Source organism: Lycium ferocissimum, chromosome 5 (genome assembly GCF_029784015.1).
Source record: "Lycium ferocissimum isolate CSIRO_LF1 chromosome 5, AGI_CSIRO_Lferr_CH_V1, whole genome shotgun sequence".
Taxonomy (NCBI): Eukaryota; Viridiplantae; Streptophyta; class Magnoliopsida; order Solanales; family Solanaceae; genus Lycium; species Lycium ferocissimum.
The window spans coordinates 5,586,689-5,726,269 of record NC_081346.1 but is presented as its reverse complement, the minus strand read 5'-3'; the positions used below and the strand labels follow the sequence as shown (position 1 = coordinate 5,726,269).

The following is a 139,581-nucleotide window of genomic DNA, read 5'->3' as shown; positions in this document are numbered from 1 at the left end:
CCAACTTTGCTTTGCCCAAAGACATTTCTTATGACTTGATTAGTTTTCAAAACACTTCCTATAACCCTCATATTGGTTCTATTTTATAATCATCTTATGAGTCAAACCTTCGCTCAAAGCTACGAGGTGTTACACTCGGCTCAGGCAAAAAAATTAAAAAAAAATCGCAAGGCAAGACTTTTGGAAAAGTATGCCTTATGCGGCATAGGTTGCCTTAAGGTATAACTAAAGTTATGCCGGATCCAAAAGAGAGGTTGCCTTATAATGCAGACTTTTAGTTATATCTTAAGGCTTAATTATGACTTAAGGCAACATCTGTCGGAGATATCATAGGTTGTTTTAAGGCACAACTAAAGTTATGCCGGATCCAGCATAGGTTGCCTTATAAGGTAAACTTTTAGTTATGCCTTAAGGCAACTTATGTTGTATCCGGCATAACTTTAGTTATGCCTTAAGGCAACCTACATAAGTTAGACTTTTCTCAAAGCCTTGCCTTGCAAAATTATTTTATTTTTATGCCTGAGTGGGGGTTCGAACCCAGAACCTCAGTATTTCCGGCCACCTTTTCAAGCGACGGGCAAAACTTAAAGACCACCAATTTGAGGGGCAAAATTTAAAGATCACCCCAAAAGAAGGACAATCCACGCAAAAAAATGTTCAATTTAGCCCATCTAATAAATGTTGGACTGATTTGGGCTAGGTTGAAGTTCACAGATACCCGATTTTAGGACCCTTATTTAAGTTATACCAACAATGCGCACAAATTTGCATGTCTATCAACTTCAAACATGTGTGCTGTCTAAAGTTACATGAATAAAGTTCAAGCATATATGGTTGAAGTTCAGTCATCTTTGCCTAAACTTCAGGAACATATTACTGAATTCAGTCATTTTTGCATGAACTTCAGTCATATGAAAAGTTTAAAAATTTGGGTACAAGTTAGATGGCGGGGTCCAAATAAGGACCCCATATGATTTTTACCTAAATATATAGATCAAATTGACCCACCAGAAACCTTATACTAAGTGGATTTTAATTTTTTTGTTTGATATGTTATATACTCATAGTAAATAAAAAAATAATTAAAGCTTATAAATTATAAAAATATTAATAAGGAAACTAAAGCTTAGTAAGAGTTGAGCGGGTTGGTGTATGACCCATTTTTACTTCATCTTAGCCAAAATAACCTCTGACCGGATTAATGACCATCGCCTTTATTAACTCAATTTAATTTAGAAATTTTTACATGGGTAAGCTACTTCTGAGAGTTAATTACCATTTCTCATGATAGTTTATTTAGTTATAAAATATAGTAACAGTTTACCAATTATAGCAAATGTAAGAGATACAGCTCCACTCTTTCCCATTTTAGGCTAGAACCGCCCCCCCCCCCGGTCCCCAACCCCCACGCCACCCCAACAACCCCCTCACACCAAACATACCCAAGTCGGAAAAATTCAATCAACAGTCATTAAAAAGCTTTATAGCTTTGAATTTGAAAATTGAATTTTGAATTATTATTTATTTGAATTGGGTTTTAGTGCAAATGATTGAGAATATCATTAGGAGTTATATGTCAATTTTGAGGGATTTTGGTGAGGATGTGAGTTGATTTTTGTTAGAATTTCAAATTGAAACTCGAAGAGAAAGAAGAACAATGTTATTCTTTTTAGATTCTGATGTAGAAATAAGTTGTATATATATATTTTATAGTTTCAGTGTATGTTATTTGTTTGTGCAGTGTATCACTTGATATAGAATGACATACACACAGCATAGAAAAATACATGCAAACGACATACAAATACATAAATGTATGCGAGTTGTATGTTTTGACCTGATTCCATATTACAAAAGTTGTATATAAGTTTTATATTATGACCGGATTATAAATTTTGTAATAAAACTCTCACTATTTTTTGAAAAATAGATTATTGTTAAATCAGGTAAATATTTGTATAATTTTACATACCCAAATAACACTTTTTTTATTTTAACCCAGTCAAATTCGTTCATTTGACATCCGTAAATATAGTATCAAGCATTTGATGCACCAATCTATTGTCTTCTCCTTTTAATTTTGGCTTTCAGTCCACTCCAAAAGACGCTTTGAATCAAATGCATGTTCATTTAGCATTACACACACCACCAAAGGATGTGTAAATTCACTAATTTATGTACCATTAAAAATTGGGGCACGCAATAACATGCTCCTTTTTTAATTAAAGGTTTTAGGTAGAAATGTCCCAGCATTTAAATTTTTTGGTAAGAATGTGGAACGTTTCGATGGGTTGGCAATAATTCGGGACCAGATTGACTACATCTTCAATACGGATATCGTACGGATAGTCCAAAAAAAAAAAAAAAAAGCGCATCGCAACACAAATCTTCATTCATGGGATATTATTTGAATGCTTTGACAAAAAGTATACTCCAAACGCTTAATGACTAAATTCATTGGTCTATCAGTGTAGTGAAGTACTTGACATTTGAAAATGACCCCAAATTTTGGTTACTAATGCACGACCGTCTTTAATTTTGCACCACGTGATTTAGGAACTAGTCATTTCCTTGTCATCATGCTATCGAGAACTTACTTTTTTTTTTTTTTTTTTTTCCAAAATGCTCAAGTCCCTATTTGTTTGATGAGAAAAGACATCATTTAACTCTTAAACTTGGCATGAAAATTCACTTTAACAACTAAACTTAAGTTGTATTTATATACCCCCTTAACAACTTTCATTTCAATTATTTTCCACCCTAAAAAAATAATACCACTCTCACAATGCTGATGTGTATTACACTCGCGTCGTTGTCACGTCATTTTAAGCATCGCCGCCACATCATCACACAAAAATTACCAACACTTCATTTTTTGTTTTTCTTTTATTATTTTTTCTCTTTCTTCTTCTTCTCCCTTTTCTCTTTCTTCTTCTTTCTCCTCATCCTCACCCTACTTGTAGCAACCACTACACCACCGCTGCCACTGCCGCCGCCGCCACAGCCGCCAAAAAAAAAATCATTATTATTATGAGTCCAAATTGGACAAATTGCCCTTCAAAAAAAAAATCATCACCATCATCTTTAACTCACACCCACCACCACCACCATCATCTCCCCTACCAAATTTCATCCAATTCCTTCTCAAATTAGTCCCACTTACACTCAAATTCGTTCAAATTGATTGTTTTGGTTGTTATTGTTGGCCATTATTAGTTTGAACGAACTGCCCTTAAAAGAAAAAAAAATCACCATCACCATCTTTAACCCACAACCACAACCACCACCATCATCTCCCCCAACAAATTTCATCCAACTCCTTCTCAAATTAGTCTCACTTACACTCAAATTCGTCCAAATTGGTTGTTTTGATTGTTGTTGTTGGCCATTATTATTATTATTAGCAACCCCATTTCTTCCATAACCATTATTCCATAACTTTATTTTTGAAAGAAAACAAAAATCAATATCAAGAAATCAAAAAATGGTAAAAATGAAAAGAAAAGAACAATGAGAATATAGAGAGAAAGGGGGATTTGTGAAGAAGAAGAAGGAGGAAGGTGGTGGGGCGGGGCTGTGGGGTGAAGAAGAAGAAGAAGGTGGGGGCGGGGGGCGGGAAGGGGTGAAGAAGAAGGTGGTGGGGCGGGGGGTGGGCGTGGCAACCGGGGAGAGAGGCGGCGGGGGCTGTGGGGCGTGGCAACGGGGGGGGGGTGGGGTTGTGAAGAATGGGGAAGAAGGAGAGGATGAAGAAGGAGGTTGAAATAATGGAGAAGAAGGAGAGGAGGGCTGAAAAGGTTAGGATTATGGGGCTCATCTTTATTTTTTATTTTTATTTTATTTTTTAATTGTATATATATATATATATATATATATATATATATATATATATATATATATCGGGACCATTTTTTGTGTTGTTTACTCTCTTAATTTTTTTTATTTTTGCCACGTCAGCATTTGGGGTGAAAAATAATTGAAATGAAAGTTGTTAAGGGGGGTATATAAATACAACTTAAGTTTAGTTGCTAAAGTGAGTTTTCGTGCCAAGTTCAGGAGTTAAATGATGTCTTTTCTCTTGTTTGACTAACAAGTCATTAGTGATCGTTTGGTACGTAGACAAAATTATTCCAAGATTATAATTTTGGAACTAATTTATGCCATCTCTTGAGACTAATTTATCTCATCTAGAAGATGGAATAAAATAATCCCAGGGTTAATGGGATAAGATGGGATATCTCATCTTTAAGTTTGGGATGCACTTTATATTTTATTTAGTACAAGGTATAAATTTATCCCAAACATGATACAAAATTAATCCCACAATTAGTATTGGATATTCCAGCTAATACCGTGTACCAAATAACCCCTAAGGGGACAGACTTCAACTAAACTAGACCTTTCAAAAGTTGTACTTTCTTCAACTTCGATTTTTGAAACATGGTTAGCCAATCTTACTGGTTTAACACGTTGTACTCATATATTACAACGCTTATAATTTGCTCTTATGAGACCAGGTTACCCACCTTGATGGGGGGGAGGGGACACGTGCCCGTAATTTCGAAAAAAACCTTATATACATATATTTATATATCTTGAAAATTTATCATATATTTTAAAAGAATCACTCAATCATAATTGCTAAAGTAGTTCAGTTGGTAGGAGTGCCCCTAAGTTGATGCTCATTGATCGCGACCCGAGTTTGAATCTCAGCTCCTACAATTATTATTATTTAAAATTTGTGCTGTAAACTTGCGCTTAATGCAGATTTTTTTTTTTTTTTTTATTGTTTAGTCCTCCTCCCATTTTACTTTTTTGCTTAAATCCCTCCCCCCAAAAGCCCCAAATTTCAAAAGATCTTTTCCACTTCCCACTCATTTTTTCCCAATGTAATAAGCAAAAAGAAACTCATTTGGCTCTCTCCATTCTCAAACCCTTCTTTCATTCTTCCATTATCAAGTTTCTCACAAATCACTAAGTTAGGAGCGTCACCCATAGTCGAATCTATTGTCGATATTCATTAATTTCTCCGGCAATCGAATTCGAGCCAACAATCGGACTTCTCTTACGGGAAAGCTTTCCCTTATTTTTTAGTGATTGATATAGATTACTTATTATATAACTATATAATCATATTTAATTACTAGGGATTGCGAAATACATAATTTTATAGATTTCATTTAATTAAAAAATTTATTATCTTATACTAAGCCCTAAAATCTTATCATATTCTTAAATTTGAGATTTTGTACAATCAACTTAAGGTCTTGAAAAATCATGTTTGTTTTTATTTTTCAAATGGATTTGGGAGAATTTTATTGGTTATTTATCCTCTTTTTAATAATATAATAATGATAATAATGAGCCTAAGATGAATTACGTAGTACTATTAGTGATTTTTTGTTAAATAATTGTTTAGTTTGTTACTTTGAGAAGGAAGTATTTGCAATGTAAGCAATGATGCTATTATTGACCATTTTCAAAAAATGAAAAGCGTCGAGTTCAAGTATAAGTTGATGATGTACTTTCGTTATATTAGTATCAAATTAATCATATTTAATAATATTGAAGTTTGTACTTTGCTATTGTAATTAATAATTTTTTTTAAGAGTCACACACCTAACTTTGTCGCTAGTAATTGATGCACTAAAGATAATGGTGCTCCCGTTGCACTCAAATCATGAGTCTGCCTCTGTGTGAGACTATGCGCAAATAGAATTGAAAATATGCATGTATTCCAAGTCGCCCACTATTAATGTTGTTTGACATTAGATATTTTTCAGAAGCTTTTTCGGGCGTTTTTCAAAGAAATTATAAGTTTAGTCAACTAACAAAACACTCACAAAAATTTGAAAAAAGAGCTAACAATTACTCAAAAACTTTTTCTAGACGTTGTCCAAACGTTATGAACGTACAAACTAGTTAAGGTAAAGAAAGAAAATCCCAAGTTTTCTCTAGCAAATTTCACCGGATGTCACTTAATTTTAAGGACTGGTGTTTAACTTTTATTCTCGATTTTTTTTTAAAAAAATTTGGAAATCCTTGCAGCTCTTATGTATCACATATGGCAGGCAAGAAATGAAGCATTGTGAAATCAAGTGGTACCTAGACCGCAGGAATTGGTGAAGCAAATCAAGAAGGCTTGTTAGCACAAAATTTTTTATATATTGCACAGGAAATTAAACACAATTGTAAGGATAGGGAGTAGATAGGAAGATTATATACATAGGAGGGAGTAAGATGAAAATGTACATGCAAAGCAGGTAGATGGTAGAAAGCATTGTGTGGGTGGTAGGGAGTTGCTGGAATTTTGTTATTTTCTGCATGTAATTTGCACGCTTGTTTTGGTTTCAATAAAATCTGCTAGTTCGATCAAAAAAATTTGCAAATTTCACCTCTTGGATTCTTTTCATTCACTTATACTCTCATCTCTAAATATTTATGCTGTTACATTCGTTTGGTCGAGCAAAGTCTTCCGTTACCTTCTATGTATGGTTGACTCTTCTTGATATTGATGGATCAAATGAACTCGCATTACACCACCAAGCAAGGAACAAAACCACAACAATTGCAATGATTTTATTTTCTTTTTAAAGATAATAAAATACACTTTATTCATCCTGCAAAAAAAAAAGAATGGGTGAAATTGGCAAATAGCCACTTTTTACACCGCTGATAAAAAAGTTCCATTTTCTGGTCAAATCTAGTAATAAACCATTTTCTGATCAAAACTAGTAATAAGCCATTTTCTGATCAAAACTAGTAATAAACATTTCACCACTTTGTAATAGTTGGACAAAAATACTCCTAAACTAGACAAGGAAAATCTAGGCTTCTTCTTCTTAACTATGTTTTTTTTTCCACATAGCCATCCAAAATTAACAAACGCTTTCCATTTTAATTCAAAAACCAAACACATTGCAAAAACATATGAGAGGGGGAAAGATTGACCTTGGGTTGAACTGATACACAGAGAAAATTCGAGAAACTTTTCCCGGAGTTGGAAATGATACATTTCGAACTCTAGAAAGATTTCTTGAGTTTGAACTGCACCATGAAATTTTTCCTTGAACTCCAGGAATTTTTTTTTGGTTTCACTTTCAAACATAAGACTTTCGAAGATCCAATACACTTCGTTGGAATTCACGTTAGCAATTATCAATTTTCAACTATGTATGTTAACAGGGGCGAATTTAGGTGTAAAAAAGTCGGTCGCAACGCTGATCACCCCGATTAAACTTGGTATATTATGTGTAAAATAATTCTTAAAATATATCTAGTATTACCTTTTGGACCCCATGCTATAAAAGGCTTGGTGGTGCACTTGGTTGAATGTTAAATTGTTTACCTAAAAGTTCAAGGATCAATTCCCCGTTAATGCATTTTTTTTTCCTCCTTTTTTCAGTAGTGCACCCATCTAAATCCTAAGTTCGCCTCTCTATGTTCGTTCTTATTGCACCAAGCATGCTTATTAATAGTTCCTTCGTTTAGACAATCGTTACAAAAGTAATGAAATCCTGCATGACAATTGGAATAGCAAAACACATACCATATAAGTTTGTGTAAATCAAGGAAAGAGTTCTGTAATTCGTGATTCTACAACGGAGAATCAAATAACGAGATCTTAAGTTTGTAGTTCTACAAACTGACAACTTAAAGATTCTGACATGGAATTTGTGGTTCTATAACCAAGAACGCAATGAAAGAGTCTTGAGAAGTTTATGTGTTTGGACATGAATTCCAAATCCATCTGCTTCTATTTGGTTCTGCTATTTCTCTGAACTTTGAATCCATGCAGGCGTTTAGATAATCCAATATACGTATATTGTATTTATTTAGCATTTAGTTAAAGTTAAAAGAAAAAAAAATTAAGTGAGAAGTTAATGTGTTTGGACATGATTTTCACTTGAAAAAAAAAATTGAAATTTTGTGACTGAAAAAACATTATTTCACTTAAAATACTCATCAGTTTTAACATTTCAAATATTAAAGAACGGTATTTCCAAATACGGATAGCCAAACTTCAACTAGCAAATAATACTCCAGTATTGGCAAGTGAAGCTGTTGCCAAACATGTGGATTCCTGAAACAAAAATATCAATGAATATTGATTTTATCAGGAATTATCTAACATGTATAACAGACTATGCCTCAGCCTTTAACAAGGTGGTACTCGGAATTGGCTAGCAAAATCTCACAGGAGCCTTTTGATTTGGCTATCAACAAAAGAATGCTATTGCCAAATGTCTGATGCTCCAAAATTAAGCTTTTCCGCTTGGAAAATCTGCAACAACATGGTAGCAAGCAATCCTTACACATGTTAGATCCTCCAATTTTCTATGTGATAAAACATTGATTTAAAAAATAAGCATCAGCTCTTCGCAGCAGTGGCTTTTCGCTATTCTGCAAAGCTATGTACTTCGGACTCTTCAAAAATACTTGACTCATGAAATAATATATGCTACTGATCTCATTTGTTGGCATCATTGGAGGAACCTTCATTTTTTATATGCTTCTGATCAGGCAATGCTGTTTTTGCTTGAGTTTTCCCTTCACTAGAGGGAGTTGCTGTCTTTTCCTGAGCGTTAGGAGTCCCTGGCTTGGCTGTTGCAGGTTCTTTCTTGACAGAATTGCCAATTGGTCTGTCTGCAACATCACCTGATTGTTTTTTGGACTCGACTAAAATTTTTATGATCTCCTCCAACTTATCTACTCTTGCTTTCACCTCGGAAATTTGTGGATCAGTCGCTTCTTGTTTTTCCTCCTCAGCCATCAATTCCAGCTCTTTTGCTTTTGCATCTTCTTCAGCTTTCTTTTTCAATTCAGCTTCCTGATTGGAATTTTTTGAACAAGATAGTCAATGAATACAAGTACGAACAAAAGCAACAAAGTGGAAAGAATGACGAAGCTCTGATATTTAAAGTCAATAACATTTGGATGTTGTAGGAGAATTCTCTCTACTTGCCTCGATCACCAAATAAGACGTGTAGCTAAGGGGAAAAGATTAAGTATTGGATAAACAATATAAGCAATAGTCCTAGAGATAGATCAAGAGACCAGATTTAAGTAGATAAAAGAAAGTATATGAAGTACAATGAACACGACTCAACCATAAAATTTTGCAAGAAACAGTTGCGTGCTTTTTGCTAACAAGCACAACTATTCCACACTTACTTTTTAATAAAAACACTTCACTAGATAAATGCCAAATTATTTCAAAACATTTCCAATATGACTGTAACTATATTCTCATTCCCCTGACATTCTTACCCATTTACATAAATAATTATTCCTTGCACCAAAGTTATAAGTCATACAAAAGTGATCTATTCATACTCCTATAACATGCTCTATGTTATAGAACATTCTAAACATAGAGAACATTCTCTTTTTTGTTTATAAATTGCCACCACAACGGTGTTGCACTTGCGGGAAAGCTCCTTGCCGAGGGCTGTACACCCCGGGATTAGTCGGGGCTCTCACACCGGTGCAATCAAAAACAACGGTGTCGTAACTTTCTGCAATACCGCCACCTCTCACCGGAAAGGGTAACTCTGTATACCAAGGTTAGGCAGATGGGATGACATAACCCTATTGTTTTTTAGTCTTTGCTGGACGCCAAGGTTTGCATCCACTTCATTGACCACTAGGCCACACCCTTGGCTGAAAATGTTCCAGAACATTCTTCTATTCTTCTTTCCCAAAAACATTCTTCTATTCCTCATTTCCAAATGGTCCAAAATTGGCACAATGGTGTCACTTCCAGGGCTGTTTTCCCTTTCCTGACTCTCTGCACTTTCCACTCGCAACTGCTTCACCCACAGTTCTTAGCAGCACCCCCCAAGGTCAGATACCTAGCAAAGGAAATCTCATGACTTGTAATAATTCTGGAATGTAACAAAACATAGTCTATGTTTTGCACACACTCCTCCCACACACAATGCCAACTCATCAGGATCCTTCTCTCCTCCTTAAATTATTAGATGTTAAGATTATATTTCACGCTGCACACCATGTGAAGAAAGCAATCTTCTTTGGCACCATTATATTCCATATTGTCTTCCACACCTCACTCTACCCACTTAAGATTATCCCATGTGGTATGATTTTACAGCGAATACCCTTGGGTCTGACCCCCTGCATACCATCCTATCCTCTCTCTTTTCGTCTATTTTTTTTACTGCAAATTGGTCAAACTTCTAGACTTCCTTTCACTAACAATCCTGGAGAGCTTATCGAAAAACATATATTTACATTACCTTATCAGAAAAAAAAAAATCCTGGATAGCTTTCTAGAATCTTATGTTCACCTCAACAAGATTCCACTTATCTTCGTGTTCATGGAAAATATTTAGCTGAATTTGCTTACTTTTGTTTTTTGGTTTGGCTTTGGGATAAATTATTCTGGTATTATTAGTTATTTATTTTTGGGGAAAATCATCAGTAGATCCCTAAAACATTTTTGAAGCCTTCTATTAGCGGAATAAAGAGATAAAAACAATTAAACGTCTTATTTACCTAAACATATTTTTAAATTAAAAGATTGTTGAAAAAATGAAGCAATTTTGGGCCAGAAGAGAAGAGATGGATCATGAGTGCAAATCTGGATTGCATAGAAGTGCTAAGAGGTCACTTTACACACTATGGCCAAGCATAGGGCCCACTTTTGTGGACCACCATTTGGATTGTCCTTTCTTTCCCTTATTGGTGTTGTTTTCCCATTGGTGGCATTACTTCAAATTTTTGCTACAATTCATTTATGAGTACCTACCAAAGTGAAAGGCAAGTTATATAGAACAGTAGCAAGACCGCCAGTGTTTATATGAAGAGAATATTACGCCTCCATGGTTAACACATCCACAAAATGAGTGTCACATAGATGAGGATGATAACATACATGACTTTTCATAAGATAAGATTAGAAATGATGATGCTACAAAAGGTGCAAGTGGCACGTATAGATGATAAAATGAGAGATCGCTTGAAATGGTTTGGTCATGTCTTATGTGACTTTCTAGATGCATCAATCCATAAGTGTAAAACTATGATAGTTGAAGGTGTGAAAGGGGACAAGGTAAACCTAAAATTTGTCTCGAAAGACCTACAATCTCTTGGAATCTATGCAAACTTGGAAAGATAGCCATAATGGAAGAAAAGGATCCATATAGGAGAGATGCCAACTAGTTGAGATGAAGGCTTAGTTTTGTTACTACGCTCACATTAGTAATATCTTCACGGAGTCTTTTTAATCTTGTTAGGGATTTATATGTCAACAGAAAAAGTAGGGAATTTCTAGGAGTAGAGAACCTAATATATTGAATATTGCAATGACGGATCTCAATGAACAAAATGGACAGTGAGATTCATACAGTCGATCCAACTGGCTTCGGATTGAGGCGTAATTGTTGTTGGTGTTGTTTTCCAATTATTTCTTGGAAACAAGATCTCTTGTTTGTTTTTGGAAATAATGGAATTGCTTTTGTTCTTGGAAAGAAACGCCATCTCTTGTTTCGGAACATACTAAGAAAGAGATACTGGAGAGCTAAACCACGAATCAACTGACGTAGTTCAACCAGACTAGAAGAATGTTGGTGAGATCAGCCCAAAACTTCTCTTAAAGAATTTACAGACAAAAAGAAATTTTGAGGATAAATGATCCTGAGGATGAAAAGCTTCACTATAAAGTTCTTGTATCCCATGATGGGAAATTAATAGACTGTTGCCATTCAATGCATAAAAAGTTAAATGCTTTTCCATACATGTTGAAAAGTAACTCGATGAATTTCATCTAAAACTCACTCCTTCATACATGCTAAACACTCAGAGGCAGAACCCTGCAGCCTCTTTATGCATTCAAGCACAAGTATCCCATGAATACGATTATCTAAAGAAAGAATATTAAAGTACCCCATGAATATGCAAGACCATGGAACATAAATTATAATTTGGATCATAAGAAGATATTCCGGAAAGAAAAATGGCATCAATAAATGAAATCTAAAACTAGTTAATAGCCAAATATTATAAGATGACCCAAAAATAAAAACAAAGAAGGAGAAGTTCCATTACCGCCTCCATTCTTCTAATTTCATAGCGAGCATACTGAGCCACCAAATAAACAGCTGTACAAGAAATATTGTTTTAGACAGGCGCAGGAAGGTACTTCAAATATGAAATAGCATGGGATAAAAAAGGAAGTAGAGGTACCCAGTGAAGGCAAGCAAGCAAAGAAGAACTGTACCAGATGAAAATCAAGCCTGATCATGGAAAGAAATTATGTCAATCAACTGAAATAAGGAGGGAAGTACAACCCCAAAGAAGGAACAGTAAAGTTAAAAAGAATAGACAGACATATCTGTATCCAGAGCTTGAGAGGAATTTTCCATGAAAAATTCACAATATTCATGATGATGCAGCTTAAAGGTTGACGAGAGGAGACATGTTAATTTTGAGGGCATCAAAGAATAGGTGAAGTGTGTTATGTTTTTTTATCGTGTTTGTGTAAGAGGACATAAAAGAAAGCGAACTTATACATTCAAAATCTTTTTTGGTGACATTATACCTCAAGACTATGTCATTATCTGGAACCAGCAATAATGAAAACAAACAAAAAATTATTTTAACAAGAACTTAATGAAATGGTGCGGGTTACAAAATGTCAAGGGAATGTATCCCCTCCATCCTTGTTTCTCTAGGCCACTAGGCATAAGCATGTTGAAATTTGGTCACAAATTCACAGTATATAAGCAGGGTCAAACTGAATAGGCATTCTTTGGCACATTTATCAGATACATGTAACAAGGGAAGACACTGCCGCAGTAGTTAAGCTTTTCAATGAAGAATGTATGCGTACAACAACAACATACCTAGTGTAATCCCACAAGTGGGGTCTGGGGAGGGTAGAGTGTACGCAGACCTTACCCCTACGTTGGGAGGTTGGGAGGCTGTTTCCGAAAGAAGAAGAATGTATGTGTAACTACCCTAATTCTTTGTGAAGCCTAAATAGAGATAAAATGGATTACATGCCCCTGCAGCATACTGCACCCCTCCAATCACACATTTTACTTTTACAACTTTATTATCTCTTTGCTTACATCTTATTAGGTAAAGTAATCAGCACTCAAGTAATTCAGAAACTTAAATCTCTCTTAAATTCCACGTATAACATACTTACTGATCATACTGCTTCTCCAGCTACACTTTGGAAAGAATCCTTAAACTATCATTCGCCCTAATAGGTTAAGCCACAGCAAAAATGGAAACATAAAGCTCGATGCCATTGGTTAAAGTTAGATGACGTTCTTGTATCAATATCCAGTTTCAACACCATTCAATTGTGAAACCATTCGTCTTATGCCAGTGTGCCACTACAACATAACTATGCAACAATTTACTTAATTCAATATCAGGAGCAAAAGTGAAGTTAAAGCATGTCAATAGACAAAACAGGAATATAACGTGAAACAAATATGCATTCAGGTAAAATGAAAAGACAAGCAACAAAAGTGTTGGATAAAATGCCAATGAGAAACAAGTACCCGAATTTCTTCTTCTTTGCCGGTTCCGTGAAAAGCATCTTAGTAGCAGTCATGAAGTCAAGGTTTTCCAACTGTTTATAGGCATCGTGTCGACTTACAGCAACAGAGTTTTCAACTTCGTTGGTTGTACTATTACTACTGACCTTGCCGTTATTGTTGTTGGAGATGGGGATTGACTTGTTGTTGCCGCAAAGTGTTCTTCTGTGGAAGAGCGTAGATCGCCTTGAAAGACGGACCAAAATGCTTCTACCGCTAAACATCACATTTTCAGCAGGCGGACTGATGTTCTTTTGAAACTAAACCGGACTGCTTATTGTTATTCGGATTCCATAGGGTCCGATCTCCAGTTCCACTGGATGATGTCATTCTAAATCCCTCAACTTTTTCGCCCTTTTTATTTTGGTTACCACCTCTGTTTTTTTTTTTTTTTTTCTTTCCTTTTCATTTTCAGGTTTACAATTATTTACTCTCTCCCGATCCTATCTTAATTTAATTAAGCACGGAGTTTAAGAAATAAAGAGATATTTTTGAATCTTGTAATCCTGAATTAAAAATGTGCGTAATGTACTAAAATGTCCTTTGAATTTTGTGGATATAAACTTATCTTGTAGGATTTTTAAATTGTCAACTTATTAAATATAGAAAGAGATACTCTTTTTGAGACAGGCCGAAAAGAATAGTAAAGCACTTAAATTGGGATGAAGAGACTACATGAATTCCCACATAACATATTACTGTGTGTGTTATTTGATATAGCCAATTAAAAGCTACATTAATTACGTGGTGATTAATTCTTTTTATAAGACCAATCAAATTCTATACAACAATAACAACATATTCAGTGTAATCTCACAAGTGGGGTCTGAAGAGCATAGAGTGTAAACACGTCTTACCCCTACCTTGGCAAGTGCAGGTAGAGATACTGTTTCCGATAGATCTATACAACAATAATATATTCAGTATAATTCCACAAGTGAGGTTTAAAAAAAGTAGAATATACACCGAGATTGTCTCTACATTTATAGGGTAGACCAATCAAATTCTATACGAGCGTTGAAATTAATTATTTTAATATTATCGATCAAACGACCCCTGTCAAAACTAAACAAAATACTCCGTACGGCATTTTAGTAATCCAATTTAATTTTTTCGAAGAAGGCTGAGCGTTTGGCCATAAAAATCAAAAATAATTTAACTTTTTTCGGAATTTTTGAAGTTGGAGTTGTGTTTAGACATAGTTTTTGCAAATAATATTTGGTTGTTGAAGTGTATTTTTTCTAAAAAACATGAAATATGATTTGTACCCTCAATTTCTAAAAACTAGCAAAATCACCCAAAAGAATTAATAAAATATAACCAAAATAAAAGGTCCAAAACGGAGAAAAATAGCAACTATACTGGTAGATCGGCCGTGGAGTGCTCAAGGCCAAACGGGTTCTATAGTTTTTCCAAGTCAAAAGGGTGCAACTAGAAATCTTAATGTGTTATCCTTAACTTTTTGGGGTACTTCAAAATATAACCTTGATCTCTAAATATGACTTTGTTGCAAAAATTCTGGGTTGGCACTCTCGCTTTACTTTTGAATTCAAGGCTTTTTAACACATGATGATCAATGTTTGTTGGAGTGGAGAGCAACATAAGTTGCCTCTGATCAATGAAAGAAGTTGTATGAACTTTTAGGATAAAAATTGAGCAACATAAAAAAATTTGGGGTAAATTTTGAAAATAGAAAAACAAAAATAAAGGTCCAAAACAGAAAATGAAAAAAGTAGAAAACAAATTTTGGTTGTTTTCCAAATTCGAAATTTTTATGGCCAAACACCATAAAGTGAAAAAAAAATTCCGAAAAAAAAGTGAATAATTCTCATGGCCAAACGGGTTCTATAGATTTTTTTAAGTAAAAGTTAGAGAACAAAATCATATTTCTTTCCACAAGATTGGACATCAAATTGATGGGGTGGTCTTTAAATGATTTTTTATCACTTCAAATTGGTGGTCTTGAATTTTTATCCTTCGCCTAATATCCCGAGGTTCTGGGATTGTAGCGAAACTCAGCTCGTTAAAAAAAAAATTACAGAGGACCTAAAATGTTTGAATTCGCTTTACTGCGTAAATTTGCCTTCAAAACTTTGTCTTAAGGCAGAATTTTGAAGGCCAAAAACTGCTTGTAAATCAAGCATGCAAAAATATTAAATTTTATGTTTTTGATATAAAACTCTGCCTTGTGAATTATTTTTTAATTTGTGACTGAGCGGGAGTTCGAAATCGAAATCAAGAAATTTTAGTGAAGAAAAAAAATTCAAGACCACCAATTTGAGGGACAAAAATTAAAGACCACACCAGCAAAGGACAATCCTGCAAATTGCCCGAAGAAAATAGGATCGCTACACAAGACGTATTTGGGCCATGTGGCATGGTACCCAATGGAACCAGTAGAGATGGACCAAGTCCATAGCTCATGAGATGCTGATATGATTCCGCTGTGTTAAAGAGGTCGAACTAAATTTCTTAACTTATCAAAAATCACAGGTATATTGCGTTAACCTATTTACATGGGGATCATCATAGATTGAATCAGTAACATCATATAATTGCACATGTAATCATTGCTCCTCTATATAAAGTAAAAAATTTATAGCGCCTTGTTACCCCATTTTGAGACATCAAATCATTAAATACCGTCAAATTATTTTATCTATTCATTTTACGGAAAAGGCTCAAATATCCAAGGGCGGAAATATTAATGTTTTGACATTGGACGCGATATTGTTAGTAATAGTTCTTTTAATTGCGAAAAAAAATTAATTATACCATCGGATATAGAATGGATTGCGTCATTTATGCCATCGAACCATAATGAAATGATAAAGCTCATTTTATAAATTATATATGTATAAAAATATTTATGCCAAGCGTCGGATTACGGTTGAAAATTAGTTACCATCCATGCCATTTTTTATTAATGCCTGTAAACGCTTTTATAATACCGTATATGACACGTGGCCTCCAATTGGAGTTGGTTTATGCGTTCAATTAAACCGACCCGATTTTAATACCAAATTAATAAAAAATCAGAGCCCATACATTTCTTACCCACTCACAATCCATAATCTATTGCGTTAACCACGTGTCATATATGATATCAGTAAATCATATAATTAATGAAATATGGCATGGATGAGTCATTTTTAAAGTAAAAAATTTATAGCGCCTTGTTACCCCATTTTTGAGACATCAAATCATTAAATACCGTCAAATTATTTTATCTATTCATTTTAAGATAACTATAACATTTATATTTTAAACTTATAATTTTCTTCGTTATATACTTTTCCCTCCGTTCACTTTTATTTATTCAGTATTCTAAAAATATATTTTCACTTTTACTTATTACTTTTAGCATATTATGGATAATTTCTTTTCCTGTTTTACCTATAGTAGTAATTACTCATTCAAATCATTTTTCAAGTTCATTAAAACTATACACCAATTAATATGAATAACATGATAAAATATGCACTTCATTTATTATTGCTTAATGGATGTGCAAAGTTCATAACGGACAAATAAAATTGAACGAATGGAGTAAACATCAACTGTTCGCTTGACCTCTTTGAAAGAAAAAAAAAAAAAAGATATTCAATTATTAAATAAAGTAAGAAAGACAGTTGACCTGATTAGGATAAAAAGGTAAAAGAACTTGAAGAAAATCATTATTTGTTTTTCGCTGTATATCTTCATCATCAGATTTTTCTTGTTGGGGAAACTACAACTGGAATCGATGCTCTACCTAGAGCCCATTTAGCTCTACCTTAAAAAATGTAGAAATGTCGTGGCCATTTTAAACCCATGATCTTAAAGACTTTTTGCAACCCCTTAAGGATGATCTACATTGTGTTAAGATGAGCATACATAAAATCAAAATTTCACCTATATACCCAAAATTAGCACAAGATGTCGCGCTTGGTTTGCCCATTGGTACAAAAAGGATGATCTACATTAAAGAGCCATAAATAAATAAACAACCCAAAATTAGCACAAGTTTGGTTTCTGTATATGAGAATGAGAGAAATACAACGCATATCCACAACTCCGCACCATCCACAACAAATTGAATCCCATTTTTTCCCCACAATTCCCGTTAAAATTAAGTATTTAACAATCATAGTTTGATAAATATTTGACAAAGATAAAATATCCCCACTTTTACAAACTCCCGTTTTGACATGCACCTTTTTTTCCTTTTTTCAGTTTTTAAAATAGCGTTTGGTTATGCGTTAGACTATTTTTAAAAGAAAATTTAAAGATAAATTTTAAGTTTGAAAAAGTGATTTTGACCAGCTCTTAAAAGATCAAAACAATTCAAAAATTTATTTAAGAGATTATTTTAGATATATTCTCAAATATAAAAGACCATTGTTGGTCATTTATAGATTAAATAATATAGTAACTTGTTGTAGCATATTTTCCATATTAGTAATCTCACTTTTGTTTGAATAACATATTTTTCATATTAGTAATCTCACTTTTGTTTGACTAATTATTTTTCATATTAGTAATCTCACTTTTTTTAGATAGTTATATAGTTATTACTTAGGTGGCATGATACCGTAAAAATTCTTTTAAATTATCACTCTCAAGTTTAATATAAATAGACGAATAAAAGACTACTTTAAAAAAATTAAGGGTCGTTTGGTAGCTGGTTAAAAGTAAGTTTCATGTATTAAAAATCTATATAAGTAATACTGTGCTTGGTAGCTAGTTATGAAGTGAGTTATTCATGTATAAAGTTAGTACAGAGTTTGGTTTGCAATTTATAAACCCGCATAACTAATACATGTATAAGTTGTGAGGAATCTATGTATTATTTTATACAGGACAAAAGGTGGAATAACTAATATATGAATAACTAATACATGAACAGCTAAACCTTAGGGCTCGTTTGGTATGATGGATAAATAAAAATAGTCCTGGGATAAAATTTAGTGCCGCCTTATCCCATATTTGGTTGGAACAAAAATTTGGAATAACTAATCCCGGGATAACTTATCCCGGGATTATAGTATTTTTTTATCCCACCATGAGGGTGGAATAACTTATCTCGAGATAAGTTATCCCGGGATAAGTTGTTTCCAACCAAACGAGCCCTTACATAACTATAATAGATGAATAAAATAATACATAAATTCCCTTATAACTAATCCGTATATTACTAATACCTGTATAACTCTAACCAACTACCAAATGACCCCTTAGGGTAAGTAAGGTTTCTTTAAACCAGAGTGATTTGGAGATAAAGCGTCCATAATCATTCCACAACAGGAATATTAGATTAGTGACAAGTGACAACGAGAGAGCCCCATCCCAAATATTATAAGGAACACACTTCATCACTTCCACTGGATATCATAATGAGTGTACGTTACTTTCTCCCCCAGAAAAATAGAATTTTTCAAATTTTAAATAACAAAACTGCATCACCCATTCACCCTACCAGCTCAGATTCCTAAGTTTTCCAACCTTTCTTTTATTAAACTTTCCCCAAATTCCCTCTCAATTTTATAAAAAGCCTCTTTTTTTCTCTCCTTTCTACATTTCATGTACTATAAAATAATCCACTCTCCTAAAAAATTAGACGGCGCTAATTTATCTGAATTTTGTTATTAACCCAAGAAAAGAAAAACCCATAATTCTCCTTTTATAAAACCTACTAAGATACCTGAATTTTGTTATTAAAGATTCAGTTTTCTGTTCTATAATGTGGGTGCTTATTATTTTTTAGCTATGGTAACAGACTAAAAGGGTGTTTAAATTTTTTTGGGGTTTTGTATAAAGATGTTGTGCAGAAAGAATTCAGTTAGTTGTGGCCGTGGATCAGTACCAGTGCATCTAAACGTGTACGATCTTACTTCCATTAATGGTTATGCTTATTGGCTTGGTCTTGGTGTTTACCATTCTGGTGTTCAAGGTTAGTAATTAATATTTCTTGTTAGACATTACATTTGTTGAATTATACTTAGTTTTTCAGATCTGGGCATATTTTGGTGGCTTAATTAATTGAAAAAGAAAAAAAGTTTATGGTAAAAAACACACCTGAATTATCACTTTTTTCGCGAATTTCATATCTCAACTTCTTGTTTTTACCTGAACTATCACCATTTACAGATGTGTGTTTTAACACATAGATGGTGATAGTTTAGGTAGGAAAAAAGAACAGTTGATAGTTATGGTGTGAAACTCGCGAAAAAGTGATAGTTCAGGCGTGTTTTTGACCATTAACTAATTAATTTGGGTTAAATTTTTGTTAGTTCATGGAGTAGAGTATGCATTTGGAGCTCATGAGTATCCAACAACGGGGATATTTGAAGGGGAACCGAAACAATGTGAAGGATTTACGTTTAGGAAGGCAATTTTGATTGGATGGACAGAGATGAGTCACGGACAAGTGAGAAGAGTTATGGAAGAACTTGCTGATAAGTATAAGGGAAATGCTTACAATCTTATAACTAAGAATTGTAACCATTTCTGTAATGATGCTTGTCTTAAACTTACTGGCAATCCCATCCCCAGTTGGGTAAATCGACTTGCACGAATCGGTAAGCCTCTTAATCAATCAACTAATATGAATCATCTGAATCCACTTTGCTCTATTCATATTCGGGGAGTTCACTGCTAATTATGTTTATGATGGTTGTTAATTTACTGCAATCCTAGTTATGGCTCTTAATATGTTAATATCCAAGTATTTCTTGTCACTTCCTGGAGTTCCAAATTTTTCTGTTTTTGTTGGATTTTTTGTTTTCTCATGATATTGTTGAATCAGCGAGTTTGTTCTGTTCTCTTTTGTAACTCAATCAGGTTTTGACACTGAAAAATAGCTTAATAGGAAATTGTTATGATCATGAGTTTATGGGACCCAGATGTTCCCTGGTAGATACCAAGTCATAGAGTGTAGTAAACGTCTTATTCACAATTGAAAAGCTTCGTCTGATTAAAGCATGTGCCTTTAGGAAATACTTATCCAAGAAGTTTACTTGATATGGCTTTTATGTGATTAAAGTACTGTGCTGATTCTTTTCATATTTGGTCGGTTTCTGTATTCTGCAAGCATGTCTATGAAAAATGTGTTTCATTTGAGAATTAATCGCGTCTCAATTCGTGCTGTAGGTTTATTTTGCAATTGCATTATTCCAGCGAGTTTCAACTCGACTAAAATTGGCCACCATCGTATTGAAGACAAACCATGTGAAGGGGAGAAGAAGAAACTTAGAAGTCGCTCTAATAGGCTGACTCCATCATCGAATTCATCGTCTCCACCTTCGTCGTGTTCTCCTCCGCGTGTCACAACCACAAGCAACAGAAGCCGAAGCAAAAGCCCAGTGCCTTCATCTTCACCCTTGATATCCACTTCAATATAGATTTCTTCGTGAAGAAGGCCGTTCTACATGCTTTTGTTCTGTTTTACAATTGATTCTTTTGCACCTTACTTCATAAACACTACAGCTGTTCAGGAAGCCCTGAAAATTCTGTGCATGAATGATTTCTCACTTGGGTATGAATTTCTTTGCCTCAGGAGTCTCGTATTATAGATAGCTGCCAATTTTAGACTGAAGAAAACATAATATAAAAGGCTGCAACATTTCATTAACTTAATGAATTTGTTTCTTTATAAGTCATCAGATCTCAGAGTATATGCGCACCAAGATTCAACGTGAGTCTTTGAGGATTACTTATTAAACTATAAATAATTCAACAAACCCCTTGATCCTAGTGAGTTTTTTGATCTTATAACTTAAAAAGTTTCGGAGATTGGTGGGGCACAGTTCAAAACTCGGAGAACAATAAATTCACCCTTGTTCCATTTTGCACTTAAATATCAGAGTTTTGTCTAGGGCAGAGTTCAAACCCGAACCCGTTCTTGTACGAACACATACACACACACCACACACTGCACTCTTACCACTAGACAAAGGCTGGCTCCTAACCAAGCGACACTTCGAAATCAAAGGTCCTACATTGGTTTAGAGGTCCGAGAATCAAAAGGGCAGTCCAATAGATCAAGGAGACTCGGAATCTACTATGCTTTTCCTTTCAGAGAAGAATATGCCTTTCTGCTGCCTTCCGCAATATCAGGCCTCCTTTTTCTCTAGTTTTACCAAATCCATCCCGAATATATCTACCAATCTTTATTCTTGCGCGCCCATTTTTAGTCTTAAAGTCCAATGTTTAGCTGAAATCGGACCCACAATCTTACCGACCTATCATAGTTGGTACTTGTCATAACACTATCTACTAATTCTCCAGCTAAACCTACCAAGGAATAGTTGGTACATTAGATTCGTAAGTTAAACCAAATTCCACACTTAAAAAAAAAGGTAGAAAGAAAATCCTTCAAGGATAACCAATAACAGTAACTTAAATCTATATCCACTTATCATTCCATATCGCAGCATACAAGTTTTGGGGGTGGGGAGAGGGGAAGGGAGAACAGAAGAGGAGTAAGAGAAAGAAGAAAATAACATTTCCAGAACAATGGTATGCACAGCTTGACGTGCGGCCTGAACCACTCCTGCACGGGAATGATATTTACATTATCAGCAAACCAGTCTCAAACAAATTTCAAGATTCATCCACTATTTGGAAACAGAAAACATACTTCGCATTAACAAATAATATTTGGGGCACAAGGTGACATGCCAAACAGCAGTGTTCTTAACCCTGCTTTGCTCTCATTGACTCGACAAAATTATCCAGGATCAGTGGCCAAGCAAGGTTCGAGTCATAATTGCTCAAGTCTGGAAAACTTATCTGTTGCACAAAAACACCAAGACATGAGATAAGGCTTTAATCTTAACATTCAGACATCAAAATCACCAGAAGGCTTCTGATGCAACAACTGTCAGATAACAATCAGATTGCTCATATAAGATGATGACACAAATAGGATAATCCAAAAATTAGCAAAGTGAACTGAAGATTTACCTCATTAACAAACCTAAAAAACCCCATCCATTGATCCATGTTTATAACCTTGTAATCAGTCTGCGTCTGCATCAGTAACCAAGCACATAAGCATAATTTAGAAGGATTATTTTGGCTCTTCAGTCATTTTTTTTTTGCGTTTAAAATATGAAACAATGACTAAAAGCAGCATGACTTTTTTAGGACATCTCCTTTTACAGGGAGGTGAATAAGCATACACTATAAAAGGAGCTATGTATTGCAGCTGCGAGTTCTCAGTCAAACTAGTGATTTTCAACATAAAAGGAGCTCCTAAAGCATCCTAAAGGGATCCACAGCAAAAACTAACAATTATATTGTTCTTGTACTCTGCCGACCAAATGGACATTTTAAGTGGAAAAAAAACCGGAGTATAAAATAGAAGAGGAGCATAGGGTAACTCACCCTCAAATACTGAGTAAGGCCGTCAACTTGGGGCCGAAATTGAGACCCTAAAACGAGATCCAACAGCAGACAAATGCTCTCAACGTCAATACTCTTCTGCTTTTCCTCTAGGAAAGAGTGAAGGAAAAAGAAAACTGGTAATCAGAAGAAAAGAAGACACAGTTCAAAGATGAAATTTAATATTCCGACTTTCACAGCCAGCCTCTGGAACTTGCAATGAACGGGAAAAGAACTTAATATATAGTTACTATATGGAAATAAAATCTAAACCCAGCATAAGAGCACATGCTGTTATAAAGCTATTCTATTCTGTTTCATCTTTGTTCTCTTTTTCAGTCTAAAGTTGATCAATGAATCTTCCCCTCCATGAATTAACACAACTTAATGTTACAAAACGGGTGACAATGGAAGCACCATACCTGTCAAGCAGTACTGAAATGCATAGGAGTAAAAATCCACAAAATTTGATGGCCTTCTAACCTTTTAAAGAAAGGAAAAAGCGGATTTAGAGTAGGAATAGAACAAAAATCCTTCTCACAGCAGAAGGAACCAAAACATTCACTCAGCATGAGCAGAAGTTCAAATATGATAAGTACCTCCTTCTCAAGTTCTGGAAGTGCTTTCTTCAATTTCTGTACTGTGTCAGCTCTTAATGCTTTGAGGCCCTTCCGCCACTCGTCCTAGGGGGCAAAGCAATGGTGAGTTACCGTCAGGAAGCATACAAGCAAATATAAGCAAAAAAGCTATCAAGCTGAAAAGTAGAGGGCAACTGCATAACATAACAAAAATTTAACGGGTTCAAAGCATTACTTCGGATTTCCAGAAGAACCAACAGGATTTTTTTTGTAAATCATGTCAAATCAGACATTCTACAGTGACCAAAAAGCCGAAATAGTTGCATTCCTAGTAAAAGCTGTTACACATGCATCCTCTTGCATTTTAATAAGTGATGGGCCTCTACAGCTAGCTCAATGGAAGTACAAATGCAATAGCCTAACCTCACTTTGGCACAAAGGTTACCCTCCTGTAAATCCGCGTGCCTAAAACTAATTGGACTAACAGCAACTCAAGCATACTTATAAACAGGTAGGCGCAAGGCCTGCGTACACCCCACCCTCTCCAGATCTCACTGGGTATGTTGTTGCAGAGATCCAATTAACATACCATGAGTGATGCTTCATTACAGCATCAAACCAATGCATGACTTCCAATAGCGTAACAGACTAACTAATATCTCAACTTGGTTTTCCTACAATAAGCAGCATTTTTTTATGAGGGTGGTATCTGGGCCAACTTGCGAGCACCTCGACTATTCCACAAGCAAATATACCAACTTAGAAGATGGGAAGAAATAACCTAAGAGCCTGTTTGGATTGGCTTATAGGTGTTATAAAGTCAAAATAGCTTTTAAGCACTTTTGTAGCGTTTGAGCAATAAGATAAAAAAGTGCTTTAAGCACTTGTTTTTGAGCTAAAATAACAAAAATAATATTTTCAAAAAAAAAAATAACAAAAATAATACTAACTTATGCTTAAGCTTATAAGCCCATCCAAATAGGCTCCGAGTGCTTTCTGCCTCCACTGGGATCTGAACCTTAGACCTCACGGTTCTCCCCCACTTCATTAACCACTTTCAACTTAATTCCAAAAAATATTGCAAAAAACACTATACTCGATGAATGTTAGCTTCTCACTGATCATAAACTTCCAAAACATAAACCCCAGGATGAGTTCTTAACAGAAGATTCTCTAGGCGCATGTAAATGTTCATTTCTGTTGTATAACATGTCATACTAGACAAAAGAGTATCTCTCCCTATAAAAGTCTGAACATGCTCAAATAGGCATATCTAAGACACAGTTGGCAAAGCGTAATCCCAAGCAAAAAGGTGAAGAGACGCACATCAATTCCTCCATTTAACTCACTAAGTTTTCGGGGAAACGACTAGGCCTGGGTAGAACTGCTTGACTGTAATCCTGCCTAACCATTGCCGATTTCCTACGTTCTTACTCTGCTTTATTAGCACGTGGGCTTGAGACTTAAATCAACTTTTCAGCACCCTTTTCACTGGACTACTTTGGTACAAACTTCCTAAGACAACAAAGCACACTCATGCCCGGAAAAAAATGGCTGCGTTATTTGACAACTCCAGTAACCGAATTAACAGCCATGACAGATAAGTTGAATTTGTCATTCCCAAGTAACAAAACATAGTTACATGAAAGGAAGGAACAAAAGCTACCCGTCAAAAATTGATGAAGATGACAGAAACAACAAAAAAAGTGCAATACATTCTGAAATGCTAAAGTAATACTAGTAATAGCCAAAGCAAATACATACCAGAGAAAAGTATCCTTGTTTTTCAGACTGCAGTTTCCTAAAATTCAAAGTTGATGCTATTAAACCTCAGAAGATCTATGATAATTCATAAAGACTAAGATCTATGATAATTCATAAAGACTAACAAGTAACTGAGTATAAGGCATCTTACCATGCAAGCATCAATATCCTGACGTCAGTATGTTCGACTTCCAAATCAGAACAAAGAGATTCAATTCCTTCAGGGCTAACCATGAAAAAATATAAAGCACATTAATCGAGTCCAAAACAGAGGAACTCAAACAAGCTGGTGAAACTGCATCAAAGGTGGAAAAAGTTGGATGACAAAATTCAGAGGCGGATCCAGGATTGGGTTCTGAATGTCACCGAATCCACTCACCATTTGAGATACCGTGTTCAGAAAATTAATATTTGTCCATATTTAGCAGATTTCTTAACACAGTTTGAGCCAAAGCTAGTAGGTCGGTTCAACCCATAACTTATAATGTACATCCGGCCCTGACAATATCCAAATTTTTCTTCTTTCTTTTTCCAAGCATAACTTTCTTGCTTAAAAATCTTAGATTTCCTTTTGGAAAGAGATGGATTGTTAGAAGTGCAAACAACAAAAGATAACTTGTAATGCTAGGAATATATAGCATATGAATTACACTGCTGGGAAATAAATATGGCAATGCATACTTACTCAATCATACCAGACGAAGCATTGGCATATGTATAAAATAATTGATCGATACGTTCCAGTTCCTTACTTGCTGCTTTACTTGAAGCTGAAGCAATGAAAACAAAGTGAGATACTATAATGCAGCTACAGTGCATACACTATATTCTAATCATAGAACATAAATGGAAAAAAAAGAAAAGAACACTGATGTCCAAAGGTCTGAATGGATCAGTAGAATAGTTCTGAAGCACCTACTAAAAATGCTACGGATGACACAAGGCAAGCGCCAAATCAAATGGCCATCAATTGATTTTCTTGAAGGTATATACAGCAGAAAAATAATTTTAAAAGCATCTAGATGTAGACAATAAAAGCAATATAAACACGTCAATTTTTTTTCTTTTTGATGACCGAAACATCCCTCTGGGGCCAACCCCTAGGACCAACTGTAGTCTCCAAAAATCAGGGATAATGGATCCACCCCTCTACCCTTCCCCACTTAAAAACCAGGCTTAGTTGGCATGGAGCATGGCTCAAACTCCTGACCTAAACCACAAGTTTCTCAACCTTTGCCACTTGAACTAAGCCCGCCATAAGCACATCAATATATTAATACCACATCACAACTATATTTGCTTGATTCCCATGAAGACATGTCTCAACAACTCTGACACAAACTCTACCGTGAAGTACCTGGCACTCAACCAAGAATACTAACATCTCTAACATTTCAATGCTTACTTGGCTAAAGATAGGACACAATGGAAGAAAAATATCTATATATGTGATAGCTACTAGTGGAGGATGGGTTTTTTAATGTTAGAGAACTTCTATTATTATTATATTATTAACATACAACTTATATTTCACAATTATATTATTTAGCGTGATGATGTTATGAAATGAGTAAAACGAAGAAGTGGGGATTCATATAGCCGACCCCAACTTGTTTGGGACTGAGGCGTAGTTCTTGTTGTTGTATATCATTGTACCTTCTTGCACTATAGCCAAATAAAAGTTGGGGTATTAATTTTTTTCCTCCGGATGAAGATTCTTGCACTACAGCAGCTGCCCACCCAGCAAAATGTTGATTACTAAGCAAATGCATATTACAGAGGATGCTTCTTGCCGGCATTCCCTTTTCTTTTATTTTTTAAGGAGTATCATCTACATCCCATATGCCCTCTCCCTACTCCCAACCAAAAAGTTAGAAATAAAAAACATAAAGTTTAAAATTGGGAAGAAAATAGGAGCAATCAAATTAAAAATGAAAAACAGAAAAACTAAAATTATCAAGATATTAGCTGAAGGGGAAAAATATCAATGCATCTTACACCCCACCCCCCCCCCCCCCCAAAAAAAAAAAAAAGAAAAAGAAAAGAACAACCACTGTACATGTTAGTCCATAGCAGCTCCTAGAAGCTGCCTGTTCTATTAGTAGAGTGGATCCACAAAGCTAGCACCGACAAATGAGTTGAAGATAGCTTTTCCTTTAAGCATAGAACTTCCAATTACCATCCACACACAGATATATCATCTGTTCTGGATACTTATTTCTAGCAGCTGACATCCAATTCAATTGTAATGACGGGCTGGCAAAAACTTGAAATTATACAAATCCTTGGTATATTTTGGACTAGAAAACAATCTGAGAAGCAACTTCAAGAAACTGATTAAAAAAGAAAAAGAAACGAACAACTTCACGAACAAAGAACTAGTTTTATGAAAGACAATTTGTCTACTTTTGAAACAAAAGACAGTGGGTCTCCACAGGCTGCATCGGCCTTTTTTTATTTTCCATTTTTCGAATTGTCTTTTTCTTTTTTCCAGATACATACTTCTCAACTTCAGTCTTTACAAAATGAACTCCAATTTTCCAATTTATATGCCGACTAAAATATTTGGTTTTCCTCTTTAACCAAAAAATGTAGAGATAAGCTTAGTAACATCCAAGTATGCTTTGCTCGTTTTTAATCAATTGATTGCACCCACATAAAAACCTCAAACTGTTTAGGGTTTAGTACACGATATCCGAGAAAACAATTCCACTTCCCAATGCTCTCAAAGAAATCACAAAACAACATATCCAAACGCTCACAATAATCAAAACAAAAACAGACTTAAACCAAACAAAACTAACCGCATTAATATCACAGCCCACACCAACAGAATGATTGTGCAATGGAAAGTGGATGATATCTTGGGCAGACCTTAATGATTATGAGTTCCCTTTTATTTTGAACTCAGGAGGAAGAGGGTTAAAGGTAAACCTGTGAAAATCTAAAGCACTAAAGAATTCCGGAAAAACTAAACTTTTAACACAGGGCGATTTCTTCTTCTTTTGCGGGGGAGTTATTAAGGATACTTACGATCACATAAAAATTGGCAGTGACACTATGCTTCCCGTGTGGTTCATAGCTGTCTCAAGTGTGTCATGATAATCGGACTTCTGTGGCATGTTCATCACCACACCAGATGGTTGCTACTAGTACTTACGCAATCACCTTACTACCAATAATTCCCATCTCTAATCAAACAACATTCGAAAAAGTTAATCCGACAACGCACTTCCAAGCGCTCAATCAAGTCCCAACATGTCGTTTACAAGATTCGGATAAACGGACAAGTTATCAGGGTAACACCCTCTTATCATGAACACTTCACTAAAACTGCTTAAAAATTCTCATTGTACATGTCGCAAGATTTGGAAGCCGGTAACGCGAATAAAATCATTAATCATCAGTTATCTCCACTTGAAATTCCAGTTTTCCAAGGGGTCTACATGATCTAAAGGGAATGAGGAGGTTACATGATCTATAAAACTCTAAAGCATCACTGTGCACAAGCAAAAAGTTAAAATCTTTAGTCAAAGAATTGAACTTTAAAGGGTCAGAGAACAATCACATGAAGCAAAATCAAATCAAATTGCATAAGCATAAGAGAGAACATGCAAATCCAATTGTAGGAAAAGATATCATCTTGAATTTAATTTAAAGATGATTAAATTAAAATTGTAAAGAATAGGGGAAGAGGAAGGGAATTACCAGAGCGAAACAAATCAACGGCAGGATTAGAGGCAGCAGAAGCAGTTAAGCCCTTCTTGGATGAAGTTCTAGGCATCTCTTCAATTAATTAATTGATCTTCAAGAATAGATGATGATGATGATCCTTGGAGTGAACGGTCCAAGGGTCTTGAAAGAACTTGCAACTGTACAAGGGTAAATTTGTGGGGAGTAATTGATGAGTGTATATATATTAAGGCAGCGTACGTGTGGCAGTAGAAAAACAGGAAACTTAGCTGGCGTTGGCAATCCACCAATTGCAACTTTCAAGCTTTATGTATATTTATTTATTATTGATATGCTGTTAACACACTTCTCTGCCGACTTACCAACTGGGACCTAACAGTTAAACCATGTTACTTCCATCTGTTCTCTCCAACTTTATATTATGCCTTCTTCTTATTTAATTTGTCATTAAAAAAAAATTACTCCCTCTATCCCGCTTTCCGAGATTGTATTAATTTTGACAAATATTTTAAAATGTATTTTTTTTCAACAAATTAATATGAAAAAATTTGCAACTTATACTACTTTTTACGTAATTTTCAAATATATAAATTTTAATCTTAAAATATTGAGTTAATCTAACCCAATTAATTTTAAAACTTAGTCAAATAGACTCTCAAAAACCAAAAATTATTGCATAAACTGGTAAACAGGGAGTACTAGTTGATTTGATATTTTTATTTTACTCGTAATGACATAATTTATTACTCCACGACTCTCACCATTCCTCGTTTAAATTTCTTTTTAAAAAAAGTGAAATTCTCACTATCTCTCGTTTAAAAGAATACTTATGTTAATTTAATTTACATGTCATAAACTTCTGGAATTCCTTTTATGTGATCAATCAAATACCATCACGTAAATGAAACGAAGAAACACTAAAAAAGATCAAATTTTTTTCATTCTTTCACTTGTGGGCGTAAGTTGAAACAGGTACAAGCACGATCAAGTAAATAACTGTATAAATGTTGCTAACAAATTTTCGAATACAAGTTGTATGCTAAAAAATAGATAACCTATAGAAAGATGTGATTCTCTATGAAATAATCAGTTTATTATACAAATTAGTATTCATCAAATTTGCAAAGTAATTCTCTTGCCCCTCAAAAGCTCTTCTATTTTTCTTTGTTCCGATATAACACCCATATGCGCTAATGAGGCAACATTTCATGCCCTATCTAACATCATGCATCGTGCTTCGAACCATCTCATTGCTTACAATCTCGCACCACAAGCACATAATTAGCTGCGGCACATAGTTATTAGTTGGTACTAGGGGTGGCAAACGGGTGGGTCGACAACAAAAACGGATCTCGACATATTTAACCAAAAAAATGGGTTACAAATATGGATATCCATTTTATCCATATTATCTAAAGCTACTTCAAAGCTGCGGTCCACAAATCCAATCCCTAGTTAGTTAGTTGGAATAGAACTAACCTTTTCAAAAGACCTCAAAGAAAATCTTTTTTGAAAAATATCCACCCAACCACACACTCGCCAAATGATCACCCTCGTTCTTACAACATCCCACACCACCGGCAAAGCATTTCATATATGACTACTTTGTACTTTGCAACCCCAAAAAGTGACTATGTGATCCCATTTTTTAAAGTCAAAAAAATCTATTTTTGTAAATTGACCATTTTTATAAAGTGACATAAAAATGTTATTTTTGCAAAAATTTATTTCTTGAAAACAGACAAATTTGCAAAAATAAGCAACTTTTTTGTCATTTTTCAAAAAATGCGTCCATTTTTGTGTCACTTTAAAAAATGGCTACTTTACAAAATTGACACTATATTGGAAATGACACATTTCAAAAATGGTTATTTTAATACTTTCACAAAGAAGCTATTTTTAAAAATGTACTTTGCAATGCTACTTTCACAAAATGACTATTCATGAAAATTGACTACTTTCAAAAGTATTTTTAAAAAGTATCTACTTTCACAAGTGGCTATTTTCTAAAAGTGACTACTTATACAAAGTGACTATTTTCTTAAGCTTTATACTTTTGCAAAACGACTATTTTTGAAAAGTAGCTACTTTTCAAGTAATATTTTGAAAAACCGGCTACTTTTGTAATGTGATTACTTTTGCAAAGTTTATTTTTGAAAGTTACTACTTTCACAAAATGTCTAGTTTTAAAGTTGAGAGATAAGGGTGGTGGCAGGGAGGTGAGAGGTAAGTGGTCACATAAATGTGGTTAAGGAACTTGTCAAAACATCGTATACCAAACACACTTATATGTTGTGTGTTTTATCCATTTTACCCATTAATTTACCCATATTTTAAGTGGATAATATGGGTTGACTCATATTGACCATTAATGGATACCATCGGGCGGATAACCATATTTTTTTAACCCATTTTGCCACCTCTAGTTGGTACTACAAAAGAAGGTGATTCACACACTCGCCTGAGTTCTTACAACATGGCATCAAGTAGCATATGTGATCCTTCTCTTCCTCAAGTTGAAAGAAAACAGACACGCACTTCTTCGCGTCCTAGTTAGACATGCTAAGGCTTCCCTTTTGTTTTGTAATGCACTTCAGTGAACAAAGCCCGCTGACCAAACGAAAGATCAATATCGCAAGCCAAAGTTTCATATGCTTCATTGGAGAACTTAGGAGACACATAAATGTTGTCAATCGTACCCTTCTACATTATGCCAAATAACCAAAAATTTCTGGCTCGAGTACCAAAAGCATGCAACTAAAATCAATCCAAATCAGGTCTTCGGGACACTGCAGAAGGTCGATTCATTAAACTGCCATAGCACGTTACGATCAATCCAAATCAGATCCTTGAGACATTGTAGAAGGTTGATTCATCAAACTGCAATGCCAACTTCTCCAACAACCAAACTTTTACAAGTACAGGATTTACTTGTGAATGATTACACAATTAACAAAAGCAACAAAAGACCTTGGAAGAAGACTATAAGATAATGAGCCATCACTAAACTAACGTTCATACTTTTTATGACGTATAAACATACAAAAATTTGTTGTTAAAATAGAAATACGGGGTTGACAAAAGGGAACTATGATGGCACTTCAGAAAGGTAAGATGTAAAAAGAGACACAGCATCCTGCAAATGGTATGCACGGGTATCTTCAGGAATGGGTGCCTTGAATACGGTATCGTAGCAGCTCAACTGAACCTCATTTGATGAAGTTCCACCGTTATCAGAAAGCAGCAAATTGCATATCTCCTCAGCCATCTTCGAATAAACCACCCTAGAGACAATAAACATACATTAGCCTAAACTTGTTACTTTATGAACTCAAACTTACAATAAATGGACTTGAAGCATTCAAGGATCATGTCAAGTTTTCATGCTTTATGGGTACTATACCTCAATATAAACCAGTTGACATAAAGCTCTACTGGGTTAATCATATGTGAGAAGATTTTAGATGACCAGGAACAGTAACACACTCTTAAGGGTAGTAGAAACTTAAAGATCAAAAGAGTGAAAATATTAGTTTTAGTTACTAAATGCAACAATTCTCTCTTTATAACATCCACATATTGTATTGTTTTGAATTTATAAAAGGGGGAATAGCCAAATAGACACATCTACTTGCATTGATTTGTATTCCCAGCCCCTTTATTCCAAGAAAGTTTCATCCAAACACTTCAATTTGATCAAGACAAGTTTTTCAAACACCTCATGACGGTCGACAAGCTTATGTGGCTGAGTTGGAAAGACTTGTTTTGATCAAGTTGAAGTGTTTGGACGATATCCCATGAAGTAGGGGGACCAGAAACACAAACCATCGCAAGTACAGGTGTCTATTTGGCTATTCGACCTTTATAAATGATAAAACGCACCAATATGAATTCTGCTAAGCATGGCCAGTCTCAAGTCCAGAAAATGAGAAAGGTTGGGTAGGTTAATATGAATCCTGGACTACTTAGGGGTTGAAAGTTGAAGTTTTCCACCAGCTAGATATGACATCAGGGATGAGTAACTTTAGTTTATCATTGTCCCCAAATTTTTGTATCCATTTTTATATGATATCTATCTAAGCAGTTTCTTTCCAGGATCCACGTAAAAGACGAGAAAAATCCAAGAAATCGAACAATGTTTTTGGTCTTTTCTCTTTACAGCTAGAAGGGGGGTCAAGAGAGAAATCAGCCCCCATAGATGACACTGGTATGTTTTGCATACATATAGGAGGTGTAATTAAAAGCATAATTGATGCTGAAAACAAAGAGCATTTCCACCGCATTTTAATTCACTATATATTACTATATATTAAGTAGATATATCAAATATTTAAATGTAGCTCACAGACACAGGAAGCTACTCCGTCCCCATCCCTATAATATTTAAGAAAATAAAGAACAAATGACTTCTTACTTCACATTCTGGATTTATTCATCATAAAAAATAACAATACCATGTGCACATTAGTGCTCTTTCCTTTGGTAAGTAAAAAGTTCCTAATCATTTGTGACCATCTTTACTATCATTAGAATTTTTGAGATTTCACTGAGATTATATTCAGAAAAATGTATTTATGAGTCAAAAATATCAAGGAAGAAACCATATCAAACTTAGAAATGAGAAATAAGGGTTCAATGAGACGATGGGAAGAAGGGGGAAGGGGGGATTCTAGCATAAAGCAGTCAACTTGCCAGCCTCATGTTTCAGTATTAACAAATTAATGTCAAGTACCTAGCTCTGACAGGCAATCTGCTAGTCCAAACATCCAAAGAGTTGTTTAAGCGACTGATGAAATCTGCACATGTATTGTCCTTGTTATCTAGAGAGTCCTGCCAATAAAAATGTGCTTAGTCAATCTCTTAAAAGATATTAGAATAACTAGAAGATATGTCTATAAGCTTCAGCCAACAATCATGAATAGGCATTCGCTCTACTCCCTATTACTATGCAGAAAAAAGACAGATAATCAATTCCTCATGACATTGACCAGTATCATTTGAGCAACCATAGAGGTTAGATCCAGCTACATTAACGGTGCTCCCACTAGGACGAACTTCCTTTTTTCAGAAGCTGACTTCTAGTGCATTTTACAAGTTGATCGCTGATCAAGTTGTACAGCTAAAATCTCATTCCCATTCCAGCTTTCCTATCATTAAAAACACAGGCTTCCCACATCCACCAGAAAAAAGAAAAAAAAAAAAGCATTTTGTTCCAAGATGCATGTGACCTCCCAATTGTAATGGTTACCGGGGGAGGCCAAAACTTTCAGCGTGCAAACACGGATGAAAGAATGTCATTGACGCAACCATCACGTAAGCAAATTTTGATCTAACAAGGTTAACAGCTCCAGGAAATTTGAGAAAAAGGATTCAGACACATAAAAGTATATTTTAGAGAAATTTCATACCACTTGGTTCATAGCGTCACTATCCTCCAGCAAAGAACTTCTCAACAAATAAAAAGATATATATATTCCAGCTCCCAGATCCCAATCTTCAATTTCTGACTTGTGGTCCTCCATGGAAGCTGCTAGCCTCCATATTTCTGAATGTTCCTCTGTGTATTAACAATGCTAGAATAACTTAGCACATCATTTTTTATCGAAATTCAAGGTTGAAAATAGAGATACTTCCATGGAAACAGAATGTCGTAAAGAATTATTCATCAACATATCATATTTAGTCCACACAATTAACCCAAACTGATTAGCAGCTATTACCTTGAAGTGAGTGGTTTATCCCGCTCATAGACAATTTCACTGTCTATACCGTGATTTTCTTAAAGACGACTTTGGGTGGAAGAGAAAATGGTTATCCTCTCTCTCTCCCCCCCCCCCCCCCTCCTCTCTCTCTCTCTCTCTCTCTGATAAGTAAGAAAATGGTAAATATACTCAATGGGATAAAAGATAAATATGTGACCAATTCCACAGATCAAATAGGTGATGCATATCAGATATTATGAGAAAAAAAAATTCTGAGACATTTAGACAAAGGGAAGCGCAAAAGTCAGTACAAAAGCATCTCAACGGACAGAGGATAAAGGCATCACTACAATAAATTAGACATACAAGTCTTTAGGTACATATTCTGACTGTTGAAATAGCAAGATATAAAGATGAATCTAGAGATTAGCAACATATATACCTGATAGATAAAGAGAATGAGCAACGGAAGTCATAAAAATGGTGTGCGCTTTCTGCCACTTTCCGCACTCCAAAAAGTGTTCTAGGGCTTTGGGAAAATCAGAGTAATAATTAAAATATGTTGCCTGCAATAGAGTAAGCCAAGGGTGAAAAATAAGATGCAGAAGAGTGATCCCAACACCAGTGACAATCAAGTGCAAGCAAAAAACTAATTTGAGGTAAAAGTACTAGCATTCAACTAAAACAATTTCAAAGGAAATTTACACTGGAAACTGCCCTCCACAATTTCAGCATAATGTTAAACCATCTTGCCAGAAACAACAAGCAATAATATCTTAGTAACCAAAAAAAACATAGATTGGCTTTGATTTGCCTTAAAGTGGAAAGTGAGAAGCATGGATCAATGTAAAACTGAAAACAACGTAAGGCCACCGACTCACCAAAGCCTCATTCAACCATGCTGATGGAATACCTAGGTCCTCAATAAATTGCCGCTGTAAGTCCTGAGAACTCCAAGTTTCACAGTGCTGGAAGAGTATTTCCCTTATAAGAGCAGCTTGTAAATAAGGACAATCTTCACGGTGTGGCATGTGAAGAACCACATAGACAGCCCAATGACATTGACCAAGACATAGCAGCTGAGAAATGAAACTAATGTCTAGCACATGAAGATCATTAGAACTGAAAGCACCAATGGCTTCTAAAACAGCTCGTTGATGCCAGATCATGTGGTAGTCAAGGGGATCATTTGTTGAAGCGAAGGCACTGAACATCGTCTTTAGAGCACTGAAATCAATTTCTTGATTGGCATGAAGAAGCATCAGATAGTAACCTAGGTCAAAATGTTTCACTGCATGCCAATTCATAGATGCTTCTATAGGTCCTTCATCAATATAAACTGGAACTGGAGATGGAGCTTTTCCTTCATTGAGAAGCCGCTGATACGTGCGGAACACAACAGGCAATTCAGTCTCCGGTGGAAGCTGATACCACATCAACAGCCCCAGAAACCTTTTCCAGTCAATGTCTACATCATGCAAAGCTCTATGAATGTTGCCAGCAACCAACTCAAGAACCCTAATCCTCTCTGTCTCAACAAAATTGAAGTCCAACCCATTTACTCTCCAAATATCAAGCTGCCTAGCAACATCAGAACGATTAACCATCGAACCACCAGCTTGGCTAAGAAGACATGCAAGTCTCACATCTCCCCTAGAAGCCGCCAGTTCCACAGCAGAATCCAGCTGCCGACCAGTTAGAAGTAAGAACATATGTTGTAGATCACTTGAATCGTTCAAAGAACTTACTTCTTCCTGTACCCTGTGACAAACACTCTCTTGCAACCAATAGCTGAATTCTGCTCTCCTTATCAATGGAAGTGCTTCTGGATCAACATCTGAAGCAGTTTCTCCCGCATCAGGTATCATATCTTCCTCATCCTCGTCTTCTAGAGACTTTAATTTCCCACTCAATTGTCTAGACGAAAATAGCACTTTTATTAATTCCCAAATCATTGCTTGGTGCATCAGAAGAACACGGGATGCTGAAGATAAGCCAGGAACCTCCAATTGCCTCTCAATGACACCAATATAACTCCGACATACATCTGAAAGCATTAGACGATCACACACAACTCTTTGAAGCTTTAACGTGAAGGGTTCCTCCCCAAACTCTTTGGTTTCATGACTAATGTCCTTGTGAAGATGGAGGGCTGAATCAAAACACAAATCAACAAGTTCCTCCCTAAACTTCTTATTTTCATCTCTAGCTACTTGGTCAAATGCAACCTTCTCCAAATTGATTATCGAGGACAAACTGTGGTTGTCTTTACTACCAACTGGCGCGCCAGAATGAACAAGAACACCATTAGGCCCCCAGCCAATTCCAAATGATCTACCCATGAACAGTCCTGCATCAACAACATTACAAGAGAAGCTTCCACTTATAGGTGTTTGCTGCTTGACATCCAGCTTGAAACCTTCAGTCTTTGTGGTCTTTAGAAGCACACCTTTATTTTGTTGGGTCAACAAAATGGAACCAGGTGAGTCTGAGCCAAAACTACCATGTTTGTATTCTATCAAAGCCAATGGAGTCTTGCGAGTCAAAGGTGGACTAACTCTGCGGTATTTGTGCTGCAAAGGGGATTTTGAAGATTCTTTGCTGAATTGTGGTTTTCTATCAGAAGGAAAATCATGATAATCATCTATATCCTCTTCTTCTGCCGGAAACATCAGCATTCTCATTTCGTTCATCTTTACAGGATCTAACCCAAGATGAGCAGGAAGAGAATGTGAAAGATCAGTTGTATTGGCTAGCATGGTTTCTTCATCAATGTCGGAAACGTCTCCTCCGTTCATATCCACCGGATCTTGAACTTCTGGAGACACATCATCAATCATCATATCTTCATCATCTTCTTCCTCATCGAAACCAAATCTGCTGAAATGCTGAACGACGAATTTCCATTCTCCATTTGATGGATCGAACGAGATAAAACGTGCTCCTTGTCTCTCCGTTCTAAGCCTTAATTTCTCCACCATTTCTCTAGAAGAATCCACGTCATCGTGTTTCGAGGATTGTATTTTCAGTAGCAAAGTTACTTCAGCAGGCTTGTTAAGCCCCACACCAACTGCAGGCTTGTCATTTTCATCTTCATATACAATCACTTCATGTCTTCTAAACTTAACAATTCGATCCAAATCCAACCCCCTAACATCTGTTTCCCCAGAAAATTTGACAAACCCATAACCAAACCTCCCAACAGTAAAATTCACAACTTTACTGCAATACCGCGGGCTCATAAGCTCCCGAATAGCCAATTCACTCAAACATGGCTCAGTAAAATAATCAGGAGATCTCAGGGTAGGTAAAACAGCTTCTTTCTCGCCCAAAACCTGACCTAAAGCGGAAACTTTTCTTCTTTTACATTGAGATTGAGAAACAATAAGTTGGTCAGAAGTCCCTAAATCCACTTCCATTACTATGTTACTTTTTCCAAAACCTCTACAAGTTTCGCTACAAGTGCCTGATAATCAAATTCAAATGTACATATTAAACTTACATAGGTAACGCAACAGTAACAAAAAAAAAAAAAAAAAAAAAAAAAAAACACGTATTATATTACATTAGTAGAGCAGCTCTCAAAACCCTAACAAGTTTGAATTAAAATCTACCACAGTAAAACGACGAAATAGCAGTAAAAAATGGAATGAAGTTACCTTGTACTAAAGATAAAACAATTGGGGCTTGTTAGCTTCTTTATTTCTCAGAGCTCGTCTTCATGAATGTCGCTGAGACTGTGAAGCTAGACGGAGGGTTTTAGACTATGGGAAAAATAAAAACAAAAAAGACACACTTGGTTAGCTTTCTCAATTTCCCAAACTCCCACTCCTACGGTCCTACCCCTCAGCCCAATTCCCTGGTCAGTGACACGTGCCCCGCACGTGATGCGTCAAAGGGTAAAATGGGAACTCGTATTTTGTTCGGTCCGTTTGATTGGTGGACAAACTTAGGAGCCGTTTGGACATGATTTGAAACCATGGTTTGAAACTATGATTTCAAACCATGTTTGGACATGTAATTTAGATATTTTAAGTTGTATTTTCTTTTATAGACATAAAAACTTCACAAGTTATGAAAACTATCAAATTTTCCCAATTCTTATACAATCTTACCAAATAAGCAAGTCATAGTTTATAACAAAATTAATACGCTATTAGAAGGCCTTTCTAAAAAATACAACATCAATTGATCAAACTTTTAGTTCAATAAAAATGAAAATTTAACATGAATAGTAATGTAACTATTCTTTATTATAATCTTCCCACATGGTAGACATAAATAAAGGTTGGTGGAAGTTAATGAGGTTGGTAAATGGTTGATGGGAATAATTGTTAAAAATATTTACCAACTTATGAGTTTTTTTATATAAAATATAAACTATGGGTCAAGTTTTATATTTAAAATTTTTGAAACCCCAAATCATGCCTTTTTGAATGATTTGGGGTTTGAAACCATGAGATGAAATGCATGTCCAGACGCTGGTTTCATCTCATGGTTTAAAACCGCACGTCCAAATGCCTACTTAGACTAGCAAACTATGCCTGTGCGATGCACGAGGCCCAACATAATTAATCATCTATAGGAATAGAATTTCTAAGATTGTCAATAATAAGACTATAGTTTCTGGCCAAAATTTGATTCCTTAACACACTGTTTATGACAAAAAAACTCATTATATGAATATATATTTTAATTATTAAAAGATTTTTCTTCTTCATACAAAATGTGATTAAACTTATGATTTGACGTCTTTTATATTTATAACAACAAAATATTATTATGGGTGTATAATGTCCATCACTATAGCAGCCAAACATGCTCGAAACCAGCGATGTTGTTACTAAAATTGAAAGTGCTGGAATTGTAACAATAGAATTAATAAATTCTTATACTCCTATTATTTAGTACTCATGTGTTTTTTTCGTTCATTGACTTAAAAATAAAATATGACATCATAATCCAAAGAATGAGAATAAATTTGGATGATTCCTTTTTCAGTTTTAACTCTTCCCTTCTTAAAAAGGATCTCAAGAGGAGAGTTTTGGAGAAGCCATCTTTGCCATTTACGTCCCTTCATTTCAAAATAAATAGTGTTTTTACTTTTTTCAATTTTGTTTTAAAATATATAGTGTTTTGCATAATCAAGAAGGCATCAATGATGTTCTTTAAATTTTACCCTTATTTAAATAAAGAGAGTTTTACAAAACCAAGAAACTACTAAAGAGCTACATTTTTCTTAAGATATTTTTTTAAGGGTAAGTTAGTAAAAATGCATCTTACTATATAGGAATGGATAGTTTTCTTAAGGGGTGTCACTACAAGAAAAGGGTGAAATTGCGGGGGGTTTTTTAAAAACATTTTGTGGCGGTTTGTGACCCCCCGCCCCACCCCAAACGCTTTGTGGCAGTTTAGAGAAACAACACAGTTAAGCTTGCCACGAGCATTCATTATGCGGTAGTTTGGGCAGTTTTATTGGGTGTTTTGAAACCTCCGCAATATGAATCCAATATTTTTAGAAAATGATTAGTTGCGGTTTAAAACCTCCACAATATGATTCTAATATTATTTAAAAATGATTAGCGATGGTGTATAACCGCTAACCGCCTCAATATGTGTCCAAGCTAAAAACACCACTTATTTTGAAATGGAGGGAGTAGTATTTTATTGCGGCGGTTTCCTAAAATAACCGCAACTTCTACATTGGCTGCCACAAAATGGATTTCAAAATTGTGGCAGTTTTATTGGGCGGTTTGAAACCTCCACAATATGATTCCAATATTTTTTGAAAATGATTAGTTGTGATTTGAAACCACCGCAATATGATTTCAATATTATTCAAAAATGATTAGTGACAGTGTATAACTGCCTCAATATGTGTTTAAGCTAAAAACATCACTTTTTATGAAATGGAGGTAGTAGTATTTTATCGAGGATTAGCTATTCCTAGTATTGTCATCCCATATTATGGTATAAAATAATATCAAGGTTATGGTATAAAATAATTTCGAGATTATTTATTCCAAAGTCCAAAATCCTAGGCAAACGGACGCGATAAAATAGTATCATATTTTATTTTAAGATTATTTCATTATTACAACTTTAACTTGAAATATTATTTCCAAATCAATGTTTGTTTTATATTTTGGTTCATTATTCAACTTCAGCTTGAAACAAATAATCTAAAGTTGGAGCACTTTTTAAGGAGTATTCCAAGTGAAATAATGATTTCTCCTCGCAAAACTTAAATCTTTTTCCAACAAAATTTATGTGAGAACACAATTTTCCAAATACCCTTTTTCAAGCACTTTTGCTTCAAGTATTCTTCAAGTATTTTTTTCCCGTTAAATAGAAAAAGGGGAGTCGAGTGTCTACCAGAAATAGTCTTTTTATCTCTCGAGATAGGGGTAAGGTACTGGTAGTTCCCCATATCCCATTTGTGGGACTATACTAGGCATGTTGTTATTGTTGTTGTTGTTAAATAGTGTTGGAAATTGGATTCGGGCCACCCATGTGGGTCAACCAGGATTCATATCCATATAAATAAATGTATATAATGAGTTATATATTATTATTTAATAAAAAAAATGGGAAAAGGGAAAAGATATTAAGAGCGCGTTTGGATTGGCTTATAAGTTGGTCAAACCAGCTTATAAGCCATTTTAAACTTATTTGGGTGTTTGACAAAAATAGAAAACAACTTAAATTAAGTTAAAAAGTGCTTAAAATAAGCCAAAACCAAGAGGTTGCTCAACCCCAATTTTTTTTTTTGGGGCTTAAAAGCCATTTTGGTTTGACCAACAACTTTACCCTTTTATCCCTTATATTTTCTGTTAATTCCAATACTATCATTCTAAAAACTCTTTAAGCACTTTTATCCAAACACGTAACTGCTTGTTTATAAAATAACTTTTAGCACTTAAAAAGTACTTTAAGCACTTATTCTTAAAAGCCACTTTTTTTCAGCTAATCCAAACGGGCTCTAACTTTTGGGAAAATACCCTAAAAGTTGTATCCCTTCGGGAGAATAAAAAAGGTTTCTGCCGAAGAAACCAATGTAATTTTTCCTCTACTTCCTTCTCCAAAATACAAAATAGAAAAACTCTCTTTTCTTTTGGTGAAGAACTTCGGTGGAAGATTCCTACTTTGTTCATGGAGTAATCTTCTTCTGTGTAACTCTGGTACGTCATAGACTGTGTGAATATTTATTGTGTAGTTCGTGTTCTTAACATGTGATTGCACTATAGACTAGTGAAACAAATATTAGAGAATCCTGGGAGAACTATATGTGTTCTTGTAGATTGTGTATTTTCCTTCAAATAGGAAAAGATGTATTGCAGCATATGATAATGTGGTTGTTCTCTGCTTCGTTTTAGTAAAAATAAATTGTTAATGTGAGTGTGAACATGGAAAGCTAATATTTAAACCGGTTACCACCAGATCGTTGAATAGAAAAAGGTGATTACCATCAAAACTTTTTGAACTCCGAATACGCACTACAACATTGTGTATCTATAGCTACGAAGTACATTGTAGCTAATTATAAAAATTTCCGTGGCTAAACACTTTAGCCACAATTTTTTGTTCCGTAGCATTCGTAGCAAAATGTAGCGTAGCTAAAAATTAACTACAAACTTTACATGGTCCGTGGCTAAGGACTATTACTTATTGCGACGGAATTTTTTTGTTTTGTAGCTGTAACGGTAAAGAGCTTCTGCCACAAAAAAATATACTTATAGCAAGTGATTTTATTCTTTTGCCACGACAAATAAAATTTGTAGCTATCTTCATATTGTAGCCACAAGGTATTGTATTGTAGCAAAATATTTAATTTATTTGCCACGTAAATGCAAAATTTGTGGCTATTTGTACAGTCTAGTCTCGTGGCAATAGTACTCATATTTAGTTACGAATCAAGAAATTCATAGCTATGATTTGAAGTATTTGCCACAAATATTTTTATATTGTAGCTAAGAATCTATATTATTAGCCATGAAATATATAAAATTGTAGCTAAAATGGTTCTTCATTTGCTATGGAAAGTGAAATAATTTTATAGGGCAATTATATATATCCAGCTACATGTTCAACAATTCCTTGATTACAAATTAAATTTTCCACAAGCATTGTTGGTAACAAGAATTTTATAAACAAATTCATTTTTTTATTCCAAAACACGTTTCAACTTACAAATAATTGTACTTGATCTAAAAAAATGTTACTGATAATTATATTTTTCAATTTCAAAATAGTCATAATACATAATTTTTGTATGACACCATCTTGTTTGAGTCCAAAGCTGTATAGTCTTCCCCTTTCTCTCCTTCCACGGTCTTCAACTGCACCTTAGCTTGATCAACATTTGTCTTAGTTTGTCACTTATATGCTCTCATTCCACAAATCTACCTGTTAATAATGACAAATTATTTTAGCACTAAAAAACATAAACAACTAATTATATTTGTGTGTACATAGAATTCAAGCGCAAAACAAGTCTTAGATAAATCTATTACTAACAAATTTAACAGAGAAAAAATGTAAAGCAACAAAAAAAGTAAACAAACTTTGTAGACTTTTTAAACTTCTTAAAAAGATCTTCTCCCCATAATGTCGCTTTGTTGTTGCAATCGACAAGCTATGGCTCCTTCCAAAGATTATTACAACTTTAAAATCTTCATAATCTCACTCACTACTAATAAAAAATAATGCACAATATTAACAAAATTGTTGGAATAAGTTAGAACTCAAAAACTCAAGTCAAATAGGTGTAAATTGAGATCCAAAAATCTTAAAATATAAAAATATGAGCATACTTTGAGTATAAAAGCGATGGATTCTCTCTTGCTCCATTTTTATCCTTTTCATTGTTCACTTTTCGGGACTTAAACCCATAAATTCTCACGAACCAGCGGCCATTGGGGATCTAGGGCTTCGATTGATATGCTTTTATCAAGTGAAAAGAGAAGCCAATTGTTGAAGAAGGGTATGGGAAAGTGGGAAAGGGTATGCGGCTATGGAGGGATTTAGGTTTGAGTTTTCTATTCGGCCAATTGGCCTTTAATTTTGCGTTGCTGCTACTACTATAAAGTAACGGAAGTATATAACATAGAAAAATACCTAATGCAAAGTAATAATAATTGATATTTGATTTACTTTAAATACATGAAAAAATTCAACTTTTTATTTGGAATAAATATTATTCCAAAATATGTATTCTTTTAAAATTATTTTTTAGTCCGATATTCAAATTTAATTAAATATTTTACAAGTTTATGTAAATTGTATTTGAAATTTAAAACAACTATTTCATATAAATTACGATATACTAGTTAGTTTTCTTAAACGCTCATATATTAATCATATTAAATTATTTACTTTTTTAAAAGTAAATCATAATAATATCAAAAAAGTGTTATAACTTTGTTAGATTCAGTATATAATTTCATTTATGAAATTAATAAGATAATACATGACCATCATAATGTAATTGGTAAACGACTCTAGTTGTTATTAATTAGATATAATTTTATTATCTTTGTAAAAATTAATTGGAACTTTCATCTAATATTTATTTAATAAGAATTATATTATAATTAGTTTTCCTATGGACTTAGATATCAACCATATTAAATTATTAATTTGTGTTTTCTTCACATATTATTATATGTATATTTTTTTATCTTTCTTTAATTACTTCTTTATATACAAATTCTATAATAAAACTAACGTATATAACAAAGAAAATTACCTAGTGGAAATAATGATAAATATTATAGACTTTACTCTAAGTAAATAGAAAAAGTCGACTATACGCATGACATAAATATTATTCTAAATTTTGAATTCCTTTATAGCTTTTTTCATCCTCTATGAAGTTGTTGATTTTGTTATATATTTTCCTATTTTAATTTTATTAAATTCTTAATTTATAGTGTTTATTTAAATTTCTGATAATTTTTAAGATAGCATTAGATCAATCATGAATAACTTTTATACTAATTTAAAATGAATATAATTACCAATCTACGTAGATAAATACATGCACATAGTTGTTTAAGTCTGTTTTATAGTCAGATATTCAGATTTAATTAAATATAACTACAAGTTATATAATTGTATTGAAAATTACAAAAAATATTTTATTTAATATTAATTATGACATACTAATTAGGTTTCTTATACACTCATATATTAACCATATTAAATATTTATTTTTTAAAAATAAATCTTAAAATATTTAAAAAGTGTTAGTATAAACTACCAAATAATTGTCACAATAAAAAGAAGATTATTCTTTTTTTTTTGGTCAAAATAAAAGATTATTCATTACAAAAAATTATATTAAGTTTTCATTTGTTAGATTCACTGTATCATTTAATTTATGATAATTAATAAGATCGATGACCATCATAGTGTAATTGGTAACAGATTATTGTTACGAATTAGATATAATTTATTGTTTTCCAAAGTGGAGCTTACAACTAGTACTTAATTAATAAGGCTTATAATATTATTAGTTTTACAATTACTTAGATATCAACCGTATTATTCTAACATATGCCAATTAGTTTAAGATTTGGCTAGTAATGTCCAATCGATTTGGTGCACAAATCTGAATAAAGCAAATATAGACAAAAGCACTGAGAAAGGAAAGCACTAGCTGCAATCCCATAATGAAAATTTGTGCATGAGTGTCATCATTTTGCCTAAGTTAAACCTGCCTTCATCATTAACTACTTTGTTTTTAACACACCATGTATTTTACTTAGTCCCAAGCTTGCAGCAAGCTAAAGGACCTACAAAAGAAGTACTGCAAATTCAAGCATGATTATAAGTGAAAATATAAGCCCCTTTTGTTGAATCTGAAGTTGAACATGGTAGGCTAATCATGGGGGGGAGGGGGATAGTTAGTTCGTTAATTATAACATGCATGTATTAAGCCTATAGGGCAGAGACAACCACCTAATTAATGATGTTTGGTTTACTTGGGGTGGCCCTTTAATTAAATCTTAAGGTCACATGCCAGGTGTGTTCCTCTGAGAATTTTCACAAACAAATTTGTGAAGTTCTGTTCTAAGAAATATCTCCAAATTTAACCAGAGTTCCAATCCATAAAAATCACATGGATGAAAACTAACAAAGTTGTATGTATAATTCGGTCTATATATATAGCAATAAGAGCAATTGTCTAGGGGCGGCAAAGTTAACCCACTAAAATATGAGTCGTTCAATCCGTTCAAATTTGGGCAGATCTAGTTGGGTTGAGCATGTTATCATGGTGGTCAATTTGCACACATGGGCTAAACATGTAGCCTAAATTAACCCATAAGAAAACTTATCAATGTATCTTTAAAAAATTAATTGATACGTTTATATAATTTCCATTGCCAAATTAAATGGGAATGACAATAACTCACTTATTTATTCCGTCTATTTTAATCGGTTCAAATTCAACCTAAACCATTCTTTATAGCTGCAGTATTACTCGAGAGTTTGAGACAGCTTGCTGAAATTGGGCACTCTTACATCAAATCCACCCGTTGGCATTAGTTTCCAATGAAACATGCATGATCTAACACAAATAAATGTCATCTCATCGTAACGCGTTAACTCACTTTGTTTTTTATCCCGCTTGCGAGATTGAAAAGACAAAAGTTGGCAATCTGTGCTACATTCATTCAAATTAAATGGGAATTGACCTAACCCTGAAGAGCTCAGAGGAAACAACGTGCATGTCAGCATTCTCGTTTTACTCTTGGATCGCTAGTATGGTATGGCTATTTGGACAGAAAAGTCAAATATTTCAGCTAAAAAACTATTACGGCATGCAGAGGGGGGAGAGAGAGTGTGTAGACTATTACTAGATACTCTCTCATTTTATGTGACATTATTTGAATGGAAACAGAGCTTTGAAATTTATGATTTATAGCATGTTATAGACATTTCTATTTCTACTATTAATTATCTCTTTAAGAATAAAAAAAAGATTTTAAAGTTAAATTATTTTTAAAATAGATAAATATCATTCTTTTTCCGACCAAAAGGTAAAATGAGTCGCATGGATTGGAACATATACGTAGAGTATATCACGGTATATATATTAGTTACTACCACTAGTATCTAATATAGTCCAGTACACGAAATTAACTGTGTCCTTACAATAAGGGATAAGGTCAGAGATTTTCCTATGTAATCTTGTCCTCAATCATGAGTATATTTTAACATACCGCATATATATATCTATAATCTACCCCTTCTATTCTTGTATGATATGATGCATGACATGGTGATAAGCCATCCTGTTATTCCTCATTCCTCTCCTATTAGGAACCTAGCTTTAATTACACTCCACCTATTCTTTGAAATCATATTATTATCGACGAGAGCAACCAGGCCAGTTAATTATCCATTATCTTACATTATCTACGTACCAATAACCAAAAGTAGACTTCGAAAAAGACCAACTAATGATTCGCGTAAAATTGTGATTCTACTTGTATAGGCATAGGACTTGCGGAATTTCATATTGCCAAATCACTCACTCACTCACTACAAACATTACGTAATTTAATTTTCAAAACCTGTTAGGCTTGTAATGATAATTGATAGGTGTTGATGACTGATGAGAATTTGGACATTGTGATACTATCCTTCACCAAAACAAAGAAATTAACAGACTAAATCGATATTCTTATACCCGCACAACACCTTCTCTTTTCTACTTTTAGAGCCTGTTTGGTCTAGCGGTGAAAAACTGCTTACTTTGAGAAGTACTTTTCTTAAAAACGCTTTTAAAAAAAATACTTTTCGTGAGAAGTAGTTTGCGTTTGGCTAATTCATTTGAAAGTGCTTATGACGGCTTTTAACAAGCAGATTGTGTTTGGCTAATCTTCTTAAAAAAATGCTTTTGAGTGTCAAATTACGAAAAGAGATAAGATGTTTACCATTAAGATTGTTTTACAAAGAGAAATTATTTTAAATATCTATTATGGAAGACTTCAATTAAATTTTTACTTTTATTTAATTAAAATTTAATAATGCATATTAAAATTTTCAATTAATATAATACATAGATAAATAAAAAAAAATATTAAATATTGATATAATATCAACACGATGATTTAAATATGCTAAAAAACTACAACCAAAACAAAATTCAAAATCATCCCACAAATTAAAATTTAACACAGAGAATTATTGATTAGAAATTAATGAATTAATGAGGGATATACTCGGTAAATATGTATTTATGGCAGGGATATTGTTGTCTTGAAAAAATTAATTTTCTGCTTCTGCTTTTTTCAAGAAGCAGAAATTTTCTGCTTCTCTCCAACCGCAGAAAAACTGCTTCTGCTTCTATATGAAAGCAGTTTTATTAATTAACCAAACACCTCAAATACCCAAAATAAATGCTTTTTCTCGAAAAAAAAAATGCTTTTGGCCTCAAAACTGCTAGGCCAAACAGGCTCTAATCTTTTACTTTTCTTTTAAGAAATAGAGTAGAATTAAAGAAAGAAAGTTATAGAAAGCCTTGTGGACCCCAATCCTGTCAGCTGAAGGCCAAAAAGAGCGCTTACAAAAGGCCCCTGAAAGCCTTCAACTTCCTTCCCCTGCATCTCTCATGGGAGCTTCATATAGACTTATCACTTTATAGGTTTATCACAACCACTTCTATAGACTATAGTCTCTATATTTGCCCATGTCTCGACCACAACAACGATATCGAGGAGTTCGCCAGCGGCATTGGGGATCTTGGGTTTCCGAAATTCGCCATCCTTCATTGTAATTCTTCTTACTCTTTCTCTCTTTGTTACAGTTTATTTGATCAAATCTTTTTATCCTTGTTAGCTCTTTTTTGCTGAATTTAATTACTGTCTTGTTTGGTGTTTATGCAAAAACAGGAAGACAAGGGTATGGCTAGGAACATTTGAGACAGCAGAGGATGCTGCAAGAGCATATGATGAAGCTGCAAGACTCATGTGTGGTCCAACAGCACGCACTAATTTCCCTTACAATGCCACCGAGTCTCAATCATCTACAAGGTTTCTGTCTTCTGCTTTAATAGCTAAACTTCAAAGATGCCACATGACATCTCTCACTATGTCAAAAAAACCTGGAACGACAAAACTTGAAAATAAAGAGAATCAAATATCCCCACAAATTAGGAACAGGGGAAATTTCGACATGGCAGTGGATAAGGGTGAGAGTACTGCACAACAATTCAAGTCACTGGAAGATGAGCATATAGAGCAGATGATTGAGGAATTGCTTGATTATGGATCTATTGAGCTCTCTTCTGTTCTCCAAGAATAAGATTCAATACAAATGCACAAGCATAACTTGCTTAAGTAGCTTCAAATGGAAATCGTTCTGTCTCTCTAACTCACTCTGTCACTCAGTTAGTCGGGAAGGCCATGATTGATGAAGCGTTTGCAATTAAAAAAGCTATCGAGAAAGCGATACATAATGGTCGGAGAATTAATATATATTTTTTCTTATGCGGAAGGTATAGTAGATGTTGTGTAGAAAAAAGTGAAGGCTATTTTGGGATATGAATGTAGCTCGTGAAGATATTTGGAACATGTTCGTCCTTACATTCAGATCTTGTCGTGTTTGTATGTATTCCTAGAACTTTTAATTCTGTTACTCATAATTTGACTAAGTTTACGATTTCTTTGGTGCATGTTATTTTCTTTTTTGGGAAATGATGTTTCCAAGTTTGGAATGTATATGATGACATACAATTCTTTAAGACATATCATGTCCTTAATGAATTAATTAATAGACGACTGTTTTTGTTAGAAAAAAATAACTTCCGTGGACTAATGAATCTATGGCAGGGTTCACTTGCTTTTGACCGGAACTATGGATACACATAAAAAAATATATTCATATAATAAAACGACACATTTCTGAATTAACCTATTATCTCTAGAGATTCCTCCATCAATGTTCATGAATTATCTTGAATCATTGTTTGCATGGTGATGTTCTCGCTCAATAGTCAATCCCAAGGTCCAAGGACTTAATGGAGGAGCCACACACAATTGAACCCCATTCATCGGAAAGTTATACTGTGCAAATAATGTAAGAACAAACTTTTTTAGTACATATATATAATTTTTTAATAGGGCACTATGGAAGAAAAAGAATCTATAAGTGATACCAACTAGTCGAGAAAATGGTTTAGATTTGTTAGAGAACTCTATAATTAATGTATTTTTCACTTTATTTTGTTTAGTATGATGATGATATGAAATGAGCTTAAACGAAGAAGTAAGTGTTCATACAGTCAACTCCAACTTGTTTGAGACTGACACATGCTTATTATTGTATATAGAGTATAAACTTTTGAAGCCCTTTATAATTAGCATAAAAGAAGTACAATTTCAAATCTACAGACGGATTTGTCTTTATTTTTATTTTCTTGTCAGAATTTCTGGATTGTCATTGCAAGGAAGTGTGAATTCGTGAGGAGCGGGTATGAACAGGTTTTCAGACTCGAGACGAACATATTCTCAAAATGTCTCTAACTTGGCAGTGACTTGCATCCTTTTTTTCTACAAAACTCTGAAACTAAGCTGACACGGATTCCTTGGGAAAGCTCCAAACTTTTTGACTATCTCACGCTCGTTTTAACTGCAAAGTTTGGTTCTTTCTTCTTTTCTCCTTGGACTATCTGGACGAGATGTCTATTTGGTGGATCCACAACAACAGATTCCTTGCAGAGGCTTCGGACTATTGTGGAAATTGCGAGTATTACAAATCTTGCCTTCACAATAAGGTCACATGCAGCTCGCAACCATGTTCAATTTTTCGTAGTACAATTCCCATGTCAATTATTAGGGAAGTCATAACGTATTGATGTTGTACTAGGCTACTAGCTCCTTGATGATTTTAAGGTACAATATATTGATACTCAATGAACTTAACGCTTTAGGCATTTTCTAATCTTCTTATACTTCCTTACTTTGCTAATGTTATGAGTGTTAATGCTAAGATAATTAATAATTGGGTTCATTGTCAAACATTTATAACTATATAACAAATTTCTTAACATATATAAAGAGTATGTGCAAAAAAGTTATCGGTTCACGAAAATCGTATACGAGAACTTAGATCTGCTCTCCCGTGTGTTGTGTTCATAACATTAATGAAATGAAAGTTAAAGTACACTTGGTTGCTTTTCTTCATCTTCACAATATAGCACGCGCTCTCTCTCGTCTCTAGCTTAATTAGTTGTAAACATTGAAACTTAGTTTAGCTGTCTATATATATATATATATATATATATATATAAAATATTCCAATTTACTGTTTACTCTTTTCACAAACTAAGTAATTCATCACTCCATAAAAGGACATTTATTATCAAGGGTGGACAAATCGGTTTTTGTTCGCTAAGGGTTTAAATGGGTGTCATAACATTATTCTACAAATTTTTCTTAACAAGAGAGATTGAGTAATTGCTGGTCAATACTCTATTATTTTGAAGAGAAGAGTATATTAATTTGCTATACTAACTTATTATATGCATCCTATTGTGCAATAGGCCTACATACTAAGTGAAAACCAAAAAATATAAAAGAGGAGGCACTAATGTAAAGAATTTGAAACGCAAAGCAAAATTGACTAGATCAAGTTAGTTTTTGCTTTCACATTGGTAAGGGAAGTTAATTTGGTGTACTAAGTTCGGAGAAAGGCCGCAACTTAAGGGAAAAACTTTAATCACCCTACTCTGAAGCATTGATTCTGTGACTCGAACTTTTTCACATAGGTAATAATAAGCTGAATGTGTCACACCCTTAATCCGATAGGGTGTGATGGGCACCCGACCCTTATTTAGGGCCGAGCGAACCCGCTGACTCTCGTAGTACTCATAATCATGCTGGCCCTCAAATCATGACACAAATACATAATGAAAGTTTTTCGAAGAACAATATACTTTTTACCTTTCTCGAATCAAATAAAATCTATAACATATAAAACTTATAATACAATGCGTACTAATACATATATATACATAGCCGCTTACATAACCGATATCTTATACCCACGATATATATATATATAAAGTCTCTAACATATAACATAAAACCATAACATACTACTATATACTATATATATATATATATATAAAATATGGAGCTCGCCAATCCCGCCGGAACATCTTCTCGCTAATATCTTCAGCTACCACCGGGGTGTACTCGCGCGCATGAAACGCAGCCCCCGAAGAAAGGGGGTCAGTACGGAATATGTACTGAGTATGTAAAGCATGAAATACAATAAGCGGGATCGTACTGAAGTAAAGAGTATAGAAAATCATAAGACTTGTCTTTGAAAATATATGTCATGCAATGTATAGAAAACCATATAATCATCGTATAAACATATAGCGTGTCCCGGCCCTCTAGTGAGGGACTCGGTAAGTAAAATCATATCATCATCATGTATGCATGCATACATATATATATATATATATACGTACCGCCCTCTAGTGAGGGACTCGGTGAATAGCGTGTCCCGCCCTTCTAGGGACTCGGTGAGTAGCGTGTCCGTGTCCCGCCCCTTAATCGGGGACTCGGTAGTAGCGTGTCCCGGCCCTTTAATAAGGGACTCGGTAGTAGCGTGTCCCGGCCCTCTAATGAGGGACTCGGTAGTAAAATCATCATATACTTATACATATATATATAATTATATGGCACATGGCCGGTCATGTGCAATCCTTTTTTTCTCTTTTTCTTCTTTTTTTTTTCTTTTTCTTTTTCTCCAATTTTCTAGAAATTTCTAAGGTTGATAAATATGTCTTGCATGATCGGGGACATCTGATAGAATGCCTAATTAATATGATTGAATTTGACCAATATTTGCGATAAGAATTATGACCTCATAAGTATTGAACTATCACTTGGAACAATATCAAATTAGTTGAAATTTGAAATATATAGGTGAATACACATCAGTAATACTGTTATGATATATAAAAGACGGAGGCCTTTGTTTGGTGAGAAATTTAGAAGATTTGAAGAAAAAAATGCAAATTGAAAGGAAATTGGTACAAAGACTGATGACTAATTATGAACAGTGCCTTTTGGGCAAATGCTGTTTGGCTCCCATCCCGTCCCATGTTCAACCATGTTATCCAAAACTTCAAAAGTGGCTGCAACGATGTTCTTGCACATGCTGCTTCCTCTATTTTTTCTCCTTTTGCAGGCACCATGTTCCCCTAACAGGTTTGTTTTCTTTTCCTTTTATGTTACTAACAATTAGGGACACGTCATGACATAACATGGTACAAAGATATTGGAATAGACATGCAGTTTTATGGCTTATTAAGGCTAAAGTGTATAATTAATTAAGAATGTGACGTTCTAAATGATTAGTTTATCTACGTAATAGACACCTGAGAACACGCGCAGAAGTTTTTCTAGAATTTGACTGGGAAGTGTCCAAATAGGAGCACTTTATAATGTGCTCAGATGTTCAATTGGACATTTTGTAGCTCGAGAGACTAAACGAATTGAAATATACTGACAAATTTAAGAGAATGTTGAGAAATTCCACTTAACATTTGTGTGAGCTTTTCGAAAATTTTGATCTCATCAAGAGAGTATAGAGTCTATAAATGTATCATTTTTTTTATGTTGGACTAAGAAGGAAATAATACTATCAAATAAAGTGAAATTGAGGAATTATATTTTAATATATCTCTGGTCTCTTCTCCTATTCCCTTTGATATAATACAAATACACGGATTTATGTTTTATGTGTCGGATAACACGACAATGCAAGATAAATTAAACAAACTTACTCGCACGGGACATTTAGAATAATTACAAGAGATACATCTATTCATGTTAACATTGAGCTGCCATGTCAAAGAGATAGGAGAAAAAAGAAAAAAAGAGATGGCCCTAACTCATCTAAATGATTCCTGGCCACAACAAATTCAAGAAAGATCTAGAAGAAAAGAAACTGCAACAAAATTCTTATCCTATTAACATAAATATTCATATAAGAAAGGTTATTAGCTGATTGGAACCCTTAGCTAGTTTCTCCCCGTAAATCAATTATCCATTTTAAATGCAAAATTGCCTTCAATTTATTTCCATAAAATTGCACATTTTCCCCGTAAATGGGCTGGTCTTTAATTTTTGCTCTTAAATGGACTAGTCTTTAATTTTTATCCTTTAGCAATCAAATTTATGCCTAGTGCGTCATAAGTTCTTTAGAAAGTGAAGACATGTCAGGACATAACTTGTGGATATGATGATCCAAAAATATAAATTTATGGCCTGCGAATTTTGTATTTGTCATGAGGGACATAAATTAAAGACAAGCACGATATGAGGTCAAAACTGCAAATCACCCAATTTCTCAACCTTTTATTCTCTTGTTGGACCTCAGATACCCCAGAATCATAAGATGCTGGGCTGACTATCGCCCAAACCTTGGGCCAAGTTACATTCAGCCCATATTTTCCTCAATCTCCTTTAGTTATCAAGTCCAATTAAAACAAGGAACTCACTCATATGCGGAAAAGCATCTACCGAAACGTGCAAAGTCAGGATAGTACACAAATCTAACTGAGAAAACCCTAGATAGGTCCTGTTATTAATTAATTAATACTCCACTAATTAGGTATGATTGTAAGTTGCAGTCACTCTACGCACTCAATAATACTCTCTTTTTAGGTCGATAAATTTTTAGTATCATTTTTTAATATATTATTCTTCACAATTTTCAGTCATGTACTACTCCCTCCGTCCCAATTCGTTTCAAGTTTGACCAATTTGGGAGTCAAACATTTCTTTTTTTAACTACGATTTTCTCCAACTATTTTCATATATTGTGAATTATTAATTATGCAGATTTATAGTACTTTTTATGTAGTTTTCAAATATGTAAATATTATTATAAAATACTCGAAGAATATATGTTTAAAATTTAATCAAAGAAAAAGCTGTTTGACTATCAAACTAGTCAACCTTCAAATAAATTGGGACGGAGGGAGTGGCATATAAAATAGAACATAACAAATGCTAGAACAAATGTAAACGTAAGGAGAGACGGGGTGTTTATATAATGTTTTGGAGAAAGATTCACTAATCTCTACACTAAATTTAATCGTGTCACTTTTTCACGGAAGATCAGTAAGAAAATAATTGAATTGCATAGGATATTTATAAGCAGGGGCGCAGATCGACTTTTACGCCTTTAAATATTTATCAATGAAGCAAGTTAAAGGTGGATGTAGTTGTTATTTTTTTCAATTTAATTACACGTGTAAGCCAATCGAAGATCACTCTGTTTCAATTTATGTGGCATAGTTCGGATTTTGAGAGTAAAACAGTTTAATTTTGACCATAAATTCGGGCATGAAATCTTTATGTTTTTTGAGATAGCGTAAAAAGTTGTATAAGTCATCATAATTTAACATTCAAAATATTTAAAAGATATATGAGAAAAATTATGTCAAAGAAAGATTAGTTTGAATCTCAATATCCGAATGGTGGCATATAAATTGGAACGGAAGAGTATAATAGGTGCCACATATATAAATTGGGATGGATGGAGTATAATATACTGTAACTCTTTTTGGACATAACTTTTTCGTTTAGGACTCTTCACCGCCAATGCGTCGTTTAGAAGAGTTTTTGACTTCTTTTTGGATAATAATATGCATGGTTCAGTTGATTTTAATTTGGTTTATACTTGATATTTGGTTTTCCAATTCGTATAGGATTTTAATTTTTAGCGTGAATCTATCTAGAAAAAGGATAAGCCAACTATATCTGTTAAGTAAGCCATTATTTCGCATTATTCATCATTTTTAGGGAAGTAGAAAGAAGGTAGCAAAATTGGACAAAGTTTTCGACAAGTATTATTAGTTCTCTTTTTATTTTTTCATTCCTCTTTTCGAAATTTATATTAATGAACCCGTATTAATTATGTTCTAGTTGCTTAGTCTCAAACTTTGTATTTGAAAAAAAAAAAAAAAAAAAATTATCCAGAACCCAATAAGAGTTGTGATTCATCACCAATAAACTAAAAACTCTTGCTCAGCCTATTATCTTTTTTCTCTACTCAAATTGTGAGTAGTAGATCACGTAGATGTAGATGTAGATGTAGATGTAGAGGAGGGTCCGTAAATATTATGTGTACTAATTCGAATAGACTTCAAAAATGAAAAGAAAAAAGTAAAATATGAAAAGTGTATATTAGAAAGAGAGACCAGATGGGAAAGAAGTAACTAATACCACTAATTTTAGTTGGTTTAGAATACTTGGATGGGAGTAAGTTACTACAGCCTAGTAAACTTAGTTGAATTATGGGACTTCTCGTACTATAACAATTCTATAAGTGTACTGCTTCAATCCAAACCTTAATCTAATCTAAAAATCCGCACAACTTGGCACATGTTACTAGAAGTATTATAAAAGGAGAACTAGTCTCACCAGCACAAACTTCCATCAATCTGGCAAGAAATACACAATGGCAATTGTTATATGATCGATGTTTTGTGTGTGTTCGTTGTAGCTGATATAGTGTGTTTAGTTGATAGAGAATAAAAATGGCGGATCAGAAGGGAACCGTCAGCTTGGATGATATCAAGAACCTGGAGAACGTCGATCTCGTACGTAACAGCAGTTTTTTTTTTTTTTTTTTTTTTTGCTGCATTATTCTGTTAATTCTGCACAAGGATATGCACGATGTTAATATTGCATGCACAATATGAATATAGATAGTTTCCTCCTCTGGAATTTTGATTTTTATATTCTTGCTTTTCTGGAGATAAATTTGCTAGTAGGATCGTGTTTTGCGATAGGAAAAGTGGATGTTTTTAGTCAGAATCCCTTTCACCAAAAAATTACAGTGTATATATAATGACAAAATTATGTATGTTGAATCCCCGTGTCTTATTCGTGTATTTGTTCTTATTTTGAATCCCATTAATGAAAATCCGAACTCGAGCCACTGCTCCACGCCACTATACATGTGTCATGTGTGTATATATTATGTTGGTGTAATTACTAATTAAGAACAGATCTTGTTGCCTGGAAAAGTTTCTAACATTCAGAAATTCTTCATGTTCCTTTGAATTTATGATATTTCAATTTGAATAAGGCTAAGTAGTTTGTGTATGGACAGCTTTTATCAGATAGAGAAGTTTGATATATTTCATGAAATCTAGAGCTTTTTGTGCTTATAATTTTTGTGATATACAGGAAACAATAGCAGTGGATGATGTATTTAGGATATTGGTAAGTTCCAAGGAGGGCTTGGCACAAGCGGAAGCAGAGAGAAGGCTGCAAGTCTTTGGCCCAAACAAACTTGAGGAGAAAAAGGCAAACTTTCTTATCCACTGCTTTTTATTTCCTCTTTTGCTCTATGGTGATTAGAATTTGGACACCTAATTTTTCGAATCGCCATAATGAAACAGGAAAACAAGATCTTAAAATTCTTGGGTTTCATGTGGAATCCCTTGTCATGGGTCATGGAAGTTGCAGCTATCATTGCTATTTTATTGGCAAATGGAGAGGTTAGTTCTCCATCTAAAAACAATTGACGCACAATCCTTACTATGTACACATATCTAATAGTAGTGTCATTTTGTTCGGCCAAGCTTTTGGGAAGTCAAAAGTACTAATTTTGGAGAGTTTGGATGTTTAACCACGCTTTTAGGAAATAAATAAGTGTTTGTTGGTAGTAGCATAAGCTCTTTTACATAAACTGAAAAAGAAGTTTTTCCTCAGAAGCACTTCTGGAACAGACCAAGTAATGCTGAATATTAGCAGAAGTACACAAATTACTACTCTCCAAAAGTACTTTTTCGAAAAACAGATCGGGGAAGCTTGGCCAAACAGGCTATTAATCTGTTTCTATCAGCGAGCTTAACTGTTTGCAACGATCAAATGCAGGGTAGGCCTCCAGATTGGCAAGATTTCCTTGGAATTCTGATATTGCTTGTCATCAACTCCACCGTCAGCTTCATCGAAGAAAACAATGCAGGCAACGCTGCAGCAGCCTTGATGGCAGGCCTTGCACCCAAGACAAAGGTAAATTATCACTAACAAAGAAAAAAAGTAAAAACCCCTACAATTCCATTATAGTAAAGCTATTTCCCTTGTTTTTGGTTCTTATTATCCAAATTTGTTTCCTCAAAAGGTATTGAGAAATGGTAGCTGGATGGAGATGGATGCAGCAATGCTAGTACCAGGGGATGTGATAAGTATTAAGTTGGGTGATATCATACCAGCTGATGCTCGTCTCCTTGATGGAGATCCCCTCAAGATTGATCAATCTGCTCTCACGGGTGAGTCATTACCTGTGACAAAGCACCCGGGCGAGGGAGTGTACTCCGGTTCCACTTGTAAACAAGGTGAAATTGAGGCTGTTGTCATTGCAACTGGAATCAGCACCTTTTTTGGAAAAGCTGCACATCTTGTTGATAGTACAAATAATGTTGGCCACTTCCAGAAGGTAAATTTGACATTATCTCTACACTGGATTGAAAAGTTGGATTTCATGTTAAGTGCTCAACAAACCATGTTTTCAGAAAGACCAATAAAATTTGTCCTGCTTATTCTTGAACTGTTATTAAAATGACTGAATAGATCGGGACCCTCCCTGAACTTGGCGACTTTTATTCAGTGTATACTTCAACTTTATTCAGTGTATACTTCAACTTTACTTGATAAGATTATTAGAACTGTATAAGATTTTCACTATTTCTTTATCTGCCTTCCAGCTGATTTAAATGATTTTGACAGGTGTTGACAGCAATCGGGAACTTCTGCATATGCTCCATTCTAGTTGGAATCGTCATAGAAATACTGGTGATGTACCCAATTCAGCACAGAAAGTACAGAGATGGAATTGATAATCTTCTTGTTCTTCTCATTGGAGGAATTCCAATAGCCATGCCTACTGTATTATCAGTCACTATGGCAATTGGATCCCACAAGTTGTCACAACAAGGTGCCATCACAAAGAGGATGACTGCTATAGAAGAGATGGCTGGAATGGATGTCCTTTGTAGTGACAAGACAGGAACTCTTACACTAAACAAGCTTGAAGTAGACAAAAATTTAATCGAGGTTTGTGAATTAACACGACGTTCTAGTATTTGAAGCGATAAGACAAAGTGTAAGCTAACTAGATTGTCTTCTTGGGGAGGTGGTGCAGGTCTTTGCAAAGGATATTGACCAAGATACTGTTATTCTTCTTGGGGCCAGAGCTTCAAGGGTCGAAAACCAGGATGCAATTGATGCTTGCATCGTCGGAATGCTGGCAGATGCCAAAGAGGTACTAATTAAAAGTAGTATCAATTCAAATTCGTAATTGAACACTTCAGTTACCTTCGCAAAATAATGTTGTTTTACCAATTAATTTCACGTGTTTTCCGTGCTTGAGGCAAATCTATTCCTGAATTTATGATAGGCATCATTAGCAACTTTATCATTAGAAAAGTGCATCAAATTACTTGTACCTGATTTTTTTATTTATGTTTTCTCTCTAGGCTAGAGCTGGAATCCAAGAAGTGCATTTCCTGCCTTTCAACCCTGTCGATAAGCGAACAGCTATTACTTACATAGATTCCAATGGAAACTGGCATAGGGTTAGCAAAGGTGCACCTGAACAGGTAAGCAATAACACTTGATACTTCTCTGTCTATAACTGAGCTGGTTGTTTGCTTGATCATTTATACTCTTTTACCAGATCGTTGATCTTTGTGGCCTAAACGAGGATGTAAGGAAGAGAGTTCACTCCATCATTGACAAGTTTGCTGAGCGTGGTCTTCGGTCTCTTGCAGTGGCTCAACAGGTAAAATTTAATGTAGCAAAGTCTGTAATATTGGTTTTTTTTTTTTTTTTTTTTTTGCATCAAACTGAAGCCAGTGACTATGTTCTTTCTAAACACAGACAGTACCAGAGAAGACAAAGGAAAGTCCAGGAGGGCCTTGGGTCTTTGTAGGGCTCTTGCCTCTTTTTGACCCTCCAAGGCATGATAGTGCAGAGACAATTAGGCGTGCCCTTGTCCTTGGTGTCAATGTAAAAATGATAACTGGTGATCAGCTTGCCATAGCCAAGGAGACTGGTCGTAGGCTTGGAATGGGAACAAACATGTATCCTTCCTCCTCCCTCCTGGGGCAACACAAGGATGAAAATACTGCTAATCTTCCTGTGGAGGAACTCATTGAAACGGCTGATGGCTTTGCTGGTGTCTTTCCAGGTAACTAACTACTTCCGTCCTCTTTTCCCATATATATTTTAGTTTTTCTTTTTCATTTTTGGCACGTCAGCTGAAATTAATTACAAGCACTAGCCAAGATATACAAAACCTATACACTGATTTTGTATATTATATGTATGTATATTTGTGTATATGATTTGTATATTTATACAATCTACAAAACCTATACTATTATTTTGAGTGGTCCAAAAATGTAATTATCCCTATATTTTACTGTTAGTAAGCCATCCTCCTGATTTTTATTACGTAACAATCTTTGTACTAATTTTTATTTGTGCAATATTGTTCGAACTGTGTAGAGCACAAATATGAGATCGTGAAGAAGCTCCAAGAAAGAAAGCACATTTGTGGTATGACAGGAGATGGTGTAAATGACGCCCCTGCTCTGAAGAAAGCAGATATAGGCATAGCTGTGGCTGACGCTACTGATGCTGCCCGTAGTGCATCTGACATAGTTCTCACCGAGCCAGGATTAAGTGTGATAGTGAGTGCTGTCTTGACGAGCCGAGCCATATTCCAGAGGATGAAGAATTATACCATTTATGCTGTTTCTATAACCATCCGAATCGTGCTAGGCTTCATGCTCATTGCACTAATCTGGAAGTTTGATTTCTCACCTTTCATGGTTCTTATCATTGCCATTCTCAATGATGGAACCATCATGACCATATCTAAAGACAAGGTGAAGCCTTCACCCATGCCTGACTCATGGAAACTGAGAGAAATCTTTGCTACTGGCATAGTTCTTGGCACTTACCTAGCCGTGATGACTGTTATCTTCTTTTGGGCTGCCCACCAGTCAAATTTCTTCAGTGTAAGTAATTTGTGCACTACTACATTAACAAACAAAATAACTGAAATGTTAGTACTATTCGCTTACTTTGGTAAAAATGCCCTCCTTCAACTTTGGGTGCTGTATTTGCAGGATAAGTTTGGTGTAAGATCGATTAGAGACAATGTACACGAGCTCAATGCGGCTCTGTATCTTCAAGTCAGCATCGTTAGTCAGGCGCTCATTTTTGTAACTAGGTCAAGGAGTTGGTCTTACGTGGAACGACCTGGTCTTCTTCTGCTAGCTGCTTTTGCTATAGCACAGCTAGTAAGTTGGTTAGATTCCAGTACCCGATTGGCAGTTAACACCAATTGTAGTTTCCTTCAACTCTAATTATTATTTGTTATATCTTTCAGGTTGCCACCTTAATTGCAGTATATGCAAATTGGGGTTTTGCTAGGATCCATGGTATTGGTTGGGGTTGGGCTGGTATTATTTGGCTTTACAGTATTATTTTCTACATACCTCTGGATTTTTTAAAATTCGCAATCAGATACATTTTGAGTGGCAGGGCCTGGAATAATATGATTGAGAACAAGGTACTTCTCATCAACATTCATGTCAAAATAAAAAATCCACCTAACATGTTATGACTTATGGCACTCTCCTCCTTTTTCACACCATGCAGGTTGCTTTCACGAGCAAGAAGGATTATGGTAAGGGAGAAAGAGAGGCACAATGGGCATTGGCTCAACGCACATTGCACGGACTTCACCCTCCTGATTCTGCACAGATGTATGACAACAAAAGCTATAAGGAATTGTCTGACATAGCTGAACAGGCCAAGCGTCGTGCTGAAGTTGCCAGGTACTTCTGATTGATATATCCATGTTGCAGTCTGCAGGGGTCATTTTTCATCTGCTTAACGGTTTTCTGATTTCGATTCTTATGCATTTGTTTATAGGCTAAGAGAGCTTCATACACTTAAGGGGCATGTGGAATCAGTGGTGAAGCTCAAGGGACTTGACATTGAGACAATGCAGCAACATTACACAGTTTAGTACAGCAACAGTGATGGAAAAAGTTGGCAAGTTCCACTAGTTCAAAATAAAGAGCTAGAAATAAGAATTAGATAACTGTTTCTAGGTTCCCTCTTTCCCTTCCTTTCGTTTTTTATGATATATGCTGGGAATAATCCAGCAAAGAAGGTCGGAAAGCAGAGGTCTCGTAAGAGAGCTAGACAGTTTTGCTTTTAGCTTGTACTAGCATGCTCTACTAGTTTTAACTATTTTAATGGTGGTATTTAGCCAGTTTTACAAATTGCAGCATTTCAGTTCATTGTATTTGTTTCCCACATATCCTTACTGTTAATGATCCATTTTTCTCATACCACTAGGACAGAATCCCGCTAGGTGACTCGTAAGATTAGAATCAAACTTTAACAAGGATTTGAGCTGTAGCTCGCTGGTTCAAAGAGAACAATATTAACTTGAGTATTATTTCGCGTCACGCTAGCCTAGTCTCCGAAATAAACAAAAGATAATGAAGAAATTAGAATAGTTCCTTATCTAAGTGATGGCTCATAACTGATCGATCAATAGAACAATAAAGAAAGAGATAAGACAATTCCTTGTCTAGAGAGATGGATCACAAAGAACCAAGTAGTGTAAGCAGGTATATAGTTGGCATCTCAGTTACAATACCATCTTCATGCGTTATACTGTTTGTGCTCAAGTTATGTAGCTTTAAGAATATATTTGATTTGAGCGATTGCATCATCTGGTAGTTGCTGTAATAAACTAACTACTCTATAAACTTTCATCTAAATGGTCTATGAAATCACAATTCACTAACCATTCAAAAAAGCGAAAAAGGAAGTCAATTCAGTACTTCAATCTATAACCAGCTTGGTTAAGAAACCACAATGCTCCTTCAGCTGCATTCTCTGCTGCAACTTTCTTCTCTGAGTGTGGATTTCCCATACACTCTATAGTTGTTGTATGAAGTCCTCTTATTTCCACAATTACCTTGAAAGTGAACCTGCATTTTAGCTTCTCGATCATTCTCACTAATCATTTTTTTTGGTAAATAAGTGTTCTTTATATACCAAGGGAAATGTGTACAAGCAAATTTATACCCCCAGCAAGTTGGACATACCCCAACCTGCAAGCAAAACAGAGACCATCCCAGTTACCCATCATACTCCCTTCTACATGAACTCAACAGTACACCTATTACTTCTACGGGTAGTAATTCATGTTCTTCAGCGCACCAGCCAGTTTTGAGAATCTGGCACTCCGAGAATGTATTTCCTGCACTATCATCTTGCATAATACTTCATGAGGCCTAGCACTGTCCTGGAATATCCTATTATTTCTTTCCTGCCATATGAAGTAGACACAGCTTGCCAACACCATTCTGTACACCATAGTTCTAGCATTTTTCCCAGTCACAAACTTACCCGCCCATAGGGATGGCAATTAGGGTAGGGCAGGGCGGCAAGGCGGGGCGGCAAGTCATATATAGGGCAGGGGCGGGAAACATATAAACGGGGCGGGGCGGGGCAGTCAGTGGCAAGGCAAAATTTAATTTTTAAAATTTTTTAATAGGGCGAAGGTATGGTAGGGCAAGAAATGGGTTATAAGTGGGTTGGGTAAAAAATGACTATTTTATTCTTGTTCCTTAGTTTGAATCCACATTTTGAAGCATCGTTCTTTACTACTAAAAGTATAAGCATGATTGCTTGGAAGTTTGTAAGATTTCTCATTTCTGTTATTAAATTCTTATTTGTTCAAATGTGACTTCTAGCATAAATTAAAATCAATATTTTTTTATTATAAAACTAAACTTACGAAGTAAACCCAGTAATAGAACTATTCTATTTGTTTAAGCTTGTACAAAACCTTTCCTATTTATCGCAAAAGTGATAGCCTAATTAACTAATCTTACGATTAACAATATTCATTTAGAAGAAATCACTAAAAAGACATCTACAAAAAGGTGAAATACTACTACTTGCCGCTTATACTTACATCACAAGTTTGTCTTTAGTAATTAAGACAAATCATCTTTTTTTAACTCAGACATTCCTTCAAGCTTATTTAATTATACTAAAGATGGTTTTGTGTATTCTCATGCTAAATATAGTAAAATATGTAAATTCTAGTTCTATTTTGAAATTTGAACGATCAAAAGAAAAAAATCCAATTTTAGGAACTAATCATTCATCTAATTGTTTTTAAAAAAATATGTCATGCTTCGAAGTGAAAAATAAAGAGGAAAAATGAAAGATAATATAAACGGGGCGGGGCAGGGCGGCTTTAGCGGGGCGGGGCGGGGTATGGCAATTTCCTTAGAAAAAGCTAAACGAAAAGGCAGGGCGGGTCGAAATCTTAGCAGGTCAAGGCTTGCCCCGCCCTAACCTGCCCTAACCCGCCCTATTGCCATCCCTACCCGCCCATGCTAGTTCTGCACTCCAACCTAGGGCCTGTCGGTGTACTCCTTGCCAGCCCAGTAGCTTAGTCCACAAATTCTTAGAATAAGGGCATTTGAAGAAGAGATGGTCCACGTCCTCATCAGCAGCGTTGCATAAGGCACATTCTCACTAATCATTAGACTTTTAAAAATCTATTCATAGCTCAGTGCTATACTAAGAACCAGTGTTTAAAAGACGGTGACGTATGTTAAACTGGAATATAGGAAAGAACTTACAACTTATGGTGATCTGGACCTTCCTCACTGCAACATTCAAATAAAGGTGCTTTCCAATGATTTACTGCACAAATGTCGTACAAATGCGATTTGCTGGAGCACAAATGTCGTACAAATGTCATTTGGTCGAGCACAAATCTATAACCAGCTTGATTTAGAAACCACAACGCTCCTTCAGCGGCATTCTCTGCTGCAACTTTCTTCTTTGGATGTGGATTGCCCATGCACTCTATAGTTGTCGTACGAGGTCCTCTTATTTCCACAATTACCTTGAATGTGAACCTGCATTTTAGCTTCTCATTGTCAGTACTATACTATGAACCAGTGTTTGAAAAGGCGGCTGCGTACTTTTAAATTGGAATAAGAATGAACTTACAACTTATGGTGATCTGGACCTTCCTCACTGCAACATTCAAATAAAGGTGCTTTCCAATGATTTACTGCACAAATCTCGTACAATTGTGATCTGGTGGAGCCCTGATTTTGAGTACCTTAAATAGTTAACACGCAAAAGCATAGGCTCTATTAGAAAAATAATCAAACATTCTATTAGAAAAATAATCAAACATACTTCTTCCACTTATTAATGAGTTTGAAATAACTTATTACTATGAAATTCGAAGTGCATTTCATGATATATCTCACTAATCTCTAAGTTTTGTCAATCATTGATATTAGCCAGTAGTATAGTTGACACAAGTGGCAACTAGCAACTAGCAAGTATAACAGCAACAGTAAAGAGACCATAACCTTTTAAATGGGACAAGGATGTTGAGTTACCATATAACTGTGATTCATAATTTTAAAACATTTAACAAATAATTGATTTTTGAAATTATCTGACGTTTAAAAAAAAAATCATCTTATTATTTTAAGAAGACATAAATGATACACTTCTCTCCAATTTTTATGTGACACACTTACTTTTGTCCCCAAAAAATGACACCTTTCTAGAAAAAAATTGACTAGGAACTTCTGATTTTAATTCTTAACGAAAATGTCTAGGACATGTTTTAGATAAAAAATGTCACATCCTTTTTTAGCCTTGGTGCACAGTCAAAATCTTCACACATCAAATGAGATGAGAGTAGCTTTTGAAGGAATATTTCATAGTAAATTTTTTAAAAATAGTTTTTATGATTAAGGCTTAAATGTTTATTTCCAAGGGGTGTACAAATAAACACAAGGCAATACGTTTTTCTTACCTTTACCTTTGGAGCTTCCATCCATGACTGTCCCAATAACTCTTTCAGCTTCATCATATTTCATTATGTTCCAGAAACTGATGCAATTATGAAAGAATTGCAACGGAAAATTTGATAAAAGGCCAAAGAATAAGCTTGTAAGCTAAGCTATTTCTACATCTCGCTAAACATATTGTCATTGATAATTAAGATAAAGGCCATTTACATAGCTCTAAAAGGCAAAGCAAAGCTGGACCATCTGCCACAGCTGGCAATTTCCAGTACAAAGGCAGAAATCAAACAGGACCAAAAATGTCCTATTTCCAGAATTTTCGGGACCTAAGTGTCCAATCCTAAACTTCTACTAGCTAATAGACAGGGTACTTAAATGAACAATCGAAACTAGTAAAATAGTGCAGCCCCTAACGACTTTAACCGCTAGGTACAACACCGCAAGCCTCACGTACAACTTCTTTATTAATTCTTGCATCAGAAACATCCAAATTAATCTTGTGATAAATTCCAATTCATCAATTATGAGTCCTGTAATATGCCACAAAATAGAGAGATGCTACAATTTTGAAGGAATAGAGTGAGATTTTGGTGACGATTTTTTATTCTTATTAGGCTCGTCTTGAATTTAGGACGAGTATCATTTCAACCTAGCCTATTCACCAAAATGAACAAAAAGCTAATGAAGAAATTAAGGTAGTTCCTTATCTAAGATGGCTCATAACTGATCAAGTAGAACGATAATGAAAGAGATAATCACACCGAATCAAGTAGTGTAGGCGCATATATAAATGGAAGGGAAAAGAGTCAAAAATACCCCTAAAAAATATCCTCTCGAACTTATTTTTGGCCAAAATACCCCTCCCGTCCTTAAAGTTTTCAAATATACCCCGCTTGACGGAAATTATCCACCAAAATAATCTGAAATCATTTTTTAAGACCCAATGAGATAATAACCAATAAGATCACCTTATTCCCCCAATAAACTTCATACCTAATTGGGGGAATAAGGGATCTTATGTTATTATTTAGATTTAAATTATGGAACGAAAAAATAATTTCGGGTTATTTTGGCGATAATTTTCATCTAGCAGGTATATTTGAAAACTTTAAGGACAAGAGGTATTTTTGACCCAAAATAAGTTCGTATTTTTAACCCTTTTTCCAAAGTAGAGGGGTATTTTTGACCCTTTTCCCTAAATGGAATCTTAATTACAATACCATCTTCATACACTTAAGTTACATTTTGATTTGAACGATTTCTGTTTATAAAGAAATTTACAACTTCCTTTCTTTTGCTTTCTGTTTATGAAATCACAATTCCCTAACCATTCAAAAAAAACAAAAAAAGGAAGTTAATTCAGTACTTCTTCAATCTATAACCCGGTTGATTTAGAAACCACAATACTCCTTCAGCTGCATTCTCTGCTGCAGATTTCTTTTTCGAATGTGGATTGCCCATACATTCTATAATTGTTGTACGAGGTCCTCTTGTTTCTACAATTACCTTGAACGTGAACCTGCATTTTAGCTTATTATGTTTAAAAGCTATGCTCAATAGTAAATCAAATAGTATCACATATTTAAGATCACAAGTTACAAAAGACTTAATTAACCATAATATTTATGACAAATAAATTGAAACGGAGGAGTAATACTTTTAAGGTGGAATACGAATGAACTTACAACTTCTGGTGATCAGGACCTTCCACATTGCAACATTCAAATAAAGGTGCTTTCCAATGATTTACCGCGCAAATCTCGTACAAATGTGATTTGGTGGAGCCCTTATTTTGAGTACCTTAAATAGTTAACACGCAAGGCATAGGCTCCATTAGAAAAATCAAACATACTTTTTCTACTTACTGACAGCCCCTTGTTTGATTTTTGGAAGGGAAAAGGGTCAAATTTACCCTCCAAGTATGATTTATAGTTTAAATTTGCCTCCGTCAAAGTTTAGGGTCAAATTTGCTCTCTCCGTCAAAATTTGAGATTAGATTGCCCTCTCCGTTAGGATACTTGATAAATTTGCCCTTATATGGATGGAAGTCTAACTTGGACTCCACAACACAAAAAAATTAACCACGTCGAATCCACGTAGACTCCCAAACCCAATTCTCTTTTTAACCCGTTTCCCAATCTCAATTCTCTTAACCCGTTTAGACTATTGCTGACACTAAGACACCATGTAGTAATGTGAAAAGCCGGAGTTTTACTCGCATCAAGGTACACACGTAATGCATGTGATAAAATAAGCGGCATGTAAGAAAAATTTCTGCAGCAGCAACAACAAATGTTTAATACAACCAAGGATTCATCGTTTTCTCCAGAAGCATAGAATTTATCTGACCAGCGAAGCTTTCTTGAACATGACATTTATCTTAGGTGAACTTCGACGGAGCTATATTAACTCATTGTTGTCGCCTCCTTGTCAGAACCTCTTAAAAACTATTCAAGAGAACTGAAAATGGATTTTAATTGAAGAGAGCTTAATGGATTTTCAAAGCTGAACTGCACAAATTTATTTTGTTGTCTTGTTATCACTTTTGCAGGATCATAGCTTTTCTTATCTTACTTTTGGTATACGTTTAGGAATGTATTTTGAGAAAAAATGTTTTCCTCTGTTTAGAAATGTTCTGAAGAGTTCATGAAGAGAAACCTTCACTATGACAAAACAAATGCTGCAGGGGCATTTTCAAAAGAGAATTGAGATTGAGAGTCTACGTGGAGCCTATATGGATTCGACGTGGCTAATTTTTTTGTGTTGTGGAGTCCAAGTCAGGCTTCCATCCATATAAGGGCATATTTATCAAGTATCCTAACAGGGAGGACATATTTGATATCAAACTTTGACGGAGAGAACAAATTTGATCCCAAACTTTGACGGAAGGCAAATTTAAACTATAAACCATACTTGGAGGGTAAATTTTACCCTTTTCACTTTTTGGAATAACTTGTCACTCCTATTACTATGATAAAAAATTCGAAGTGCATTTCATGATATTGCTCACTAATCTCTTAGTAGTTGACACAAGTGACAACTGGCAAGTAAATAGTAAGGACATCATCTTCTTCCATAGTAGTACGCGATAACCTTTTGAATGGGACAAGGATGTTGAGTTACCATATATCGTCATTTCAAAATTTTGAAACATATAATGAACAAAATGGATTTTGTCCAAATTACCTGACGTTTTAAAAAAAGTTAAAATTCATCTAATTATTTTAAGAAGAGATAAATGGTACTACTACTTTCTCTCTCCAATCTTATGTGACACGTCCCAAAAAAATTATACTTATTCTAAAAATAATTAATTATAAATTTTCCATTTTAATCCTTGAAGAAATGCAGGTGACTTTTTTTTTTTTAAATCCCAGAAACCCGCAATCGATGCTCTTTGGGTGCATCGGTAACTTTCTAACAGTGCAATAGCACAATAGCTCCCAACATAAGGAGAAGCTTGGTGTGACGAGCTCAAAAAGAAGCTGCTAGTGAGAGGAATTGATTCCATGGAATCCACTACCCAACCAACTCCAAAAATTTCAAGTTTTTTCCCCTCAAATTTCGACTATCTCAATACCTATCAAGTAGAAATACTCCCTTCATTTCATAATAAGTGACTTTTTAAACTTATACATGAAAGTGCTCACCCCTAAAAAATTTAGAGTGTTTTTACTAACTTACTCCTAATTAGATGTCTAAAAAAATAAAAGCTTAATGACTTTTAATTATGTAAATAAGGGTCATTTTAGAAGAAGAAGATCAATTTATTCTTGAAATCCTAAAGCATCAATTTATTCTTAAAATTCTAAAGCATCATTTATTTTGAAATAAAATGAAAAACCTGAAAAAACAACTAATTATGAAATGGAAGGAGTAATTTACTGGGAGCTTAAATTTACCTTTGCCTTTGGAGTTTCCATCCATGACGGCCCCATCAAAGCGAAGCGGGCGAAACGTATTCGGGTCGGATACTGTTTCACTTGTATATTCTCCTCGAAGCGGCTCAAGTACTCTTTCAGCTTCACCATATTCCATGACGTTCCAGAAACTTCCAAATTAATCTTGTGATTAACTCCAATTATTCATCAATTACGAATCCTGTAATATAAATGCCGCAAAAATAGAGAGATGCTATAATTCTGTTGTTGAAATCCGATAGTAGAGAGAGATTTTGGTGAAGATCTTTTTTATTCTTATTTTTAGTTGTTAGAGTGCTGCCGTGTCACAGTCTTTGGACTTGTTCCAGAATAATCGCAACTATTTAGGATCTTATTTATTTGTCGTCGTTGTAGTTGCACAGTCATAGTGCTAGCTGTTAGGTTAACTGAATGGAAGGCACAAAGTTGAATTAACTACTTCAATTAATTAAAGTTAGGCTGGTCTTGATCACGCTTCACGTCCATTGACTTATAGCCGCAGCTCTCAGTTAAATAACAGACGTACGGTTTATATCCAATTTCTTTGATAGTACGTGTTTGATTTTTCATAGTACGTGTTTGATTTTGTCAGCTTCTTTTTCAAATTCAACCCGTAAAATAAGTAGAAGCTACTGACTAAAGGGGTGGATTCACTACGACTCTTTAGTACACATGAATTTGGTCCTCTATATTTGCGAGAATTGCATTCAAGTGCATACAAACTGACACACATGTACAGACACAACAACAAACAGTTTGAAAAAAAAAAAAAAAACATGCGTGATAATTTTGGCATTTGCAAAAACTTTTCATTCCTCAGAGATGCTCTCTAAAATGGGATGCCACTGATCAAATGACGAAAGCCTTGTGGGTGAAACTCCCATTGAAGTGTCATTAGAATGCACAGTTCTCTGTCTTCTATTCAAAAAATTTGTTTCAGAGGATCCCAAGCTGGATGTTGATGATCTTGTTTCAGTACTTATTACATTATCTCCACTAGCTGATTTATTGATCCTGATCCCTGTTAACAAGCACATAAAGCAATTATCGTCCTGCGATTGCACATCTCTGTTTTTTTCTTGTCTCAGAGAAGAATAAGGAACCTCTGAATTTTTGGTTGAATTTCTATAAAACAACCAGCAGTTAGAAAAACTGCCTTCCTGATTAACTGCTGTGTTTTCTTTAAGACTTGATTGTCTCTGAAGTTTATGAATGAGAGCCGGAGAGGATTTCAAGGCGAGAGATTGAAGTCTTTTAATGGTGTTTATAGGGACAATGTAAAATTTCTGGCCAGGCATGAGGGTGGTTTCTGGTGGCAGAATGGCCCATGGCTGTTGAAAAACCGTTGGATGACAAACCCAACTCTTCGGGTTTCTGTTTATTATCTCTGCTGCAAGAATAGGCCTGTCGTGAAGTTCTACATGCCCTCCTGGATGAACAATTTTCACAAACATGTTTTTGGTATTACGACTGCATATCCAGTTTGATAAGGCCATGATTTTTTAACCATATAACCCGAATTTGTTTCCTTTACATTCCTTTTTTTGGGTGCCAGGCCTAGGGGTAGAGTAGAATCACCAGAACTAAGGGATGAGCTGGGATGGTTAATGAAACAGAGCATATTTTATAGTATTATCGTGTTTAGCTTGGACATCCTTCGTTACTGTCGATATAAGGTTACTACGAACAGAATCTCACAAGTAAACAATAAATTCCTTCGTGTGTCGTCCAGCAAGCAGGATTTTGTATTTTTCGTTCTTTGAAAGAAAATTGTATTTTGGAGGTATGGATATTGACAAAGGAAATAAGTAGTCCATTTCTTTTACATGTATGTGAATGAAACGCAGCTGATATCCCGATGGTAGCCAATTGTTGTGACTGAAAACTTCAAAGAAAACATGCTACTGAAGCTGGTTTTCCAGTCGATTCTTCAAACTAGGAGAAACAACGCTATCCTTTTGTCTTTCTGAATGTGAATGCTATTTCCCTAACAGATACTTCAAAATTGTACTCCCTCCGGTTCAAAATAAGTGTCCACTTAGCATTTAGCACATCCCATAAGAAAATACTAACTCATAGAAAAAAATTAGGTATGTTGACTAAAATACCCTTAATTAAAATTTGCATATTACTATTAACTTGACACATTGGGATATGATCACTTAATAAGGGCAAATCTGAAAAAATAAAGATAATCCCTTCTTGATTTTGTAAGTGGATGCTTTTTTTGAATCAAAATAAAAAGGTTAAATGGACACTTATTATGAACCGGAAGGAGTAACAAGTAGTAACTAAGGCAATGAACTCGAAATTCTTTTTCCCCCCTATGGATAAAGAGTTAAAGCCTTAATAAATATATCTCAAGTTGTTATTCAAGTTCAACTTCAATCTAGCAAGTGGATGATGAGAAAGGACCCTTCCTTTAAAAAGTATGGCATTGTATCATTATAGCATGGCCACATGCAATCATAGTTATGGTCCCAGATCCACAAAAATTGTAGGCCATGCTACACATGAGGTGATGAGGGCATTCATAAACACATCCACTTATCTTCTTTATTGGAGAGGTAATAAGAAGAAACCAAAATAAAAAGTCAACTGCTTGAATGAGAGACAACATTGTTATCCTATCTGTCAGTGTATAAAGAAAAGTCAGCACGTCAAGCCCAACCAGGTGGGAAAAAAGGGGCTAAAAGGCGGACTATAACCACATGCCAGCAAGAGGTAGGAGAAAAAGGCCTGAAATCGGAGCCATGCCAGCTATAATCATACGCAATAGTTATTTATGGACAGGAAATAAGAAGAACAGAATTTTCGTAAGCACAAAAATACCGGAATATTTCATAAGTCATTCTTTACAGTAGAAGCATAACAATTCCTCTTAATACAGAAAACAAACATGAAAAGCCAAAAAACTTGAGGAACTGGTGAAATATGAGCTTTTGCTACCTCAAATTTACAATTATATACACACAGCATAAATTTTCTTTGGTGAGTGGTCCTACTCTAATTTCATAGCAAAAAAATGCATTAGACAAATAACAAACCGAGGATTAAAAAAAGAAGAGCATAGGTCAAGTTGTTCATTCAATTACCAGCTTCAGTGTCCAAAGTAAAATTTGAATGAAGCAACTCATCTTGTTATGCGCTAATAGATAGGGCAGAATCCGCAACTCTCAGGGACCCACCAAGGTCAATTGGCACAAGGGGAATGAAGGAGTGCAAGACATCTGTTATCAGTGGTCGGTAACTTGGTTCTGGTTGTACACATAGCACGGCTACAGCAGCAACCTATCAAATCATCCGTTTTGATTCTGTAAGTTAAAACAGTAAAATGGAAGTAGTAATAATTTGACAAAACAGCCGGGTGCTCTCACTTGATACAAGTGCTTGAGGTCCATTCCGTTTCTGATGACAGGATCAACAATATTTGGAAGCTTTGACCTGTCAGTAAGTTGTGGCATCGCCTGTTTGTCATGGAATTATTGAAATGTCAGCATCGCATGAGCTCAAAGAGATTTAGAGATAATATTCAGAATGATTAGACTATCTCTTGCATAACATACCCATGTGACTATAGATTGGCATTGAGCTCCCTCTAGTTTCTCCACTGGTCTTCTCCCCAGCAAAAGCTCAAGAAGTACAATGCCAAAAGCATAGACGTCACTCTTATCAGTTAATTTCCCTGAAACACAGCAAAAATGTGGGCAAGAATGTTATACTTTCAGACTTCCAGTTAGGATTTAATCCATTTCAGGAGAGTGTGAAAAACATGATTTAACATCTACTTTTTTAATTTGAGAAAAAGGAATACAGAAATTTAGCGTTCTTTTCTTTTTCATTAGCATACAAAGTACTGTGGTTTGTGGACTAGGTAAAAGCTTTTGCAACTTCTTTAGAGTGTCCTTGATCTGTATCTGCAATTTCCTTCCACTTCAACTTAATTAGCCAATAGCTAGGTAGTACTGGGCTATTTTTAAACCTAGATGGAGAACAGCCAATAATAATACAGAACTGAACTTTGCCTTTTGGAATAAATTAGTCAACGAATATATAACATCTAAATATCAACCTCAAGATATTAGTAAATATTTTCCCTTTCCCTTTTTGTTCATCATGACAAAGAAACAATGTTGAAGATAAAATGGTGCATCACAAGGGAGTCAAAAGATTGATGCGAAGTTTAGATATATCTTGGAGGATCAATGTCATCATACAACGAAATGAGAATCTCGTAAGCAAAAGAAGAGAAGCCTATCCTCTTCATATAATCTAATTGTTGATAAATCAAATATGTAGGCTGTAGCGATAGCAATTACATCAAGAGCTCAGTGATGATGGTGCTTCTTTGTATATGCTTTTGCACATAGATATATGAATTCTAGGAGGGACCAATATTTTCTAAAACTAGAGGAGCAACGTGAGGATAATTTTTGGAAGCCACTTCTATGACACAAAACAGAAGACTAGATAAGTAAATTGGACCGTCTACTAGATGAGGCACCTTCAAGCAAATAAACATCAGCATCTTCTTCATTTAGCTAATTGTAATAAAATAGGGAGTCTGGCATACCATCTATGAGGTACTCTGGAGCCACATAACCCAGAGTTCCTGAAAGCTTTACGTTGCTCTTGTTTAGGTTCCATCCAGCTATAGCAAGGCCAAAATCAGAAAGCTGATAAAAGTAAAAATTGATTAACTCAGACAAGACAAACCATACGAAATGTTTCACAAAGGAGAAGCAACTGAGTGATTATATTGCTAGTTTACCTTTGCATTGTAGTTGGAATCCAGTAGAACATTAGACGATTTGAGATCTCTATGGATTACAGGGGGGTTACAGCGCTCATGGAGGTATTCTAGTCCCCTGGTCAATGTCAACAGCATAACTGTACAATTAACTTCCGAAAACACAGAACTAAGGGTGAGAAAAAAAGAGTTAGCATTAATAAATCATAACATTACATACCTAGCCACATCCAATGCAATTTTCATGCGAAGATGCCAACTCAAAGCTGATCCATGCGGAGGTCCTGATCAAGCAGGTCAACTCAATTATGGAATATGGAGAATAATTTAGATAGTAGCATATAGATACTTGTTTTCTTTTGTACTTTATATCAGGACAAAGATAATGGCTTTTACCATGCAATTGGAATTCCAAAGATCCATTCTGCATCATTTCATACACCAGGAATTGTGCCTCGCCATGAATGCAGTATCCAAGAAGCGAAATAATATTTTGATGCTGAAATTTACTCAACAAGTCGACCTCATTCTGAAAATCAATCAGTTATCTCTTTAAGCACAAAATAATTACCGTTATGGGTACATTTTTGAGTCAATCTATCAGACTACCTCAAACTCTTTGTCAGCATCCTGTTCCCTTCCATGAGTTCTTTTAACAGCCGCTTGGATGTTGTTGCTGAATTGAGCTTTATACACACATCCTAATCTACCTTCTCCAATAGCATTCTTTTCATTGAAACTGTCAGTTGCAGCTACTAATGACTGGTATTCGACGACAGCAACTAGTCCTTTCTTACCCAGAGTTTTTAAAGAAGGGAACTTGGCCATTATAGGACCCCATGAAAGCCCCTTCACAGGCTCTACATCATAAAATTGGACAAATAAAACAATGTGTAAGCTTGGGTACAGAAAATGATCGATTAAAAATAGGGATAATTACATTTTTGGACCGCTCAACAGAATAATAGCCAGCAAATGTATAGGATTTGTATATTAAGTATAAATATACATATAACATACATGACTAGTCTATAGGCTTTGTATATTTTGGCTAGCGCCAGTAATTAATTTCGGTCGACGGCACAAAAATGAAGAAAGCCTTAAATATAAGTGACATTAGCTCCAACCATCCTTAAAACAGTGACTTGTTGCTAACAAAGTTACTACCTGCTTTTTGATCGCCTTGTTCAGTGGCTTTCTTCAGCATTTTCAGTCTGTATATCCAAAAGCAAGATGAAAACAGCAGAATTCCAGCAAGGAGGGTTGAAGCAACAATAAGTGAAATCAAAATTTTCTTATTTAGATCCTGGTGGTGAACCACTTTCAACCCTGCAACTCCAGATTTGAAAATAAGATGAGATTCAATTAAAACTACCAAAAGAAAAACTTGATCGTAATGAAGCAAATGAAGAAATGCCCCTTTTCCAATCATTCCCTATTGAAAGGGGAAAAAAAATGCGGTTCTTTTCAATTATATTTATCTTGATAGCATCATTATGTCTGACATCAAAGGGGTAATAAAAATTTTAAAAAGCAAAAGTACTCTACAAATCATTTCGAAAAAAAGTGAGGAGGGAAGTAATAAATCTAAGTATCAAATTGCAAGTTCCTATCTAATTTGAATCATTTCAGCATAATTTAACTAATTGCACCTTCAGACCAGAAACTTTATGCAGTGGACTAGATCCAAAATGAAGAAATTTCACTGTTTGCCCTTCAAATGGGCTGGTCTCTAATTTTTCCCTTAGCAAGCAAACTAATGTCTAGCGGGCATAAGTCCTTTAAGGCGCGGGCATAACTTGTGAGATATCATGCGAAAATATAAACTTATGCCCCGCGAAATAGTTGTTTGTGTTGTTGAGTGGCAGACCAGAACAAAATGTGGACAAAAGTGCAAATAAGCAGATCGAAATCCCATGATTCATAAGTGATAAACTGAAAAATAAGATGGAAATCGGGAATTGTTAAATTACCAGGAGGAGGAGCGTCCTTATCAGAAGAAATTTGAAAAATGGGTCCTTTTTCAGTAGGAAGAACTGGGTCAGCACTAGGAGGCTGTGGAGTTACATCCACTGGAGCACACAACAAAGGAGTAGCAAAAACCCAAATAGGTATAAGCAAAATCAAAATCTTCATCTCCTTTCTTGATTTCAAATGTCATACAAAACAAACACTGGAAACTCTACGATTTAAGATATTTCTCCAGAAAGACTCAAATTTTGAAAATTGAAATGTGGATAGGAAAATGGGTTAGTATATCAGTTTGCTTTTTACAATGCAAGAAAGATAGAAAGGGACAAAAGAGTGTAGCAGGATGGTAGTCAGGAAAAAGGAAAAGCAAGTTTCTTTTTGTAACACGGAAAAGCTAAAAAGGAAGGTGGGGGGGCAACTGAAGAGAGACACAACAATCTCGTGGCAGTTATCAAAAGTTGAAAAACCTTTTAAGAGAGTTAAGAAATTCACGTATTATAGTACGGTTGGCAGAGTGCCTGTATATCGGCGACTGTGATAGTGGGGCTTTGACACCCTTTTAAGTACTGGGGATTAGGGAAAGGAGAGTGATAGTGTCAAATTATTACCCCTTTAATTTAGATGTCTGAAATTTTAATGATAATTTTTTTTTTTTTTACTTTTTAGTAAGTTTTTTTAATTATATCGACAATCTCATCTAATGAATCTTTTATGTGAATGTCGTTGCATCTTTAAAATCAAAAGATTCAAAGATATTTTCAATATGTTATATGCATTTAGTTTCAGATTTTTATTTTGGTCAATCGGTCGTGAAAACTTTTACTCGAGAGATTAGAGATTTAAAATTACAAATATTCAATTTTTTTAATATTATTAAATTTTATGCCTTAATTAAATTATGACACATAAGATGAAACAAAGGAAGTTTTGAATTATCATATGGCCCTTGTGACTAATAATTTTATTTAAACCAATTCCTTGCTTGGAAAGAAAAATGCAACCCCCTCAACAACTTCTAGACTTTAACCAAGATAAAAACAATCTGATCTGATAGTGATAGTTCATAATTGAGTAGCATGCAGATCTAAAATACTCCCTCCATTCTATAATAAGTAGTGTTTTAGGCTTTTAATTTTATTTTAAAATAAGTGGTGTTTTAGGATTTCAAGAAGAAATTGACCTTATTCTTCTAAAGTTAACCTTATTTACATAATCAAGAATTATTAAGTAGCTTTTTTTTCTAGACATTAATTAGGAGTAAGTTAGTAAAAACACGCATAATTTTTTAGGAGTGAACAATTTCTTAAAGGATGTGCATAAGCTAAAAATAACACTTATTAGGGAACGGAGGGAGTACTTAAGCACTTCCTTTCGGATGGATTCCACTAATTATTATACTAGGCTATAATGCACTTTGGCTTAAATCTACTTTTATCCCTTTTCGTCCATTGCATTATTGTAACAAAAAGAATAAAAAGGTGTCTCCAACTGAAATCAATATGAACTGCGTGGACTACCTTTTGAGTGTAATTAGATTGTACTGGTATACTTATGTTACTATATTGTTACAACTAATACGTTTCTAAAGGCCCTTAACCGGTTCTTTCATTAGCGGTACGATAGGAGATTGATATTATAAAATAAATGGAATTGTTTAAATCTTATCTAGTTAAATTGTAACCACATTTTATACCATTTCCTCATTATTCATTGAATTAATTTTTTTACCCAGAGTCAAACAAATTTATTTTTTATTTCTTTTCAAAGTTCGATGTGGACTTGGGGAAATGTTTCACATGAATCTTTTCTTCATGAACGAGAGGGTAAGAAAAGAAAAAGTTGACCCCAAAATTAGGAAGATAAGAATGAGTGTTGCTTGTTTAAATTTTTCAAAAAATGTTTAGAATTTAGTTTCACGCATTTCCTTGCTGACTGACCTTTGCCCCCTTTCCTCTTCCAGAAAAAAAAAAAAAAGGAAGACTACTTAAGGGATGCATTATTGATAAATTGTGTGCTACTCAGTAAGTGCAATTTGAAGAAAGGCGACAAGCAGCCTTTCATAATCCTCACGAGAGTAACAGGCTAACAGCTTGTGACTGCTGGCAACTTAAATGTGTGCTGTGTATTAGTTAACCAAACTACAAATAAATAAGCATGCATACATTATTCTGTACTATCTCCCACTCTTATTTTCTTCTACTTACTGAATTGTTGGAACGAGCGATTCACATAGAGCCATCGCTTGTTTACTCTCAAATTCGTTACATACATTAATTAGACCTCGTAACTTAATCATAATTGTCCAATCAATTACGTACAGTTTTTTTATACCAATAATTGTGACGCGACAAAAATGTAACAGTAATAACTGATGGAGTAATCAAGTTGGATACATGAGATCTTGACCTTCTTTTAAAGAAGAAAAAGAATAAGAAAAGAAAAAGCTTAATATAACAAATCAAAAAAAAACAAACATTGCAGGTACGCATGCTCGTTGTGTATGGTGTTGTTCCCACGCGCGTATCAGTTATTTTGTCAGCTTACTACATTGGTTTGTGAAGTATTGGTTAATGTTTTGTTAAGTCAAAGCATTTCTTATTCTTAAACTTCGATTCTAGAAACTTTATACCTTTCTATGATAAATTCAAAATTCAAATAATACACATTTCAACATAAAACAAGAAGAAAAAGAAGTCAGACCCACTCACACACATTTCTGAACGATTAATGTCTATTCCCCACATTGTACAACTCTCAACTGTTCCATTTGCTTGGTTACCTCGTCCAAATTTTTCTCCAGCACACCCATGGGCCATGAATTTGGGTGTGTTGGGCTTTTTCTGTACATTACAAGTGGGGTGGGCCCATAAGATTTTTTCCTACAGTAGTACAGATTCTTCACCATACATCTTTTCCTTATAATGCCTGCTGAAGTGTTTGTTATAGACAAGTTTTTCCACAAACAATATAAATCCTGCTCATACAATAAATCTCGCATGGTAACAAAAAACTGTTGTTAAGCTTAGCAAATGAGAGATTGAATTATAAATGGATACAAATTATCTGTTCTACTTGAATAATGTGTGAGTTTGTCTTTAGCAATTGGTATTAGTGTTTGTCCGCACTAGACAATAAAGATCCATTATTTTCCCTATGCTATGGGTTAAGGCCGTTCTAACAAAAATCAAGGGCAAATTCACTACGAAAATTCACCCAAATTAAAAGGCTAAGATCTTACTCCAACTATGGCAAAACAGAGGAAAAATGCACTCATTTAGTAGCTACATATGTTGGAAGCTTCTTGATGAAAATAGCAGTCCATTAAGGACTAATTGGAGATCTAAACAGATAGCAGTTTGAAGTTCCAATTTTTGGTTTTGCCAATCCAATGGCTTGGGCCTAACATTGGCATAGGCCTAGGCCTCTCAGCACATAGTAGAGAAACAACCCAGACCAACAATAACACTTGTTTGATTGTTTCTGCTGTATCCTGATCGAGTTGTAGTAAGGCATGGTTTATCCTTCTACTCTGCCATAGCCTGCATGAAAATTAAATGTCACGCGGGAAGGTAAACTATTTACATAACGTTTCTAGTAAGTAGTTACTCCTCTCTTTTACATTCAATCTGGTTTTGGTCAACTGTTTGCTGAAAGGTGGCACATAAAACAAGACATTTCTAACATTCAATTGCCGCCTTCTGCCAACTCTTACACTGCAAATGTACCCCCTGCATGAAATATTCATTGATCAATCATCCCTTCAAATCCCACATTTGCAGTAAGTTCAACAATTAAATGACACTAAACTCTACCTAATCATCCTCAAAAAACATCTTCAACATAAGCTTAACCTGAATATGCCAACCTTATCGGATAGACTTTGGCCAAATTCACATTTTATCGATATTTGTGATGCATTGATTTACTGTTGCTCAGTTGTTGCATGGGGCGCATTTAAGCAGTGATATGATCAGTCTTATGTGCCACTAACAAATTCCATTTCCCGAATAAGACTACAAACCTGTATATATATGAACCTGCATGATATATATGATTTCGAATACTTTGTACAGAAAATGAAGGACACGTATTGAACTATTCGAGAAACCAAGAACACGCACAAACTAAAACGAGTAGATCGTGATGAAAATAAACCTTGTTATTCTGAGTTTGTTAGCCTTGCTCTTGATTACTTCAACCTTATTAGTGGATGCAAGAACTACGATTAATGAAGAAGAGAAGAGAAGAAGGCAAAGGAGAAGCAGCGGCGTAGGAAGAGGTAGAAGAAGCAGTGGCGGAAGAAGATCAAGAGGAGGGTCTTCATCACCATCATCGGGTTGTGATCCTTTATATTCATACCTCTTTGGAAATTGTGGTCAATGGCCTTTCCCTCGTAATTCTCCAAACAACCCATTTCAACGACCAATTTCCCCTTCTCCCTCGCCTCGCCGCCCAACTCCACCTCTCCGTCCTCCGTTAATTCCCTCTCCTCCACCAGCAGTTCTACCGCCACCACTTATCGCTTCTCCACCACCACTCGTTCCTACGCCCCCAACAGTAACACCTTCACCTCCAATAGTAACTCCATCTCCTCCACCGGTCGTTACACCATCACCATCACCTCCACCAGTTGTTTCCTCTCCTCCGCCAGTCGTAACGCCATCACCACCACCCGTAGTCGCTTCTCCGCCTCCATCACCACCACCGGCCTCCCCTCCAGCTTCACCACCACCAGCCTCCCCTCCAGCTTCCCCACCACCAGCACCACCACCGGCCTCCCCACCTCCTCCTTTAGTTCCATCTCCGCCACCACCGTCTTCTCCACCACCACCTTTAGTTCCATCTCCACCTCCACCAGAATCTCCACCATTTATAATCTTCCCACCACCACTAGTGTCTTCGCCACCTCCACCAGATGATCCTGTCTTCCCTTGGTTGTCCCCTCCTGACCCTGACGACACTCCCAATTTCCCACTAGTTTCTCCTCCACCATTAGTACCCAATTTCCCCATCCCAACACCTGATCAACCACCAGATTTTCCACCAGAAACTCCACTTGTCCCCATATTTTCTCCACCACAACAAGATTTTCCTCCACCTATACCACTTGTCCCCATATTTTCTCCACCAGAACAAAATCTTCCACCAGCTACACCACTTGTCCCGATTTTTCCACCATCAGACGATCCACCAGTGATTCCTGATCAACCACCAAATAGTTTTTTGCCGTCTCCATTGATTCCTGATCAACCACCAGATATTTTTCAGCCATCGCCGGTGGTTCCGGATCAACCACCAAGTAGTTTTCTGCCGTCTCCATTGATTCCTGATCAACCACCAAGTAATTTTCTGCCGTCACCGGTGGTTCCTGATCAACCTGCACCATTCAATTTCCTTCCTTCACCAGTAATACCTGATCAACCACCAGAAACTTTTGTCCCTTCACCGGTGGTCCCAGATCAACCTCCTGTTATTTTCATGGCACCACCATTGGTTCCTGATGTACCAGAAAGTTCAGTATTACCGCAACAACCCTTCGTATCAGCACCACCAGTACAACAGGAAGCGCCACCAGTTGAAGTTATTCCGCCATTTGAGCTACCGCCTCAGCCAGACTCGCCGCCATTTACCTAATAGTTAATGGATCACCATCTCCATTTTAAAGTTGATGGACGCTGCTCCACAATTGAAACTGCATGTTTTTAATTTCCGTTATTTTTTTTTCTTTCTCAATTGTAGTTATGTGCTCATTATATTTATAACATGATCTTTTAAGTCATCAGATCATGAATCTACATTAGTTCGTTTCACTTTGCAAATTGCAAATCCTGAACAGATTAAGACAACTAGGAGTAAGTTAACTTTATATAATTTATAGTGTGACCGTGAATTTATGGGTTATGACATGTCAGTTACCTTGTTTTTCAACTTATGAATTCAACTTACCATAAACAATTTAGTAAAAAAATTAAAACTTCTATGGTTGATATATATGGTTGATCGCCTGGCCTCTAATGCAAATTAAGATATCTAGTCTTAGAGTTGGACATATAATTTAGAAAACATAGGTATAGGGAAAAATTGATCAGGATAATTCGATTTAAAAAAGAAAGGCATTTGTTCAAGAAGGAAAAGAAGAAAAGTGCAACAGTTTCATAGGATTGTGTTTTTTTAATTTAAATCAAACAGTTAAAATGTGTGGCAATCATATTCCCTTCAACTTTACTCACAAATCATTCTCCTACTTCAAACTTTAGGTTAGATACATCCTTCTTCTCCTATATCTACCCATTTTTAAGAGACCATCGACCTGTGATCATAAATTCAATCTCTTCATCTCTGCGCGAAGCGCGATAAGTTCACTAGTTTGAATTCAACGTTTGTTTATAAAATGTGAACAAAAAATTCAACATCAATTCAAATCATGATTTGAAATTCTAAATTCTCCAAAAAGTAGAAGTTATGATTTCAACTTTTTTAAATGTAAAACTTGACCCATAAGTTCATATTTTGTAAAAAAAAAAAAAGAAGCCTCGTCATGTTAAAATTTTGCAAAAAAGAAAGAAAGAAAAAAAAAAAGCACATGCTCAACGTGAAGAGATTGTTTGTACCATGTGCGGAGGCGGATCCAGGATTTGAGCACAATGGGGGCACCATTATCTTTAGTGCGCCAATTACTAGCAACAAAGTTAGACATGCGACTCTTAAAAAGCTTATTGATCACAATAGCAAAGTACAAACTTCAATATTATCAAATATAATTAATTTGATACTAATATAACAAAAGTACATCATCAACTCATACTTGAACTCGACGCATTTTCATTTTTTGAAAATGGTCAATAATAGCATCATTGCTTAATGTTGCAAATACTTCTTAAAGTAACAAACTAAACAATTATTTAAAAAAAAAATCACTAATAGTATTACGTAATTCATCTTAAGCTCATTATCATCATTATATTATTAACAAAAGGATAAATAACCAATAAACTTCTCCCAAATCCATTTGAAAAATAAAAACAAACCTAACTTTTAAGTTGATTGTACAAAATCCCAAATTTAAGAATATGATAAGATTTTAGGGCTTAGTATAAGATAATACAATTTTTTATTAAATTAAATATATAAAGTTATGTATTCCTCAATTCCTAGTAATTAAATACTATTATATAGTTATATAATAAGTAATCTATATTAATCACTAAAAAAGAAGGGAAAGCTTTACCGTAAGAGAAGTCCGATCATTGGCTCGAATTTGATTGCCGGAGAAATTAATTAATGAATATCGACAATAGATTCGACTATGGGTGACATTCCTAACTTAGTGATTAGTGAGAAACTTGATAATGGAAGAATGGAAGAAGGATTTCAGAATGGAGAGTGTAGCACCCCCTTTGGGAGGATGCCACTTACGAAACAAAAACAAATTTCATACTTACAACGTTCAGAAGAAATTTATTTAATAAGGTATTCGCAATAATTTAGTAGCGAAAATAGGCCCATGTGAACAAGTTTCCAAAAACGACATCTCAACATAGTAGGATCTAAAAGAAACCTCCTAAAACAAAATAGAAATATCCAACCATAAAAATGGAAAACACCTATTTTGAGATAAATCAACACTTTAGAATTTATCAAACATTTAGTAGAGAAATATTTTTCATGCTACAACATCCAAGGCTCATACCAAGCATGAAATTCAACTCTCAATCTCAAATACAAACTAGTTAAGTTCCCAAGTTCAACACAAGTACTAAATTTGATACATTACAAGACTTGGGCATGGACACTCCAAAAATAGTCAAGTCATTCATCAAAACCAAGTTACAAAATATTAGCATCATGATCCAAATTTCATTCAAAAGTGCATATCTAAGTGTATCACATGGATCACGTACAAGTCCCCAAAAGTATACAAAATGAACGTGCCCATGCAAATGTGATCTCTATCTAAGCATCCAAAGAGTCTACTTCAAATGGCCATCCTCAAGTCTCTTTCGGAACATCACCTACGATAGTAACAAACTATCGCTAAGCATTATGCTTAGCGGCATATAAACTTAACTAACACTTAGAATAAAAATATAATGTAAGGAGTACAAGAATAAATTCTAGGAATAAGCTTGTCAAAATCACCATCAAGAACTAAATGAAGGTACAATCCTTTCAAGAAAATAAAAAATCAAATATTAAAATAGTTCAAGATATCAATATTCAAAATCTCAAATATCAAGAAGCTTTCCAAAGCAAATCCAAGAAAGTTCACCATTTTGTTAATTTCTCCCAACACATACATCATGCAATCACATCAAAGCATAATCGAATAACAAGAAGGACCGGAGTCCCAAATCAAGTAGGGTCGTCACCCAATAATCAAGAGAATCAAGAATCATGTTGAAAGTGGCTTCCCCATTCATACTTAAGATGGACCAAGATCCATAATTAAGATGATATGTGAATCCAAAGTCAAGATGGGACAAGATCCGAATAAATCTCAAGAGGCATGCAAACATAAGTGACAGGTCACTATCACAAGAAGGACAAAGTCCCAACGAGAATGCGATAATGCTCAAGCAATCCGTATATGTGGGCGAGTTAGTTTGTCTTACAAAGCATTCCACATGATACCAAATGATATTCAAAGTTGCCGAGTGGCTCAAAGTGTTCATACTCAATTAAACATAGCGAAATAAGAATTTAACTAGCAATAACCGAATAGGATAGCAAATTAAAGTAAAGACAAGTTTTACCCAAGCTCAAGATATTCAACATACTTCAACTAAATAAAATGTGAAATTCAAGAATATGTGCAAACCTTGGAGCTTTAGTGCCTCTAAAGCTCAAAGAAAAACACCAAGAAGTTACAATCCCCAAGGCAACGATCAAGCAATTATATCGACTTCCTTAGCTTTTACAAGAGCCTCTTGTACCTTAAATACACAATGGAATACTCACTTAAGGTCTAAAGTTTAACGATGTAGAAGCTAATCATGACGAACAAAAACGGGGCTAAATAGGTCACCATTATTGCAAAATTTTAAGTAGAAAAAATTCTGGACAACAGCTATGTGCTGCCTTGCAATATGTTTTTGACATAGTAAACAGAGGAATTAGAATTTTCGCAAAACACGAAAGTTGTGCGTAATTTTCTTATCTTTTCATAGCATTTTGAATCACCAAATTCCGCCTTATAGATAAAAAGTTATGGTCAATATACTAATTGCTGCTAGCTCCAAAAGCGGGATTAAATTTCCTTACTTCAAGGTTTCAAAATCTCTAACAAAAACTTGAATATTTCACGCAAAATAATATGGAATAACAAGCTTACCACAAGATTGATCGAGCTTCTTCACAAACCCAAAACCTAGGATTATCAAAACAAGACTTAACCTATTTGATTCTTGGTGGCAACCTTCCAAAATATATACAAAGCATGAATACTAGGAGGATCTTGTTGATATTTGGAGAGTAGTTTAGGTGGGTTGGGATTTCTAATGGAGGGTTTAGGAGAAGAAGAAGAAGAAGTAGAGAGTGGGGTGAAAGAAATGGTCTTCTTTCCTTGTAGTACCCATTTTTATCAATTGGGTCTTACTAATGGGCTTCAATATCCAAAAAAAATATGGCAAGTCCAAATTTATTTATTTATTTTTTTCCAAACAAAAACTAAAATTTTAAATTCAAGAATAATAATAAAAAGTATTTACTACAAGAGCAAGATTATTTAAAGGCCAATAATAAATTTAGGATGTTACAGAGATAGCCAAAGAAGTTTCTTTTTGCTTTTTACATTGGAAAAAGATGAGTGGGAAGTGAAAAAAGATCTTTTGAAATTTGGGACTTTTGGGGTGGGGTGGGGGTGGGGGGGATTTAATGAAAAAGTAAAAGGGAAGGGGGACTAACAATAAAAAGATTAAAAAACAATTAAAAATCTGCATTAAACGCAGGTTTGTACAACAGTTTACTGCACAAATTTATAAAAATAATAATTGTAGGAGCCGAGATTTGAACTCGAATCGCGACTGGTGAGCATCAACTCAAGGGCTCTCCTACCAACTGAACTACTTTAGCAATTATGTTTGAGGGATCCTTTTATAATATATGATAGTTTTTCAAGGTATATAAATAGGAATTTTTACTCATTGTAGCTTCTTTTAATACCTAATTATTAATATTAACTACCCTTTTATTTAATTATATTTAGTAGTTAATTAACTTTTCTAAATTACAAATGGTAGCTATATCAAAAAATACATACCCAAATACATATATCTTTCTTTTTTCCCAATCACTACCCATTTCAGATTTTTTATTTCTCAAAACCCTAAAAAATCTCTCTCCCCTTCTCTCAACCACCACCACCATGGCCGCGCCGCCCCTCTCTCTCTCCGCTGCTGTCACGCCCCAAAACCCACCCTAGACGTGACCGGCATCCGACGTCATGAACAACATCGGAAGAACCTAAGCAACACCATAATAATACTTGAACCCGCCAGGTTCAACATTCGCCTCCAACAGTTAATAAAATAAAGGTAAACGAATCACGCATATAAGAATTAAATCAGCGGAAGTCTTTAGTTATCTATGCTTGTCAAACATAACAACGTGCCCAAGAGTTAATCAATAACTCAATAACTACCCACAAATGTATACTAGGGAGCTTCTAAGATAAAGGATTAATAGTCTGACTCATCGGGACGCAGCCTACAACTAATGTAACAAATAAGTAAATCAACAGGGTGTCCCACGAACGAATGTGTGGGCTCACCAAATTATCCGCAACAGCAAGTCCTTCCTAAGCACCTGGAGTATCACGAACCTGCTCTTCTCCGTTACCTAACATACCATAAAAAACAACAATGGTATGCCTGAGTACTTCGTACTCAGTGAGTGCCTCGGGGACAATGAATAATACGAAAATAAAGTAAAATAATACATGAAGAAATCAGTCTTGAAAATCATATGAAATCAACGTAAGCGCTTATTCGGTTTTATGTATCTCAATAATAAGTATCAAAACCCACTTATAAAGCCTCTTGTTAAGTTACAACTTCAAATATGCCCTTTTTAATCAATTAAGATAGTCATCAACAATTCCATAAGAGAATAAGAATGTCACACATGCCAATACAAGCCCAAGAATCAAGCATATCGCGCATAGCGCACCACACCGGAACATATAATTCTCGGTGGCTATCCTTCCTCCCGAATAGCTAGGCATAAATCACACCGGACTATGTAGTACGCGGTGGCTATCCTTCCTCCCGAATAGCTAGGCATACATCACACCGGACTATGTAGTACGCGGTGGCTATCCTTCCTCCCGAATAGCTAGGCATACATCACACCCTGTGTAGCAAACCCGCCGGTGGCTATCCTTCCCCCCGAATAGCTAGGCTTGAATCACACCCCGGGTAGCGAACCCGATAGTGGCCGCTCTTCCTCCCGAATGGCTAGGCGTAAGCACCCCGGAATATGAGATCCTCGGTGACCATTCATCCTCCCGAATGGCTAGGCGTAAGCACATCCGAATATGAGATCTCGGTGACTACTCATCCTCCCGAATGGCTAGGCGTAAGCACACTGGAATATGAGATCCTCGGTGACCACTCATCCTCCCGAATGGCTAGGCAATTACCACACTAGGATCCATAGTGGCTACCCTTCCTCCCGAGTAGCTAGGCCAAACACAACAACAAAATTCATAGCATAGAAGCCGATTCACAATTTGTCTCAAAACAAATACACCATCAAATAGCATTAAAGTTCATTATGCCATTACGAAAATCCATAAATTCATAGATAATCTTGAAAACGTTTTCACTTCTTTAAATAAGATTTCTTTGTCATAGTTCCTTTGTAAAATCATCAATACCAAAAATTAACCATCATCACCGATCATCTCTATAGAAGAAAATGATTCATAATATCACATACATATATAGGGTTTGTTACAATCTAGATTTAATGTGGGCTTGTCCCCTCACGCACATTAACCATTAATCAAAACATGTAATAAATTTCGAGAGTGTAAAACCAATTCATCATATCATTCAACACATGCTTTTATAAAGAATCAATCTTTCAAGAGAGTTTGCAAAAGAGACATATCAATTACCTTTATATTCAAAAAGGATTTTATTGTTTTAAAGAGACATACAAATCACAATAAGATTTTTAAAAGGGAGACATACATTCAAAATAAGGTTTTTAAAAGGGAGACATACATTCAAAATAAGGTTTTTAAAAGGGAGACATACATTCAAAATAAGGTTTTTAAAAGGGAGACAAACATTCAAAATAAGGTTTTTAAAAGGGAGACATACCTTAATTTGTTAAACAGAGTTTAACAAATCACTTTTCTAATGAAGAACACCCAAACCCTAGCTTGAATCACTTTGGAAAGAATTATGTTGCAACCCTAGGTTTTGATCACAAAATCATGTTAAGAATCATGGGTTTGATGTTAGAAAGGGAATCGAGACTTGAATTCAACCTAGAATCATGATAACACTTACCTTTTAGGGTTCTTGAGGCTTGGGACTTGTTCTTATTGACTTTAGGTAAATTTTCGTGAATGGGTGTCTGGAAATAAACCCCAACCTTAAATATAACTGAAAACGCGTAAACCCGACTTTTTGACCTAAATCCGACCCTATTCGCGATTGGTCCACGATGCGGGACCATCGCGAAATATTCTGCAGCTCAATACTCAGACTTGCGCGATCGGCCCGCGATACGGGTCTATTGCACGCGCCCCCACGCGCCTGAAAAGTCGGCATGTGTCGGTTCTGCACAGTGTTGGGTAAAATGGACATAACTTCTTGTACGTAACTCCGTTTGGGCTGGGCGACCTACCGTTGGAAAGATATTTCAAATATCTACAACTTTCATTGAGGAAGTGTTTCCAAATTCACAACACATTTTCATGAAAATTGCCCAGAAGACAGACCTACCAAAACGTAGGCGAATTTAAGAGGGCTTAAGAACTTCACTAATTGGTTTGACTTCAAAACGACCATCCTCCAACCGAATTCACCAAGAATGGATTCATATAGATAAAATATCATCTTAATACTAGATTTTTATATATTCACACCTAGTTCAAGTTTACGGGGTGTTACAGCTGCCCCTCTCTCTCTTCTCCCTCTCCCTCTGTGCTCACCCCTCTCTCTCTCTCTCTCTCTCTCTTTTCACTCTATTCGGTGAGGCGATGGCACAGATCTGGCCGTGTGTATTGTTGGTGGTGGCGGCGATGGACTGATTTTGAGATGGCGGCGGAGAAGATGACGTGGAGGTGGAGAGATTAGGGTTTTGTTGGTGATGAAAAGATTAGGCTTTTTTGGTGGTGGTGGTGTCTCAGATTTGGGTTTTTGGTGGTGGTGTGTCAGGTTAGGATTTTGGTGGTGGTGGAGAGATTGGTTTTTGCTGCTGGTAATGTCTCAAATCTGGCCGTGTGTATTTGTTAAAAGCCAAATATAAATACATTAAAAAATCTACATCTTACAAATACACTGTTTTTTAATGTATTTGTCTTTGTATTTTTTGAGTCTATTTTTTAGTGTATTTTGTTAATAGCCAAATACACTGTTTTTTAATGTATTTGAATTTTTTTGTCTTGTATCTAAATGTATTTGTTGAAATCCATTCAAATACAAGAAAATTTGAATATATTTGGCTTCATATGTAGTTGGAATGTACACAATGTATTTGAAATACATCAAAAAAAGCCACTGAAATACATCAAAAACAAAAAACAAAAAAATCAATAAAATACATCAAAAAAAATCACTGAAATACATAAAAAAAAAATCACTGAAATACGTCAAAGCAAAAAAAAAAAAAATATCACTAAAATACATCAAAAATAAATAAATTAATATCTAATTTAATAGCTCTACCGTTAAAGGCTAAAATCAAGGATCTTGTTTTTTTATTTTTTTTTACCTTGTTCTCATGTATTTGTTGGCAACAAATACACGCAAAAATATACACTATTTTGCCAAAATATAGCTACAAATGGTAATATTTAAAAGGATAGCTACAAATGGTAGGAAGCTACAATAAGGTAGTCATTTGAGTAAGTTTGCCATATAAATATATGTATATAGGATTTTTTCCGAAGTTACGAGGTGGGGGGGGGGGGGGCATGTCCCCCCACCCTTCAAGGTGAGTCCTCCCCTGACCATGTAGGAAGATTATAGGGAAAAGTATTCAAAACACACTCAAACTATGGCCAAAATTGCCATAACACACCTCAACTTTGCGGGGGTCCTATGACCCCCCTGGACTTATTTTTTGTGTATTATTTTCGCTTTCAACCGGTGACCTTGGACTAGCAAGTGTAGCTACTCTCCTTCGCTCGCGTAAGAGATGATAAAAACTATATGGACCAGTGTATATTTGCCACACGGACGTCCAAATAACGTTTTTAATTCCCCCAAATCCAATCTTAAATCCCCACAAACGGCTAGATCTTCTTCTCTTCTTCCACATTGAGTTCTTCCCCAAATTTTTTGGTAAATTTCTTCTCTTCATGTTTCAATTCTTACCCAAGATTGGATTCTTACAATTTCTTTCCCCAAATTTCGATTAAAATTGTTAGCTATGGAAGAAACAAGATTGGATTTGAATAAGCTTTGTATGGACAATGAAGATCCAATGTTGAATGAGGAGGTGCGATGCGTCCATCATGGTGTGTTGCTCCCATTGAAGACTTCCGGGTCTGACAATAATCCCGGAAGAAGATATTGGTCTTGCCCCTACTATGGTTTGAAGAAGTGTAAATTTTTTCGATGGAGGGATCTTTCCAAAGTTGATGAAAGATCGAAATACATTATTCCAAAGTTGGTGAACAAAATGAAGGAGATGCATGGAGAATTAGCTTCAAAAGAGAAGAAAATTAAGGAGATGGAAGAAGGATGTGGAAGTTCCGAAATTGCCGAGATGTTGAAAGAGATTGAAATGGAAGAACAATGCTGGCTCAAGTGATATGAAAATGAAGGAGATGGAAGAACAATCAAGTGTGATTAATGCTGGCGAAATTGAAAATGCAAAAGAGATAAAATCGAAAAAGAAGGGGATCAACAACTTTAGCTCTAATTTGATTTTCACATTTTGTATCTTGTTTTGTTTTGCTAGTTGGATCAGTTGGTTAATGCGAGGAAATGCTTCAACTTGTCATGACCAATTGCCTTAGTGTTTCTTGTATTTTTGAAGTTGAATGGTTTAGTTTTGTGCTTGATGTTAGGTAGGCAAAAGTTTTGGAAAATGTCTTTTGTGTTGTGGTTAATGTTAGGTAGGAACTACTTTTCCATTTTATTTTGTCTTGGCTAATGTATGTTAGGAATCCTTTCTAGTTTTCTTTTGTTTTGTGTTTAATGTAAGTTTGAAATTGATGAATGAAATCCCTTTAATTTAGAAAGCAAAGGTGTTACATGTGCTCCAACATAAACCTTGCTTAAATTGAAAACACGGAGACCAGTCTAATCTATTTCTATGATCTCCTATTTTTTTTCAACAAGGAAGTGTATCCGGTCTCTAGCAAATGCTGTGCCTTGAAACACAATATATCCCCGTCCCGAATCCGTTAGCATCTATAAATTCTTTCCATCCTTGATAGAGCCGCGTATGAGCACCAACTTTGTATTTCATTTTGTACGCGCCTCTTTCAGAAATTACAACAGCTTCACGGTCATCGTCTGGGAGAAATTCAAGAATGCTACTTGGAAGGATCTGCGAAAAAACATGTGATTACTAAAACTAAAATAACAGTTCAAAATAACAAATAAATTAGACGAACACTTACGAAATCATCCTTTTCGACGTATGATTTGGTCAATTTTTTCTCAAAATAAGCTACCATTTTCGAATTAAGGCTCATGTTAGAGGTTGTGTAGAATGCTATTTCAAAGTATTAAAGTGTAAGTGAAAGCCTATATTTATAATGTGTTTTGCAATAAATTCCCCACTATTTAACCCCCAACCACCTTAGCTGTTGTTGACCACCTTTAAATCCGGTCAAAAGCTTGACCACATTTAGTTTGCAACACTAATTTCGTTCAAAATGCTTGACCAGATTTGGTGAGCAACATTAATGCAGTTTAAATGCATGACCAACAGATTTCACTTGGTCCATAAACTCAGCTTTGAAAAAGAAAATGTTCGCACCAACATAGGTTGCACATTCTCGGACATTAAACATGTGCACCAACAATTTCAAATAGAAAGATATTCTGGACATTAAACATGTGCACTGATGTTACTGCTGAAAAGAGACAGGACTTAATAATAGAAACAGACCCTGCTATATATAAACACTTGCACCAATATAAGTTTGTACAAAAGTAGTGCATCACATTCATGATGATGCAACATTCAAGTGCAGTAGCATAATGTCACAAAACAAGCATCTAAGCCACAGCTACTTTAGTTTGTTTATGAACTGCAAAAACTACCAACTACATTAACTTGTTCTACCAACTACCAACATTAACACTACTTCCATGGATCCTTTGTCTGCGAGTTCGTTGTCGTCACTTTTTTTTCCTTTTATTTACCCTCATCTCTTCCAGTGGCTTGATGTCATTGTCTTTTTGCCCTTCCACCTCACTCCAGTCCTTGCTTTGTGACCAAGGTCCCGCAACATCAGTCCGACCTTATATGCTTTCTTGAGCAAGATCAATTATCCTACTACTTGGCAAGCCATGCCGTAGACAAAGCAAAACAATTGTTTATAGTTAGTAAACCTACTTGCAACAAATATACCCAATCCAACAAATATTTCAGCTCTTACATTGTATGTTGTAAATCCATTTTCTCATGACAAATATACCCATTCCAACAAATTCTAGGCCTTTGTAAGGGGTAGTTCTTCCTCTTTCATTATCAACAAATTACACTAGAAGCTTGAGAGGTTTTTCTTGGTCTTCCCCTCCTCACATTAGACTGAGAAGCAGCAGGTTGATCAGGTGCATTGGCTGCAACAGGTGCAGCACTAGAAGCTTCAGAGGTTTTTCTTGGTCTTCCCCTCCTCACGTTAGACTGAGAAGCAGCAGGTTGATCAAGTGCATTGGCTGCAACAGGTGCAGCATAACTTGTTGCATTTTCAAACCATTTAGCACTAATGGTTGTCCTCCTTGTTCCCATACCTCTTGTTGGTGCTTGGAGAAGTACTTCTGGGCCTTGCACTTGCTGTTGGTGGTGCTTGAGAAGTACTCCTTGGCCTTGCACTTGCTGTTGGTGGTGCTTGAGAAGTACTCCTTGGCCTTGCACTTGCTCTTGCTGGTGCATCAGAAGTTAATGGATTTTTCCTTGGCCTTCCCCTAGCTTTTGCTGGTGCTTCAGAAGTTGGAGTTGTCTTTCTTGGCCTTCCCCTAGCTCTTGCAGGTGTAGCACTTGATTCAGCAAAGCTTGGCTGAGATGCTGCAGCAACATCTGGTCCATGACCATAGCTTGTTCTACCAGAATCCTACCAAAAACAGTAGTGTCAAATCAAAACCATTACTCCAAAGAGTATAAAAAACAGAGTTTACTTTAAAAGCTCATACCTTCAAAGGACAGCCTCTTTTATTATGGTTTTTACCATGACAAATGCTGCAATTCATGTCAACTCCTTTTCTTGACAACTTACCATATCTTTTTGACTCAGTGGCTTCTCTTCTCCTGACCTTCTTTGGTCTGCCTGGCATAGGCTTTACAACTGGTGGTGCAACATAGGGGTTATTGGACTCAGGCCACATTTTCATATTGGTGACTGGTTGAAGAAAATGACAATAAGTCCTCAAGTAGGTCTCCTTACTGTAGAAAGGCCTATCAACAAACTCAACGGGTTCATACTTCTTATATAATATGGCAAATAGTGGCATGTTGACATGGTACTCCTTGAGCATCCAGCCCTACAACTGCAAGTTCTATTTCTCAAATCAACAGTATGTTGATATGGCCCATCACTAATTTCAAACCCTCTCTCACCATTGAAATCAATATTACATTCCATTGACTTCTTTATGTTGATTTCTAGTACCCTCAGTGCCATTGGAGATATATTAGTTAACCATGTTTTTGGAAATTGACTCAACTGACCTATTCTAGTCATTACCTTCACTCTAATCTCTTCAAGCATAGTGATAATGGTTTTATGCCTTGGTCCTAAAATCCAGGCATCAAGCTCTCGGACATATTATTGTCCACACTATCACACTTAATGTCAGTTCTAAAGTACAGTTTACACCAAGTTTCAGGTGGGTAGTACAAGAATCTGCAACAATATCCTTACCATCCTTGGCAGTACCAAGCTGTTTCATTTTGTCCAGATTTATCTTCATCTCTCCTTCAAAGGTGCTTTTTGCACACTTCCGCAATTGGTTCCTTCTTGAAGACCTCTCCATTCTTTTGACCAGTTGGCTAGATATGTCTTGCACACATCCCGTGCTCCACCAAAGGGTAACAATTCTTTCATACTGATTAAGCCCCTACAATTTTGAGAAACAATTATATATGAATGGACGAAAACTAAATGAAGAAAAAAAAAAGTGATTGTCATACATTTTGCATGTCTCGATATCACAAGTAGTTGCTGCCATCTCCCATTCCCAAATCGCCTATCAACAATTTCAAAAACCATGTCCAAGTGTTCTTATTCTCATATTCCACTATAGCCCAAGCAATAGGCAACATTTGATTATTAGCATCTTTAGCAACAAATGAACTAATAGCTGTCCTTTGGTTATTCCCTTTAAGAAACAACCATCCAAACCAATACATTTCCTACAGCCACCTAAAAAGCATTTTTTCAAAGCATCAAAGCAAATATAAAAACTTTCAAACACCAACCTACCACTTTCACCGCAGTCATCAACCTTAACAACACAAGTACTCCCAGGATTAGTCCTCAACATTTCATCCCTATAGTCAAATATTCTTCCAAACTCTAACACATGATCACCCATGATTTCTTGGAGTACTTTAGCTCTAGCTCTCCTGGCAGTGGTTTTTCCAACATGTATATTAAGTTCTTCCCTAATCAACCGTGAAACTTGAAAATCCTAATGTTTGGTCGTTCTGTAATTCTATTCTTGTAATGTTTAGACAAGAACTTAGCATTGCACATGTAATTTCTAGTAGTCTTGACACACCTATGTTTAGGATTGTAGGTTTTGATCATGAAATCATTAGTCTTCTTGTCAAGACTTGTATATAGCAACCATGGGCATCCCTACACCTCACCCTAACCTTTTTGGGCTCACAAATTTCTCTAACCGTACACCCCTTTTGAAGTGCATATTTTGTAACAAAGATCCCTAAACTCATTCACATCCTCAAAAACCATCCCCAACTCCCACATCACTTTTTCAACAGTTTTGTCAAAAATTATCCTTCTCCTAGCCCTCCTAGACCCTGACTCATCATCTGTATCTGATTCAACACTATATGCATCAGAACTGACATACACTGGCTCATCCCCAGCAACCTTACCTTTCAAGCTTGTATCAGCAGTAGCAGTTTCATCAAAGCCCAGATCTGGACCAACTTCACCAACAGGAATTTCTCCAGGGTCATTTGGTATCCTTTCTCTTCTTTTCCTCCTCTGATATGACCTCCTTTCGCCCTCAATTGTATGCACTCTTCATGAACATCATCACTTTCATGTTCAAAGATCATGTTCATTAAAGAAAGTTCACTTGGTCGACTCGAAGTATCATCAGTGACTGGTCGATTCAAGAATAGGAAATTCACTACTTAATGGGTCTTCGTAAGTGTTAGTCAATGCAGCTTCATCGGTTCAAATAGGTCCGCAAAGAGTTTCGCAGTCCGCCGGTTCTTTATTAAAAGCAAACCCATCCCCTTCTTGGATACCCCCATCCCTTTCTTTATTAAAAGCAGCCAAAGATTCCTCATTGGGGCTAGTGTATTCCAACAAAGCAATGGGACCATCTACATTATCTAAATTATCAACCATGTGACAGACATAGATTTCAATAGTATCCCCATTTTCAAAACTTTGTGAAATTTTGAAAATGTCCCTATCAGTTTGGATTTCTACAACACTATCACTATTAGATCTCCTAACACAAAATGAACAACTTGTAGTATACCCTAGTTCTTTAATATAATCCCTTAGTTCAAAAAAAGGACATCCTATCCACATCAACATCCAAAAACTCTATTATTTGTCCACCCTCATACTGTATGGTTCCCCACTATGAACATCCAAAACCCCACCATGATACCATCTCAATGTTACTAATACAAACCCACTCATACCTGAAATTACAATTCAGTAATAGTACAAACAATCAGTACCACACATATACAATAACAATAGATGGTCAACAACAATCACAACCCCACACACACATCAAATAACAACAATTAAATTCAGACTTGGACAATACAAGGCCAAACAAAAGTATAAAATCACATTTTGGGGTGAAAATAAATTGACGCAATTACAACAAGAATACTACACGACATAAGATTACACATCTCTTAACCCCAAATAACCCCAATTTAAACTAGAAAAACCCATAATTTGTTAACAAACCCTAGAAATTCATACGACAATTCCACAAATCCTATATAATGTAGAAAAAAATAAACTTTATGCGTACAAATACCGACAAAGAACAAGACTAACCCGGTATTTTTTTCGGTCACTAAAAGCTTGAAGATAAATCGACGATTTCGGTCAAAATCCACCGCGATGTTACCACCTAAAGTTAGTTTAACTATGATTCACACCGATTTGCGCTTTAAAATGGTATTTGAGTGATTAATATGGCGTAAATCGAGTGGAAGGTGAGAGAGAATTTTGGATTTCAAATTTTGGAAACCAAAATAATGAAAAATGACCCGTCCGATTTTAATTTTATGAGCTACAGCATACACTCAAACTCGTTTGAGTGACTTTGTCCTATTGAAAGCGAAAATAATACACAAAAAATAAGTCCAGTAAAAAATCATAGACCCCGCAAAGTTGAGGTGTGTTATGACAATTTTGGCCATAATTTGAGTGTGTTTTGAATACTTTTCCCAAGATTATATTAAAGAAAAGCTATTACTACTACTATGGTTGATTAATTAGATCAAGAAATTATGTATATCTGAAAGTTTGTAATAACATGTAATCGCAAGCATTTATTTATAAAAAGAACGTGGAGATATGCGATTTATTAATGCGATACCTTAAGATTCCGATTTATGAACTATGATTTGCTCATTTGGTAAGATTATACAATACGTAGGAGTTTTTTTTTTATAATTTTCACAAAATTGTGAGGTTTTTATGTTTATGAGAAAAAATACAACTTAAAAAATTCAAATTATATGTCCAAATAAAATTTCAACTTCAAATAAGTGATTTCAAATCATATCCAAATAGGCCTAAAGATAAGGAGGATATATTAGTTCCCGGGTCTCAAATTCAAATTTGGAAATTGAAATGGACTAAATCAAACACAATCTGCTAGTTCCGGACTGATCCACCAATAACAAGAAACTATAGTCCCCACTTCAACAATGTGTTAAAATAGCTTCAATCCAAGTTTCCCTTCCACCAATACTGAATTCCAAATTCGGAAAAAAATAATACTAACCCAATTCCAAATCATCTCTCTTTACTCAACTCAATTTCATTCCCATTTTTAGCCCTAAAATTAGCTGAAATCAATGGCTAATGGATGCAAAAATTTGCCTGAAGAATGTTGGGAACTAATATTCAATCGTCTCCATCACCAATCTGACTTGGAATCATTTTCTTTGGTATGCAAACAGTTTCTTTCTCTCACAAATCGTCTACGTGTCCATTTATCTGTAATTGACTCAACTTTGCTTATCCATGGTACCATATCTAAACTCATTCACAGATTTTTGAATCTTAATTCTATTGATCTTAGTAATTTCAAAGGTGATCTTGATCCTGTTCTTATTGATCTTGCCAATTCTATATCATATACGTCCAATCTTGAACAACTTGATATCTCGGGTCACAAGAAATTACCCGTTAAGGGGTTGAAGGAATTGGGGTTAAAATTAAAGGGTTTGAGGGTTTTGAAATGTAGTAATCTCATTGTTTTACGTGACACTGATTTGTATGTTATAGCTGAGTTGTTTCCGTTTTTGGAAGAGCTTGATATTAGCTATCCAGGTACGGATTTGGATTCCGGTTCGAGATATAGTGCTCACGATGTTAGCAATTGGACTGTGACTGATTCTGGGGTTGAGGTTTTGTCGGTGAATTTGAGTAGTTTGCGTAAAATCAATGTTTCTGGGAATCATTTGATTTCTGATAGGTCCCTTGTTGCACTTTCTATGAATTGCTTGAATTTAGAAGGCGTTGAGGTGGAGGATTGCGCTTTGGTTACGCTAAAAGGGATCCTTTCGTTACTGCGTACTTGTGCTGCTTTGAGATGGATTTCAATGTCCGAGATTCATGTTGCTCGATCAAGTTCTGATTTTGAATGTTTGGCTACTTCTAGCCGATCTTTACAGACACTTGAGGTTTCCAACTCTTTTATTACGGATGAATTCCTCTTCTTGGTGGCTAAGGCTTCTCTCCCATTATATAGGCTTTCACTTAGTTGGTGTACATATTTCACATTATCTGGTATATCTTCGTTGTTGTGTGCGTATCGTACGCTTAAGTGCTTATCCCTGGTTGAAGTAAATTTTTTGACTGATGAGTCTATGAATGATTTATCCCAATATCTACAATGTCTTGATACCATTGATCTCAGCCGTTGTGTGAGGTTGACCATCTTGACGTTCTTCACACTTGCAAGAAATTGCCCTTCACTAGAAGAAGTTAACATGGAAAATACTAGTATTGGGATGACGAAGGATTGTTTTCCTAATGGTGTGAAGAACCCGAGAATAAGGGCTGTTAATTTGGCACATAACTCGTCCCTGGATGACGACGCTCTCACAAAAGTTGCTTCAATGTGCCCCAACATGGAGATTCTTGATGTGTCATCGTGTACTAGTCTTACTGAGGCTGGTATTGCTTCTGCTCTTGCGATGTGCAGTCAGATAAGGAAGTTGCAATTTGATGACTGTCCATTGACTGTACATATCGGAAAAGGTGCAGAATTGCCTAATCTTGAGGCTATTAGTGCAGCTGGTTCAGCATTAAATGATGAAGGCCTGGCCATGATTGGGAGCAGATGTTCTCGCCTGGTGAAATTAAACTTGGAGAACTGTAAAGAAGTGACAGCAGAAGGCATAGAGGCAATGGTGAAAAATTGTAGGTCATTGAGAGAGATAAACTTGAAAAAGTGTCCTCAAGTTAGTATCAATTCTCTAAGTAGTTTGGTGTTTTCGTCTCCATCACTAAGGAGAGTTATTCCACCCTGTTGCTCTGCTTTTAGTGATGGCTTGAGGGGATTTTACTTGCACCACGGATGTCGAGTGTCCTCAGGCTAGTTTTTGCTTGGTATATAGCACATACTATATACACTGTGTCCCTTCATCTTCAAACATTTCCCATTTTCTTCTTTCTTGTGTCAATCGTGTCATATAAGTAATCCAGATTTTTTTTTTTGGTGGTTGTAAATTTTGATGAATTGAAATGCTAATGCGATTGTTTTACATAGAATGTGCAGTATGCCTGTATTTGTACACATTTGCTTTATAGCTGCACACTGCAATCAAACCTGCTCCGCTCTTCAGTAGGGTGCCAGAGGTTGAAAATGAAAATCATAAGAAAAAGGAAAACTGGACAAATGTTCTTTAATAGGTCCATTTGCAGGTTTGTTTATGGCTTCAATGTCTCGTATTATTCAAGTATTTTTGCTCTTCAACCGATCAATGACACAAAGAGGGCTTTAAGATTTAGTTAAACTGTAAAATCCTTAAGGCATCCGATTCATCCTGCGTTTACAAATTTTTCTCGCTTTTGTTTACCAGATGATGATTTCTGCTGTATTCGTTGAAAGTGGATCCACTATTAAGTGGAAATAGAGGAGCATCCTGCTATGACGATGAATGTTCTTTTTGATAACAATATAATTTTATGATTAAGTTTTAGTTCTATAGAATATTGCTGGATTAGATATGATTTTATCCAAGCATGTACAGAATGGGTGCTTTAGAAATGCAAATAACGCACGCCATTCAGATTGTTTCTTCTAACTCTATCAGGTTGTCCTGGATTCGAGTTTGACTGCTATCCTTTATTAATAAGAAGTAAATAAATTTATGCGCTCTTTTAACGGTTTAAACTTTTAGATGATATGGTGAGAATTAACCAAACAATCCATTGTTTCTATACTCCAGTTCTCTTCTGATAACAGTACTTGTCATAGATTGTTGTTGTCTTGTCGAACTATTTTGTGATGCTCCTCACTCTCTGATCATTGATTTTGCCATTTACAGTCAAATACAATTACATAACCTAATCCATTCTGCCAACATTTTCCTTCTCTTCAAAAATCTAATTTATAACTTGTTTGGCCAAGTAACAGAATATTGTTAATTTCATAGATTTGAGATGTTCGTCTAATATTTTAGAATAAAAAAATTGAGCAAAGAGCTGGAGCTGGAAAAAGTTATCTTTATCCCAACTTTGGTCAAACACGAATTGATGTTCTAATATTGATAAAAGGTATTTTTTAAATTCATTAGTCAAAATACAAACTTGAAACTACTACTCTTCAAATGTATTTTTTTGAACGCACTTTTTACGGAAAATATTTTCCAAAATAAGCAAATTTTTAAAGTTTGCTTATTTAACATAATTTAACATACAAATTTGTTGTTTTAATCACCAAATTGTAAGAAAAGTGTGTCAAAATAGTCACTACTATTGCTGCTCATTTTTTCTTCTTTTCCAATAGCTTGAAGTTGGAAGTATAACAATTGCATTACAGAATTCGAACTCCAGGATACAATGTCCTTTTTAATTTGAATTGAAAAAACTAAACTTGAGAACACAATGTCTTGAAGTTTTGAACTGAAAAGTTGACCAAGAACATAGTACAATCTTGATGTTTTGAACTTACAAAACTTGAGCGTTAAAGAATTTTGAACTGAAAAATTGTACTCGCGACACATTGTCCTTATATTTAAAGAAGCGGAGAAGAAGAACATGCAATATATTCCCGCTTTTAAAATTATGACTAAACATTGAATATTTTGCAAGATAATACTTAAATAATGATCCAAAATATTGCTGCCTGGTGCTATTTCCACTGTTAAAGTAACCTCAACTCTAAGAAAATAACAAAAATGGTCTCTTATCAATGATAGTAGGTTAAAAAAATCCTTTTAAGTATTAGTAGTTCTGGTCTAGGTCTGATAGTTTTACGAAGGTCCGCTTGTTAAATTTCACAAAAAGTAGAAAATATTTAATGAGAATTCATATTTGGAAGTATAATTTTTTAGCGTTTATGTTATTTTTGGCCTTTTTTTTTTTTTTGCAATTTTTTTGAGGTGCAATTTCTATTACTTTTGTTCAATTTTTTTATGTTTGGTGCAACTTTTTATGTTGTGGTTTCTCTAATTTTGACGGAATTTTTTTATTTTTCTGGTTATATCTTTTTTTTTTCAATAGTACCGGTTAAATTTAACAATTGGGGCTCGTTTGGTATGACCTTTTTTTGGAATGAAAATAACTAACTAATCTCATAATTAAATTTGAGATAAATTTATTCCACGTTTGGTCTGGGTAAAATCGGGGTATAACTTATCTTGAGATCAGTTATTATGGGATTATAGTGTTATTTTTATTTTGTGGGAGGATGGGATAACAATCCAGGGACATCTAATCCAAGGATAATTTGTCCCCAACCAAACGACCCCTTAGAGTTTGTTAAACAGAAGAAGATTAAAGTGTTCACTTTTGACAAATTTAAATAATCAACACACACAAATGATCCTTAAAGGACTTTTTTGAACCTACAACCAAAGAAAGGGACCATTTTGGTCATTTGCTCAAGCTCCGGAATTAGCTTTCGCAAATTACAAATGGAGACACTCATGCATTTGGCCCTAAAGAGTGGCGAGCCCAATGCCGACAGAATGCAAATACTTCCCTGAAGAATGTTGGGAACAGATATTCAGTCGTCTCCCTCACCAATCTGACTTGGAATCAGTTTCTTTAGTATGCAAGCAATTTCTTGCTCTCACCAATCGTATATGCCTCCATTTGTCTGTAATACACCACGATACCCTCTCTAAACTCATTCACCGGTTTCCCAATCTTATTTCTATTGATCTTAGTGATTTCCACAGTGATCTTGATCTTATTCTCTTTGAGCTTGCCAATTGTGTCTCCTATATACCCAATCTACGACAACTTGACTTCTCTAGACAGATTAAATTACCCATTGAGGGGTTGAAGGAATTGGGGCGTAAATTTAAGGGTTTGAGGGTTTTCAAGTGTAGAAAACTTGCCATTATAAATGACTCTTATTTGAATACTATAGCAGAGTCATTTGCGTTTTTGGAAGAACTTGATATTAGCTATCCACGGCCCTTTGATAGACCTCCAAACCCTAGCGAATTGGACTTGACTGATTCTGGGATTGAGTTTCTATCGGTTAATTTGACGAATATGCGTAAGATCAATATTTCTGGGAATTATCGTATTACTGATAGGTCCCTTGTTGCTCTGTCTATGAATTGTTTGAATTTACAAGCCATTCAGGTGGAGGATTGCGCTTTGCTTACTTTAAAAGAGGTCCTTTCTATGCAACGTGCTTGTGCTGCTTTGAGTTGGATTTCAGTCTCAAATATTCACAATGGTCTATCAAGTTCCGGTTTTAAATGTTTGACTACTTCTAGTCGAGCTTTACAGACACTTGGAATTTCTAACTCGATTATTTCAGATGAATTACTCTTCTTGTTGGCCAAGGCCTCTCTCCCTCTGTATAAGCTTTCGCTTTCTTGGTGTACAAATTTCACATTACCGGCGATCTTTTTGCTTCCGCTTAAGTGCTTCTGGTTGGTGTAGATTTCTTGACTGATGAGTCTATAAATGATTTATCTCAATATCTACAAAGTCTTGTTACCATTTATCTCAGCAATTGTGTGAAATTGAGCATTTCTACGTTTTTCACGCTTGCAACAAATTGCCCTTCACTAGAAGATGTTTGCATGAAGAATATTCGTTTGAGGGTGAAAGATTGTTTTCATAATGGTGCGAAGAACCCAAGAATTAGGACTGTTAATTTGCAGCGTAACTCGTACCTGGATGATGACTCTCTCACAAAAATTGCTTTAATGTGCCCCAATATGGAGAGTCTCTATGTGTGCTTGTGTAGAAGTGTTATAGAGGCAGGTATTGCTTCTGCTCTTGAGGTGTGCAATCATATCAGGAACTTGGAATTTGTTGGATGTCCATTGATTAAACATATAGGAAATGGCGCTGAACTGCCTAATCTTGAGGTAATCAATGCAGCTGATTCAACATTAAGTGATGAAGGCCTGGCCATTATTGGGAGCAGATGTTCTCGCCTATTGAAGTTAAACTTGCATAATTATGAAGGAGTGACAATAGAGGGCATACAGGCTATGGTAAAAAATTGTACATCATTGAGAGAGATAAACTTGAAGAGGTGTGTTCAAGTCAGTGTTAATTCTCTAAATAGTATAGTATCTTTTTCTTCATCACTGAGGAGAGTTTTTCCGCCCAAATCTGATGGTTTTCATGATAGCTTGAGGGGATTTTCCTGGCACAACGGATGTCTAGTTTCATCGAGTTAGTTTTTGTTGGGGTAGCACATACTGTGAATGTTGTTCCTTTGATTTCAACGATTTTCCATATTCTCCTTTCTTTTTCGTCAGTCTTGTAATATAAGAATTCAATATCTACTTTTCAATTCTGGAACAAAATTGAAATGCCAGTACGATTAAATAGAATATGCAATATGCCAGTAATCCACACACATTTAAAATAGAGGGTAATTTTATGATTAAGTTTCGGTTCTTTAGAATATTTCTGGATTAGATCAGATCTGTAACATATTCTTGTATAATTACAGGATTAGATATGATTAGATCTAAGCATTTATAATTAGGTGCTTTGCAAACACATGCTATTGGGATAATTTCTTCTGACTATCTGACAAAGGTCCTAGATTCGAGTCTAATTGCCGTTGGGGCCATTTAACTGTTAAAAGTAACTCTACTCCCTAAGAGAAAATGACAAAAATAATCCAGTAGGTTCATAATAGTCCCTTAACTATCTCTTTAGCAGTTTTGATCCTTAAGTTTGTCAAAAGTAAATACTTATGGTCTTTATAAAATATTGGCTAAAGTCATAAATTGACCCTTAAACTATACCCGAAAAGTCATTTTCACACTTAAACTTTAGTTGTGACCTATTACACACCTAACATATAAAAAAGTGATACTAATTACCCCTCCGAACACCCAAACCCAAATTTTAATAAATACGTGGTAGTCACTCGCCCTACCGTGTTGCCACGTATTAAATGAATTAATTTAATGTCGATCCATTCATTAACCCAAACCCGGTTCGTTTCACCCCTTCCATTTCATTTTCCCCACCCGATTACACCCAATTTACACTCATCTTCACCCACCCATTAAAAAAACCCTACGCATCCTTCAATTTCTGACGAGATTCAACACAATATGGTCAATATTTTTCGGATTTTCTTGTGTTTGTTGAGTTAATCTATCTATTACACTTATAATCGAAGTTACGGTTTTTGATTTAAGTCTTATCTAAGGGTTGCACTGGTGTTTTTGGTGATTTTCGTGAAGATCACACCTATTTCACGACTAGGTAAAGTTTCTCTCACTTTATGTTGTGTAAATCCACTACATCTAGGGTTTTTTACATGTTTAGTTTTTTATGGATTATACTGTGTAAATGTCATGGTAAATGCTTGAATACGTTTAAAAAAAGTAGTATTGTGTTTATAAAAGTGGTATAATGTTAGTACTGTTTATTGCGACTTGAACTAGGTTTTTTTAGACCTTTTTTTCCTTCAATTCTATTGTGTTTCATGCTTAAATATGTCCAATATGTTGTAATAAGTAGTTGTGTGTGACTTTACTTCTTAAATGATTCTGTGCAATTTTCAGGTTGTAAAATGTCTTTTGAACTGATTACTTTGAGATTTTACCAAGGTGGACTTTTAAAGGGTAAGGGTAAAGAAAGATATGTTGGGGGAGAGGTTACTGATATTTATGATGTGGACATAGATAAATTTCCTACTTTGAATTGATGGATTGTGTGAGAGATTTAGGCTATGACCCCGGGAGATGTTCCCTTTATGCTAGATTGCCTAATCTTGATACCAATAACATCCGATAGGGATACAATGGGAATTGCAAAGATGTTTGGGGATGGGGATATTTTGGAGGCATTTGTATGCCACATGGTTGAAGAGCCTCAATTGGCCCCACTCTTATTAGAATATGCAACCCATGCGGGGGTTGGGGGGAAAGTGGAGTATCTTTTGAAAAAGGGGGTAGTGAGGGAACATCTCACGTGGAAAATGCAAATACGAGGTCGTCCAAACTACTAATCCTCCCACTTCTCCTCTCATCCAAGAAAATACAACTCCACCTCAACAACTTACTCCTCCTTCAATCCATTCCCCATTCCAACTAGTCCTACTACATCGCCTTAATTATCCAAGTCCCGAACTATCGCTACCACCGCCGATTCTTCAAAAACAACCGGAATTGATAATGATGAGTGTGATAGTGATGAATTAGGATCGATCTAGAAGGATTTGTTGAAGAAGGAGTGGTGGGTTAGTGATATAGATGAGGAACTAAGAGCTTTTAAAGAGGAAAGAGAGATGGAAAGAAGAAAAGAAGGAAGAGGGTGAAAGACCTCCGTTCCCGCACATGTTAAGTTAGGGAACAGAAGAAAAGGGGCAAGTATACGTGGGGTTTGATGAATCGTGGTGGGTACTGAGATGGTTTAGAAGGCAAGTTGGTTGAGATGAGCCATATTACCCCTCTAATGAAGAAAGACCGATTGACCGCACCGATGATGATGGAAAAGTGGTTGAACAAAGACAAAAAGCAAGAAGAAGGAAGGTAAAATCAGGAGTTGTGTTTGATAAAACTTGCAAGAAGGTTTTGAGGAAAGCTAAAACCATGATGACACCACATTTTTAGGGGAACTAATTTATGACCATATTCAAGCCCTTATGTACAAAATCCACTGTGCGTAAATATAAATCCACGTCCACGTCCACATTCCACGGTATAAAATGCAAATCCACATCCACTTCCACAAACTTTAAGTGCAAAGAGATAAATCTATTTCCACATCCACAAGATCCATAATGTAAACAATAAATCCACATCCACGAAATTCACTGAACTGAAATTTAAATCCACGTCTATGCCCCAAAATCCACAATGCAAAATATAAATCCACGTCCACTTCCATGAACTTTATAATGTAGAAATATAAATCCACGTCCACATCCACATTCCATGGTATGAAAATATAAATCCACATCCACTTTCACAGATTTTAAGGGCGAAAAGATAAATCCACTTCCACGTCCGCATTACACGGTACAAAATATAAATCCACATCCATTTCCACGGTACAAAATATAAATCCACATCCACTTCCACGGTACGAAAAATATAAATCCACATCTACTTCCACGGTACGAAAAATATAAATCCACATCCACTTCCACGGTACAAAAAATGTAAATCCACATCCACTTCCACGTTACACCACATCCACTTCCACCGTACAAAAATATAAATCCACATCCACTTCCACATATACAAAAATGTAAATCCACATCCACTTCCACGTACAAAAATATAAATCCACATCCACTTCCACTGTACAAAAAATATAAATCCACATCCACTTCCACAAATTTAAAGAGCGAAGAGATACATCTACATCCACGTCCACAATGTTCATAATGTAAAAAGATAAATCCACTTCCACGTCCACAATATCCACAATGTAGAAAATAAATCCACGTCCACACAATCCACGATATTAAAATATAAATCCACGTCCTCTCTCACAAGTTGTAATGTGGAAATGTATATCCATATTTATGTCCACATCCACAAAACCATTCGTGAAGAGATATAATTTCACCTCCTAATCCATGTCTCGTTGTGACGTAAGTTAAATCCACAATTGTTGCTACGATTTGACATATGATGCGAGATTTCGATCCTACCATCTCATTAAATACCACATTCTAAAAAGAACTTGTTAGCGACTTGAAATAAATAAATATATACAAAATGATGACAAAATTGAGGAATTTAAACCAATAATAAGTGACCATATCCGTATCCACTTTGAAGAAGATTAAATTCGCGATTATGTGCCCTTAATCCATCAAGGAATACCACAAGCTAAAACAATTGTTAGTGGTAAGAATATGAAAATAGTCCGGGTTTGAAAGAATTTATGCTCACTTGGTTGAGAAGATAGATTCGTGTCCACTGTTGTGATCAAAATTCCATGAAGAGTAGAACAACATCTGCCGTTTAGCGCAAGCCAAATTTACATCCACATTGAAGAATATTTGCCTTTGAAGAAAGCTAACTCTTTGCCCACGTCCATAATTAAAATTTGAAGGGAATTCAAATATGCCCCACATTCATGTTAATTGAAACCCGTCTCATCAAAGAAAAATTGTGAGTTTTAAAAGAAAATTGGTCGACTTGTGCATATCGGGGAACTTGGTCCTTGACTTGATTCTTGTCTCGATCGCGCCACATTCTTCGATGCCCTACCGATATTTTGCTTGGCCAAGGAGTTTCGAATAAGTAATAAAGAATATTAAGAGTAATGAGCTTTGGATGATTTCGAAAGGGGATACTTAATGGCTCTAATAGGCAAAATAATTATGAAGACTGAAATTCAAACTAAGCGACATTTTAAAAAAGACATGGACAAAACTTTATTTAAAATTGTTGAACATTTAAGACCACTTTTGTGCTACTTCTAAAAATTATCCCAGTTTCTAGTCCTGGAGGCGCTTGGTTCTAAACAATTGAAAAGTGAGAAGTTATAACGAAAAATTTTGAAAGCGATTTGACTGATTTCAAAATTTGTCCCAGTTTCAAGATACTACGACACATAAATTCAAACAATGAGAAGATCAAAACTTTACACAAAATCCTCATGTATCTCATAGGGACTAAAATTGTTGGATAAAACCAAGACTTTGAAATTTTAAAATAGAAGGGCCGAACCCGCCTGGGTTGCCTACGTATCCCAAAGGAATCAAAGCGTACGTAGTTCGTGAGTAAAATAAGAACTTTTGAGATTTTTAATAAAAGGAGGGCCGAACCCGATGTGGGTTGCCTACGTATCCACAAGGAAATCGTGCCACACGTAGTTCAAACCTACAAAACAAAGACACGGAAATTTTTGAAAAGAGTGACCGAACCCGATATGGGCCGCCTACGTATCCAAAAGGAAGTCGTCAAGCGTAGTTCATTACAACAAATGACAAAATCTTAATTTAGAAAGGCCGTTACAAAACATAGAGGCGACGCGACAAAAACAAAAAGGTTCCAAATTATGCCTCCGCCTATTACAAAAGAAAATTTAAACTTAAACTACCGAAACTCCCGCGAACCTGGGCCGAGATGCAAATCCAATTCTTCAACTCGTGTCCCGGTTCTAAGGGGGGTGTTTCAAAGAATGTCTTCAAAGACAAGATGATCATCTTCATCTTCCACGAACAAATTCTTGATCCCTTCCACAATATCATCATAGGCAACTTCAACAAACGAATCAAGTTTTGGAGATGGTAAGTTTTGAGAAAGTTTGATCAATATCGAATGGGTTTCGCAAGAAAATCTCCTTTCCTTTATTCTTTCGTGCCTTCTTCACTTCTTCCTCGCCTCGGTTCATATCCCAAACCAAATGTAAACCGTTGTGCAGGGAGGACTACAGTGCTCAACCCGCCCATTTAATGTCTTCCCTAACCCGAATCCAGTTGGTACCCATTTTTCAAAGATTTCCTTTGCAACCATGATTGCGGCGCATGACATTTTCGATTCTTGAATTTGACTCCCGTCACCCACTCTAGTGACATTCACAACCTCCCACGCATGGTAAGTTGTTCCATCAAACCCTCCTGTTGCCTCAATGAATGGGATAGATTGCTCTCGATAGATGGACGTGTCACATTCTCCTTGTACACATATTTGCTGTTGATTCCACTCAAATTTGACAAAATGCAAAGTAGATGGCACGGGGCTGGTACGGATCCACGGCCTTCCTAACAACATGTTGTATGTCGTGGGGATATCAAGTACTTGAAAATCCATAATGAACTCAACTGGTCCAATCAACACGTTTAATTCTATTTCTCCAATAGACGCCTTTGAGCCCCATCAAATGCTCGAATATTCATATCACTTGTTTTAAGCTCGCTAGTATTATATCCGATCTTCTTCGTACTCGCTAGCGGCAAATGTTAAGCCCGCAGCCTCCATCAATCAACACTTTAGACACAAACATGTTACGACATTTGACAATTATATGGAGCGCTTTGTTGTGACTACATCCCTCCGGGAGGCGCTCATCATTATCGAAGCCGATTCGATGACCGTCAAGCACGTGCCCAATCATTCCAGAATGTCTCACTAGTTGTTTCGGTCGGAACACATGCTTCACTTAAAATCTTCAAGAGTGCATTTCGTGTACATCCGAACTCAAAAGCAAAGAAAGGATAGGAATCGGGCATTAGTCTTTTCAACCGATCCACAACCGAGTATTCACCGGCCTTAATCTTCCTAAAAATTCTTCGGCCTCGGCTTCCGTCACATGTTTTGGAGGCGCATCACTTTCTTTGGTTTGCCTCAACCTAGCTAGCTCTTCCGGGTATAACACCTTCCGGACCTTGTCATTCCCGACGTCTTAATCTTGTCGTTGATCGTTTCTTTCCCTCGACATTCCATCACAAATTGTTGATAATTCCATGGTACGGCTTTGGTATTAAGTACGGCAACCGATTTGGCGCTCGAGCTATCTCCACAGTGTTGATGAAGCTCCTAATATCTCGACAGCACACAACCTCTTACCACTATAGCCGAGAAGCAACGGCTATAAGATCGTGATCTTCCACGCTATTCACAGCACTATAAATTTGGCCGGTCATCATCATTTTCGTCCGTTCCAATCATGTTTATCGAAGCCTCATCATGTGTCGGAAGTGGGTTGTTATCCACATTTGGTGTCGGTTGTTTGACCATGATCCGTTTTGCTTCAATAAGATCTTCAACCTTATGTTTCAATGCGTAACAACGATCGCAGCATGGCCTTTTACCCCCGAATGATATGCACACGTTTTAGTAGGATCAAAACTTCTCGGGTAAAGGATCCGAATTCTACCTTCCACAGATATAATAAGCCCGAAGCTTGCGTCTTTCAAAAACAACGCTTAACGGTTCCTAGCGGTGTAAAATTACGAAAAGGTCTATTTGGGCGAGGTGCGGATGCATTGTTTGGATGATGAGATTTGATGGTGGAGCTTGGTATGTTGGTGGTCGTGGAGGTCGGTATGTTGGTTGTGTGTGTTAGACGGGGTAGGAAATTTGTGGTGATTGAGGTTGGTAAGATGACAAAGCTCGGTTGTATGGATGTGATGAATATTGAAAATATTGTGGGTGGGAGCGTTAGACCGGTATCGTGGAGGTTGTTGATGGTGGTATGAGGTGTTTCCGTAGCCATTACCGCCGTCGCTTCTTTTTCTTTTTTCTTTCCATTTCCGAGAGCGCCGCTTGTATGGCCTTACTAGTAGAGACCGCAATGCCGCTAGACTTGTTATTCTCCCCTCGTCTTAATGCCATCTTCGATCATGTCCCCGCCTTGATCACTTCGCAAAAGTTTTTCCACCCATTGTCACCAAACGTTCATAATACTCTGGCTCTAGCGCCTGAATGAAGAAAGTGACCATTTCTCGTTTCCTCCATGGGCGGGTGTACCTCGGATGCTTCTTCCTCCACCGTATAGCATATTCTCGAATGATTCAACCGACTTCTTCTTCAATTTTGTAATTGAGATTCGTCGTCGGAGCGATCTCAACATGAAACTTGTAATGATCCACAAAAGCATTTGCCAAGTCATCCCAAGTACGCCATTTGGTTGTGTCTTGCTGAATACCATTCCAAAGCTTTCCCACTTAAACTTTGATTAAATAGTTTGACTCTTATCCCTTCATTCTTCCCTACGCCAATCAACTTTTCGCAATAGACCTTCAAATGGAAGAAAGGATTTCCCGACCCATCAAACTTCTCAAATTTCGGAATCTTGTAACCTGGTGGCAATTCCACCTCAGGAAATGCACACAATTCTTCATATCTCACGCTTTGGTTACTACCGAGTCCACGCAAACTTCTCATAGCCTCCTCCAAACTTTTGAGCTTTCTATTTATCATTTCATCATTAACTGCCCTTGTCTCCTTTTCGACTTCGACATAATGATCAACATCTGCGTGACATAGCCCTTGGGTTTGTGTCAATGGCGGAGCTGTGGCATAAGTATATACCGGCGGAACTTGATGTGTATTGGTAACATGATGTGCCGGCGGTATGTACTGAGCCTTTGAAGAAGTAGCTGTAAACAAGAGAGGAGCATTTTGAGTGACTAGGTGGGTGAGAGGTTCAGAAGTAGCCGGTTGAGAGGTGGTAAAATAGTTCATTTGGTTAAGTTCGTCTAAGTTTGGGAATGGAGGTGGCATGGGCAAAGTCTGACGAACCCCCGAGACGGAGTCATATGTGGCGAGTTTGAGAAAATGACCGATTTTGTAATACCATGTGACTTAGTTCAAAGAACTCGTTGCTCCGCACGAGCAATGACCTCCAAATGTGTTTCGGTTCATTAGAGGATGTGGATCACTTGTGATAGGTAAACTAAGAGATGGCTCGATGAAGTGGTTGCATTGATCAAACTTTGCTCCATTTTAGAACGAGTCTTTTTGGTTAACCAGGTGATTAATGATGAGTCGAGTCGATTTCTTGGCTTTAGACCGTGTGAAATATGGATGCTCCGCCGCTTCCCTTAGCACAAGTCAACCTTTTTGTTTTGAAAATAAGTTTAAAAGAAAAAGATAAAAATAAGAAAAAAAAGAAAACGAGTCAAGATACGGTAAGGACATATTATCGCACATAAACACATTATTGCACATAATACATCGCGTTCTATAATGCAAGGGACCTCTTTATGCCAGAGGTAGGCCTAACGAATATTTGAAGGACAAACATGTCTTTTATGTATCATTCCATAACTCTTCCTAAAACTAATTTACAAGAAAAACTTATTACATGTCTGTTAATAATACAATTCAAAGTTAATCTAAGATATTTAATACTTGATCTCCACTAATTTTCTTTGGTTGTCTTCAAATCCTTCGTCATTAATTACATGCTCCACGACAACCTGCAACAAAATGTCAATTTTCCTGAAATATTTATCTATAGAGTACTAGGTCCACATATTCCTCACATTTGTCCTTCAAATAATGCACATAAATAGTGAATAGTGTCACTTAGAGTCATAGACTCATTTGGACATTTGGTAAGGTTGACTAATGAACTTAATACACCAAGGGTATTAAGCTTCCTAGGCTTAAAATGATGCATGTCCTTACAAGGTTTTGGTTTCGCTCTACCCTAGGTAGACTAAGAGTTGGTTCACTAGACACAAGGTTCCCGAGCGGACTACTCGAGTGAGAAGGCTACGCGGTCACCGTTATTCGGACACCCCGCGCATACGCCAACTCTCCTAAAATTTTGGATTTTTTGAAGAAATTTGCGGCGCGCAAAACACACCTCGCGTGTACGTGTGATTGTGTGAATTTTCCAGAAATGGAGGAATATGAACTAATGCCAATTTAAGTAAAGCGATAATATACATATTACATAGAAATTCACATAAGGAATAAAATAATAAAACACTTAAAATATATAAGGAAAAATAATAATAAAGGCAAAATAAAGCAAACAAAACTTTTATACAAATTATTTATTAACCTAAGTCTGTTATGGTTAGAACCTAATGTCCCCAGCGGAGTCGCCAAGCTGTTATACCCTATTTTAACTGGGTTAAATTAAGGTACAACATATTGGTGATTCCTATTAATTGATTTTAAGGAGTCGCCACCTAATTGATTTTAAGGTGAATTAGGGCACCTAATTATTAACTTAAGGTAAAACTAACCTCCGTTAATAGTCTCTTTAACCAAAAGATTCTAGGTAACGGTTCTATATTATCCTAAAGGGAAGGGGTTAGGCATCCTCTAGATCCGTTAACTTACGGTTATCCGGCCAAACTTAGGTTAATTAATTAAAGCTAAAAATGACTTACAAATATTGCTAAAGTTTGAAGAAAAAAATGTAATAATGTTGTTAAAAAATAGGATTTACAAAAATAATAAGTTGCATGAAAGATGTCTTTAAATACTATTTTAAAATAAAATTTATAAAGGTTATTAAGATTTTGAAGGAAAATATAATGATGCTATATAAATAATACTTGTGGAAAATACAATAATTTACTTATGCATAATAATTTTCAAAGAGAAGGTTTTAGCAAATGCGAACTAAAAATTATATTATATGAATAGAAAATCCTAGACTTATTTTAATATGATGAAAAAGGCATGGGTCTTCTTTCTTTTTCATTAACTCTATTTAACTATTTTGGCTAAAAGAAATGTATAAACGGATTAATCTAAAATGTTTAAAATACATTTGAATTCATCTTTGCATATTGATGACATTTTAATTTTTAAGATAGTAATAACAAATCATGATTCCTTAGCTCAACCTATGTAATAATGCTATTTTGAAAAATTAACTATTCTAATGAAAACAAATATTGTAAATACTATAAATAGTTTTAATCATGAATAGAAGAAAAGGAAATTGATGGTATTAATTATTAATTTCCCTTTAACTTAACTACCCGTTATTAAACTAAAACCCACTAATTCGCTAAGGTTCATCTAAATTAAGAAAATAAGACAAAAGTAAAGAGTTAGTCATACAATACAAATTAAATGCATAAAAGAAAAAAAAAAGGAATAATAAAATTGAATGGGTTCAAATGGACTCAGAATCCATTATTGGGACTTTGGCCCAACTATATTTTTTAGACTGAACCCGTTGTCGTTTTTTATTTTGGGCTTTGACCCAGACTTCATTTTCTATTTCCTTGGCTGCGGACGGAATCGGACTGAGGGGGGAATGATATTTCGTTGGGCCTTGGCCCAACATCGAATGCGGAAGACGAGCGAGTCCCTCGACTCGTACGCGGTGGTCATGCAAAAAGAAAAGAGAGAAAGATTAGTATATAATCAATGAAGGTTAAACATGTAGAATTTAAAATTCAAAACAGATAAGTAAATTGTATATATACTATGTATATTTTAAGTATATTTCATGTATACACGGGCTCGAGGGTGTCATCATTCAAAGAATAGATGAAGTCATGAATAAACCCAATGCCATTCCAAAGTTGACCAACATATTGAATTGTCACAACAAACGTGCTTGAGGGGAGAAATATCCAAACCGAAATATCAAAATATACCGAACGAGTATATGCTAAACTACACTCGACAATATCGTATAGCCATATTTAACCAACCACAGAAACAAGCCAACTTAACTTAATACTAACATTTAGGAAGACAAAGAAATAACATTTTTTTCATCTTTTTTTTTAAAAAATAGGAACCAACATATTGGATAACGCAAGGTTCTAACTCTAAATCTCATTTTTATTTCCACGAGGTCTTAAACAAAGAGCATGTCGAGACTATTTGGGATTTCGACCCTATCATTCATGTTTATAGGTTTGAACAAAGAGCAATTTCTATACAATCTGAATTTAAAGGGACAAACTAGTATGAATTTTCTACCTATGCAAGAATACCAACAAACAACTTATATCATAATCGACTCATTAATCAAACCAAAGGGATTCCCCGAAAGAACAAGCAACCACTTATGGTTCCAAACCAAAAAAAAAAATATTCGTCAGAGCACACACAACTCATAATACTCATGAACAATACGCATCGAATCGAACTTGATCCTCCATTTTTAAAGTTAAGCATACGAGCCTTCATGTTTGGATAAAAGAGCAAAGCTCAAACATTCTAAGATAAACATCGCTTTTGGGTTACCAACTACATTAATAAGTTACCCCAAAACACATATAGACATGTTCAAACATTGTAAGACCGGAGATCAAACATGCTAATTCGGAACTAGCAAATGCTTTACACCAAACATGGTCCGATTAACCAAGTAAAGTATTGCGGCATGGACATTTAGTGAAAACATTTGATTAAACCACATTCTAAGGACTAATGGATTAATAAATCATTTTTATAAATTAATCAAAACAAATAATCACATTGGACAGTATTTAGTCATGCTCATCACATAACATCTAAATCATAACTCTAGTTAAGCAAACATAAGCATACAAGTATTTAATCACTTAATCATGCTCGCTTCTATGATTATAACTAAACAACTAATCTAACTTCATCCTAATCATGCTCACTAATGTAACCCAAAAAAAACATAACTACTCTAATCAAGCTTATTTCTAACTAAAAAATAACACATAGCATAAAGATTGGCATAAACAACGATTCAAACATTTAATAAGTGTTCGAACTAGAAAGGGTTTATTCAATATCTAAGCAAGGGGGAGGACTTTAATATCCACTCGAACACTATCAAACCAAGCACGCATACTCGGATTCGGATCACGCAACCATCAAGGCAAACGAAATAAATTATTTAGTATTTTGACTCCGTAAAACAAGATTGAGACAATGCAAAAATTATTTTAGTGTACTTTATATGAAACTCCATGTGTCAAAAATGGGTTTTTGCCATTTAATCCATTCCTACTAAAACCGTGACTAAATCAAAAAGAAACCGAATATATACTATAGTAAAATTAAGACTAACAATTTTACCCGGATTTTTAGTCAAAATCGTAAATCTACTACATAAAACCAACCATGAAACATGTCAAGAAAAGAACAAAAACCCATTAAAACTTGTACCACACGAAAAACGAAAGAGAATGGGAATTACCTTCTTCGGGTGCGGCGAAGTGGGATGCGATTTGATATCCAAGTCGAACAAAATCAATTAAAACCGTACGCACTATTGTCAAGGTAACCAAGAAGAAGAAAACAAAAAATGATTCAATCTTTTAACTAACCCGAAATACAATCGATAAAATTAAAGTATTGGCATTAATTTTCTTTTGCGAATAAAAAAAATGAACTGGTTTTAGTGGAATTTTCGTCCGCTTTCCCCCTTTTTTTTTAGGGGTAAAGAGAGAGATTTGAGATCGAAAGTGAAGAGATAGAGAGAGGGAAAGAGAAGGGGAAGGGGGGTTTGAATTTTTGGTCGAGAAAATTTAGGGTTTCTATTCGGCAAAAGTTTGTATTCGAATGATAATGGACCAAATAAATGAATTTTGGGCTGGTCCGAAAAGTTTATGGATTTTCGGGATGAATGGGCCGCAATTTGGATGAAATAGAAAAGTAAATTGGGCTTCTAAATTTAAATGAGGGACCTATTTTGATTTACTATTTTTGCGTGTGTTAAAATATTAAACATAAAAATATGTATTTATTAATACTCCGATAAGAAATAAAGAGAGAGCGATGTCGTAAAGAGCCGAGAAATAAGAGAGAAAGGTTTAACAGGATAAGACACTATTATTAAATTATGTGAAAATAAAAAAAAATGCGTGCATACGGGATGGTAAAAATGTCAAAACGATTCTAATGCGAACGACAAAAAATAACAATAATAATAATAATAATAATAATAATAATGTGATAATAATAATAATAATAATGATAACAATTTAACCATGAAAATTGAGTAATGAAACGCCGATATTAATAAAAGCTAATAATTATAGTAAAATATAAATAATTAATTTTTAAAATGCCAAAATATGAGGAGTGTAAATATAATATTTAAGGAGAGGTGGACAAAATTGGGTGTCAACAAGACCGAATGATAGTGTAGTTCCCGTGGTTGTGGTGCTCTAAGTTTGAACGTATTGGCATTTGTGAATATTTTTGACTGGAATTGAATGGTAGTGACTGCTTAGTTAGTTGTTAGGGACACTAAATGAATCACACATTATAAATAGGTCTAGCCATTATACCTAATTCACTCAAAACTAATTAGTTCATTCTCCAACTTTCACTCCAAACTCTTTCACTAAAACTCTCATTCATTCTACCCTTCACTCTAAGATTTAGTCTTCGGGCCCAAAATGCCGGCATACTTCGAGAAAACGTTAACGAGATTGTACGTTGAAAATGATGACTTCGTACGTGTTAAATTCATAACGACGAGATCATTTTTTATTTTCAATTATTTTAGTTTTAGTACTAACATGTATTTTTTGCAGATCCTTCCTAATAACGTTTTGGAATTTCTTCCAAATTTTGACAACGAAACTGTTGTTCTGTACGACAATCACGCTTACCATATGAAGTACAAAGTTGGTGCATATACGCACGTATCTCAAGGCTGGAAACAATTTATTGATGCTAACGGATTGAGGGCAGGGAATGTGTTGTGTTTCCAAGCCTGTCAAGGTAGGAACCGTGTAGTCTTCATTGTTAAGAAAAAGAGGGAGATCATAGTGGTAGATTAGATCTCCGTGTTTGTCACTTTTAAAGTTTATGTATGAATTTTTTGTCGGCTTGTAATTTATTTATGTTTTATTTCCGAATTTCTTTGCTTTCCACTTTCCGAATTTTGATACATACTTGGCAATACCACACATTAAGGGTTTCAAAAAGCAAACTAAACCAAACATTGCCAACAGCCCCAAGAAGTTCTAATTAACATTACCAATACCACCAACAAGATCTAATAAAGACTTAACAAGTACACTAACCTTTTAGGGCAACTTCATATTATAACCTCTTAAGTACATGCTTTGAAACACAAAACTTAAAACTAAAATGCCAATACACAACAAGGCAATCCAAAGTATTGTCTCCCTTTGCTGGACTTGGCCAGCTTGCTCTTCCACTTCTTCTCCTTTTCTTTCATCTTCTTAATTTGTTCTCCAAAATTATCCATTTCAATCTCTATGCTTTGCATATCAATTTTGCTTTCTACAGATTTTGTAGACATAGTAGGCTTGTTATCAACTTTTGCGGAAGCTTCAAATGATGCTTCAAGTTCACCAATTCTTCTCACTAGTTTAGGAATCACAAATTTGGATCTTGGATCAATCTCATCATCCTTCCAACGATAAAAATCACATGATCTAGCACCCTATAATCAATCAAATATAGGTAAAAGGCATAAAACTTCCAACTACAAAAGTTCAATTCTTGATGAAAAATTTTCAATTTTTGATGAAAAATCACTTACACCATAGTATGGACAACTCCAATATCTTCTACCCGGATTCCTTGGGGTCCAAGAGGTCATCAAAGGCAATAAAAACCCATGCTTGCATCGCATTTCAGAAAGCTCATGATCATCTTCCTCCTTACAAATCTTAGACAAGCCAAATCTAGCCATTATGGAACCTTCATTACCCGAAATCCAAAGGCATAAACAAAGGTAGTCACACACGAGAAAAACAACGGAAAAACACAGAACTAATACAAAAAAATAAAAAAAAACATACATTAATAAATCGATAAAAAACAGTTCCTACAGAAGAATAAGAAGCTTTACAATGTAGAATAAGAAGCTTTACAATGGAAAACAAAAGGGAAAATTCGTTGGAGAGGAGCTAATAAAAAATGGAGACAAAAATTACCTTTGCTTCAAATTGGGGCTGATTTCACGAATTTGGGAGACAAAAATTAGGGTTCTTAATATTTGATGGATCGGGTATATTTGATGAAGGGGTAATGGTAGATGACCGTTTAAGTGGAAGGGTTGGGATTTAAATGATTTTTTTTTTTTTTTTTTTAAAGTTTAATGCGTAATAAATAGTCAAGCTCACGCGCACAAAAAAGTCGGCACACACGCGCTTGGGTTTGGGTGTCCGGAGGGGTAATTAGTATCACTTTTTTATATGTTAGGTGTGTAATAGGTCACAACTAAAGTTTAAGTGTGAAAATGACTTTTCGGGTACAGTTTAAGGGTCAATTTATGACTTTAGCCTAAAATATTTGTCAAATTCTGATTATTAAATGGTCAGAACTATTAAAATAGAAAATATTTAACGAGAATTCACATAGAAGTACATATATTTTTGTTTATGTTATTTTTTTATTTCAAGATTCTGTTGCAAGTTTTTAAGGTGTAATTTTACTTATGTTTGGTCTATTTTTTTGTGTCTAGTGTAGTATTTTAATTATATTGCGTTTTCTGCAATTTTAACCGAAACTTCTAGTGTTTTCCATTAAATATTTTCTAATTTAATAGTTCCGATTAAATTTAACAATCAAAATTTGATAAATATCTTACACAGACCAAATAGGCGTTTGGCCATAAAAGTAAAAAAAAAATTCACTTTATTTTTTAAAATTTTTGAAGTTGGAGTTGTGTTTGGTAATTCGTTTTGCAAAGAACATTTAGTTGTTTGAATGTACTTTTAAAAAAAATTATATGAAATATGATTTATTCTTCCTAATTTTTTTTTAGCAAAGTCACTTAACTTGATTAATTTATGTGAAATATATAACCAAATCTGCTCTAAAAGAATGATATCTCAATCTCAGAAATTGAATCCCATATTTTTTTTGCAAGTACAAAAAAAATTGGTTCACTAATTCAAAAGTCGGTTATTAACATATTTTACTCTTTTTTTAATCTATTAAATAACACTAAATTAAAAAAGATCTGATCCGACCCGATCTAAAACTCAAATTTTACCCTAAATTATTTTAAGAACGACCGCGTTGCGATAAAAACAAACAATATATAATCATGTAACCATCTTTTTGGGCATTCAACAGGGTATGGCATGGTTTCACTGAAGATGAAGTAGAAGAGCAGTCACTCCCTACTTCAACTCAGACGATAAAGAATTCAAAACAAGATTTTACTTCTCTTCATGTCTGTGAACTAACCGTTTCGGTAATAATTACTTCCATTGCTTTGTGTAATGTTGAAAAAAGATTTTGCTTCTCTTCAGGCATTCAACTGCACCGGTTTTAAAAATTCTATGAGTAACCCGTATGCTTATTATTCCAATACACGGGTCACAGTGATGTACTTTCATTTAAATTTTTATAAGCCTATGCATAGACTTTTCTAATCACATGTGCAATTTGTTTGTGGTAATTAATAGACTTTTATTTTAGCAAGTGCAATGCCATTGTCATCAGTAACTCAAGTAACATTTTACTTTATTACCACCTTCACATACCATACAACTGTGCTTATAATATTTTGAGCGGATTTTGAACGTACTGTGGAGGTTGATTTCAGTGTTTTCTCCATTAAAATTAGTTGGAGGCAAGGTACACGTTTAAATTTTAACAGTGCCGTAGTGCAATCCGCTCGGTTAGAGGTCTATAATTGGATCTGAAGATATTGTATGATCGTCGAAAGGGAGCCTAATATTCATGTTTCATGGAACATAGCATCTGAAGGACCTGATATTTGAATATCTACCTATCCTACATAGATGTTCATGTTGACGATGAGAATATGGGCCATTGAATAATTTGTTTTAATGTTGTCGCTGACATCTGAATATCTACGTATAGTGTTGCTTTTATTCAATACGGTAGTTATTCTGAAAGTTGTGATTGATTGGAAATTGAGATTGCAGAGAGTCTGTGATCTGAAAGCCTATACCATTGGTACTTAATTTTGTAGCCTCTGAGGAATAATAGAATAGAGGGTAACTGTTGAAGGTTGTGCGCATTTTGTTGTTCACCCTTATTTTTCATTGTCAAGATAGCTCTGTTTTCATGCCCAAGTTGCTGTTTATTGTTCAAAGAACCCGAACAGTTCATTCTCGATACACCTTTGCATGTCATGGGTCAGGTTTGAAGTATCACAGGAAATGCCGTTGTCCATTACTTTGCCAGCTGATAATGGATTCTGCAAAACAAAATAAGGAGCAAATGAAGATAACACTTTCAAAACATCCATAATACAAAGTTGTTGTAGCAGAAGTTAAATGATCATTGCTTTCAAATGTGATATGGTATAAGCTTTATTTTTGTCTGTAGTTTTAGCATAGGTGGTTATTTTTTGGCTAAAAAATAAAGCATTTTGTCCAGTTAGATTTTTGAACTAACCTGCTGCACATTTTTGGTGGATGATATGAGAATTTTATTTACAATTTCATGGTCATTGGGATGGAATAATTAGTTAAATGGGATAACTGCCTTCGAGTTCCAGCCCGTCTTAATACCGTATGAAATAACGTTAAATATTTTCACTTCAAAAAGATACCTCTTTCTTTTTAAAATTGTTTTTTGTTAGATCCATAAGGATACGTTAAAATATTTTCCTTTCTTTTTATTAAGGATTTAGTACTTAATTGAGAATAGAAATAGAAGATCTTCTTCAAAATTATGTATCCCATTCAGCCATTCTATAATTGTCAATCTTAGATGGCGTTTTTTTTCCTTTTCTAATGACTTTCTTTTCTGTCACTAAAACTAGAATACACATTATTTGTTCGGATTTACTCTTAAAGAGGAGAAGTAAGCCTTTGAAAGACATGTATTATTTCCAAAGATTTCTTTTTAATAATGACTGCGCATTGCGCTGGTACGAATACTAGTTGAAGTTAAACTCGGAGAAGTGTGACAGCACAGGGCATACAGGCAATGGTAAAAAACTGTACATCATTGGGAGAGATAAACTTGAAGTAGTGTCGTCAAGTCAGTGTTAGTTCTCTAAATAGTTTAGTGTCTTCGTCTTCATCATTGAGGAGAGTTCCTCCCCCCGCCCGGTCCCCTGTTCTGTTGTTTTTCGTGATAGCTTGAGGGGATTTTCTTTGCACAACGGATGTCTAGTTTCATCGAGCTAGTTTTCGTTGGGCTAGCACATACTTTTAATGTTGTTCCTTTGATTTCAACCATTTTCCATCTTCTCCCTTCTTTTTTGTCTGTCGTGTAATATAAGAATACCAGATTTATTTTTGTTATATTGGATCAAGATTGAAATGCCAATACGATTACATAGAATATGCAGTATGCCAGTGTCCATACACTTTTTGCTGTATCATACTGTGATCAAACTCACCCGCTCTTCACTTGGGTGCGTATGTGAGCAGCTTTTTAGCTATTGCAAAACAGAATATAGAGATAACATCGCTTGCATTTTTTGTTTTGTTTTTAAAGTTCCACCATGCTTCAGGCCGAACTTGGAGTGACTGGATATTACAAGCCTACTACATGGAACACAAAGAGTAAAAATAATGAACTTCCTAGCTAGAATACTATAATAAATTGCAGAAATTTGAGCGACATTGCGTTGCGGAGCTGCTATACATATTGTATCCAAGACCCTCTTGACATATTTCCTCCAGCATATTTTTTCCTGCTTTGTGATTTTTGTCAGTAGTATTCTGTGATGGATATGCTTTGTGATGGCAGTGATCAGCATTTCTTTACTTCATGCTCGGACATCATGCCATTATTTCAAAAGTAAGCCTTAGTTGGCTTGATATTCTGATGTCTCCTTGGTGTGAAAATATGTGTAGTCGAATAATGTAATACATGTGTATGCATCAATAGAGCAAAGAGAGTTATGATATTCAAGTAATATATATATAAAATAGGAGTAATATTTTATATGTAGATATTTCCAGAGGTAAACTCAGAAGGAATGAGGGTTGGCCCAAAAGAATTGAACACTGAATAAACCTGTCAGAAAAGAATGTTACTGCAGCTAATGAGTTAGGATCTCTAACCTATGGTTCACATCTTCTCAAGGAAAAATCACCGATCCTAACTACCTCAGTACCTTCATGACTAAATATCCACTTGGGCACATTCTGTGTAGCAAGTGGTGAAGGAAGGTCCTTAGTTACAACTGACTCCATAATTCATCCTATAACAGGGTTAGCCCTTACTAGCTATAGATGCTTCTCATTATACTTGTTTTTCTTTGTTAGCGTGTTATGCTTTTGTATTTCAGTTCACCCCACAAAGAATTTCAGTGCTGGAATCCTCGCCAAATGGAATATTGAGGTCTGGGAGTACAAATTTAGACTCCAGAGCTGTGACATCTTGCTTCTCTTCCTTAGATGACGGCAGTACTGCAACCTTGTTTGCAGCTTTTTCCAGGATGATGGGAATGGTTGGATTACTTGGTAGGACCTCTTGCTGATACTGACCCAAACTCCCTTCATATGCAACAATTGTATCTCTTTCATTTGCCTGCTGAGGATGCAAATCAAGCTGGAGAAAAGGACATCAAGTTAGTATACAATTTATATACCTCCATTCTTTCTTGATCTGTAGAGGAGAAAAATGTAGATAATGCTTGCTTTTCTTAGTCTCAAGGGGCAATCTTTTTTTCTTTCTTTCTGTAAAAGGGCGAGGGTCGAAAAAGTACTTAAAAAATTCATGAAGAAAATCCATCCACATGTTTAACGTAAGATTCAGCATTCAAGCTAACCATTAAGTGCTGTTGATTCACTTGCGAAGATAAATTCAGTCTATAAGAGAAGTGTGCTTGAAATATCAAGGTCGCCTAAGATTCAACAAAAACAACATACCCAGTGTAATCTCACAAGTGGGGTCTGCGGATGATAGAGTGTACGCAGACCTTACCTCTACCTTGCGAGGTAGAGAGGCTGTTTCCAAAAGACCCTCGGCTTGCCTAAGATTAATTTTTAAAAAAAGAAACTGGTATCAGACAGTACAAAGGGACCAGCCAGACAGCGAAATAGATTTCCCATCTTACCTTCATTCTTTTCAGGTTTTGATTTGTATCCCTTTGATTCTCCAAATTGGTGCGTACTAATGCTAATTCCTGAAGAGAGGAACTTAAACACAACTCAACTATAAGTTATCACAACAGCCAAGAGAATGCCTTCTTCAATTGTTTTCTTTCCTTAATTAGCAAGATCTCCTCTTATTTCAGCTCAGCCAGTGTCTGCTCATCACAGAATGGAAAAAAAAAAAAAAAAGGAAAAAATAATAAGTGATTTTAGTAGCTGGAATATTGGAAATAGGCCATTTTGCATTTGAAGGGTCAGGCACTTTAAAAATCAAAATATAAGTAATGAAGCAACGGGTCTTCCTTCAAACTAGAACTTTGTTTGCATTTACAACGTTTAAACTTGTGATGAAGTATTCTATCTCAATTCCCATAAGCAAAATATAACATTCGATTATTCTAAATCGCGATCCTTAATTCATTCACAATATTAAAAAAATCTTTTTAAACAGTTATTAATTAATTAGGTGCATAAATCCTCTTTTATTTCTAGTTTTTCTAGATATATCATCGAGTTTGCATTCCTATTAAACAATTCCTAAGATTAAAGATAATATGTGTTTACCTTTTTATAGTTTTGAACTTTTGGTTTCTAAATAAGTGAATTGAATAAACATATAACAAAAAAATGTATACAAAATGATATAAATAAAATGGGGAGGTCTATGAATACTAGGTAAAATAGATATGGTATTTTAATAATAGTTGATAAATGGGTTGGATCTACATATAGAAGGTAGGAGATCTCTGCGTTTGTTAAGTTAAAATGTGTGACTGTGATATCTTATCTAAGATAAGAAAGGAGCTATTAGTTCCTGGGTCTCAAATTTTAATTTCAAAATTGAATGGACTAAATCAAACACAATCTGCTAGTTCCTGGCTGCCTTGCAATAACGGGAAAGTATAGACCCCCTCAGTTCCAAAGATACTGAATTCCAAATCCGGAAAAAATATAATAATAACTGAATTCCGAATCATCTCTCATTGCTCTGAGTCAATTTCATTCGCATTTTTGCCCTAATTAGCTGCAATCAATGGCGAAGGGGCGCAAAGTCTTGCTTGACGAATGCTGGGAACTGATATTCAATCGTCTCCATCACCAATCTGACTTGGAATCATTTTCATTGGTTTGCAAATCGTTTCTTGCTCTCACCAATCGTCTACGCCTTCATTTGCCTGTCATCGGCTCCACTCTGCTCATCCATGGTACCATATCCAAACTCGTTCACCGATTTCCGAATCATAATTCTATTGATCTCAGTAATTTCAAAGGTGAACTTGATCCTGTTCTTGTTGATCTCGCCAGTTCCATCTCATATACATCCAATCTTGAACAACTTGATATCTCGGATCACAAAAGATTACCCATTAAGGGGTTGAAGGAATTGGGGCGGAAATTAAAGGGTTTGAGGGTTTTAAAATGTAGCTATCTCACTTTATTACGTGACACTGATTTGTATGTTATAGCAGAGTTATTTCCGTTTTTGGAAGAGCTAGATATTAGCTATCCTGGTACGAATCATACTTGCGGTTCTAGATATATTCCTGCAGACGCTAGCTATTTGACCATGACTGATTCTGGGATTGAGGTTTTGTCGGGGAATCATTTGATTACTGATAGGTCCCTTCTTGCACTTTCTATGAATTGCTTGAATTTAGAAGGCATTGAGGTGGAGGATTGCGCTTTGATAACTTTAAAAGGGATCCTTTTGATGCTGCGTACTTGTGCTGCTTTGAGTTACATTTCAATGTCCGGAATGGCCATTCTTGGATCAAGCTCTGATTTTGAATGTTTGGCTACTTCTAGTCGATCTTTACAGACACTCGAGGTTTCCCACTCTTTTATTACGGATGAATTCCTCTTCTTGGTGGCTAAGGCTTCTCTCCTTTGTATAGGCTTTCACTTTCTTGGTGTAACTATTTCACATTATCTGGTATAAGCTGCTGTGGGCATACCGGTCACTAAAGTGCTGATCTCTGGTTGAAGTAGATTTTTTGACTGATGAGTCTATGAATGGTTTATCCCAATATCTACAATGTCTTGATACCATTGGTCTCAGCGATTGTGTGAAATTGACCATTTCTACGTTCTTCACGCTTGCAAGAAATTGCCCTTCACTAGAAGAGGTTTACATGGAAAATACTAGTATTGGGATGAAAAAGGGTTGTTTTCCTAATGTTGTGAAGAACCCGAGAATCTGTGCTGTTAATTTGGCCGATAACTTGTCCCTGGATGACGATGCTCTCACAAAAGTTGCTTCAATGTGCCCCACCATGGAGATTCTTGATGTGTCATCCTGTACTAGTCTTACGGGGGCTGGTATTGCTTCTGCTCTTGAGATGTGCAATCAGATAAGGAAGTTGCAATTTGATGACTGTCCATTGACTACACATATCGGAAAAGGTGCAGAATTACCTAATCTTGAGGCTATTAGTGCAGCTGGTTCAGCATTAAATGATGAAGGCCTGGCCATGATTGGGAGCAGATGTTCTCGCCTGGTGAAATTAAACTTGGAGAACTGTAAAGAAGTGACAGCAGAGGGCATACAGGCAATGATGAAAAATTGTAGATCATTGAGAAAGATAAACTTGAAGAAGTGTCCTCAAGTTAGTATCAATTTTCTAAGTAGTTTGGTGGTTTCGTCTGCATCACTAACGAGAGTTATTCCGCCGTGTTGCTCTGCTTTTAGTGATTAGCTTGAGGGGATTTTACTTGCACCGCGGATGTCGAAAGTCCTCAGGCTAGTTTTGCTTGGTATATAGCACATACTATCCACTTTGTCGTTTTGATTTCAAAAATTTCCCATTTTCTTCTTTCTTGTGTCAATCGTGTCATATAAGTAATCCAGATCTCTCTCTCTTTTTTTTTTTTTTTGGTTGTAAATTTTGAAGAAAACTGAACCGCTAATGTGATTGTTTGACATAGTATATGCAGTATGCCAGTATCTGTACACACTTGTTTTACAGCTGCACGATGCAATCAAACTTGCGTTGCACCTAGCAATGTGCCAAAGGTTAAAGATGAATATCACAAGAAAAAGGAAAACTGGCAAATATTCTTTAATAGGTCCGTTGCAGCTTTGTTTATGGCTCCGTTGTTTTGTAGTATTATTTATTCAAAGATTTTTGCTCTTCAACAGACCAAAGACGCAAAGGGGGCTTTAAGTTTTAGTTAAACTGTAAAATTCTTAAGGCGTCCAATTCATCCTGCGTTTACCAGTTTTTCTCGTTCTTGTTAACCGGATGATGAATTAGGCTGTATTTGTTGAAAGTGGATCCACTATAAGTGGAAATAGAGGAGTAACCTGCTATGATGAAGAATGTTGTTTTTGATAAGAGTATAATTTTATGATTTAGTTCCTTAGAATATTGCTGGATTATGTATGATTTGATCTAAGATCTAAGCATGTACAGAATAGTTGCTTTAGAAATGCCCATTCAGATTATTTCTTCCAACTCTATCAGCCAGTCCTCAGCCTCTCTACCCCACAAAGGTAGGGGTAGGGTTTGCGTACATCCTACCCACCTCAAACTCTACTTCACTTGTGGGATTACACTAGGTATGTTGTTGTTATAATCCATTGTTTTTAAACCCAGTTCTCTTCTTACACAGTACTTACTTGCCATAGACTTTATTGAACTATTACTATGATGTTCCTCACTTCCTGATCATTGATTTTGTCATTTACTGGGGAAGGTGACTAGACGGGACATTACACAGCTCTAGATAGGAAGGTGTGGAGATCGAGTGTTTAGGATAGAAGGGTAGTAGGTAGTTCCAATTCACACAAATTATTCTTCTTCTTACGGACAATACAAGCTCCATCGTGTTACTTTTCTAGGAGTATTAATTGAAATTTAAACCATACAATTAAATTGAAGGACATAATTTGACATATATATGCGTGTTTTAATCACTAAATTGTAAGAAAAGCATATTAATATAGGGTGTGTTTGGTAAGGAGGAAAATTGTTTCTTGGAAAATAACTGAATTTCTTACTTATTTTTTCATGTTCGATTGATTAGTGAAAAATAAGTGAACTTCTTACTTATTTTCTCACCCTATGTTGGTTAGTAGATAGCATTTTTCTAAAAATACCTACCCAGGTCCCACCAACCCCACCCCAACCATTCACCCCCCACCCTCTACCACCAATCCTACCCACTCCTTACTCTCAACCCCCTCTCAATTTTTTTATTTCATATATTTTGTTTTACTTTTATAAAAATGAGAAACTTTTTCTTACCCCAACCAGCCCCCTTGTCCCCCTCCCCCCCCCCAACCACAACCCACCCCCACTACCTATCCTATACCAAATTTAACCACGTAGATCTCCCATTTTTTATAAAAGTAAAAATAAAATACATGAAGCAGAAAATTCGAGATGGGGTAAGGGATTGTGTGTGTGTGGGGAGGGGTAAAAAATTTTCTGTGAAAAAAATTAAATTTTTCTGGAGGGTTAGTGGGTGCGTGGGTGCGTGGGTGCGTGGGGGGGGGGGGGGGTCGCAAGGGCTGGGTGTTGTAGAAAATCGAAAAAAGAACAAATTTAAACTTTTTAATTATTTTTTTGAGGGGGTTGGGGTGGGGTGGGGTGGGGGGGGGTTTGAGTTAGGGTGGTGGAGGAGTGAGAGTGGTTGGGGTTTGATCAGTGGCGGATCTAGAATTTTCATTCAGAGGTTAGAAAAAAATAACAAAAGTTAAATATAAAAATCATGTTATCGATGAGAATTGAACCTAGGACGCTAGAGACAATTTTGAACACCCTGGACCGCTTGAGCTAACATTTTCCGTTTGTTCAAGGTATTCAAAAGAAAATATATGTACATAAATACAGAAAATATATCCGATATATACACTGTAATTTTTTGTAGAGGGTCTTCGGGTGAACACCCTCGGCACCCTCTAAATCCGCCCCTGGGTTTGATGAGGTGGGTGGTTGGGGCGGGGGGGGGGGGGGGGGGTGAGTTGGGTGGTGGTGGGATGGTTGTGAAATGCCACTTGTGGGACTTGTCCCCCCTACTTTCAGCGGGGAAGTTATTTTTCCTCATTTTTAAGAAAGTTGTTTTCCCAAAGAAAATATTTTCAATTTTTTTTTACAAACATGTGAAATTTGGAAAACATTTCCTTACTGAACACACCTATAGTCACTACTAGGGGTGTACATGGACCGGGTTGGTTCGAATTTTTTAAACGCCAAACCAAATCAATTGCGTCGGATTTTTAAATTTATACACCAAACCAAACCAATAAAATTCGGGTTTTTCAACCTCGGGTTTTCTCGGGTTATTCGGTTTTCTCGGATTTTTCGGTTCTTTTTTATTTCGGAATAGCCTTGATACAAAACATATAACTTTTACTTCAAATATTTCTTTAGTTCTAGTAAGATGCAACTATATAATTAAGGTGTTTCTTAAGAAAATAACACAAAATGTGAGAAGAGTGATGACATTGTACTAAAATATTCAACAAAAGCTAATAAATTCGGTCAAAATAAATATTGCTAATTAACAAGCCATAAAGAAAATGACCATAATCTAAAAATACTAAGTCATGCTAAAATAAGTACGGCTAATAAGTATTAGTTACATGACAAAGAAATAAAATTTAAGTTATGTTTTTTCACTCTCTAAATAAATTATGCAAAACTGAAGAATAGATATCCAACATTATTGTCATTCCTAGTGGTAAATTGAATTTCTTTTGATAGCATTAGTGTTGAGTTAGTTTTGGTTTGGACTTTATTTGAGTTACTAACATCCATAGATATAAAACTTATTGACATTCAAAATTCGAAGTTCAAGCTTGAATAATATGAAAATAGTTAAAGAACTACGAAAAAATTTAAGAAATATTTATAAATTACATTACAAATAAATATTTTTATGTATAAAATATTTTATAATTTGAATACATGTAATGTCGGGTTGGTTTGGTTTGGTTTGACTTTTTTCAGTTAAAACCAAACCAAACCAATTATGGTTGGGTTTTATTTTCCAACACCAAACCAAGTCAAACCAAACCACTAGTCGAGTTTTTTCTCGGTTTGACTCGATTTATCGGTTGGTGCGATTTATCGGTTTACTTTGTACACCCCTAGTCACTACTATTGCTGCTCATTTTTTCTTCTTCCCCGACAGCTTGAAGTTGAAACTATAAAAATGGCATTACAAAATTAAAATTTCAAGACACAAAGTCTTCGAAATTTGAATTGATAATTTCACAACAATAAAGTTGAAATCCTAAGATTTGAATTGAAAAAAATTAAATTTAAGGACACAATGTTATGAAGTTTGAACTAAAAATTTGAACATAGGACACATTATCCTGAAGTTCTGAAGTGAAAAAATTAAACTAATGACATAGTGTCTTTGATGTTTTGAACTGAAAAAACTAATGTATCGTAAAATTTAGAACTGAACTCCCCACACATTGCCCTAATATTTGAAACAGCGGAGAATAAGAACGAGCAATATCTTCACGTTTTAAAATTGTGACTAAAAATCAAACAATTTGCAAGATAAAGTTGAAACAACAATCCAAAAAGTTGCTACCTGGTGCAATTTTCATTGTTAAAGTAGCCTTTTTGAACTCAGAGATCATAAAAATGGTCCTTATCTTTGATAGTAGTAGATTAAAAGAAGACTTAATTACGTTGTATGTTAATTAGGGTAATAATACTATCAAAATTGACCCACCATTTTAGATCTTACAAAAAATGACTCAGCCTCCTCTCTCCCTTGCGCTCTCTCTCTCTCTTTGCCGCGTCAGGGTTTCCATCTCGGCTCGAAAATTCTTGGAAATCATCGGCGGAGAGCTTTAAACGGCAATGAGACGCCGGAGTTGAGCTTCGCTTTATACACCGTCCCGAAGCTTTCGTCACTGATGATGAGTTCCGGCGAGAAATCTCGGGTCGCGACGGTGGGTTCCTTCATGGAGATCCGGCTTAGAGACAGGTCAAATGTCTGCACTTTCAGTTATTGTGATGGAAGAAAGCTCCGTATTGGTGGTGGTGGAGATGAAGTTATCGGCGGTGGGGAAGTCGCCGAAGGTGGAGAAACTGGTAGGTGCAGGGGTAGTGAGTGTATAATAGTGTATATGGGTGTATACACCCCTCTTATACACTATTATACATTTTTATACACCTCTATACATAATATATCTGTCTTGTATAAAAGTGCAATTCTTATTCAGAACCAGTCTAGATCTATGTTTATACCCACTTATACAATATTATATAATTGTGTTTAAATGTGTATAAGTGCATATTTTCGTGTATGATATTGTATAATTATATCTTTTAGTGTATATATCTACACATTATACACTTTCATACACTTATTTACAGAATGTACCTGCCTTTTGTATATAAGTGTATAGCATTATTTAAAAGTGTTTTTGGGCTATATTTTTTTGCAATGTAAGTGACCGACTGTACATTTCTAAAATTTCCCCTTAAAATAAGTCTCTTAAGTATCATTTGAGAAGTTTCGGTCCTTTTAGTTTGTCAAATTGAACATTTTCAATCTATGTTTGAACCTTACCAAATTCGGATTGTTAAATTTATGAAGACAACAAAATATAATGGGAACTCACATTTGGAATTATAACTTTTACAGTTGATGTTATTGTTGGTCTATTTTTAGTGTTTAATGTAAATTTTTGAGGTGCAATTTCTATTATTTTTGTCTATTTTTCGTGTCTCGTGCAGCTTTTTATGTTGTGGTTAATCGGATTTTCACAGAATTTTCTTATGTTTCTGGTTTTTTTCTTTTTCTTTTCACAATAGCAATTATATTTAACAATTAGAGTTTATTAAATAAAAGACATACAAAAAGTGTTCACTTTTGACAAACTTAAAAGATAATACTTAACAAATAAATACTCCTTAAGAAGCCTCTTTTTACGTACTACCAAGAATCAAGAAAATGGACCATCTTTTTAATTTTCTCTCACTCTGAATCTACTTTCACAGATAGACTACAGAATCACTCATTCCATATTCATTCATACATACATTTCGCCGTAAACAATGGCGAAAGAATGCAAATATTTTCCAGAAGAATGTTGGGAACAAATATTCAATCGTATTCATCGCCAATCTGACTTGGAATCAGTTTCTTTAGTATGCAAACAGTTTCTTGCTCTCACCAATCGCATGCGCCTCCGTTTGTCTTTAATACACAATGATGATACCCTATCTAAAATCATTCTCCGATTTCCGAATCTTAATTCCATTGATCTTAGTGACTTCCTTGGTGATGATGATCTTGTTCTCTTTGAGCTTGCCAATTGTGTCTCCTATATACCCAATCTACGACAACTTGACTTCTCTGGACAGCTTAGATTACCCATTGAGGGGTTGAAGGAATTGGGGAGTGAATTTAAGGGTTTGAGGGTTTTGAAGTGTGGAAAACTTGCCATTATAAATGACTCTTATTTGAATACTATAGCAGAATTGTTTCCGTTTTTGGAAGAACTTGACATTAGCTATCCAAGGTTGGGCGGTCCCTTTTCCGTGACTGATTCTGGGATTGAGGCTTCATCCGGTAATTTGAGGAATTTACGTAAGATCAATATTTCTGGGAATTATGGTATTACTGATAGGTCCCTTGTTGCTCTTTCTATTAATTGTTTGAATTTACAAGCCATTCAGGTGGAGGACACTTCGGTAACTTTGGAAGGGATCCTTTCTATACAGCGTGTTTGTGCTTTTTTGAGTTGGATTTCAGTTTCCAAGATTCACAATGGTTTTGAATGTTTGGCTACTTGTAATCGGGCTTTACAAACACTCGAAGTTTCTTATTCGACTATTTCAGATGAATTCCTCTTCTTGTTGGCCAGGGCTTCTCTCCCGTTATCTAGGCTTTCACTTAGTAAGTGTACAAATTTCACATTATCTGGCATCTCTTCACTTCTGTGTGCATATCAGTCACTTAAGTGTTTGTCCCTAGTCGATGTAAGTTTCTTGACTGATGAATCTATGAATGATTTATCCCAATATCTACAAAGTCTTGTTACCGTTGATCTCAGGGGTTGTGTGAAATTGACCATTTCTACGTTCTTCACGCTTGCTAGAAATTGCCCTTCACTGGAAGATGTTAACATGGAGAATACTGGTTTTGGGGTGAAAGATTATGTTCATAATGGTGTGAAGAACCCAAGAATCAGGTCTGTTTATTTGGCAAATAACTCGCACCTGAAAGATGACTCTCTCACAAAAGTTGCTTTATTGTGCCCCAACATGGAGAGTCTTGATGTGTGCTTGTGTAAAAGTCTTACAGAGGCAGGTATTGCTTCTGCTCTTGAGGTGTGCAATCATATCAGGAACTTGGAGTTTGATAAATGTCCATCTATTAAACATATCGGAAAAGGCGCTGAACTGCCTAATCTTGAGGTAATCAATGCAGCTGGTTCAGCATTAAGTGATGAAGGCCTGGCCATGATTGGGAGCAGATGTTCTCGCCTATTGAAGTTAAACTTGGAGAACTGTAAAGGAGTGACAGCAGAGGGCATACAGGCAATAGTAAAAAATTGTACATCATTGAGAGAGATAAACTTGAAGAAGTGTCGTCAAGTCAGTGCCAGTTCTCTAAATAGTTTAGTGTCTTCGTCTTCATCATTGAGGAGAGTTTTCCCACCCAGTTCTGATGGTTCTCATGATAGCTTGAGGGGATTTTCCTTGCACAATGGATGTCTAGTTTCATCAAGCTAATTTTGTTGGGGCAGCAGTTACTTTGAATGTTGTTCCTTTGATTTCAACCATTTTCCATCTTCTCCTTTCTTTTTTGTCTGTCATGTAATATAACAATTCCAGATTTATTTTTGTTATATTGGATCAAGATTGAAATGCCAATACGATTACATAGAATATGCAGTATGCCAGCGTCCATACACATTTTTTACAGTATCATAATGCGATCAAACCCGCCCGCTCTCCACTTGGGTGCGTATGTGAGCAGCTGTTTAGCTATTGGAAAACCGAATATAGAGATAAAATCGCTAGCATTTTATTTTGTTTTTCAAGTTCCACCAAGCTTCAGACCGAACTTGGAGTGACTGGATATTACAAGCCTACTAGATGGAACACAAAGAGTAAAAATAATGAATTCCCTAGCTTGAATACTATAATAAATTGCAGAAATTTGAGCGACATTGCGATTGGGGAGCTGCTATACATATCCAAGACCCTCCCTTGACATATGTTAAGAATTAAACGAGCGATGTAGCCGAACCACTTAGGATGCACCAACACAAGAACAATAATGCAAGAAAGCAATAAACGTAACGAACACAAGATTTACGTGGAAACCTAATATGGGAAAAACCACCAGGCGCGAAGCGCAAAGAAATCAACTATAAGGTGAGGAGTACAAAACGATCTCAATAGGGTGTCGAAGCACAACAAGATCAAAGGAAACGAAAGATTACAATCTCTCAATGAAAACTCTCTCTAATCTAAGTGTGGAATATAGTCTTGTGTGTAGTCTTGATAGTTGTTCTCTTTTTCTTGATGTCCTGGCCGAAGATCTCCTTTAAATAGGGGTTGAAGACGTTCAAAATCCCAGTTGGAATGGGACAAGCCAGTCGAATCCCAGTTGGAATGGGACAATTTCTATAAACCCTTTTGGGACATATTCTAACAATCTCTACCTTGGACCAAATACATCAACATCAACACTCATCACCCCATAAAGCCCCGAAGGGCAATTTAAGCACGAAGAACACCAACTAAGTCTAAGCAATGCTTAAACTTAGTAATGGCAAGCGGTTTGGTTAACATATCTGCGGGATTCTCTGACGTGTGAACTTTCTTTACCACAATCTCCCCTGCAACAATAGTATCTCTAATAAAGTGGTATTTAACGTTAATATACTTGGGCTTCGAGCGATGAGAATCGGCCTTGGTAAGATGAATAGCACTCTGGCTATCAGAAAATACAACGGTAGTACCCTATTGAACACCAAGATCAATAAGAAGACCTCGCAATCATGTAGCTTCTTTAACACCTTCAGTTGCAGCGATATACTAAGCTTCGGTAGTAGAAAAGGCTGCAATAGACCGTAATTGTGCTTTCCAAGAGATAGCACCAGAGCACAGTGAAAAACTGTAACCAGAAATAGATCTCCTACGATCGAGATCACCACCATAATTAGAATCAAGGAACCTAACAACATCATAAGACGATGCCTTGGCTCTATCAAATACCAAACCAATATTAATAGACCCTTTCACACAACGAAGAATCCACTTCACGGTATTCCTATGATCTTTTCCAGGATTATGCATGTATCGGCTCACCATGCTTACCGCAAAAGCTAAATCAGGTCTAGTGCAAACCATAACATACCAGCACTGCATACGGGATAATAGACATCCTCTCAATGTCCTCTTCGGACTTAGGACAAGAGTCAGCAGACATTTTAAAATGAGTAACAAACGGAGCAGAAACAGGTTTACAATCAAACATTTAAACCTATCGAGGACTTTCTCAAAATACTTCCTCTGAGATAGGTAAAGCTTCCCAATTTTTCGATCCGTATGAATCTCCATAACTAGAATCTTCTTAGCTGCACCAAGGTCCTTCATCTCAAACTCAGAATTAAGTCGAGATTTTTTAACTTAGTGATCAAAGACTTGTCTTTAGAAGCAATCAACATATAACAACAAGTAAACGAAGGAAATACCAGGAAACTATCGAAAATACACACAATTATCATACTTACTACGTGTGTAGTCTTGCCCAATCATAAAGAAATCAAACCTTTTGTACCACTGTCTTGGAGCTTGATTAAGGCCATAAAGAGATCTTTTCAACCGACAAACAAATGCTTCTTGTCAGGATCAACAAAACCCTCGGGTTGCTTCATATACATTTCTTCTTTTAACTCTCCATGAAGAAACACAGTTTTAACATCAAGTTGCTCCAACTCCAAGTCAAAAAAAGCAATAATAACAAGTAACACTCTAATGGAGGTATGATGAACAACAGGAGAGAAAACTTCATTAAAGTCAATACCTTCCTTTTGGTGGCAACCACGAACCACTAAGCGAGCTTTCCATCTTGCTTCTTCAAACCCGAGAATACCATCTTTTAGTTTGTAGATCCATTTTGCAATCAATGTACGCCTTTGGGCAGGTCACATAACTCCCATGTATTATTTTTGTGCAAGCTCTCCATCTCTTCTTGCATAGTCACTAACCAATTTGAGGAATTAGGACAATAAATTGCCTTAAAGTAAGTAGAAGGTTCAACTCCTTCGGGAATTTCTTGTGCAACTGCAAGAGCAGAAGCAATAAGCCCATTATCATCAGTGTCAGCATATCGAGCGGGCTTCTTTATAACTCGTCTCGGTCTACCACGAGTAATAACATGATCATCCTCCACCCGTGGCTCGACGGGACGTGTGCTACTAGTACTTGGCTCATTAGCAGGAGCCTCCTCGCTAACCTGAGGAACTGTAGAAGAAATAGGGCCAACTTCGTGAGCTTCATGGCTCACTTCTACCTCCACCTTCTCACTGACATCTTTCATATCATCATTACCCGTAGAGGAAACAACAGACTCTTTCCCAGAAGATCACATAATGGCCTCATTAAAAGTTACATCCAGACTCTGAATAATTTTCTTGGAGCTAGGACACCATAAACGATATCCTTTAGACTCAGAAGCATGACCAAGAAACATGCACTTAACAGCCCTGGGAGCTAGCTTCCCATAATTAACATGAGCAAAAACAGTGCATTCAAAAACTTTAAGAATAGAGTAGTCAACGGGATTACCAGACCAAACTTTTTTGGGAATTTTAAAGTCCATAGATGAATATGGAGACAAATTGATTAGGTAACAAGCCGTAGAAACGGCTTCGGCCCAGCAATTACGGCGGTGACATAAACCAGCATTTAAGAGCATACAACGGGCTCTCTCAAGTAATGTTTTGTCTATACGTTCTACAACTCCGTTCTGCTGGGGCTTATGAACGAGAGTCTTATGTCTACCAATATCATAAATAGCGCAGAACTCATTACTGGAAAACTCCAAACCATTATCAGTCCTGAGCTTCTTAATTTTTCAGCCTGTTTGGTTCTTTACAAGGGCTTTGAATTTGTTGAAATAAGGAAACGCTTCACTTTTCTGTCTTAGGAAATAAACCCAGACCTTACGAGAAAAATCATCAATAAAAGTCAACATGTAGCGTTTTCCTCCAAGGGAAGGAACTTTGGAGGGACCCAATAAATCCGAATGAATATAATCAAGAATGCCTACGGTGTTTTGCTTTGGAGAAAATAACTCTCTTCTGTTTCCAAAAATGCAATGATCACAAAAGTCAAGTTTACCCATATCAGTTTTACTAAGAAGACCTCTTTTGCTCAGAATGGTCATACCTTTCTCACTCATATGGCCCAGACGTATATGCCATAAACGGGTGAGATCATCGTTGGATAATGAAGTAGAAATCGCTACAGACACCGTTACAATTGAACCCTGCAGGTAATCGAGAGTCCCACGTCTTGTTCCTTTCATCAAGACCAGAGCACCTTTTGAAACCTTGAGAACTCCACCTTCAGCTAAATATTTACATCCAAGAGACTCAAGAGTACCCATAGAAATAAGGTTTCATTTCAAGTCAGGAACATGATGAACGTTGGTTAAGCTCCTGATAACACCATCATGGGTCCTAATTTTTACAGCACCAATCCCTAACGTTGCTTGGGGCATCATGCACCATTAGGACAACACCACAAGCTTTCTCATATGTTAAAAACCAGTCCTTATGAGGACACACGTGATATGTACATTCAAAATCAAAAACCCATTCAGAAGAATTTTTCTTATCAATAGAGACAACAAGAAAACATCACCTTCGAATCACTTTCAAGAACTCCCCGTTTCAAATGGTTTCTGCAAAGATTTTGTTATTTTCTTCTCTCTAGTTTATTCTTCAATTTATGACAATCACCAACTACGTGGTTTGTCTTCTTGTGGTATTTGCAGAATTTATCATTGTTGAATTTACAGCCTCTACACTTGGATCGGGATAAGTTATCCCTGCCATATGGTGGAATAATAGTAGCAGGACTATCCCAGGATAAAACAATTAAAATGACAAAAATAACCCCTGAGGTCATCCCTCAAACCCTTTTTCTACTAAAAAAGATGGAGGATATTTTTGTAAACAACAATTTCTGCTAAGAAATTATGCAATGCATGTTATGTTTAATACAACAAATCAAACAATCAATAAAAAATAATATAATGTAGGGATCTAGTAGCTCAGTTGGTTGGTTACCTGAACTTTCACCTTGTTGGTGAGGGTTCCAATCTCCACATTGTAATCCCCTTTCCCATTTCCCCTTCCCCTATCCCCTATGTAATAAAAACAATTTTTTTTTTTATTTTTAAAAAACATAACTTGTCTTTAAACCAAATGACCGCTAAAAAGTTAAATTTCTTAATTTGGTGCACGCACAAGTTGTGGTTAGCTTTTCAGTTCCCTTATAGTGCTATACTGTTTCTATCAGGACATAACTGCAGTTAATTAGCATATCTTCTCAGTTTCAGTTACAAGTGAAGCAACACAATTTCAGATTTATAAACTTTTTAAAAATTTAAAATTCAAGACTAAATACAGTGACAATGTTTAGCTTGATCTGATGAGGATTGGAGCTCTGATTTGCCTTGGGTGGAGGAGAAATGGTGAAGATTTAGACGAGCCTAACCCTAGGTTTTTGATTTGAGCTGTTTGTCTGGACTTGAATATATTTCCCCATTTGGATATTTGAAACTTTGATTCATTGTTTTCAATGAAATAACTCGGTGCCAAAATAAACTGGCCCATGGACTCCACTCTTGTGGAGAAAATTTGTACGTCAACAAAGAAAAATTAAAATTAGAAAAGTTTCATTATACGTTGGGTAAAATTTGCCTAACTACTTTTCAATTAGTGATTTAAGGCTTTCACTATTTCCCCATAGTGATGGGTCTGCACCACGGATCTGCTCTTAGCCCATTTCTTTTTGCCTTGGCGATGGACGCACTAATTCATCACATTCAAGGGGAGGTGCCATAGTGCATGTTATCCGCGGATGACATTGTACTGATAGACGTGACGCGAAGCGGTGTTAACACAAAGCTGGAGGTTTGGAGACAGACTTTGGAGTCTAAGGATTTCAAGTTGAGTAAGACTAAGACAGAGTTCTTAGAGTACAAGTTTAGTGACGCGATTCATGAGGCGGACGAGGATGTGAAGCTCGATACTCAAGTCATCCCCAACAGAGCAAGTTTCAAGTACATGGGTCAGTTATCCAAGGTAATGGAGAGATCGACGAGCATGTCACACATCGTATTGGAGTGAGATGGATGAAGTAGCAGCTCGCTTCCGGGTTTTGTGTGATAAGAAAGTGCCAGCAAGACTCAATTACAATTCTATAGAGTGGTAGTTAG

General features: G+C 35.5%; 16 protein-coding genes across 21 annotated transcripts; 8 read left to right on the top strand and 8 right to left on the bottom strand.

Annotated features, from left to right (window-relative positions):
• Positions 1 to 8,019: 8,019 nt before the first annotated feature.
• Positions 8,020 to 13,913, bottom strand: LOC132055620 (uncharacterized). The gene is made up of 4 exons (XM_059447538.1): positions 13,536 to 13,913; positions 12,205 to 12,254; positions 12,067 to 12,119; positions 8,020 to 8,827 (listed from the first exon to the last, which is right to left on the bottom strand). The coding sequence occupies exons 1-4, from the start codon at positions 13,793 to 13,795 to the stop codon at positions 8,468 to 8,470; spliced, it is 723 nt and encodes a 240-aa protein (XP_059303521.1). The 5' UTR covers positions 13,796 to 13,913; the 3' UTR covers positions 8,020 to 8,467.
• A 5,016-nt stretch (positions 13,914 to 18,929) lies between these two features.
• LOC132055619 (deSI-like protein At4g17486) lies at positions 18,930 to 21,110 on the top strand. Its single transcript, XM_059447537.1, has 3 exons — positions 18,930 to 19,503; positions 19,844 to 20,131; positions 20,703 to 21,110. The coding sequence occupies exons 1-3, from the start codon at positions 19,371 to 19,373 to the stop codon at positions 20,951 to 20,953; spliced, it is 672 nt and encodes a 223-aa protein (XP_059303520.1). The 5' UTR covers positions 18,930 to 19,370; the 3' UTR covers positions 20,954 to 21,110.
• A 770-nt stretch (positions 21,111 to 21,880) lies between these two features.
• LOC132055617 (uncharacterized) lies at positions 21,881 to 114,500 on the bottom strand. 2 transcript variants are annotated; one of them, XR_009414610.1, is made up of 11 exons: positions 114,491 to 114,500; positions 28,988 to 29,104; positions 25,965 to 26,049; positions 25,431 to 25,505; positions 25,280 to 25,316; positions 23,537 to 23,620; positions 23,360 to 23,420; positions 22,941 to 23,047; positions 22,518 to 22,583; positions 22,192 to 22,343; positions 21,881 to 22,104 (listed from the first exon to the last, which is right to left on the bottom strand). XR_009414610.1 is itself a non-coding variant. In XM_059447536.1 (10 exons), exons 2-10 carry the CDS (start codon positions 29,061 to 29,063, stop codon positions 22,248 to 22,250), a joined length of 687 nt encoding a protein of 228 aa, XP_059303519.1. In that variant the 5' UTR covers positions 29,064 to 29,104; positions 114,491 to 114,500; the 3' UTR covers positions 21,881 to 22,247. The 2 variants fall into 2 exon arrangements, 1 of the variants encoding a protein (XP_059303519.1); XM_059447536.1 differs by having other exon boundaries at positions 21,881 to 22,343.
• Positions 31,830 to 38,463, bottom strand: LOC132055613 (nuclear pore complex protein NUP96). Its single transcript, XM_059447530.1, has 6 exons — positions 38,334 to 38,463; positions 35,556 to 38,140; positions 35,117 to 35,240; positions 34,381 to 34,529; positions 33,705 to 33,802; positions 31,830 to 32,256 (listed from the first exon to the last, which is right to left on the bottom strand). The coding sequence occupies exons 2-6, from the start codon at positions 38,091 to 38,093 to the stop codon at positions 32,061 to 32,063; spliced, it is 3,105 nt and encodes a 1,034-aa protein (XP_059303513.1). The 5' UTR covers positions 38,094 to 38,140; positions 38,334 to 38,463; the 3' UTR covers positions 31,830 to 32,060.
• LOC132058126 (ethylene-responsive transcription factor ERF003-like) lies at positions 48,248 to 49,357 on the top strand. Its single transcript, XM_059450690.1, has 2 exons — positions 48,248 to 48,456; positions 48,576 to 49,357. The coding sequence occupies exons 1-2, from the start codon at positions 48,374 to 48,376 to the stop codon at positions 48,985 to 48,987; spliced, it is 495 nt and encodes a 164-aa protein (XP_059306673.1). The 5' UTR covers positions 48,248 to 48,373; the 3' UTR covers positions 48,988 to 49,357.
• Positions 55,961 to 62,023, top strand: LOC132055612 (plasma membrane ATPase 4-like). 2 transcript variants are annotated; one of them, XM_059447529.1, is made up of 15 exons: positions 55,999 to 56,311; positions 56,904 to 57,023; positions 57,119 to 57,217; positions 57,597 to 57,734; positions 57,844 to 58,158; positions 58,449 to 58,775; positions 58,864 to 58,983; positions 59,198 to 59,320; positions 59,398 to 59,502; positions 59,601 to 59,910; positions 60,231 to 60,745; positions 60,857 to 61,030; positions 61,120 to 61,302; positions 61,392 to 61,570; positions 61,668 to 62,023. In XM_059447529.1, the coding sequence occupies exons 1-15, from the start codon at positions 56,249 to 56,251 to the stop codon at positions 61,762 to 61,764; spliced, it is 2,868 nt and encodes a 955-aa protein (XP_059303512.1). In that variant the 5' UTR covers positions 55,999 to 56,248; the 3' UTR covers positions 61,765 to 62,023. The 2 variants fall into 2 exon arrangements, with proteins under 2 accessions (XP_059303511.1, XP_059303512.1); XM_059447528.1 differs by having other exon boundaries at positions 55,961 to 56,311; positions 60,231 to 61,030.
• Positions 62,366 to 65,818, bottom strand: LOC132058125 (uncharacterized). Of its 3 annotated transcripts, none has more exons than XM_059450687.1 (4): positions 65,620 to 65,818; positions 64,791 to 64,905; positions 64,415 to 64,696; positions 62,366 to 62,743 (listed from the first exon to the last, which is right to left on the bottom strand). In XM_059450687.1, exons 1-4 carry the CDS (start codon positions 65,681 to 65,683, stop codon positions 62,587 to 62,589), a joined length of 618 nt encoding a protein of 205 aa, XP_059306670.1. In that variant the 5' UTR covers positions 65,684 to 65,818; the 3' UTR covers positions 62,366 to 62,586. The 3 variants fall into 3 exon arrangements, with proteins under 3 accessions (XP_059306670.1, XP_059306672.1, XP_059306671.1); XM_059450689.1 differs by having other exon boundaries at positions 64,791 to 64,891; XM_059450688.1 differs by having other exon boundaries at positions 65,626 to 65,811.
• LOC132058124 (ribonuclease 3-like protein 1) lies at positions 66,899 to 69,956 on the bottom strand. Its single transcript, XM_059450686.1, has 3 exons — positions 69,514 to 69,956; positions 67,297 to 67,411; positions 66,899 to 67,130 (listed from the first exon to the last, which is right to left on the bottom strand). The coding sequence occupies exons 1-3, from the start codon at positions 69,647 to 69,649 to the stop codon at positions 66,971 to 66,973; spliced, it is 411 nt and encodes a 136-aa protein (XP_059306669.1). The 5' UTR covers positions 69,650 to 69,956; the 3' UTR covers positions 66,899 to 66,970.
• LOC132055611 (probable receptor-like protein kinase At1g80640) lies at positions 70,300 to 76,719 on the bottom strand. 2 transcript variants are annotated; one of them, XM_059447527.1, is made up of 11 exons: positions 76,258 to 76,719; positions 75,449 to 75,622; positions 74,891 to 75,141; positions 74,678 to 74,810; positions 74,502 to 74,565; positions 74,303 to 74,399; positions 74,105 to 74,207; positions 73,098 to 73,216; positions 72,909 to 72,998; positions 72,627 to 72,822; positions 70,300 to 70,552 (listed from the first exon to the last, which is right to left on the bottom strand). In XM_059447527.1, exons 1-10 carry the CDS (start codon positions 76,415 to 76,417, stop codon positions 72,673 to 72,675), a joined length of 1,341 nt encoding a protein of 446 aa, XP_059303510.1. In that variant the 5' UTR covers positions 76,418 to 76,719; the 3' UTR covers positions 70,300 to 70,552; positions 72,627 to 72,672. The 2 variants fall into 2 exon arrangements, with proteins under 2 accessions (XP_059303510.1, XP_059303509.1); XM_059447526.1 differs by lacking the exon at positions 70,300 to 70,552 and having other exon boundaries at positions 72,343 to 72,822; positions 76,258 to 76,717.
• LOC132058123 (leucine-rich repeat extensin-like protein 3) lies at positions 79,371 to 82,955 on the top strand. The gene has a single exon (XM_059450685.1). The coding sequence runs from the start codon at positions 80,396 to 80,398 to the stop codon at positions 81,884 to 81,886; it is 1,491 nt and encodes a 496-aa protein (XP_059306668.1). The 5' UTR covers positions 79,371 to 80,395; the 3' UTR covers positions 81,887 to 82,955.
• LOC132055211 (uncharacterized) lies at positions 97,922 to 99,673 on the top strand. The gene has a single exon (XM_059446916.1). The coding sequence runs from the start codon at positions 97,922 to 97,924 to the stop codon at positions 99,671 to 99,673; it is 1,752 nt and encodes a 583-aa protein (XP_059302899.1).
• On the top strand, positions 102,258 to 105,447 carry LOC132055210 (F-box/LRR-repeat protein 3-like). The gene is made up of 3 exons (XM_059446915.1): positions 102,258 to 103,140; positions 103,203 to 103,949; positions 105,305 to 105,447. The coding sequence occupies exons 1-3, from the start codon at positions 102,258 to 102,260 to the stop codon at positions 105,445 to 105,447; spliced, it is 1,773 nt and encodes a 590-aa protein (XP_059302898.1).
• Positions 111,314 to 111,931, bottom strand: LOC132055208 (uncharacterized). The gene has a single exon (XM_059446914.1). It carries the CDS (start codon positions 111,929 to 111,931, stop codon positions 111,314 to 111,316), a length of 618 nt encoding a protein of 205 aa, XP_059302897.1.
• A 3,714-nt stretch (positions 114,501 to 118,214) lies between the features above and the next one.
• On the bottom strand, positions 118,215 to 118,842 carry LOC132055207 (uncharacterized). The gene is made up of 2 exons (XM_059446913.1): positions 118,638 to 118,842; positions 118,215 to 118,538 (listed from the first exon to the last, which is right to left on the bottom strand). Exons 1-2 carry the CDS (start codon positions 118,788 to 118,790, stop codon positions 118,215 to 118,217), a joined length of 477 nt encoding a protein of 158 aa, XP_059302896.1. The 5' UTR covers positions 118,791 to 118,842.
• A 6,328-nt stretch (positions 118,843 to 125,170) lies between these two features.
• On the top strand, positions 125,171 to 126,833 carry LOC132055206 (F-box/LRR-repeat protein 3-like). Its single transcript, XM_059446912.1, has 2 exons — positions 125,171 to 126,026; positions 126,127 to 126,833. Exons 1-2 carry the CDS (start codon positions 125,171 to 125,173, stop codon positions 126,831 to 126,833), a joined length of 1,563 nt encoding a protein of 520 aa, XP_059302895.1.
• A 5,231-nt stretch (positions 126,834 to 132,064) lies between these two features.
• LOC132055614 (uncharacterized) lies at positions 132,065 to 133,993 on the top strand. Its single transcript, XM_059447531.1, has one exon. It carries the CDS (start codon positions 132,168 to 132,170, stop codon positions 133,848 to 133,850), a length of 1,683 nt encoding a protein of 560 aa, XP_059303514.1. The 5' UTR covers positions 132,065 to 132,167; the 3' UTR covers positions 133,851 to 133,993.
• Positions 133,994 to 139,581: the final 5,588 nt, after the last annotated feature.

Excerpts from the sequence above, each read along its gene's own strand:
- LOC132055620 (XM_059447538.1), bottom strand. The coding sequence starts at position 13,795 with ATGTTTAGCGGTAGAAGCATTTTGGTCCGTCTTTCAAGGCGATCTACG. Across the intron at positions 12,255-13,535 it reads GCAAAGAAGAAGAAATTCGG|GCTTGATTTTCATCTGGTAC; the intron begins GTACTTGTTTCT and ends TTCCATGATCAG. Across the intron at positions 8,828-12,066 it reads AAATTAGAAGAATGGAGGCG|GAAGCTGAATTGAAAAAGAA; the intron begins GTAATGGAACTT and ends AATTCCAATCAG.
- LOC132055619 (XM_059447537.1), top strand. The coding sequence starts at position 19,371 with ATGTTGTGCAGAAAGAATTCAGTTAGTTGTGGCCGTGGATCAGTACCA. Across the intron at positions 19,504-19,843 it reads TTACCATTCTGGTGTTCAAG|TTCATGGAGTAGAGTATGCA; the intron begins GTTAGTAATTAA and ends AATTTTTGTTAG. Across the intron at positions 20,132-20,702 it reads AAATCGACTTGCACGAATCG|GTTTATTTTGCAATTGCATT; the intron begins GTAAGCCTCTTA and ends TTCGTGCTGTAG.
- LOC132055617 (XM_059447536.1), bottom strand. The coding sequence starts at position 29,063 with ATGCCTAGAACTTCATCCAAGAAGGGCTTAACTGCTTCTGCTGCCTCT. Across the intron at positions 25,317-25,430 it reads AGGATATTGATGCTTGCATG|GAAACTGCAGTCTGAAAAAC; the intron begins GTAAGATGCCTT and ends TTTGAATTTTAG. Across the intron at positions 23,048-23,359 it reads ATTTCAGTACTGCTTGACAG|AGGAAAAGCAGAAGAGTATT; the intron begins GTATGGTGCTTC and ends ACTCTTTCCTAG.
- LOC132055613 (XM_059447530.1), bottom strand. The coding sequence starts at position 38,093 with ATGGAAGTGGATTTAGGGACTTCTGACCAACTTATTGTTTCTCAATCT. Across the intron at positions 35,241-35,555 it reads CATGGTTGAATGAGGCTTTG|GCAACATATTTTAATTATTA; the intron begins GTGAGTCGGTGG and ends ACTCTATTGCAG. Across the intron at positions 32,257-33,704 it reads AGATTGCCTGTCAGAGCTAG|GGTGGTTTATTCGAAGATGG; the intron begins GTACTTGACATT and ends TATTGTCTCTAG.
- LOC132058126 (XM_059450690.1), top strand. The coding sequence starts at position 48,374 with ATGTCTCGACCACAACAACGATATCGAGGAGTTCGCCAGCGGCATTGG. Across the intron at positions 48,457-48,575 it reads GAAATTCGCCATCCTTCATT|GAAGACAAGGGTATGGCTAG; the intron begins GTAATTCTTCTT and ends ATGCAAAAACAG.
- LOC132055612 (XM_059447528.1), top strand. The coding sequence starts at position 56,249 with ATGGCGGATCAGAAGGGAACCGTCAGCTTGGATGATATCAAGAACCTG. Across the intron at positions 58,159-58,448 it reads ATGTTGGCCACTTCCAGAAG|GTGTTGACAGCAATCGGGAA; the intron begins GTAAATTTGACA and ends TGATTTTGACAG. Across the intron at positions 58,984-59,197 it reads TGCTGGCAGATGCCAAAGAG|GCTAGAGCTGGAATCCAAGA; the intron begins GTACTAATTAAA and ends TTTTCTCTCTAG.
- LOC132058125 (XM_059450687.1), bottom strand. The coding sequence starts at position 65,683 with ATGAAATATGATGAAGCTGAAAGAGTTATTGGGACAGTCATGGATGGA. Across the intron at positions 64,906-65,619 it reads TGGAAGCTCCAAAGGTAAAG|GTACTCAAAATCAGGGCTCC; the intron begins GTAAGAAAAACG and ends TAACTATTTAAG. Across the intron at positions 64,697-64,790 it reads GGTCCAGATCACCATAAGTT|GTTCACATTCAAGGTAATTG; the intron begins GTAAGTTCATTC and ends GCTAAAATGCAG.
- LOC132058124 (XM_059450686.1), bottom strand. The coding sequence starts at position 69,649 with ATGGAATATGGTGAAGCTGAAAGAGTACTTGAGCCGCTTCGAGGAGAA. Across the intron at positions 67,412-69,513 it reads TGGAAACTCCAAAGGCAAAG|GTACTCAAAATAAGGGCTCC; the intron begins GTAAATTTAAGC and ends TAACTATTTAAG. Across the intron at positions 67,131-67,296 it reads GGTCCTGATCACCAGAAGTT|GTTCACGTTCAAGGTAATTG; the intron begins GTAAGTTCATTC and ends GCTAAAATGCAG.
- LOC132055611 (XM_059447527.1), bottom strand. The coding sequence starts at position 76,417 with ATGAAGATTTTGATTTTGCTTATACCTATTTGGGTTTTTGCTACTCCT. Across the intron at positions 74,566-74,677 it reads TTTGGAATTCCAATTGCATG|GACCTCCGCATGGATCAGCT; the intron begins GTAAAAGCCATT and ends CTGCTTGATCAG. Across the intron at positions 73,217-74,104 it reads TCCAGAGTACCTCATAGATG|GGAAATTAACTGATAAGAGT; the intron begins GTATGCCAGACT and ends GCTGTGTTTCAG.
- LOC132058123 (XM_059450685.1), top strand. The coding sequence starts at position 80,396 with ATGAAAATAAACCTTGTTATTCTGAGTTTGTTAGCCTTGCTCTTGATT.
- LOC132055211 (XM_059446916.1), top strand. The coding sequence starts at position 97,922 with ATGGCTAATGGATGCAAAAATTTGCCTGAAGAATGTTGGGAACTAATA.
- LOC132055210 (XM_059446915.1), top strand. The coding sequence starts at position 102,258 with ATGCCGACAGAATGCAAATACTTCCCTGAAGAATGTTGGGAACAGATA. Across the intron at positions 103,141-103,202 it reads TAAGCTTTCGCTTTCTTGGT|ATTTCTTGACTGATGAGTCT; the intron begins GTACAAATTTCA and ends TGGTTGGTGTAG. Across the intron at positions 103,950-105,304 it reads CGGATGTCTAGTTTCATCGA|GTTGTAAAATGTCTTTTGAA; the intron begins GTTAGTTTTTGT and ends TGCAATTTTCAG.
- LOC132055208 (XM_059446914.1), bottom strand. The coding sequence starts at position 111,931 with ATGCCACCTCCATTCCCAAACTTAGACGAACTTAACCAAATGAACTAT.
- LOC132055207 (XM_059446913.1), bottom strand. The coding sequence starts at position 118,790 with ATGGCTAGATTTGGCTTGTCTAAGATTTGTAAGGAGGAAGATGATCAT. Across the intron at positions 118,539-118,637 it reads GGAGTTGTCCATACTATGGT|GGTGCTAGATCATGTGATTT; the intron begins GTAAGTGATTTT and ends GATTGATTATAG.
- LOC132055206 (XM_059446912.1), top strand. The coding sequence starts at position 125,171 with ATGGCGAAGGGGCGCAAAGTCTTGCTTGACGAATGCTGGGAACTGATA. Across the intron at positions 126,027-126,126 it reads GGCTAAGGCTTCTCTCCTTT|ATTTTTTGACTGATGAGTCT; the intron begins GTATAGGCTTTC and ends TGGTTGAAGTAG.
- LOC132055614 (XM_059447531.1), top strand. The coding sequence starts at position 132,168 with ATGGCGAAAGAATGCAAATATTTTCCAGAAGAATGTTGGGAACAAATA.